This window comes from Salvelinus namaycush, chromosome 8, assembly GCF_016432855.1.
Source record: "Salvelinus namaycush isolate Seneca chromosome 8, SaNama_1.0, whole genome shotgun sequence".
Lineage (NCBI taxonomy): Eukaryota > Metazoa > Chordata > Actinopteri > Salmoniformes > Salmonidae > Salvelinus > Salvelinus namaycush.
Window position 1 is genome coordinate 40,334,350 of NC_052314.1, and position 144,179 is coordinate 40,478,528.

General features: G+C 43.0%; 1 protein-coding gene, 1 long non-coding RNA gene and 1 other non-coding gene across 5 annotated transcripts; 1 reads left to right on the top strand and 2 right to left on the bottom strand.

Moving 5' to 3' along the window:
- Positions 1 to 59,551: 59,551 nt before the first annotated feature.
- On the bottom strand, positions 59,552 to 59,606 carry LOC120053112. The gene has a single exon (XR_005477474.1). It is a non-coding gene; the product is annotated as a U7 small nuclear RNA (small nuclear RNA).
- An 8,797-nt stretch (positions 59,607 to 68,403) lies between these two features.
- On the top strand, positions 68,404 to 105,663 carry pik3r3b (phosphoinositide-3-kinase, regulatory subunit 3b (gamma)). Of its 3 annotated transcripts, none has more exons than XM_038999718.1 (10): positions 68,404 to 68,852; positions 88,027 to 88,141; positions 97,984 to 98,082; positions 98,772 to 98,952; positions 99,794 to 99,919; positions 100,226 to 100,368; positions 100,622 to 100,798; positions 101,653 to 101,727; positions 101,982 to 102,155; positions 104,927 to 105,663. In XM_038999718.1, exons 1-10 carry the CDS (start codon positions 68,741 to 68,743, stop codon positions 105,138 to 105,140), a joined length of 1,416 nt encoding a protein of 471 aa, XP_038855646.1. In that variant the 5' UTR covers positions 68,404 to 68,740; the 3' UTR covers positions 105,141 to 105,663. The 3 variants fall into 3 exon arrangements, with proteins under 3 accessions (XP_038855646.1, XP_038855647.1, XP_038855648.1); XM_038999719.1 differs by lacking the exon at positions 68,404 to 68,852 and adding an exon at positions 80,937 to 81,089; XM_038999720.1 differs by lacking the exons at positions 68,404 to 68,852; positions 88,027 to 88,141; positions 97,984 to 98,082 and adding an exon at positions 98,384 to 98,392.
- On the bottom strand, positions 70,429 to 71,794 carry LOC120052672. The gene is made up of 3 exons (XR_005477395.1): positions 71,534 to 71,794; positions 71,137 to 71,227; positions 70,429 to 70,972 (listed from the first exon to the last, which is right to left on the bottom strand). It is a non-coding gene; the product is annotated as an uncharacterized LOC120052672 (long non-coding RNA).
- Positions 105,664 to 144,179: the final 38,516 nt, after the last annotated feature.

Sequence of the window (144,179 nt, forward strand, 5' to 3'; positions counted from 1 at the left end):
AGTGTCAATTAGAGGGGTTAAACCTTTGTACACATCATCATTTATAAATGGTACATCTCAATGAAAATCAAATCAGTGAGTTATTTTCATTACGTTGTGCCTCTCTGAGCTTTATCCTTACAAGCCACAGTCTTTGGTGGTGGTGTTCTAGCGAAGACATCATTTACCAGACAGTAGGCCCTGGTCACCATAAGGAATATTAGAGACATAAACAAACACACTGAAGTCCTGCTCTGTTTGTTAGGATCATCATAAGACTCAGGGTGGAGGAGAGAGAAGAGAGAGGCAATTGTTATTTGGACTTCCCCCAGCATGGAGAGACAGAGAGAGAGAGATGAGGGAGAGAGCGAGCGAACGAGAGCGAAAGGGAGGGAGGGAGAGGGACAGAGAAAGAGGGCGAGAAAGAGGAAAAGAGAGAGATGTAAAGTAGAGAGGGATAGCTAGTGTGGTACGCAGAGCGGAGCGACCCGGGTTAGCTAGCCTAGCGCGTGATGCCCTCAGGCTAGCTTTAGCCGTGGTCTCAGCCAGCCACAGAGTTCCCTGAACCTCTCTCACGCTATCCCTCTGCTCCACTTTTAACACACAGGAACAACTCTCCACCGCAGCACAGCCACAGTGCTTACATCATTAGCTATTCCTTTTATACACTCTCTTAGCCACAGTCACTCTATCTTCTCTTAGCATTTCATCAATCGTTGGTCACACACAGATGGAGATCTCCTCAAACAATCAGATTGGGCTTTTAGCACTAGAGCCCCATTCTGGCCGTTCTACAGTTACAGTACATGGCTGTTCTGTACATTCACCATGCTTCATATTGAAATGCCAGGGTCAGTGGATTCCCTGTAAACCATTTAGGAAGTCTCTCAAGTGAATACCATGAGTAAAACGTATATATATATATATTTTCTCTGCAGACTCGGCTTGTGTGGATGCAGAGGCAGGTGTAATATGTGGCCTATAGAGATGGGAGACAGGGAGAGAGAAAGAGAGAGGAGACCCCCTGCAACAGCCTCTTCATCACTCCCCACCCATCCCTCTCTTTTCCCTCTCCTTTTTCTTCCCCTAATTACTCTGACCACCGGGGGTCCCTGTAATTGGGATACCCCTGCCAGGTTATCCCCGAGTTGGGCTACAGCGGCAGGACAGGCCCTGGTTTCAAAGCGGCCAACCTAGTCTCCTCCACCCCAACCTCCTCCAGTGTGATGGCTGCCCCGGGGGAGGGGGTAGAGGGGGGGGGGGGCAGCGGGGTCTCTGTCTGTCTCCCCACATTACAGACCCAGTGGAGAGACCATCAATACATGAGCTGTATGTCTATAGCTGGGCTATAAAGGGATATAGGGAACTAAGATGAGTGTTATGGCGGCCATAAAGGGATAGAGGGGCCTCTGCATCTTTTTGGGTCCCCAGAGTGAAGGCTTATGCAGGCTGAGAGCTCTCTCATTCCTCCAGGGAGTGGGGAACCACTAGGCCAGGCTCCAGCCCTTCGCACCCACAGAGTAGCCTCCCTCCATGGGCAGAGCCTGGCAGAGAGCCCACTGCTTTATGGATGGAGGCCGTGTGTGTGTGTGTGTGTGTGTGTGTGTGTGTGTGTGTGTGTGTGTGTGCCCGGCCTCGCCTGCTTAATGACGCTGTCAGAGAGGAATGTGGGTCTAAGATGCAGGATGCCCTCTGCACGCACATCATATACACACACACAATCTCACTTATTTTTACATAAAGACAAGGCCAGAACAGAGAGGAAAGATCAAAGGGGATATAAACAAGCAAGCGGTTTGAAATAGCAGCGGCTGTGTATATTAAGACTTTCTCTGCTTCTCTGGATTCAAAGTGTGTTTTTGAAAAGAGCATCAGTGCTGAGGCTACTGAGGTGAAATCGTAGGCCATGAGCTGATAGAAGAGAGAAAGGGGCACTTAAGTCTGTAGCTGAAACCCTTGAGGCGTCAAAAGATTCCCAGGCACACACACACACCTCATCCAAATGCGAGCTCACACACAGTCACACATCCATAAACATGTTCTGGGCCCTGCTACAGTGGCTTGTGAAAGTATTCGCCACCCTTGGCATTTTTTCAATTTTGTTGCCTTACAACCTGGAATTAAAATCGATTTTTGGGGGGTTTGTATCATTTGATTTACACATAATGCCTACCACTTTGAAGATGCAAAATATGTTTTATTGTGAAACAAACACGAAATAAGACAAAACAGAAAACTTGAGCGTGCATAACTATTCACCCCCCCAAAGTCAATACTTTGTAGAGACACTTTTTGCAGCAATTACAGCTGCAAGTCTCTTGGGGTATGTCACTATAAGCTTGGCACATCTAACCACTGGGTTTTTTGCCCATTCAAGGCAAAACTGCTCCAGCTCCTTCAAGTTGGATGTGTTCCGCTGGTGTACAGCAATCTTTAAGTCATACCACAGATTCTCAATTGGATTGAGGTCTGGGCTTTGACTAGGCCATTCCAAGACATTTAAATGTTTCCCCTTAAACCACTCAAGTGTTGCTTTAGCAGTATGCTTAGGGTCATTGTCCTGCTGGAAGGTGAACCTCCGACCCAGTCTCAAATCTCTGGAAGACAAAAACAGGTTTTTCTCAAGAATTTCCCTGTATATATAGCGCCATCCATCATTCCTTCAATTTTGGCCAGTTTCCCAGTCCCTGCCGATGAAAAATATCCCACAGCATATGCTGCTGCCACAACCATGCTTCACTGTGGGGATGGTAATCTTGGGTTGATGAGAGGTGTTGGGTTTGCGCCAGACATAGCATTTTCCTTGATGGCCAAAAAGCAACATTTTAGTCTCATCAGACCAGAGCACCTTCTTCCATATGTTTGGGGTCTCCCACATGACTTTTGGTGAACACCAAACGTGTTTGCTTATTTTTTTCTTTAAGCAATTTAAGCTTTTGTCTGGACACTCTTCCGTAAAGCCCAGCTCTGTGGAATGTACGGCTTAAAGTGGTCCTATGGACAGACACTCCAATCTCTGTTGTAGAGCTTTGCAGCTCCTTCAGGGTTATCTTTGGTCTCTTTGTTGCCTCTCTGATGAATGCTCTCCTTGCCTGGTCCATGAGTTTTGGTGGGTGGCCCTCTCTTGGCAGGTTTGTTGTGGTGCCGTATTCTTTCCATTTTTTAATAATGGATATAATGGTGCTCCGTGGTATGTTCAAAGTTTCTGATAGTTTTTTATAACCCAACTCTGATCTGTACTTCTCCACAACTTTGTCCCTGACCTGTTTGGAGCGCTCATTGGTTTTCATGGTGCCACTTGCTTAGTGGTGTTTCAGACTCTGGGGCCTTTCAGAACAGGTATTTATGTACTGAGATCATGTGACACTTAAATTGCACACAGGTGGACTTCATTTAACTAATTATGTGACTTCTGAAGGTAATTGGTTGCACCAGATCTTATTTAGGGGCTTCATAGCAATGACGGTGACTACATATGCATGCACCAATTTTCCGTTTTTCTAAAAAAATTCACACAGGTTATTATTATTTTTTCTTCACGATTTTGACTATTTTGTGAATGTCCACTACATGAAATCCAAATAAAAATCCATTTAAATTACAGGTTGTACTGCAACAAAATAGGAATAACGCCGAGGTGGAAGAATACTTTAGCAAGGCACTGTAGAGCGTGGATGTGTGTTATCAATGTGTTGGAACACAACTCATTATGCTAGGAGGAAGGATTGTATAAACCCAAAGAACCATCGGACATCATATTCACAGCCTACTTCCGTTAGAGTTTAGTATCTCTCTCTTTGGCACTTATTATCCAATCATCGCAACCTCTCCCAGTGATTACAGCGGTCATCACTTATTGACCTTCTTTTACATCCCATATTCTAATTCCATTATCTACTAAAAGCTTATAAAATTACAACAGGTTACTATCCTGGGACAGAAGGAAGTTACTACTGTCAGTGGGCACTGTTGCCAAGGGAACGGTGCCAGTTGCTACGGGCATGGGTTGTATGATGGGGACAGGCGAGACCAATCAGAACCTCTAGCCCTTCCTGTATCATCTGATGACATCACACCATCACTCCTAGGTTCAAAATATACAGGTTAAGGCAAGAGGATTCTAATATCCCATAATTCCATAAGCGCCACTATTCAACAAGGGACCAGCTTCCGTATTCGGAATGACTGAGAGTGAATGGTAGCAATACAAAAAGTTTGCCATCAAAATGAAAAAATTTACACAATCGTGGGGAATTTAAGCTAATTACTCGGCGAATACATAGCATAAATGCTTTACTGTCGTTGTATTCATTTAGATTTTTTTTAAATAACCGACCCATACTTTATTGCTGGATTTCCCGACCGCTGGTCACGTTTTCAATGCTAATCCTGTAGAATCCATCAACAGTGCTGGTCTCATGAATCTGTTTGTTTACGAACGCTTCTGCATGGAATTATTACGTTGTCTTAACCTTCCCATCTTCAACCTGGCATCACTCCAGGAAGTTGACCCTGGTTCTAGAACAATATAATGAACTAATAAGATTTGCCGATCAGGTTTCTATTGGCTTTCTATTGTCGCTGATTATGAATGAATCTGCTTAAGGGCTCTGGAACCTGGGGGTTTAGCTGGACTAGTTAGCTGTACAGGACTTAACAGGCCTTAGGAACATGCTAATCCTGTTTCACTAATGTTGTTGATACTCAGGTGGACAATAAGTGAAGACAAGTTTCAAGTTTTATTCGTCATATGTACGGGATACACATGGTATACACCGTCCAACAAAATTCTCGACACTAAGAAATAATTAAAGATAAGAATATGAACATAAAGTCAATGGTTCAGTTGAATAGAATAGACATTTAGCATAAGTGTAATACAGGAAAGCACAATATATAGTCCAATATTTACAAGAATTTTGGGGAAGGGGGGATTGAGGGACAAGTGTTTAAATTGTGCGGTATTTACAGTAGCAATCATAATATGAGACGTAGCAGCAGTTGTGATGTGTTTGTAGTATATACGTGTATATACGTGTGTGTGCGTGGGGGGGGGGGGGGGGGCAGCAAGTTAAGTGGCGTTTAACTTAATGTGTGTCAATGGGAAAGGAACAACAAATGTGAGCATGGCACAGAAACTCACAGTAAACCGTAATAAAATATTGTATCAAACTTCACACAAAACAAGGCCTAAAACCAGGCAGATCCACCACATAACATGTATGTGCATGGCACCATAGATACAGTATGTCCATGTGCAGAATATCTCAGTATGTTATGAGGGAGGGAGAGGGAAAGGGGGACAGGGACAGGATAGCCTGAGGCTCTCTCTCTGGGCTCTAGTTTAACAAACCTAACGCAATGGTAGGTCTATAGGTTTTGGGGTGTGTCAGAAATATTTTTTGCTATTTTCACAACCAGAATTATGGGCGCAGTAGCTGGCGATGGCGCGAACGGGCTGGGTTTTGATGAATAAACAAGTTGAAGGTGTGTCGAGGCTTGACCCTTCACTGGCCAATCATAACGTGCTCTATGCCAAAATATTGTTTGCTGCAAGTTCTGTCTTTTATGTATTGCGTTGTCATCAACTCCAATTCAAATGTGAGTCAGTTATAGCCTAGTTTGTTAAATAGCCTACTGAAACAAAATAACAAAATGTAGGCATATACCATATTTGCTAAATATTTTGAACATGTTTTTGAACAGTAATTGCATGGCTTCAATATGGAAGTATATTGTTAACATAGCATTCGCACTGATATAGCCCTACTGTAAAATGCATGTCTTAGCCATGGACATGCCAAATGTTGTCAATAAGCAATATTAAATTCACTATTGATGAGACCTAAAAAGATAGTGAATAAATGTAATACAATTCTAATAAAACAAAATATGTATTTTTTTATAAATAGGATACAGTGCATTCAAAAAGTATTCAGACCCCTTCACTTTTTCCACATTTTGTTACGTTACAGCCTTATTCTAAAATTGATTAAATACAAATTTTCCCTCATCAATCTACCTACAATACCCAATTGCAAATGTATGATGTTTCTACAACTTGGAGTCCACCTGTGGTAAAGTCAATTGATTGGGCATGATTTGGAAAGGCACACACCTTTCTCCTATATTGGCTCCACAGTTCACACTGCTTGTCAGAGCAAAAACCAAGCCATGAGGTCGAAGAAATTATCCATAGCGCTCCAAGACAGGATTGTATCGAGGCACAGATTTGGGGAAGGGTACCAAAAAAATGTCTGCAGCATTGAAGATCCCCAAGAACACAGTGGCCTCCATAATTCTTAAATGGAAGAAGTTTGGAACCACTAACACTTAATAAAGCTGGCCGCCCAGCCAAACTGAGCAATCGGGCGAGAAGGGACTTGGTCAGGGAAGTGACCAAGAACCAGATGGTCATTTTGACAGAGCTCCAGAATTCCTGTGGAGATGGGAGAACCTTCCAGAAGGACAACCATCTCTGAGTGGCCAGATGGAAGACACTCCTCAGCTAAAGGCACATGAAAGCCCACTTGGAGTTTGCCAAAGGCACCTAAAGACTCTCAGACCATGAGAAACAAGATTCTCTGGTCTGATGAAACCAAGATTCAACTCTTTGGCCTGAATGCCAAGTGTCACGTCTGGAGGAAACCTGGCACCATCCCTACGGTGAAGCATGGTGGTGGCAGCATCATGCTGTGGAGATGTTTTTCAGCGGCAGGGACTGGGAGATTAGACAGGATTGAGGGAAAGATGAACAAAGCAAAGTACAGAGAGATCCTTGATGAAAACCTGCTCCAGAGCGCTCAGGACCTCAGACTGGGGCGTAGGTTCACCTTCCAACAGGACAACGACCCTAAGCACACAGCCAAGATAACGCAGGAGTGGCTTCGGGACTAGTCTCTGAATTACCTTGAGTGGCCCAGCCAGAGCCCGGACTTGAACCCAATCGAACATTCACTGGAGAGACCTGAAATTAGCTGTTCAGCAATGCTCCCCATCCAACCTGACAGAGCTTGAGAGGATCTGCAGAGAAGCATGGGAGAATCTCACCAAATACAGGTGTGCCAAGCTTGTAGCATCATACCCAAGAATACTTGTGGCTGTAATCACTGTCAAAGGTGCTTCAACAAAGTATTGAGTAAAGGGTCTGAATACTTATGTAAATTTGATATTTCAGTTTTTTTTATATACTCTTAATACTTTCCGATGGCGGCATATGAAGGTATGTGATTATCCTCAAGCAAAGTCCTCTCCTTCCTGTCTCCTCCCTGTTTGCTTTCTCTGTGTCACCCTGGGCTTTCCTAGAAATGAACACAGACAAACACAAAACACACACGCATGGCCAAACATTATGACATGTCACGTCAGTTCCCATCCAGTCAGTACGTCACCACAGCCTTCAGGGCTCAGGCCCTTGGAGAACTGTTCCCACGCCAACCACTCAAATACTACATCTAACCACCTTCCCGACTGTCACCAAACAACCTTGGCTGTTTGCTCTCATTACCATATGAACAGGTAAATGTATAGAAGCAAAAACAAGACTGGTGCGTTTGTGTTAGGTAAACAAAAGCCTTTTTTCGCCTGCTGTTTCTCCAGTTAAAGTAATCTGAGTGTAGCAGTATGTGGTGATAACCATCAATTCTGGGTAGTTACAACCCCAGAAATGTGAAGACCCTTATCCGGTAACCCATATCCTTATCCTCGCCTCTCTTTCTCTCTCTCACCCATCTCGCTCTCTCTTTTTTCTCCTCCTCCCCTATCTCTCTCTATCCCCCCTCTTTCTCTCTGTATCTGTATCAGTCCTGGTTTGACTCCAGAGATGTGATGTGTGTATATGCTGTAATAAGAGCAGAGTAGAGTGGTGGACACTAACAGCTATGATAACGTCATTTAGTTGCTGTATCTCTGGCTCTGGATCCACTCTGTATGACATCATGTGAAGTTAGAAGCTAGTTATTTTAAAACGTCATTGCAGCTGCTAGGAAATACTATACTGTCTACCCTGTCTGGGGTTAGAACTCAGTAAACCCAGATCAATACTCAGACACACACACTCACATGCGCACGAACAGACGCATATAGCCATGCACACACGAATGCACACTGACATGAATGCACACGCACGTGCATACACATGCCTGAGTGATAGATTGCTTTCTGATAATTCACCAAGACACCCAGACTCAGATGAGACATGCACCAGTGACTTTTTACATTCTAACTCCAGGATTACTATTCGCAGAAGAGGGGAGATTCATCCGAATATCAGCACACTTCGAGAGATGGAAAGAGTCTCTGTTTCGTGAAACATTGCTTTAGAAGGCTCAGGCCCTCTCTGACTCTCCACTCTCATTCTGTCTCCAGGGGGATTCCGCTAGAGTGTAACCACATCGCTAAGAGCAACCGCCTATGCCGGTCATCCCAAGTGATGACTGCCTGTCTGATAGACACACACGCACATCTCACACACACATGCTCACCTTCCCCCGGAAAAGTGTCTGGTGTTGTATCGAGTCCCAATGCGATACAACACACACGCTCTATTGGCCCCTCGGGAGTGTGAAGGCTTGTCGTGAAGGCCTTTGCGTGCAGGTGGTTACCATGTTCATCCCTCTCGCTAGAGAGCTTCCTCACTCGAGAAAAGAGCAGGAAAGAAAGGGGGGGGGGGGGGCAGTGTGAGTGGAGGAAAGAAGGGGTGAGGATGATGAAGGTGGGGGGGGACTGTTGGATATTATAGTTCTGTACCATCAAGACATGTGGTGCGGAGTGTAAACATAGGCTTTCTTAGTACAAGGGTGTGTAGGTGTTTCCGAGAGTGGGGCAGTGAGAGTGACGTGTGTACTGTATGCAAACATTTGTGTGTCTAAAGTGAGTGCATGTATGTCTGTGTTTGACTTTGTTTGAGCGAGAGACTCAGTGTGTGTGTGTGTGTGTGCGCGCATGTTTGTGCGTGCGTGTGTGTGTGGCAGCACATCAGGCAGGGGGTCCTGTTGCGTGTTCTCTCTCCTCTCCCAGCCTCTCACGCTATCCCAGTACCCTGATCAGGAGCTCTGGTCTCCCTCTGAGAACACTCCCCCTCCCTCTCTCCCATCCTCACTCTCTTTCCCTCCATCCATTTCTCCTTATGTCAGGATGACAGGGGAATAGAGACTGGAATAGATCCTGACATGGCTCTTTGCGTGACAAAGGCTGTAGATTGATCCATGCCTCTCCTCTCTGTGCACCGCGACAGTAAACACCAAATAAACAACTACTGTATATCGGGGCATTTCAATTACTTGACACCAGCCTCTTCTGGCAAGGTTTATTTCTGCAGCAGCTGAGCTAGCTGACTAACTCTATGGAAGAAGTGTTAGTGTGGTCAGCCCTGTTTACTTTGATGGTTAATTATGTAGAACCTGTCAGAGCTGTGTTTTCACTACTGTGACTTTGGGTAGAAGTGAAGTGAACTTTCCCTGCCTGCCTGCTGCCTGGGAGACTTCTGGACTTTCTCTGAGTTGTAGTTGAGAGTTTATGACAACTGGAGGCGAAAGCTAAAGGGCAGGGGTCAGAGGTCATGGCATTGTCCGTTGTTTCAGCTTCAAAAGCAATCAAGAACATTTAATACATGCTAGCTTCAGTCGACAGGTGTGAGGAGACGGCAATTCTGGCGCTGTGTGAGTGTGCGCACGTTTGCATTTGTGTGTGCATGCGTGTGTATGTATGTGTATGTTATGCTTCGATTGCGCAAAATAGTATGCAGTATCATCTGGATATGTACGCAACAAAAGTTCAACAGTCACGTTCTGCTACCATTTCTGTCAAGCTATCTACGCACACAGTTTGAGCATACGTTCCATAAAACCAAATTTATGCCCCACACCGAACGCACTGCAACTGTTTCTGCAAGGCAAATGCAGCATTTCATTGGAAATGAATGTAATTCTGGTGTACCAAAATGCAATGATTCTGTCGGTGTGTTCGAAGCGCAAATGTTTGCTTGTGTGTGTGTGTGTGTGTGTGTGTGTGTGTGTGTGTGTGTCAGGGTTTCTGTTAGCCGGTAATATCCGGCTTTTGGCTGTTAAAAAAAATTGAAAAGCGTATAAATAAAATTTACACCAACTAATTGCCCGGAGAAGAAAAACAAGCCTATTGCAAAATAATGATTTTTAAGCCTATTCATTGATGGAAATACCAGTCGATGTAAATACATTTGACCAGTCATGCTTATCAGTCTATGGGTTCATTTGCATAAATTAGTGGAAGTAAATTGCCATGTGTGTATGTTGTTATGTATCTTATTTATCACACTCTCACAGCATACAGATACAGAGCCTTTGAGCGGAAAATATGTTAGACATCGCTTTGTCAAGCCCAATCATTGCACAACAATTCTAAATGCAATCGTGTTAAAAATTGTTTCTGGGCCACAATTTAAAATACCTACTATTTTTTCATTTTGAAAACATACAGCTGCTTAATTGTTATGAGGCATGTTTGACCTTGTATCAAAGTAGCCTAGGCAAAATCCGACCATATCCGTGGAGGCAATTATTTTATAAAAACGTCCATATGCCATTGAAACCCGTAGTCTATTGGTTTTCAACTTTATTGCATTGTCCAGTAGGCAAATGCACATTCGCGTGTAGCCTACTGCCTCGTGCGCTAATAATGTTAAGAAATAATATTTATGTCATGATTTTAATCTAAAACTTCTAATCTGTTGCATCAGATTCATTGCTTTTAAAAAAATGTTTTGTGTAGCCTAGGTCTACTGGTTGTATGAATATAGGATCTATCGTCCCACAACTGTCCCATAGTCTGTTTGGGCTATTTCTTTCTCGACAAGCTGACCAATAGAATAGGTCAAACTGTCTACTACTAGTTGCGACTGTGAGTGAAAAGAAGGCCCAGCCAGGTATAGCTCAATATTTCAAAATTCAATCGCGGTAAAACACAGTTTGGAAGGCAAATGGCTATTGATATAAAGAGAAGACAAGGAAAATACTCTAATCTGTCTTTTAGTTATCCAAATTCTCTATGTAATCGAGCGAACAACAGTAGGCCTATAGCATATTTTATTGGCACCAGTAATATTTACAAAAGTATACAGACATGTGGGAGCATCTGCCACTGTGCATATTCACTCTATCATTGTTGGGTCAGTGCCACTTAAAAAAACATTTGGGGACAATAATTTCCTCCACCAGTTTAGATGGACGTCAAATCCTGTTTATGTCTCCCCTTCTCGTAGGCCTATTTTTGGACAATATAGTTTTTATTGATCTGTTTGTCAGTGTCAGCAGAGTAGGCGACCCTGTCATTTGTCGTATTCTGCTAATGTCGCCAGTCATATGAAGTGTTTTCCCGTGCAAAGAAAGAAGAACGTATCTGATATAGCCTGTTATCCCAGGCCTCTACGCTATACGTGCACAGCCATGAATTTAATGGTCTTTTTTGTGAACAGCAATTGAGTTATATTACTAGCCTAAATTCTGACTATCCAATGATGATTCATGGAATGCTTTATTAGGTGCATTTTTAATGGTGAAAATGTGCTACTCCAAACCTGAAACGTCACTGCATCCTCAACTTGATGTTCTGTTAAGATTAATGACCATAATCTAAATGTGATTTCTGTCATTCTGAGCACCGTGGGTGGACGCCCTAATCAGGTTAAGCACCCAATGCATATGGGTCCAGTACATTTCTCAAATGTCCGGTAGATTAAATTGCTGCTGGGCAAATGTCAGGTTGCCACATTTTCATAATGGAAACCCTGGTGTGTGTGAGTGTATGGCCTTGCGCACGTGTGTGTGTGTGTGTGTGTGTGTGTGTGTGTGTGTGTGTGTGTGTGTGTGTGTGTGTGTGTGTGTGTGTGTGTGTGTGTGTGTGTGTGTGTGTGTGTGTGTGTGTGTGTTAGCAGTCCCTGACTGTGCTGTGGTGAATATGTCTCCGTGTCTGTGTGAGATTAAGGTTTGGACAGGCTGCTTAAACACAGGGTTGTGTTACTAAATTATACCGAGATTTGTGGGAAATCCAAGCCCCCACTTAAAGACGTTATCCTCTGTGTGAACCCTTGGCAGACAGAGAAAAGCCCCGTCCCTCCTGTCAACCACCCTTACTGCATCTCTATGGTGGTCATCGCAAACGCAAGCAGAAAAGCCTCTATGTTTTAGGAAAATAATGCCAAAAGAGATTTGGTGTTCATGCTTCTTAAAATAAATGTGTACTCCAAGTTAAATTGAGAGGAAGAGAACAGAAGATAGCTTCATTTGGTGTCATCTCATTATAGTGTGTTCTCTCGCGACCCCTCTCAACTAGTGTTGATTGTTTGTTTGTATTCAGAACTACATCAATTGTCACCTTAAGTCGGGATCACTGTTAATGCTACTGTATGGCCATATTTGCGACTCTGTATACCATGCACCATGACATCGCCCTGTTAGCTTAAATTGACTGTGTGTCTGTACCTTTGAGAATGAAACATCAGTTGAAAGAATTAAACTTGCACTTCTTCTGCCTTTTCTGAGTATACAACATGAAAAAATACTATATTGTATACTATGGTAGGAATACATAGTATTCATTGTAGTGTTTTTGCGGACTTCACTATAGTATTTATTGTAATATACTGTAGTATTTACTGTAGTGTTTTGGGGGACATTACTGTAGTATTTAATAAAGTAATATCTAGTTTTCCATAACATGTAGGTTGGTTCTGAACAGAGAGTTCAGAGCTTCTACATACTGGCATATACAGTACCAGTCAAAAGTTTGGACACACCTACTCATTCAAGGGTTTTTCTTTATTTTCACTATTTTCAACATTGTAGAATAATAGTGAAGACATCAAAACTATAAAATAACACATGGAATCATCTAGAAACCAAAAAAGTGTCAAACAAATCAAAATATATTTTGTTATTTGAGACTCTTGAAGGAGTTCCCACATATGCTGAGCACTTGTTGGCTGCTTTTCCTTCACTCCATCTCATCCCAAACCATCTCAATTGGGTTGAGGTCGGGTGATTGTGGAGGCCAGGTCATCTAATGCAGCACTCCATCACTCTCCTTCTTGGTCAAATAGCCCTTACACAGCCTGGAGGTGTGTTGGATCATTGTCCTGTTGAAAAAACAATGATAGTCCCACTAAGCGCAAACCACATGGGATGGCGTATATCGCTGCAGAATGCTGTGGTAGCCATACTGGTTAAGTGTGCCTTGAATTCTAAATAAATCACTGACAGTGTCACCAGCAAAGCACCCCCACACCATCACACCTCCTCCTCCATGCTTCACGGTGGGAACTTCACATGCAGAGATCATCCGTTCACCTACTCTGCATCTCACAAAGACACGGCGGTTGGAACCAAAAAGAAAACATTTGGACTCCGATCTAATGTCCATTGCTCATGTTTCTTGGCCCAAGCAAGTCTCTTCTTCTTATTGGTGTCCTTTAGTAGTGGTTTCTTTGCAGCAATTCGACCATGAAGGCCTTATTCACAGATTATCCTCTGAACAGTTGATGTTGAGTGTGTCTGTTACTTGAACTCTGTGAAGTATTGATTGGGCTGCAATTTCTAAGGCTGGTAACTCTAATGAAATTATCCTCTGCGGCAGAGGTAACTCTGGGTCTTCCTTTCCTGTGGCGGTCTTCATGAGAGCCAGTTTCATCATAGCGCTTGATGGTTTTTGCGACTGCACTTTTAGAAACTTTCAAAGGACTGTCGTTTCGCTTTGCTTATTTGAGCTGTTCATGCCATAGGGCTATCTTCTGTGTACCACTCCTACCTTGTCACAAAACAACTGATTGGCTCAGTTGCTATGAAGCCCCTAAATAAGATCTGGTGCAACCAATTACCTTCAGAAGTCACATAAGTAGTTAAATAAAGTCTACCTGTGTGCAATCTCAGTGTCACATGATCTCAGTGTATATATATGCCTGTCCCGAAAGGCCCCAGAGTCTGCAACACCACTAAGCAAGGGGCACCACCAAGCAAGTGTTGAAAAATCATAATCGGTCGACCTCTAGTACAGTTTCAGGTAAGACCCAGATGCAGACACGTAGAATAAACAATGGTTTAATAGTCCAAGGGGCAGGCAAGAGACAGGTCATTGCAGGCAGGGGTCAATAATCCAGAGATGGGGCAAGGGTACAGGTCGGCAGGCAGGGTCAGGCAGAGTGGTCAGGCAGGCTGGTACAGAGACGGGACAGGCGAGGGTCAAAACTAGGAGGGTGAGAAAAAGAGAGGCTGGGAAAAAACAGGAGCTGACAGGACAAACGCTGGTGTGCTTGACAAACTGGCAACAGACAAACAGAGAACACAGGTATAAATACACAAGGGATAATGGGGAAGATGGGCGACACCTGGAGGGGGGTGACAAAGACAGGTGAAACAGATCAGGGCGTGACAATTCTATAGTAAGTACTGTAGTATTCTATAGTAAACTGTAGTATTGTTTATGTGGGTATGGTGTAGGTGAAGAGGAACTTTCGCCTCACTTTTCTATCTGTTGAATTTTTGCTAAAAAGGCAGCTTGTGGTTTAATACATAATGTTAGTTAGTCTACCCCTGAAGAATAGTACATGCTTGTTTTCAATTGTGAAAAAAATAGTTTAGGTAGGGTGCTAACTGCTCAATCACTAAATCAGTGTTTCCCAAACTCAGCTTTGATTATTTGAATCAGATGTGTAATGCTAGGGCAAGAAGGACCGAGTTTGGGAGAGCTTGCACTAAATCAATCAATACTACAATCAATTTCCCAGATGAGGCACCATAGTCAAAACCCGGATGAAGTGAGGACACCACAACGAACAGATTAGAATCTGATTTGTGGCCGGAGTCCTACCCATATGGTGTGTCTGATGCTGCCTCTCATCTGTGGTCTTTTTGAACCAAAGGGTCTGCAAATAAGTAATCCAAGGTCAGTTCATATCGCTTAGTAATGAGGGTCTGTAGATTAATAATCCTAACCCTATCCCAGGCAGATGAATAATCCTAACCCAGGTGGATTCACTATCCTAACCCTAACCCAGGAAGATGAATAATTCTAACCCTAACCCATGCAGATGAAAAAACTAACTAACTATCCTAACCCAGGCAGATTAACTATCCTAACCCAGGCAGATTAACTATCCTAACCCAGGCAGATTAACTATCCTAACCCAGGCAGATGAATCCTCCTAACCCAGGCAGATGAATTACCCTAACCCAGGCAGATTAACCATCGCTTATCCTAACCCAGGCAGTTGAACTATCCTAACCCTAACCCAGGTAGATGGATAACCATAACCCATATATAGTTTGGTGATTATCTAACGTCTTTGGCAGATAATGTTGCTTATTTTAACCTTAAAAAGTTAAATAGAAGTAATTTGTCTTATTTCAAGATATTTTACCTTATTCGTATTCTTAAGGTAAAATATACATATACTGGATGATTTACCAAGAATGACAAGACCGCCTACAGGGAGGAGATGAGGGCCCTGGGAATGTGGTGCCAGGAAAATAACCTCTCACTCAAAGTCAACAAAACAAAGAGGCTGATCGTGGACTTCAGTAAACAGCAGAGGGAGCACCCCCCTATCCACATCGATGGGACCGAAGTGGAGAAGGTGGGAAGCTTCTAGTTCCTTGGCATACACATCACTGACAAACTGAAATGGTCCACCCACACAGACAGTGTGGTGAAGAAGGCGCAACAGTGGAACTTTGGCTTGGCACCTAAAACCCTCACAAACCCTCACATTTTACAGATGCACAATTGAGAGCATCCTGTCGGGCTGTATCACCGCCTGGTACGGCAACTGCACTGCCTGCAACCGCAGGGCTCTCCAGAGGGTGATGGGGTCTGCCCAACGTATCACCGGGGGTAAACTACCTGCCATCCAGGACACCTTCAGCACCCAATGTCACAGGAAGACCAAAAAGATCATCAAGGACAACAACCAACCGAGCCACTGCCTGTTCACCCCGCTATCATCCAGATGGCGAGGTCAGTACAGGTGCATCAAAGCTGGGACAGAGACTGAAAAACAGCTTCTATCTCAAGGCCATCAGACTGATAAATAGCCATCACTAGCACCCTAGGGGCTGCTGCCATATATACATAGACTTGAAATCACTGGCCACTTTAATAATGGAACACTAGTCACTTTAAAAACGTTTACATATTTTGCATTACTCATCTCATATGTTTATACTGTATTCTACTATATTCTACTGTATTTTAGTCTATGCCGCTCCGACATTGCTCGTCCAAATATTTAGGTATTCTTAATTCCATTCCTTTACTTTAGATGTGTGTGTATTGTTGTGAAATTGTTAGATACTACTTGTTAGATATTACTGCACTGTTGGAGTTAGAAACATAAGCATTTTGCTACACCCGCAATAACCTGCTAAACCTGTGTATGTGACCAATAAAATGTTATTTTAGTTGACATTACTTAAAATAAGCAAAATGATCTGCCAATGACGCTATATAATTTAGCTAGGTAATTTAAAATAAATAAATAAATAATTCAATATAAGAAATGTAGGCTTGCTTAGATTGAACTTTTTGCAGTATAGTCTTCCCTGGCCTGACGGAGCATGTCTGCATGTGTGTGTGTCTGTGTGTGTGCACTCTTAGAAAAAAGTGCTCCAAAAGGGTTCTTTGGCTGTCCCCATAGGAGAACCCTTTTTGGTTCCAGGTAGAACTCTTTTGGGTTCTGTGTGGAGCCATCTGTGAAAAGGGTTCTACATGGAACTCAAAAGTGTTCTACCTGAAACCAAAAGGGTTATTCCTGGAACCAAAAAGGGTTCTCCTATGGGGACAGCCGAAGAACCCTTTTAGGTTTTAGATAGCACCTTTATTTCGAAGAGTGTGTGTGTGGGCGCATATGCACGTGTGTGTATGCTGGTGGTGTGTGTGTGTGTGTGTGTGTGTGTGTGTGTGCATGTTGGGGGTTGTGTTGTGGTAAGATGAGGCCAGGCTATTACAGTATTACATTCTATTGATGTTTTTCTCCCTTCAGCACCCATCGATCCACCGCATCTCTTGATCCCATCAAATCCAACAGGCTCAAAGTGATGGGGCAACTTACTAGTGTGTGCGCGTTCGAGTCTCACGTTCATGCACTATGTGCACGCCTGAGTGCCTGTGTTCATGTACAGTATGTGTGTGTGTGTGTACATGTGTGTGAGTGTGTCACTGACCACTGTGGCAGTGATGCAATGCAATCACTCCTCTCTCTCATCCATAAGCACTCAATAATTCATTAGTTCTAATGCCCCAGGCTCTATAGAAACCATATAGTAATTCACTTACTACAGGTAGCATATACTGGACGATTCACTTACTACAGGTAGCATATACTGGACGATTCACTTACTACAGGTAGCATATACTGGACGATTCACTTACTACAGGTAGCATATACTGGACGATTCACTTACTACAGGTAGCATATACTGGACGATTCACTTACTACAGGTAGCATATACTGGACGATTCACTTACTACAGGTAGCATATACTGGACGATTCACTTACTACAGGTAGCATATACTGGACGATTCACTTACTACAGGTAGCATATACTGGACGATTCACTTACTACAGGTAGCATATACTGGACGATTCACTTACTACAGGTAGCATATACTGGACGATTCACTTACTACAGGTAGCATATACTGGATGATTCCCGTACTACAGGTAGCATATACTGGGTGATTCACTTACTACAGGTAGCATATACTGGACAATTCACTTACTACAGGTAGCATATACTGGACGATTCACTTACTACAGGTAGCATATACTGGATGATTCCCGTACTACAGGTAGCATATACTGGATGATTCACTTACTACAGGTAGCATATACTGGACGATTCACTTACTACAGGTAGCATATACTGGACGATTCACTTACTACAGGTAGCATATACTGGATGATTCACTTACTACAGGTAGCATATACTGGATGATTCACTTACTACAGGTAGCATATACTGGATGATTCCCGTACTACAGGTAGCATATACTGGATGATTCACTTACTACAGGTAGCATTTACTGGACGATTCACTTACTACAGGTAGCATATACTGGATGATTCACTTACTACAGGTAGCATATACTGGATGATTCACTTACTACAGGTAGCATATACTGGATGATTCCCGTACTACAGGTAGCATATACTGGATGATTCCCGTACTACAGGTAGCATATACTGGATGATTCACTTACTACAGGTAGCATATACTGGACGATTCACTTACTACAGGTAGCATATACTGGATGATTCACTTACTACAGGTAGCATATACTGGATGATTCACTTACTACAGGTAGCATATACTGGGTGATTCACTTACTACAGGTAGCATATACTGGATGATTCCCGTACTACAGGTAGCATATACTGGATGATTCACTTACTACAGGTAGCATATACTGGATGATTCACGTACTACAGGTAGCATATACTGGATGATTCCCGTACTACAGGTAGCATATACTGGATGATTCACTTACTACAGGTAGCATATACTGGATGATTCCCGTACTACAGGTAGCATATACTGGATGATTCACTTACTACAGGTAGCATATACTGGATGATTCCCGTACTACAGGTAGCATATACTGGATGATTCCCGTACTACAGGTAGCATATACTGGATGATTCCCGTACTACAGGTAGCATATACTGGATGATTCACTTACTACAGGTAGCATATACTGGATGATTCACTTACTACAGGTAGCATATACTGGGTGATTCACTTACTACAGGTAGCATATACTGGGTGATTCACTTACTACAGGTAGCATATACTGGACGATTCACTTACTACAGGTAGCATATACTGGATGATTCCCGTACTACAGGTAGCATATACTGGATGATTCCCGTACTACAGGTAGCATATACTGGATGATTCACTTACTACAGGTAGCATATACTGGATGATTCCCGTACTACAGGTAGCATATACTGGATGATTCCCGTACTACAGGTAGCATATACTGGATGATTCCCGTACTACAGGTAGCATATACTGGACGATTCACTTACTACAGGTAGCATATACTGGATGATTCACTTACTACAGGTAGCATATACTGGGTGATTCACTTACTACAGGTAGCATATACTGGATGTATGTGAAGCCTTCTCTCTACAGGTAATGTGGGCCTCTCATGCTAATAAGCTATGTGATGGATGGCTAATATGGAAAATCCAATAGGTTAAAGTCTCCAGCTACTGTAATGTAGTATCGACTGAATGAGCTTTGGATGGATGATGGATCATGATAAACACATACGGTTTTCTTGCAGAGTCTACAGGTCATAGCCACATGAAAAAGATATGCAAAAAGACAGAAACATGCAACATGCCTCTTGCGCAACGCAACAGACACAAAATCAACATAAACAATGCTTTGAGCACCAGATGTGTGCGTGCGTACATTATGGCCTGAATAAGACAAAGCAGCTAGCATAGCACTGACAATGTGCTTTCTATATCCATTAGTGTCCAGACATCTGTGTTCTTTGCAATGTTTGAATCTTCCTCGACTGTAATGTGACTTTTTAGATTCAAATAAAGTATTTACTATGTTTGTATGCGTGTGAGCGCGCGTCTGTGCGTCTCTGCGCACACTTGTGTGTTAAAGAGGAGCAGACAGGATAATGACTCCATTGCAGGGCTTAGGGCAGCTCAGCAGCCACCTTAATACCATCTGCAGCCCAGCCTGGCTAAGCCCAGACTCCACAGGCTTACCACAGTACAACACAGAGTCTACTAATGACAGCAACGAAGGGTTAATCATCTCTCCTCAAGATATACTGCACAAGGAGGAGTAGAAAGGGAAGGAGGGAGTAAAGAGAGAGAGATGAAAGGGGGTGGAGGGACAGGAAAGGGAAGGAGGAAGAGAGGGGTATAGGGAGAAAAGAAGGATGGAAGGAGAGTAGAGGGATGTAAGGAGAGAGGGGTATAGGGAAAGATTAAGAAAGGAGGGAGAGGAGAGGGGTGTACGGAGAGAGGGGTATAGGGAAAGATTTAAGGAAGGAGGGAGAGGAGAGGAGAGGGGTGTACGGAGAGAGGGGTATAGGGAAAGATTAAGGAAGGAGGGAGAGGAGAGGGGTGTACGGAGAGAGGGGTATAGGGAAAGATTAAGGAAGGAGGGAGAGGAGAGGGGTGTACGGAGAGAGGGGTATAGGGAAAGATTTAAGGAAGGAGGGAGAGGAGAGGAGAGGGGTGTACGGAGAGAGGGGTATAGGGAAAGATTAAGGAAGGAGGGAGAGGAGAGAGATGTAGGAAGAGGGAGTGAGAGAAGGAAAGGAGGACGTGGGGGTGGTGTCTTCCTGACAACAAGACAGACAGCATCCTGGGAGATATCTGGGGAATCACTGTAGTGATGATGTTGAACTCTGACCCCTGTGGTGGTAATGATGTCGTGGCGAAGGCGCCCGCTATGCGCTAACAAATTAGACTTGTTTTAAAAACGCAGGGGAGCCATCTAACAGGAGATATATTCCCAGAGGGGAAACACACTGCTCATTCCAACCACAGTCCTCTCCAGGGCCCCTGGTTGGAAGGTGAATGACGAGCGATTGTCTCTCTCTCATAAGGCCTGGCTGTGGATGGATGTCCTTTTGTTCCTCCGATAGACACTTCATTTTTAAGGCCTCGAGCGTGTTTGTGTGTGTGTGGGGGGGGGGGGGGGGGGGGGTTGAGTGTGTGCATGCATGACTGTGCGACACACACACACTCATGACCCATCCGTGCTCTTTCCCTCCTCCGCCCCCTTACCTCAGCCTTCAATCACTTCTTCCCTCGCTCTATCCATCACTCCATCCCTCTCTCCCTGGATCGAACACAAAGAAATGCTAGCTAGCAAGCTGGAAGGAAGGTGGAGGTTGTGTGCTCCGCTCAGCTCTGACAACACAGGTACTGAAGTTACCAGTGAGGGAGAGAGGGAGCTATGAAGAAATGAATGTGGCATTTACATACAGATGCAGTCAGAACTCACTTTGTCCTTCTGGCCCTGTTGGTGTTCTAGGTGAGACTCGCTCTCTACAGATGAACTCATTTACAATAAACCCAGTCTGGATTGGCCAGTCATTATCCACACTGGCTCACTGGGGCTTCTCCCTGGAGGCTCTCTACATGCTGAAGCATCATGCAGACAGTGGCTGCATCTTATTCCCAATTTTATTTATTTATTTAACCTTTATTTTACTAGGTAAGTCAGTTAAGGTCAAATTCATATTTACAATGACGGCCTACCCTAGCCAAACCTGGACAACACTGGGCCAATTGTGCGCCGCCCAATGGGACTCCCAATCACAGACAGATGTGATACAGCCTGGACTCGAACCAGGGACTGTAGTGACACCTCTTGCGCTGAGATGCGGTGCCTTTGAACGCTGCGCCACTCAGAAGCCCTATACAGTGGGCTGCTTTGAATGCACCCAATGTACCCAGTGTGTTTCCAGTCCAGGGCAGCTAAGCTCTGCACTTCAAATCAAAGTCTATTGGTCACGTACACAGATTTGCAGATGTTATCACAGTTGCAGCAAAATGCTTGTGTTTCTAGCTCCAACAGTGCAGTAATTGGTGTCATTCTGGCTTAAGAAGTTGCAGAGACGTCCGTTAACTGTGTAAAAAAAGAGGAGCCCTCTATACTGAGAGAAGAGAGAGAGAGAGAGAAACGGAAAGAAAGAGAATGAGAGGGTGACCTGCACAGAGATGAAAACTAATGGTCCCTTGGAAAGATCCCTGCAAAGGGGGAAAAAAATCACACAGCTCAGCGTGTGTGTGTGTGTGTGTGTGTGTGTGTGTGTGTGTGTGTGTGTGTGTGTGTGTGTGTGTGTGTGTGTGTGTGTGTGTGTGTGTGTGTGTGTGTGTGTGTGTGTGTGTATACTTGCATGCGTGCGTGGGTATATGGATGTGTCCATGATAAAGACGGGGTGGAGAGAGGTGGAGGTAAAGATGGATTCCCCTATCAGAGGAGACGCCAGCATGGCCAGGATATTGTGTTAGAGGTCAGAGGTCATGGGGGCTATGAGACAGGGTGGGGGGGTTAGTGGGACTATAAGACAGGGGGTCTTTCCTGTGGTCACACACATCCCTCAGTGACACACAACCTCAGTGAGGGTCAGACCACTGGCTCCACACAGGGTCAAAATCAACCAGCCAAGAAAGAGAGACAGAGTGCTTGTGTGAGTAATATTTTTTATTTCACTTGCTTTGGCAATGTAAACATATGTTTCCCATAACAGTAAAGTTCCTTGAATTGAACTGTGTGTGAGTGAGAGTGAGTGTAAGAAAGACTAAAAGATGGTGCTGGAGAAGAAGGCTGACGTTTTACGTGTTCCTATCCAATTGTGCTTTTTTTGTTCGTTTCTTTGTGTTGTTTGTAACTTATTTTTGAACTTATTTTGTACATAATGTTGCTGCTACCATCCTCTTATGACCGTAAATAAGTCCGACGTGAATGACATACTGCTTTCCCGGGAACAGGCAGAGATCCCCGTCATTTGTGTGAAGAGAAGGCAGAGAAAAAGGGGCCAGAGGATGGGCTTCCTTCTGAGAATTTGTAGACGATCGAATAAACCCCCACTGCCTTCCATTCTGCTAGCAAACGTGCAATCGTTGGAAAATAAAAATGATGACCTACGTGGAAGATTAAACTACCAACGGGACAATCAAAACTGTAATATCTTATGCTTCATGGAGTTGTGGCTGAACGACGACATTATCAACATAAAGCTGGCGGGTCATACGCTGTATCGGCAGGATAGAACAGCGGCGTCTGGTAAGACAAGGGGCGGCGGACTATGTATTTTTGTAAATAACAGCTTGTGCAATATATCTAAGGAAGTCTCGAGGTTTTGCTCGCCTGAGGTAGAGTATCTCATGATAAGCTGTGGACCACACTATCTACCTAGTTTTCATCTGTATTTTTCATAGCTGTCTACATACCACCACAGACTGATGCTGGCACTAAGACCACACTCAATGAACTGTATTCTGCCATAAGCAAACATGAAAACGCTCCTAGTGGCCAGGGACTTTAACGCAGGGAAACTTAAATCGGTCTTACCAAATTTCTATCAGCATGTTAAATGTGCAACCAGAGGGGGGGGGGGGGGGGGGGCTTTACTCCACACACCGAGACGCATACAAAACTCTCCCTCGCCCTTCATTTGGCAAATCTGACCATAATTCAATCCTCCTGATTCCTGCTTACAAGCAAAAAATTAAGCAGGAAGCACCAGTGACTTGATTAATAAAAAAGTGGTCGGATGAAGCAGATGCTAAGCTACAGGACTGTTTTGCTAGCACAGACTGAAATATGTTCCGGGATTCCTCAGATGGCATTGAGGTGTAGACCACATAAGTCATAGGCTTCGTCAATAAGTGCATCGATGATGTCGTCCCCACAGTGACCGTACGTACATACCCCAACCAGAAGCCATGGATTACAGGCAATATCTGCACTGAGCTAAAGGCTAGAGCTTCCCCTTTCAAGGAGCGGGACTCTAACCCGGAAGCTTATAAGAAATCCCGCTATACCCTCAGACGAACCATCAAAAAGACAAAGCATCGATACAGGATTAAGATCGAATCGTACTACACCGGCTCTGACGCTCGTCGGATGTGGCAGGGCTTGCTAACCATTACAGACTAGAAAGGGAAGCACAGCCGAGAGCTGCCCATTGACACAAGCCTACCAGACGAGCTAAACTACTTCTATGCTCGCTTTGAGGCAAATAACACAAAGATGCATGAGAACACCAGCTGTTCCGGAAGACTGGGTGATCACTCTCTCCGCAGCCGATGTGAGTAAGACCTTTAAACAGGTCAACATTCACAAGGCCTCAGGGCCAGACGGATTACCAGGACATGTACCCCGAGCATGCGCTGACCAACTGACAAGTGGACATTTTCAACCTCTCCCTGTCTGAGTCTGTAATACCAACATGTTTTAAGCAGACCACCATAGACCCTCTGCCCAACCGTGAAGCACGGGGGTGGCAGCATCATGTTGTGGGGGTGCTTTGCTGCAGGAGGGACTGGTGCACTTCACAAAATAGATGGCATCGTGAGGCAGGAATATTATGTGGATATATTGAAGCAACATCTCAAGACATCAGTCAGGAAGTTAAAGCTTGGTTGCAAATGGGTCTTCCAAATGGACAATGACCCCAAGCATACTTCCAATGTTGTGGCAAAATGGCTTAAGGACAACAAAGTCAAGATATTGGAGTGGCCATTACAAAGCCCTGACCTCAATCCCATAGAAAATGTGTGGGCAGAACTGAAAAAGCTTGTGCGAGCAAGGAGGCCTTACAAACCTGACTCAGTTACACCAGCTCTGTCAGGAGGAATGGGCCAAAATTCACCCAACTTATTGTGGGAAGCTTGTGGAAGGCTACCTGAAACGTTTGACCCAAGTTAAACAATTTAAAGGCAATGCTACCAAATATTAATTGAGTGTATGTAAACTTCTGACCCACTGATAATGTGATGAAAGAAATAAAAGCTGAAATAAGTCAGTCTCTACTATTATTCTGACATTTCACATTCTTAAAATAAAAATGGTGATCCTAACTGACCCAGGGATTTTTTACCAGGATTAAATGTCAGGAATTGTGAAAAACTGAGTTTAAATGTATTTGGCTGAGGTGTATGTAAACTTCCGACTTCAACTGTGTGTACCTTTTGAAGTGTAGCCTTGACTTGTTTGTGAACAAGGGATTAACACTGTACCCTAACCATACCCTTATTTTTTGAGACTGTGTTAACACATGTTCCGAACAATAAGTATGAACCTGGTGGCACTGCAGAAACATTGATGCACTCAAGGTTGAAAGTTCAAATCCCCAAAGCATTCATGTATGCTCTATGTCAAGTGTCCTTGAGCACGGCTAGTTTTACGTTGACGTAACGTTGGTAGTGATAATTGGACAATTATTTACTTTATTCTGGGTAGCTTTTAGCAAAGTGCAGGAATGTATTCTTGCCAATAAGTCTGTAGTCACATCTCTTTTATGCTCACAGACTGGTGGTGTAGTAGGACATTTCACGTTGCTAGCAACCAAGAGGTTTTAAGTTCAAATCCCAGTTAAGGCTGAGTCTCAAGTGTGGTCACAGCACTAAACGAATTGAAATCAAAATACAGCAGCATACTGTCATTTTATAGAAATAACACCTTCAAGTTGTTGTATACACTTTAAGCAAAGTGCAAACATATATTATTGGAAATATACATGTATGTTAATTAAGCAATCTCCATTATGTCAATAGACCTAGTAGTGACACAGCAGGAACTTCAGGTACCTAGCAACCACAAGGTTGTGAGTTCATATCCAAAAAGAGGTTCAGTCCCAAGTAATCGAGGGGACCATGACACAACATTCTGTTCTTGGGGATGTCCTGGGAAAAAAATGGGAACTATATAAAACCCTGCAGTGAACTATGACTACTTAAGTAATGTCAATTATGCATTTTAAAGTAAAATATTCTCAATCAAATGTGATCACATGTGGTTTTTCCATAAGGACCAGGCAGACCGGCCTTATTGTCCATTTTATAGTCGTATTGATCCAGCCTGTAGCACACCACTGCATTCTACACCGAGCCCATCACTCACTGTTTAAAAAGCCAGAAGATAATGATAAGAAAGGGGATTGGAGGGTGGATATGAATGATCTGTGTAGGGAGACAGAGAGAGAGATGGGAATGTGGTGTAGCTAGCTACACTACATGACCAAAAGTATGTGGACATCAGCTCGTCGAAGATCTCATTCCAAAATCCTGGGCATTAATATGGAGTTGGTCCCCTCTTTGCTTCTATAACAGCCTCCGCTCTTCTGGGAAGGCTTTGCACTAGATGTTGGAACATTGCTGCGGGGACTTGCTTCCATTCAGCCACAAGAGCATTAGTGATATTGGGCAATTAGCTCTGACTCGCAGTCGGCATTCCAATTCATCCCAAAGGTGTTCGATGGAGTAGAGGTCAGGGCTCTGTGCAGGCCAGTCAAGTTCTTCCACACTAAACTTGACAAACCATTTATGTATGGATCTTGCTCTGTGCAGGGGGCATTGTCATGCTGAAACAGGTAAGGGCCTTTCCCAAACTGTTGCCACAAAGTTGGAAGCACAGAATCGTCTATAATGTAATTGAATGCTGTAGCGTTAAGATTTCCCTTCACTGGAACTAAGGGACCTAGCCCAAACCATGAAAAACAGCCCCAGATCATTATTTCTCCTCCACCAGACTTTACAGTTGGCACAATGCATCCGCCAATCCCAGATTCGTCTGTCGGACTGCCAGATGGTGAAGTGAGATTCATCACTCCAGAGAAAGTATTTCCACTGCTCCAAAGTCCAATGGCGGTGAGCTTTACACCACTCCAGCCGATGCTTGGCATAGTACATGGTGATCTTAGGTTTGTGTGTGGCTCCTTGGCCATGGAAACCCATTTCATGAAGCTCCCGACAAACAGTTATTGTGCTGATATTGCTTCCAGAGGCAGTTTGGATCCCGACAGTGAGTGTTGCAATTGAGGACAGTTGATTTTTACATGCTACGCGCTACAGCACTCGGCCATCCCGTTCTGTGAGTTTGTGTGGCAAAACACTTTGCTGCTGAGCCGTTGTTTATCCGAAATGTTTCCACTTCACAATAACAGCACTTACAGTTGACCGGGGCAGCTCTAGCAGGACAGACATTTTATGAACTGACTTGTGGGAAAGGTGCATCCTATGACGGTGCCACGTTGAAAGTCACTGAGCTTTTCAGTAAGGCCATTCTACTGCCAATGTTTGTCTATGGAGATCGCATGGCTTTGAGCTCGATTTGATACACCTGTCAGCAACGGGCGTGGTTGAAATATCCGAATCCACATACTTTTGCATACATAATGTAGTTGGCTTGGTGCTTATTGCATAGTAGTTTGGAGCTATAGTTCTGTGAGTTTTGTTTGCTACTGATAATGCTAGGTGTGTGTGAGGTATTCTGTTCGTGTGGGGCCAGTTCCCCTGTCTAGCCCCCCTACAGCTAGAGATTGGGAGCAAGGAGGCTGATGGCTGATGGCTAATGTACCTCTGGCTCTGTCCCTGCCAGAGTACCCATATATCCCTACTGCCTGGCACGACAGGGCATGGAGCAGGGCATGGAACAGCACGCTATGGTACAGACCTAACTCAGCCCTCTGTCAGGGCTCAGTCTGGATGGGCACAGAGACTAAAGTACCCTGGCAGCCTCTGCTCTGTTCTGCTGTGGTCTCTAGACTAATGGAATTGAGATGGGAGGAGAGGAGAGGTTGGATTCTCTTGTTCCATATACATCTCTTTTCCTTTTGCACTTACAATTTCTCTCAATCTGTTTTCGCTATTTCTGATTCCTTCTATGTGTCTTCTATGTGTCTTCTATGTGTCTGAGGGATACCTCTTTCTTTCTCTCTCCCACCTCTCTTTCTCTTGATCGCTCTCTCTCTCTGCTTTTCCCTTTGTCAAGTATGTGTGTGCGTGCATGTCTGGGGTAAAGGCAGTGTTCGCCGTCCTCTTCCTCTGAATCCTCTGAGGACCGCCTCTCGAAATTACTTTTGTTCAAATTTCCTTTGTCTCTCTCCCTCTCTCTCTCAATTCCCTCCATCCACTCAAATCTAAATGGCTTTGGTTATTGAGGGCGCATGTGTGTGAGTCTAATCGAATCTCGGGCGCCTATATCCTGTGATGAGGGAGCACTTTGAATGTGTTTGCAGTGTGTGTTCAGGCTCAGTCAGCTCAGGCACATTTACATTATTGACCCATGTGTCTCCATTGTGACCGTCTGCATGCGTTTGATTGGAGGGATTACTACGCCTGTTACAGTGAGAATGACCCTGTCTATCAGAGCCGCCGAGTAGGCCTATCACATCCAGTATTCAGCCAGTCAATCAGTCAGTCAGCCAGTCAGGCCTATCACATCCAGCCAGCCATTGTCAATTAGCCAACCAGTCAGCAATCCAGTCAACCAGCCAGCCAGCCAGTCAAACAACAAGCTAGTCAGTCAGCCAACCAGTCAAGCAAGTCAGCCAGCCAGCCAACCAGTCAATCAACCAGATAGTCAGCCAGCGAACCAGTCAGCCAGTCAATGAGGCAGATTGAGAAGGTTAAATGTCGGAGAGGACCGATGGGTTGAGGTTGCTGAAGCTCTCCCCCTCTACCCCCTCCTGCCCTCGCTCTAAGAGGAGGGGGGGGGGTGGTGATATAGGTTCCCCTCAGGCACAGAAGACCCTGTGGGATGGTGTCTCTCATAGATTGCTGCTCTTATCTGATCAGGCTCTTTAACTGATGCAGCCACTGACGCAGCAAACCACTTATAGTACATTCGGAAAGTTCAGACCCCTTGACTTTTTCCACATTTTGTTTACGTTACAGCCGTATTCTAAAATGGATTAAATACATTTCCCCTCGTCAATCTACACACAATAACCAATAATAACAATGTGAAAACAGGTTTATTTATGTTTTTGCAATTTATCAAATGTTTTATAAAAAAACAAACATATTTACATACGTTTTCAGACCCTTTGCTATGAGACTCGAAATTGAGCTCAGGTGCATTCTGTTTGTATTGATCATCCTTGAGATGTTTCTGTAACTTCATTGGAGTCCACCTGTGGTAAATTAAATTGATTTGACATGATTTGGAAAGGCACACGCCACAGTTGACAGTGCATGTCAGAGCAAAAACCAAGCCATGAGGTTGAAGGAATTGTCAGTAGAGCACCGAGACAGGATTGTGTCGAGGCACAGATCTGGGGAAGGGTAGCAAAAAATGTCTGCAGCATTGAGGGTCCCCAAGAACACAGTGGCCTCCATCTTTCTTAAATGAAAGAAGTTTGGAACCACCAATACAACTCCTAGAGCTGTCCGCCCATCCAAACTGAGCAATCGGGGGAGAAGGGCCTTGATCAGGGAGGTGACCAAGAACCCGATGGTAACTCTGACAGAGCTCTAGAGTTCCTCTGTGACGATGGGAGAACCTTCCAGAAGGACAACCATCTCTGCAGCACTCCACCAATCAGGCCTTTATGGTAGAGTGGCCAGACGGAATCCACTCCTCATTAAAAGGCACATGACAGCCCGCTTGGAGTTTGCCAAAGGCACCTAAAGACTCTCAGACCATGAGAAACAAGATTCTCTGGTTTGATTAAACCAAGATTGAACTCTTTGGTCTGAATGCCAAGTGTCACGTCTGGAGGAAACCTGGCACCATACCTACGGTGAAGCATGGTGGTGGCAGCATCATGCTGTGGGGTTGTTTTTCAGCGGCAGGGACTGGGAGACTAGTCAGGATCGAGGCAAGAATGAATGGAGAAAAGTAGAGATCTTTAATGAAAACCTGCTGCAGAGCGCTCAGGACCTCAGACTTGGGAAAAGTTTCACCTTCCAACAGGACAACGACCCTAAGCACACAGCCAAGACAATGCAGGAGTGGCTTCGGGACAAGTCTCTGAATGTCCTTGAGTGACCCAGCCAGAGCCCGGACTTGAACCCGATCTAACATCTCTGGAGAGACCTGAAAATAGCTGTTCAGCAACGCTCCCCATCTAACCTGACAGAGCTTGAGAGGATCTGTAGAGAAGAATGGAAGCAACTCCCCAAATACAGGTGTGCCAAGCTTGTAGCGTCATACCCAAGAAGACTTGAGGCTGTAATCACTGCCAAACGTGCTTCAACAAAGTACTGAATAAAGGGTCTGAATACTTGTGATATTTCAGTTTTTTATTTTTAATAAATTAGCAAAAATGTTTTAAAAAATGTTTTTGCTTTGTCATTATGGGTTATTGTGTGTAGATTGATGAGGGGGAAAAAATATTTCATCAATTTTAGAATAAGGCTGTAATCTAACAAAATTTGGGAAAAGTCAAGGGGTCTAAATACTTTCCGAAGGCACTGTATGTGTTACCCAAAAGCCATTTCACTCACAATATCAGCCATATAACCCAAGATTCCCTATTGCCTCTATAGTAGCCACCGTTGCTAACTTGATGGAGCCTACCACACCATTTCAATACTGTAGTTCCTGTAGCAACCGCTTTCACAGTTCAGTGATCAGAAGCACTCACCATGTGATTCTTATGTGTGACTCTGTACCTGTGTCTCCTGTGTGTCTCGGTCTCTATTTCTAACTCTGTATATCTGTGTTTGGACTCCTCTCTTCACGGCCCACCCGCCCCCGATCTCTCTCACACACACACACACACACACACACACACACACACACACACACACACACACACACACACACACACACACACACACACACACACAGATTCCCTCCTTTGGCTCACTGTCTCTGTCCATTGTTGCATCGGTTGAGCCCTTTGTCAAGCTCCCCAGCCCCAGACCAGACATTAATCCGCCAGACCTGAGGATGCTGCTTGGTGCTTGCCAGTGAAGGTCAGGGTCAGAGGTCGAGGCATGGGGGTTATAAATCCGTGGCTCTGCCACTAAGGCTAACAATGGCCCTCTCCATCTGGGTGTAAATAATGACACTATTGTGAGAGGAGAGTTGTTCCCTGTGTCCAGGCGATAAGCCCAATATAGTTATAGCTAGGGCTTTAATGGTGCTGTCTGAAGAGGCATTATCCTTTGTCTGTGTCACGGCTTAGTGCTTACTGCCTGCCACCCCCCCCCCCCCCCCCCCCCTACACTCCCCCTTTTAAATTATTAATAACCACAAACATTTTTCTTTTCATCTCCTCTTGGCCAATTCGCTGCCTTCCTCCACTCTGTCCTTCATTGAGGGGTTTATATCACTGTGCATTAACATCATATTCCACCTCCTATTGTCTTTTCTTCTCTATTTTAATCCCAGAGACAGAACAATCTGTGTGTTGGGGCGCTATTTGTACACCGCCTTTACGTAGTTGACAATTAAGTAATAAGGATGGTAATAGTCTTAAGAACAGAAGGACACAGAGAGACAGACAGTGTGTTCAAACAAAAAAAGGGTGACTTGCGGGCAAGTGCGTTCAGAAAAACAATGACAAAAGAATTGACACAAAAAACTTTTGGGAGGAATTTATACCACCATCCAAAAGTACACTTTGGAGGCTCGAAGGCCAGTCTGTGATAGAGCCCCTTTCTGGGGCCAGAAGGATTACTAGGACGTGTACTCAGAACACGTGCGGACCAACTGGCAAATGTCTTCACTGACATTTTCAACCTCTCCCTGACCGAGCCTGTAATACCTACATGTTTCAAGCAGACCACCATAGACCCTGTGCCCAAGAAAGCGAAGGTAACCTGCCTAAATGACTACCGCCCCGTAGCACTCATGTCGGTAGACATGAAGTGCTTTGAAAGGCTGGTCATGGCTCACATCAACACCATCATCCCGGAAACACTAGACCCACTCCAATTCGGACTACCGCCCCAACAGATCCGCAGATTGCGTAATCTCAATCGCACTCCACACTGCCTGGACAAAAGGAACACCTATGTGAGAATGCTGTTCATTGACTGCAGCTCAGCGTTCAACACCACAGTGGCCACAAAGCTAAAGACCCTGGGACTAAACACCTCCCTCTGCAACTGGATCCTGGACTCCCTGAAGGGCCGCCCCCCAGGTGGTCAGGGTAGATAACAACACATCTGCCACGCTGATCCTCCCTAACCCTATGCTTTCATTGCTTTTCATTTCATTTCCTTTGACACTTAGGAAGTGATAGAGCCATAAATAAGTTCCCCATACAACCATCACTTAGTGCCACAACGTAGCTCATTTGGGAAGAAATGTAATTATATATTTAGTGAGTGTGTGTGTGTGCGTGCGTGCGTGCGTGCATGCGTGCGTGCGTTGTTAACATCTGCCTAAGTTACTGACCCAAATCTTCCAGTCTAGACAACCAGATGACGGTCCGGAAAGGCTATCCCAATTCGGACATCCGCTGCCCATCCTTGTGGCAGCCTGCTCCATTTGCAGAAATCCTACCCGGGTCGACCACCAGAGGGGGATTGCAAAGGCGATTACCAACCGGACATCCACTGCCCGTCCTTGTGTTGGCCTGCTCCATTTGCAGAAAGCCTACCAAGATCAACCACCAGAGGGGGGACCGCAACGATGATCCACGTGGTCATTATTTTTATGTTTGTTTGCAACTTTCAGGATAATCACAAGACTCAACCCACCTGTCATGATGTGCCCTGGGGGGAGGATCATAACCCCCCCCCCTCTCTCTCTCTCTCCAGTTTTAAATACCTGGTTGAAAGTTCCATGCAGTATTGAGAGTGTCTACCAGAACATAAAGAGACTTGGCCAAACTCCGAAACCCCCAAAATGGGAGAGTTAAACAATATTTCCACTTTTGAGAATGTGGAAATGGTCCATGGACACTTAAGGGACAGTTATGACGAGTGTGTTTCATTTGATGACCTCATGAAGGACAGGAAATACACATAACGATATCTCTTAAAGATGTAATGTGATATTAACCTTCTAAATGAGATTATGGATTTTCATATAAAGATTAACTAGTTAGTGGCCACACCCCCGTGAGTCCAGACATCACATTTGACAGAGGATAAAACCCAATCCTGAAGAAATTCACACCAGACTAGAAAACATGCAGCTGACGCGACATGTTGAAATAGTTGGCACTACAACGCTACCAAAGGACAAGACCACACCACGTGGAGCATTGGCTACACAGCTGGGAATGCTTCAACTCTGAGACTATCGATCACTACAGAATAAGAGCAAATCTTAGACGTATAATTACTAGTCTGCAGCTAGAAATTACATAAGTCTAGAACGAGAATACCGACAATCACCGAAGCTTCTATTCTATGAGAACATTTCCGAATAGTGCTCTGAAGTATTCATTTTAACCACCTACAATCATGAAAGACATTGTGGCTTCTGGGAAAGTTAACCAGCGACTCCTGAACCCTACGGACTCTCAAGAACCCTACAGGATTCCAACAGAGAAGACAACAATGACATACAGGTGTAAATATATATACACATTACAATTATTCTCGAATGAGCGGCCGTTCATGTGCGAAGGATTAGCATTTCAATTAATATAATTATAGACTGTGTGTAGTGAATCCATTTAGTCTTTCCCGCTCTTTCTCAGTCCCCACCCCTTTCCTTTGACTACCAAGCTGTCATATCGGCTTAGCCCACTAGGGACTTTTCTATATTGTTAGTAACTAATATCTACTGTTTGTTTGTGATGTATTTCTGTGATTATTTAATTAGTTAGTAAATAAATAATTAAGCCAATTTGTATATTGCTGATTCATTACGGAAACTAGGGTTCGTGCAGATAACCAAGAATTTTACGAAGTTCAGATGAGACTGATAGAAGGTAAAGAATAATTAATGACTGAAATGTAAGAGATTTTTAGATCTCTAAGCAATAATTCGGAAGACAGAACTCCTTAAATAAACTTCTCCGTGGTGCCCCAGGTTATTAATGAGTTAATTGTTGCATGATTTATTTCAATCACGTAATCAATTAAACGTTAGGTGATCGATTTGATAAAATAGCATGTCATCACATTAATGATAGGTCACAGACACGACAACTGTGTGGCCAAGCATGACTCCAACACCATCATTAAGTTTACTGATGACACAACGGTGATAGGCCTGATCATCGACAATGATGAGACAGCCTATAGGGAGGAGGTCAGAGACCTGGCAGTGTGGTTCCAGGACATCAACCTCTCCCTCAACGTTAGCAAGACAAAGGAAATAATCGTGGACTATGGGAAAAAGGAGGGTCGAACACGCACCCATTCACATCGACGGAGCTGTAGTGGAGCGGATCGAGAGGTTCAAGTTCCTTGGTGTCCACATCACCAACAAACTATCACTCACCAAGACATTTCCAAACGCCTGAAGGTACCACATTCATCTGTACAAGTCATAGACTGTTCCACGTCATAGACTGTTCTCTCTGATACTGCACAGCAAGCCGTACCAGAGCGCCAAGTGTAGGTCCAACAGCTTCTACTCCCAAGCCATAAGACTGCTGAACAATTAATCAATTGGCCACCTGGACTAATTGCATTGACACCCCCATCCCACTTTGCTGTTACACTGCTGCTACTCACTGTTTGTTATCTATGCATAGTCCCTTTACCCCTACCTACAGTTGAAGTCGGAAGTTTACATACACTTAGGTTGGAGTCATTAAAACTAGTTTTTCAACCACTCCACAAATTACTTGTTAACAAACTATAGTTTTGGCAAGTCGGTTAGGACATCTACTTTGTGCATGACACAAGTAATTTTTCCAACAATTGTTAACAGACTATTATTATTATTAATTATAGATTATTTCACTTATAATTAATTGTATCACTATTCCAGTGGGTCAGAAGTTGACATACACTAAGTTGACAGTCCCTTTAAACAGCTTGGAAAATTCCAGAAAATTATGTCATGGCTTTAGAAGCTTCTGATAGGCTAATTGACATAATTTGAGTCAATTGGAGGTGTACCTGTGGATGTATTTCAAGGCCTACCTTCAAACTCAGCCAAGACCTCAGAAAACCAATTGTAGACCTCCACAAGTTTGGTTCATCATTGGGAGCAATTTCCAAACGCCTGAAGGTACCACATTCATCTGTACAAACAATAGTTCACAAGTATAAACACCATGGGACCACGCAGCCATCATACCGCTCAGGAAGAAGACGCCTTCTGTCTCCTAGAGATGAATGTACTTTGGTGCGAAAAGTGCAAATCAATCCCAGAACAACAGCAAAGGACCTTGTGAAGATGCTAGAGGAAACAGGTACAAAAGTATCTATATCCACAGTAAAACGAGTCCTGTATCGCCTTAACCTGAAAGGCCGCTCAGCAAGGAAGAAGCCACTTCTCCAAAACCACCATAAAAAATCCAGACTACAGTTTGCAACTGCACATGGGGACAAGGATCGTACTTTTTGGAGAAATGTCCTCTGATCTGATGAAACAAAAATAGAACTGTTTGGCCATAATGACCATCGTTATGTTTGGAGGAAAAAGGGGGACGCTTGCAAGCCGAAGAACACCATCCCAACCGTGAAGCACGGGGGTGGCAGCATCATGTTGTGGGGGTGCTTTGCTGCAGGAGGGACTGGTGCACTTCACAAAATAGATGGCATCATGAGCAGGACAAATATGTGGATATATTGAAGCAACATCTCAAGACATCAGTCAGGAAGTTAAAGCTTGGTGGCAAAATTTGTGGGCAGAACTGAAAAAGTGTGTGTGAGCAAGAAGGCCTACAAAACTGACTCAATTACACCAGCTCTGTCAGGAGGAATGGGCCAAAATTCACCCAACTTATTGTGGGAAGCTTGTGGAAGGCTACCCGAAACGTTTGACCCAAATTAAACAATTTAAAGGCACTGCTACCAAATATTAATTAAGTGTGTGAACTTCTGACCCACTGGGAATGTGATGAAAGAAATAAAAGCTGAAATCAATCCTTCTCTCTACTATTATTCTGACATTTCACATTCTTAAAATAAAGTGGTGATCCTAACTGACCTAAGACAGGGAACTTTTACTAGGATTAAATGTCAGGAATTGTGAAAAACGGAGTTTAAACGTATTTGACCAAGGTGTATGTAAACTTCCGTCTACAACTGTACATGTACAAATTACCTCGACTAACCTGCACCCTCGCACATTGACTAGGTAACGGTACCCCCTGTATATAGCCTCATTATTGTTAGTTTGTGTTACTTATTTTTTACTTTAGTTTATTTAGTAAATATACTCTATTTTTTTTAACTGTTTTGTTGGTTAAGGGCTTGTAAGTAAGCATTTCACGGTAAAGTCCACACCTGTTGTATTCGGCACGTGTGAGAAATACAATTTGATTTGATTTGATCACCCATATAGGCTTATGTGAGTGACGGCCATAGCATGTAACGAGAGCATGCATGAGTGGAGCAAAGCATTCAGACTGGTTGGTTCACAGGCAGGCAGCACTTTTGATAATGTCCGTACAACACAAAGCAGGGCTCAGGAGGAAAATCTTATTCGAGTAACAAATTGAGGCAGCACTGCCTACATAGTCTCTCGTATGTCACATTGGTGTGAACGGAACTGCAGCAGATGCCCCTCTCTTTCTCTTCCAATCTCTTTCTTTTCACCACTGTCTCCACTTCTCTTTGTTAACCCCCTCTCTCATCTATCTCTCCATTTCAATGTTCCGCTCACTCTTTCTTTCGTATCTTCCTCTCCTTTGCGTCTCTCTTCCTCCCTCACAGCAAGGCCACTGACTGACTGACTGACTGACTGACTGACTGACTGACTGACTGACTGACTGACTGACTGACTGACTGACGCACAGAGAGAACAGGAGGGACCCACTGACGGTTGTCATTCACTTATGAAAGCACAGCGTTCCAGGCATAAGTGCATCTGGCAAATGTCACAGTGGAAGATGTCAGTGGCACATAATTATCATTAGTGTTGGGTTGATTTTACCCCAGTGAGGGCTCGGGCCTTCTGACAGGGGGAGGAAAAGAAAGAGAGGGAGGGAGGGAGGGAGTAGACTGGGGTTAAAGGGATACTTTGGTATTTTGGTAATGAAACCCTTTATCTACTGCCCTAGAGTCAGATGAACTCGTGCATACCATTTGCATGTCTCTGTGTGCAGTTTGAAGGACGTTGCTAACAAGCGTTAGCGCAATTGCTAACTAGCGCTCCAGTCAGTGCGCTAACGCTAGTTAGCATTTGCTTGTGAAACTACCTCTTAACTTCCGTCATACTGGAACGCAGAGACATACAAATGGTATCATTGAGTTAATTTGACTCTGGGGAAGTAGATAACGGGTTTCATTACCAAAATACCAAAGTATCCCTTTAAGAGAGAGGACAGGGAGAGGAGGAGACAGAGATGATGAGTGCAAAGACAGACAGACAGACAGAGAAAGAGGCAGACACCCCACTGACATCTCCACATCATATCTAGCTATAGATATGACTGGCTACATTATATCTATCACCTATCTATTTGCTATAGATCTTACCCAGCACTTCTAGTTTCAGCCGTTTCTTTTACGCCTGCTACTTTAGGTTACCATCCCTCTAACCCCTCACCCCACACCCATGTCATCCTGGTCTTCTAGGCCCTAAATATAAATCTTTCACGCCCTAGATCCGTCAGAGGGCTGGGGTTAGCACTATCAGCCCAGCAGTACCACCGGCGGTGGGGGTGGTGGTCTGGTAGGTGAGGCCCCCGCTGATTCTCAGACCCGAGCGCTGCCTCTCTATCTCCCAGGTCTGGTCTCAGGGTCCTGGACTCATCCCATTAGCTGGCTGGGGTCCCTCCCGTAGAACAACATCTTGTGTCACAAAGCTCCACGTTTACATTCCCCCATTCCCCCGTCTGCATAATGAATGGAGGCAGGAAGCATCCATAGAGGAAATACTGTGAATTGAACCGGGGTTAATAACTCCTACAGATATAGGGGGAGGAGAGAATATTTGAGAGGGCATTCCCTAAAGTCTTCACCCCGGGTTAGATTGAATATTAAAACTGATTTTGCGTGTTTATTTTTCGGGAAGATTTAGGGTTTTGATTTTAAGATCAAAACCCAAAATCTAAGATTTTTTTTAAAGATTTTGGGAAGATTTAACTGGAATCTTCATTGAGGGTTTGCTCCTAGTTTTGACCCTTTGATCTGAAAGGCTTCCCTAGACATTGCGGATGAAGAAAACAACACTACTGTAAGTACAGTGCCTTCGGAAAGTATTCAGACCCCTTTGCTAATGTATATAATATATATATTTTTTTTTTGTGCAAATGTGTATATATATTAAAAAACGGATACCTTATTTACATAAGTATTCAGACCCTTTGCTATGAGACTCGAAATTGAGCTCGGACGCATTCTGTTTCCATTAATCATCCTTGAGCTGTTTCTACAACTTGATTGGCGTCCACCTGTGGTAAACTCAATTGATTGGACATGATTTGGAAAGGCACACACCTGTCTGTATAAGGTCCCACAGTTGACAGTGCATGTCAGAGCAAAAACCAAGCCATGAGGTTAAAGGAGCTCCGAGACAGGATTGTGTCGAGGCACAGATCTGGGGAAGAGTACCAAAAAATGTCTGCAGCATTGAAGGTCCCTAAGAACACAGTGGCTTCCATCATTCTTAAATGGAAAAAGTTTGGAACTACCAAGACTCTTCCTAGAGCTGTCCGCTCTAAGCAATCGGGGGAGAAGGGCCTTGGTCAGTGAGGTGACCAAGAACCCGATGGTCACTCTGACAAAGCTCTAGAGTTCCTTTGTGGAGATGGGAGAACCTTCCAGAAGGACAATCATCCCTGCAACACTCCACAAATAAGGCCTTTATGGTAGAGTGGCCCGACAGAATCCACTCTTCAGTAAAAGTTACATGACAGCCCACTTGGAGTTTCCCAGAGGCACCTAAAGACTCTCAGACCATGAGAAACAAGATTCTCTGGTCTAATGAAACCAAAATTGAACTCTTTGGACTGAATGCCAAGTGTCACGTCTGGAGGAAACCTGGCACCATCCCTACGGTGAAGCATGGTGGTGACCGCATCATGCTGTGTGGATGTTTTTAAGTGGCAGTGACTGGGAGACTGGTCAGAATCGAAGCAAAGATGTACCGAGCAAAGCAGAGAGAGATCCGTGATGAAAACCTGCTCCAGAGCGCTCACGACCTCAGACTGGGGCTATGGTTCACCTTCCAACAGGACAAAGACCTTAAGCACACAGCCAAGACAACGCAGGAGTGGCTTCGGGACAAGTCTCTGAATGTCCTTGAGTGGCCCAGCCAGAGCCCGGACTTGAACCCGATCGAACATCTCTGGAAAGACCTGAAAATAACTGTGTAGCAACGCTCCCCATCCAACCTGACAGAGCTTGAGAGGATCTGCAGAGAAGAACGGGAGAAACATCCCAAATACAGGTGTGCCAAGCTTGTAGCGTCATATCCAAGAAGACTCAATGCTGTAATCGCTGCCAAAGGTGCTTCAACAAAGTACTGAGTAAAGGGTCTGAATACTTATGTAAATGTGATATTTAAGTTTTTCATTATTAATAAATTAGCAAACATTTCTTACAACCTGTTTTTGCTTTGTCATTATGGGGTATTGTGTGTAGATTGATGAGAAAAAAATGATTTAATTTTAGAATAAGTCTGTAACATAACAAAATGTGGGGGAAAAGTCAAGGGGTCTGAATACTTCCCGAAGGCACTGTTTTTCTTCTCTGCTGGCTGATTCTAAGTTAATGCTAGCTCTGTTGTTCTGGGAAGTGTTATTATTATTGTGTGTTTGTTGCTTAACCACAGAGCTAGTGTGGTCCTCAGATTAGGATGTTGACAATTTAATCCCATGTTCCCCAGCATCAAAGGGCACAGTGTTGTGTGCCTTTGCCTGTGCTCCTGCATTATGCATGTGTGTGTCCAGCAAGCTGCACAAGTCCTCCACTTATTTTCCAATCAACAATGGCTAAAAAGAAGCAGTGTGTTCATGTTTTGTTAAGACCACACTCAAAGTTAATGAATCAATTCGTCACACTCATTTGTCCTGCTCATATTTTCCAAAGAAAAAGGATAATAATCATTCCACCGCTTGTTATCCCCTTATCTGATCACTCCCCTCCCGTCTCTCTCCCCCTCTCACTCACTCCTCTCTCCTCTCTCCCCCTCTCACTCACTCCTCTCTCCTCTCTCCCCCTCTCACTCACTCCTCTCCCCTCTCCTGGCTCCACTTCCCTCTCCTCTTTCCAGGTCTCTGTTATGCTCCCCGCTTTTCTCTACCCTCTTTCCCTCTCACTAACTTATCCCTTATGCCCCCCCCCCCCTGTCCTCTCTCTTTGTTCCACTTCCCCTGGCTTCCCTCCCTCCCTCTCTCTGGGGCTGTGTAAAAATGAGTAGTGAGTGTAATCTCAGGCTGGCTGGCCGACAGAGAGAGGAGGGCAGGAGAGAAGCCTGCTGGGCTGGCACCCCCTACCCCCATCAGCTGACCTGTTCTCTATTAGTGCTCAGCTGGAGCACACACACACACACTCTCTCTCTCTCTAACAGTGACACACAGACATGTACGAACACACACACAAGGTTTGCTTCATAGGTATATAGGTCTGTATTTCTGCAAGCTGGTGTGTGTTTGTATATATAGATGCCCTCTTATAAGCACCTCTACATGTCTGCTCCAAGGTCTGTCACACACATAGGCAGACACAAACAGACATGTGCATACACACACACATCCACACACCCTTCCCAGAGGCCACACGTCTGGTGTTGCCGCTTGGACTGTGGATTCATGTACTCGCTGCCCACTGGGTCTGAGCAGGAAACAGCTGCTCCCTCTGATAAGCCCCCCCTGCCACCCCGGGCCTGGAGGCAGTGTGTGTGTGTGTGTGTGTGTGTGTGTGTGTGTGTGTGTGTGTGTGTGTGTGTGTGTGTGTGTGTGTGTGTGTGTGTGTGTGTGTGTGTGTGTGTGTGTGTGTGTGTGTGTTGATTAACACATCTCTTCGTCAAAAACACTGATTCGGGCACTCTGAGGGGGCATTTTGTGAAACGGTCCGTTCATGTGTGAAGCTGCCTTAAACACTTTCTCGTGCTGTGCCGTGTGAGGCCCCTGCAGTGGCACAGGTCCACTGATTGTGAAGAGGCTTTTGAGTGTGGACGCATAGAGAGACAGAGAGACACAGAGAGAGAGAGAGAGAGAGAGAGAGACAGAGAGAGAGAGAGAGAGACACAGAGAGAGAGAGAGAGACACAGAGAGAGAGAGAGAGACACAGAGAGAGAGAGACACAGAGAGAGAGAGACACAGAGAGAGAGAGACACAGAGAGAGAGAGACACAGAGAGAGATAGACACAGAGAGAGATAGACACAGAGAGAGAGAGACACACAGAGAGAGAGACACACAGAGAGAGAGACACAGAGAGAGACACAGAGAGAGACACAGAGAGAGACACACACAGAGAGAGAGAGAAAGAGGCAGAGATAGAGAGATATATATATAGAGAGAGAGAGAGAGAGATAGAGAGACAGAGACACAGAGGGAGAGACACAGAGGGAGAGACACAGAGGGAGAGACACAGAGAGAGACACAGAGAGAGACACAGAGAGAGAGAGAGAGAGAGAGAGAGAGAGATATAGAGAGAGACACAGAGATAGAGATAGAGACACAGAGATAGAGAGACACAGAGAGAGAGAGAGACACAGAGAGAGAGAGAGACACAGAGAGAGAGAGACACAGAGAGAGAGAGACACAGAGAGAGAGACACAGAGAGAGAGAGACACAGAGAGAGAGAGACACAGAGAGAGAGAGACACAGAGAGAGAGAGACACAGAGAGAGAGACACAGAGAGAGAGACACAGAGAGAGAGACACAGAGAGAGACACACAGAGAGAGACACACAGAGAGAGACACAGAGAGAGAGAGAGGCAGAGAGAGAGAGAGAGAGAGAGAGAGGCAGAGATAGAGAGATATATATATAGAGAGAGAGAGAGAGAGAGAGAGAGACAGAGGGAGAGACACCGAGGGAGAGACACCGAGGGAGAGACACCGAGGGAGAGACACAGAGGGAGAGACACAGAGGGAAAGACACAGAGGGAGAGACACAGAGGGAGAGACACAGAGGGAGAGACACAGAGGGAGAGACACAGAGGGAGAGACACAGAGAGAGAGAGAGAGAGAGAGAGACACAGAGATAGAGAGAGAGACACAGAGATAGAGACACAGAGAGAGAGAGAGAGAGAGAGAGAGGGGAAGGAAAGAGACTAACCCTCAGGGTCCCTTTGCCCTCACTTTTAAACTAATACAGGCAACCTAGAGGTGTTGAAGCAAACGCTAAGGGAGAATAGTGTACTGTATGTGAGACTACATACTAACATGCAAGTGTGTGTGTGTTTGCATGCATGCATCCTTGTGTGTGTGTGTGTGCGTGCTCATGCCCTGCGAGTTGGGCCGAGCCATCCTTGGGTCTGCTTCCAGCTGGGTAAATCTCAGTGTATCAGCCCCTCTCCCTCTAAAGCCTGAGTAATACTCTCATATTCTATCCCATTAATCCTATTAGACACACAAACCTAGAGGAGAGAGCTACTGAGCTTATTCTGTGCCAGAGCTCTCTCTCTCTCTCTCTCTCTCTCATACACATACCTCCCTTACCCTTTAAGTCAAACTGTATCTATCCTGCTTTTGTCATCTCTGTATTATACCAAAACTTTCTTCAGTGTCTTCTAGCTTTTTCTGTGCAATGGTTGTTGGTAAGTGTACATGTACTGTTACACTGACGACGACATGGTTACAGTTGGTTTATATTATGGCCAATGTCCTCAGTGACTTAAGCCGATATGCTGTGCAGTATCTATGGGTCAGTGTCAAGTGTTTTGCAGTCGGGGCAGCCAGTCACTGCCAAGCTATTGGCCTTGTATAAGAACCGTTCCAGCACTTACAGATGCCTCTGTAGTCTTTCTATGACGTCGACGCCACCGATTACTTAGCCAGAGTGGAGTGCTACAGGTCTGAGAGGTAGAAAGAGGAGGACTGGGTGCCCTATATCCTTTGAGTGCTTCAAAGCTGATACCAATTCACAGATTTCAGAAAGAGATAGCGGAATGGGAAGATATACATAGATAGAGGAAAGAGTGGAATGTGGGCAGAAGGTTGTTCCGTTCTGCTAAATACTGTATCTGCTCCATCTCCATGGTGACATACACTGTATGGCCCTTTAGTCTGATTGTCTGGGAGTGCAAGGCCTGACCGGGACTTAGGCCAGCGGTGGCAGGTTGAGGTGGTGACCTGATGTCACTCTGTGTGATGGAGCAGGGTCTTTTAGCTCGGCTGAGTGACACACTAATCTCTCCCTCGCTGTGTCCGTTCATCCCTCTAGCTCATCTCTCTAGTCCACACAGTTTCAACAGTATTTGTTTTCTTTTAAACACTTTAGTTACGCTTAATTGAGCTTGCTTGGTAAAAAATAGAACCAATGACCAGTCTAGGCAGACTCAATCAAATGCTAAAAATATTTTTGAAAGTAAAACAAATATAATTTGAACCCAGGTCTGAGCTCATCCCTATCTCTCCCTGGGTGGAATCTAGGCCGCGCCCTCCCGGGGTCTGGACTTTACTCTTTCAGGACAGGGCACAGTGTTGAATGCTCGTCCATGTCTAAGTGTGGCAGCTGCATTAAAAAACAATGAGCCTTTCTTTTTTTACATCGCTGCCTGTCAAGACCTTGCACATGTATGTGTGAGTGTTACTGCTTTGACTCACACTGTGTGCTGCTATCACACAGTTGGTTGTGTCTTAACAACTTTATTACCATAATATGTCATGTGATTTGTCCATTTGAGGGCTATGACTCAGCTTGACATCAATGGCTCATTGGACCCACATCGAGGTCCATTTTGCTTCCAAAAAGGTCAACCCTTCCTTCCTTTGTGGTCTTCATTATGTAGGTCTACCGACAGGCCGGTCTGTCTCATCTATTTTTTTCTCTGCCATCTGAGAGGCTAAACATATCTGTCCCTGTCCCCCCCTAACGGCTGCATTCATCTTCATCAGGCCGGCTAAGTGACGTGGGCCGGTCCAGCCTCTGAATAATTCAACAGCAGCCCTAATGATTGGCTACTCAGTGACAAAGTCGGGAACACGGGGGTCAGTGCCACAGTAGCGAGCCAGGGTGTCGGTTATCAGCCCACCACACACACACACGCACTTCTGTAACCCTCCACCGACCGCCATTAACCTAACCTAACCTACCATCACCGCCTGCTACTGTTGCTGCCGCCGACCGACAGCCTTAGCCAGCGGCCAGCATGACTGTGTTCTATTCTGCAGCATCACGAGGCTGTTAGAGAGGTGATAATTCACACACTCAGTCCACTCTGGAGAAGAGTGTCTGCTAGCTAAATGACTGAAATCTAATTCAATGTAATGTCAAGTCACGTGCATATATACAGTATGCTGGCTCTGACACACACACACACACACACACACACACACACACCCTAGTCCTTCTTTTCCTCTGGCCTAATTTTTCAAAACTTTGATTCGATTAGCTTTTCCCACAGTCAGGTTTTTTGCTTCTTTTCAACTGGCCAGCTATCCTATTAGTCAGTTAGTGTATTTATGAACACATCTGCACACCAACGCAATCCTATTTTAACTACTTTAGATTGGTTTATGCTGCCATAATGTGTGCCTCAGCTCAATTAATGGGTGCATTAGCCGGGAGGGCAGAGGTGGATGGGTATAGGAGGTAGACAGGGGGGGAAACAATGGAGTTCAGTGCCTTGTAGCTGTTTTCACACAGATAGATAAGCCATCCGTTCTTTTCTTTATTTTCATTTTCCCCCTCTCTTCTTCTTCTCTTCTAAAACAAGGAGAGATCACAAGCGGATCACAGTCTGCCCTCACCAGCTGAGAGCTCTGACACACACACACACACACACACTCATGTACACACGCACACAGGCCTAACAGTAAAGGCGAGGAGTGTGTTCTAACTAAAACTCTCACATGGCCAGCACTTTCACGTGAAACTAAAGTAATTTTAGGTTATTTAACCATGCATCATATTGGCACATTAGACGCACCTTTATGGTTTATTGTTGAGTTGACGCCCAAAGAGACCACATGGGGTTAACCCCTTCCAGTCCAGGACTAGGGTGCTGGCTAACAGGCAGGCAAAAACACAACGTGGCAGTAAAACAGTCTGTGATCTTTACTCAAATAGAATTCACGTATTTGAACACGTATACATTTTGTAACACACACACACACAAATGGACATGCGCTCCACACTGCCCTTTCCCACCTGGACTGTTCATTGACTACAGCTCAGCGTTCAACACCATAGTGCCATCCAAGCTCATCATTAAGCTAAGGACCCTGGGACTGAAAACCTCCCTCTGCAACTGGATCCCGGACTTCCTGACGGGCCGCCCCCCAGGTGGTGAGGGTAGGCAACAACACATCCGCTACGCTGACCCTCAACAGGGGGCACCTCAGGGGTGGGTGCTTAGTCCTCTCCTGTACTCCTTGTTCAACCAGAAACCTGGCAGTATGGTGCCAGAACAACAACCTCTTGATCAATATCAGCAAGACAAAGGAGCTTATCGTGAACTACAGGAAACGGAGGGCCGAGCACCCCCCATTCACATCGACGGGGCTGTAGTGGAGCGGGTTGAGAGCTTCAAGTTCCTCGGTGTTAACATCACTAAGGACCTATCATGGTCCAAAAAACACAGTCGTGAAGAGGGCACGACAATGCCTTTTCTCCCTCAGGAGGCTGAACAGATTTGGCATGGGCCCTCAGATCCTCAAAAAGTTATACAGCTGCACCATTGAGATCATCTTGACTGGCTTCATCACCGCTTGGCATGGCAACTGTATGGTATCCAACCGTAAGGTGCTACAGTGGGTAGTGCGTACGTCCCAGTACATCACTGGAGCCGAGCTCCATGCTATCCAGGACCTCTATACCAGGTGGTGTCAGAGGAAGGCTCTGGAGTGCCAAGTCTGGGGATGTTTTTCATCGGCAGGGACTGGGAAACTGATCAGAATTGAAGGAATGATGGATGGCGCTATAAATACAGGGAAATTCTCGAGGGAAACCTGTTTCAGTCTTCCAGAGATTTGAGACTGGGATGAAGGTTCAGAACAATAACCATAAGCATACTGCTAAAGCAACACTCGAGTGGTTTAAGGGGAAACATTTCAGAATCTGAGGTATGACTTAAAGATTGCTGAACACCAGCGGAACACATCCAACTTGAACGAGCTGGAGCAGTTTTGCCTTGAAGAATGGGCAAAAATCCCAGTGGCTTGATGTGCCAAGCTTATAAAGACATACCCCAAGACACTTGCAGCTGTAATTTCTGAAAAAGGTGGCTCTACCAAGTATTGACTTTGGGGGGGTTAATAGTTATGCACGCTCAAGTTCTGCTTGTCTTATTTCTTGTTTGTTTCACAATAAAAAATATTTTGCATCTTCAAAGTGGTAGGCATGTTGTGTAAATCAAATGATACAAACCCTCCAAAAATAAATTATTTGTATTTTAATTCCAGGTTGTAAGGCAACAAAATAGGAAAAATGCCAAGTGGGGTGAATACTTTCGCACTGTACGCAGGTACGTTATTTAAGTGCCATCCACTGGTACCATTGCTCGTTAGTGATAGTTTGACCACCAGAGAAGCATTTTATAGCCTTCAATAGTGGCTGTACTAGAGATTTAAGAAATGTTTAAAAAATTGCTTAATTAATTTGATTAATATTATAGTGTTTGTATTCCAAGAAAAATGAAAAACCCTCTGGGTTTCCGTTAGGATGTAACGGAAAATATGACGCTGTACAACGGGAGTAGGCTACAGTACTGGGCTATTTAGCTAATGCATCCCCGTGTCGTGCGGGCACGCAGGAGACCGGGGTTGAATTCCCTGATGGGAAGGAGTGAGTAGGCTGTCCTTGTAAAGAAGAATTTGTTCTTAACTAACTTGCTTAGTTAAATAAAGGTTACACTAACAGCATAACATTTCTACATCTTAGTTGTAGTCTAACCAATACCCAAATGGAGATTGTCAAAATAAAAATCTCATTGATTTATCAAGACTAGTCCACATGCTTGTCTCAGAGCAGCGCAAAACGGTGTTAAAATAGTTCTAAAATAGTACTAAACCACATATTACCTCTAAATCCCGCAGCATAATCGCAAAACCTTTAGTTGAGCAACCACTGTATAAGCCGTATACCCACTTTTTTCCCCCAGTGGGCATTGCGTATACTCATTTCTTAATACCTACTGATGCATATCAAAGTAGTGTAGTGGAGGTATACTACTTATTAATTATTATATACAATAAAGAAATCATGCACAAAGTAGCCTACACAATCGCAAAGCACATGAAATATATTCACATGCGCGCTGCGCACAGCCTAGTTTCATAGGAATATCATCTGCAGGCAGCAAGAGTGTGCAGCTCTCAACTGGTTTTGGCATGGAGCAGCTCACAGAAGAATGACAACGGTAGCCAGTAGGGCAGCAAAGACGTTTCAACGTGTGATATCTATCAGTGCTAACTAAGGCAACAGTGAGTATGCAATGGGTATGCAACAATGGGTCCAAAGTGTGGTTAGTAGGCTATTTGTGAAGCCCAATTGTCATCATGCGCTGCTTGGATCAGGGGCACAGACATGGATGGGCCTGGGTGGACAGAATCCCAACCACTGGGGAGGCAGGCCCTGACAGGCCCACCCAATGAGATTGATGTGGTTTATGCTTTGTTGGACTTAGACCATTAACATTTAAAAAAAAAAAAAAATGTAAGAGTTATTTTGAGAGTGATAACCAGAAAGATCTATAGGAAAACAAAAAACATAGGAGAACAGGATTTTCCACTGGGCTGGCCGTTTGGGAACTTTTTGGCAAAATTTGAGTATACCGACTTCTCCAGGTACCACTACACCACTGCATACGGCCGATGGAAAGACAGCAATCACACACAGCATGATGTTAAAGGACAAGCAGTCTATAAACTCGGACATAATAAGCCAGTAGGTCCCAATCATAAGAATACAACAACACAACCAATAAGCATTTCCCAATCGAAATGTACAACTATTACTTCCCATTGCAAAAAAAACAACATTTTACGTTTAGCACATAAAGAACTGACAGCGTTTTTAACTACTTTGCAGATATGGAAAAAAACAGACAATAATATCAGTCAAAAATGTCAAATTCCCAGTTTATGCTACAAAACCAACTTTAAGAGGTTTTACAAATAGTTTATATTTGACTGAACGTTCAATGACGTACACTAAGGCATTGTTGGCAGAATAGATGGATGCACTTCAATGCATGATTATTATAATTCACTAATAACCATTTTTTAGGGGGTGTAGATGAGCTTTAATAATGCAGATAGATTGTGGCATTTCTTGGTAGTCCCAAAAATATTGCTATCCGGTTGTAAATCACAGCTGGCCTGGTACATTGTTTGCTGCCTCCTTTCGGGATGCAGTGTTTCAGTTTTAATGACTCAATATTTTGGACAAAAATGGACGAATGTAACGAAGGCTGGGAATGTCAATACAATCAAACTAGCAAGTCAGTCATAAGGTGGCTAATAGGCTAGTGTATCTATTTATGTAGCGAGCTAAAAACACGGAGCCTAACATTAGCTAGGCTAACCATTGGAGGAGTGGGTTAGTGACTAACTTTTTCTCCCTCATATCATTTTTTGATGGCTATACACAGCTAGAGATGCACGTCATTTGGTTAGCTAGCAAGAACTTGAATGACTGTTATCCAGTTAGCATACCTTTTAAGGTTAAATTTTAGCAGACGCTCTTATACATAGCAACTTACAGTAGTGAGTAGGCTAACAACAGCAAATGCTCTGCAATAAAAAAACACAGTTCCACTCACCAGATGATGATCATCAACTTAACTTCTTGTTGAAAGTTATTCTTGAAAAGGGAGAAGCTAACAAATTAGCAACAACATCCTCTTTGATAAAACCTGCTGCAGCCACTGCAAACTAGCCGGCAACAAAAGCTAGCTTGCTAGACCATGGGAAAACTACTGCTCGCTATTGTGTAGTGACCTGTCTGCCTTCAAGAAGATGGTCCCACCCATTAAGTCAAAATGCGATTGGTTGATTCCACTGTCACTCCAAAATGTTGCCCTAATAAAGTTGAAGACGGATGCCTTCAACTAGCTTCTGATGGCCTAGCCAATGGCTGACTTAGCTAGCTAGATTTACTCCTCAGAGACCAGCAAATAAAAATCCTGATTGGATCTTTTTTTTCTCCTCCTCCTTTTCCTTTCCAACAAAAACTGAAGCGCATCATTGAAAATAATATCATTATCATTATTATTATTATTATTATTATAATCATTATTTTATAAATCCTTAGTCTGTCTCTGAAGGCATAGAAGGCCCATTTTCCCTCAGCATGCATTTTTTCACTATTTTGAATATCTAAAGAATCTAGATGTTGATCTGAAGTATGAACACAGAAATACTGGACATTTTGAACTCTTATTATGATTTGACAAAATTGCAATCATGGTCTTGAATTGGACTCACATTTTTCTGGTCTCGCTCTTGACTCAGTCTCGCCCCCCCTCCGGTCTTGGTCTTGACTCGGACTCAATATGCTCCGGTCTTGGTCTTGAATCGGTCTCGCTTTAGGTGGTCTCGAACACAACACTGACAGACACACACTACATATGCTCACACACACAAAACACACACACACACACATGCATATTGATGCCACACATACACTCACACATAGACACACTTTTACACTCTTTCACACTCTTCACATACGCTGCTGCTACTCTATTTATAATGTATCCTTATTGCCTAGTCATTTTTACCTCTACCTACATGTACATATTACCTCAAGTACCTTAACTACCTCGTACCCCTGCACATTGCCTAGGCACCGGTACTCCTTCTATATAGCCTCGTTATTGTCATTTTATTGTGTTACTATTTCCTTTTTTTATTTTTGGAAATGTTTCTTACTTTTTAAGGGCTCGTAAGTGAGTATTACACGGTATCGTCTACACCTGTTGTATTCGGTGCATGTGACAAATACAATTTGATTTGATTTGACAAATTAATATGCACTCACACACCTTGTGTTGAAGGCTTCCTATCCTTTCTGTGTGCTCCTCAGACCCCTTCTCAAGGACATTGCCAGATGCCAGCTGCACCTCTGACCTTCATCTCTCTCCCTGACCCCACCACAGATGTAGAAATAGATCCAACAGATGTGCCTCTAACATGTTGACAGTTTTCTTCATGCACTTCAGAACTTCAGCCTCCTTATTATTGCCTTGCTGTGGAAGGAATGCCACAGTTTGAAATTAAGAAATTAAGAAAGTGTCGAATTGACCCAATTTCTGTACATTTCATATTTTGGTACGCCATAAGCAATGTTCTTGAATTTTTCATAAAGATAGAAGATATTTCTTTGTAAGATGCTACTATAGTTTTGTCTCTTACAAAATGGCCCCTGTAGCTGGATTGTGATTCCTTCAGTCTGAACTCTAAGCTCTATGCGATGGGGGTTGGAGAGGGTGATGCTGGCACTGTACAGTAAGGCAATAACTGAGGTGATGTGTTGGGTACGATCAAGGTATCTGGTACACAAGGCCTTCCACCCTACCTCTAGCCTGTATCTGCTCTCTCTCCCTCACACCTAGGGCTGTTACGGTGACGGTATTACCGCCAAACCAGCGGTCACGGGTCATGACTGCAGTCAAATTCTACGTGATCGTTTAGTCATGGTAACTACACTTCTCCAAAACTGCGCTCTGATGCCACTGATGGTCATTAGTAGCTTACCAAACTTGCTAACTCTACTGTCCCTCTAATCACTGTTACATCAATGCAAATGCAATCGAAAATCCCCCCCAAAATTATGAGAGCTCATGTTGTGGAACATTTCTATAGGCTATGCAATTGCGTGAGAAAACAGTTTTTATGGCCTCTATTAAAAAGAGGATCCCATAGATAGAATTTTGATAACTGAATGACAAATTTGTCTTTTCATTGTCTTCTCTTTACAGCAATAACCATTTGCTTTCCAAACTATGTTTTCCCTCAATTGTATTTTGAAATATTGCGATATGCATGGCTTGGACCTCTACTTTTCACAGACAGTCACGACTCAACAATAACTTCCCAAATTGCACACGCTGCCTTTCTTTCCGATTGTAGGCAATGCGATTTAAAACAATCCCCAACTTATTTTTTTTAAAGAAGCTAATGATCCTCTGTGGCAAAATCATGCTTTAGTAGCCTATTTTGAATGATTTTATTTATTTCTGTATAGACAGGAGTACTCTAATTAGGCTGTATAATTTTGGCAATTTATTTAAATTTACTTTAGGGAAAGCTTCCCCTAGCCCTATGGATGCACCGCCTATGCATGCATATTCAAAACGTAACCGCACGTAACCTCGCTATTCGAGTGCAGGCTACGGATGACATGTTTTTTTTTGTGGGCAATTCTAATAAAAAATAATAAATAATTCTACACCAGTGGAGGCTGGTGGGGGGAGCTATATTGAAGACAGGCTCCATGTAATTGTTGGAATGGAATACATGGAACAGAGTCAAACATGTGGTTTCCACATGCTTGGTGTGTTTGATACTGTTCCATTTATTCCATTCCAGCCATTACTATGAGCCAGCCCCCCTAAAGCTCCTCCCACCAGCCTCCACTTTCCCACACAAATATTAGTAGGCTATATGTAAAGACCAGATTAAATTAAGAATAGTCTGAATAATTATCAAGTGCTTGTCATATTGTGAATGAAAGACTGATGAAGTGTGAAGAGCCTGTGCAAGAAACAGAGCAGAGCTCATGCTTTTCAAAGCTATAAAATCTGACTGTAGTTTAGACACAGCCAGATCAACAGTCAACAGGCAATAGGATACGTAATAGTATCATCGGCATATAGATTAAGTTTACAATTTTTAACAGATTGACCAATGGTGTTTATATAAATAGTGAAGAGAACAGGTCCCAAAATCAACCCCTGTGGTACACCTTTATGTACTTCAAGAAATTCAGACTTTACCCCATCAATCACGATGGCCTTAGTTCTGTCACTAAGATTATCATTAAAACCAAGAACAGGCGTCAGAGCTCAGGCCTATCGAGGACAACGTATTCAGTAAAAGAGCACGATCAACAGTATCAAAAGCTTTTGACAGGTCCACAAACAAAAAGCACATTTAATTTGAGTGTCTAAAGCATTGACCAGATCATTAACAACTAAAGTGGTTGCTGTAATAGTGCTATGCCCAGGCCTAAACTCTGATTGATTTACATTCAAAATACATTTCTCTGATTTAAAAAAGAGCAAAGTTGTACATTCACCAAGGATTCAAGAATCTTAGCTAGACAAGGAAGTCTTGAAATTGGGCGATAATTATTAAGATCACTACTATCCCCGCCCTTATGGAGTGGTAGCACAAGAGCTGATTTCCATACTTTTGGAATATTTCCTGATAACAGTGTTAAATAAAAAATGTGGGTTATTGAGTCAACAATGTTGGGCGCTGCACACTTTAGCAGACCAGGGTATAATTTGTCGGCCCATGTGGATTTCTTGTGGTCTATTGCTAGCAAACTGTCCAGGTATTATTTTTTTGTAAATAGCCTAAAAGAAAAGCTTTGACTATAATTTCTCTGATCATTCAGCAAGTTTTCCCTATCAGCATCCAGCCCAATATAATTGTGAATAGGCTTAGAAGTTCTTTCAAAGAGATAGCCCGGTGAAATAAAATGATGATTGAATGCATCAATGAGACCAGTGTCTTAACTTAATTAAACAGAAAAAAAATTAAACGCAACATGAAACAATTTCAAAGAAGTTACTGAGTTACAGTTCATAGAAGGAAATCTGTCAATTGAAATAAATTCATTAGGCCTTAATCTATTGATTTCACATCCCAGGCCCACCCACCCAAACAGACAATTTGAATTAGTTTTCCCCTACACAAGGGCTTTATTACAGATTATTACAGTCCTGTGCTGGTGTGGTTACACGTGGTCTCCGGTTGTGAGGCCGATTGGAGGCGGCTTATGGTAGAAAAATTAACAATCAATTCTCTGGCAATAGCTCTGTTGGACATTCCTGCAGTCAGCATGCCAATTGCACGCTCCTGTGGCATGGTGTTGTGTGACAAATCTGCACATTTTAGAGTGGCCTTTTATTGTCCTCAGCACAATGTGCACCTGTGTAATGATCATGCTGTTTAATCATCTTCTTGATATGCTACACCTGTCAGGTGGATGGATTACCTTGGTAAAGAAGAAATGCTCACTAAGAGGGATGTAAACTAATTTGTGCACAAAATTTAAAGAAAGCTTTTTGTATGATTGGAAAAATTCTGGGATCTTTAGTTTCAGCTCATGAGACATGGGACCAACACTTTACATGTTGCGTTCATATTTGTGTTCAGTATAATTTAGCCGGGTTCCCATTACAATCTGAAAGAGCAGTTACATATCAGATTTAGCCTTTCTGATTTGTTTTACACAATGATTCCTTAGTTGGTTAAAAGCTTGCCAGTCCGGGCCTAACCATGTGTTCCTGGACTTGACCCAAGCATCCTCTATTTTATGAATGACTTCTGATAATTACGGAGAGTACCAGGCATTCGATCTACCTGTAACCCTTAATTATTTTATATTTTTACCTCCTTTTTCACCCCAACTTTGTAATTACGATCTTGTCTCAAGGCTCAACTCCCCAACAGGCTCGGGAGAGACGAAGGTCGAGTCATGCGTCCTCCGAAATATGATCCGCCAAGCCACGCTTCTTAACACCCGCTCGCTTAACCTTTTCTCAATAGGGGGTGCTGTTGGCACTTTGTAATAATTTCGTTCCCAAATTAAACTGCCTCGTACTCAATTCTTGCTCGTACAATATGCATATTATTATTACTATTGGATAGGAAACACTCTCTAGTTTCTAAAACCGTTTGAATTATATCTGTGAGTAAAACAGAACTGGAGTTAGAGCAATTTTCCTATGAGGATGTGAGAATGCTGAATTCTGCTGGCTGTTCTGAGGTCGGTTTATTAATTTGCCTGTCTTCTATTGGTTGAGATGCACTGCATACGCCTTCCCCTGGATGTTAGCGAATAGTGAGAATTGAAATGGAGTTGCTGGGCAGATCTGAGAGCTTATAAACGGGCTGGCAACGTGGGATTGCTCTGGCAGTGCACCTCCTTGCACAAAGGCGGAGGTAGCGGTCCTGCTGCTGGGTTGTTGCCCTCCTACGGCCTCCTCCACGTCTCCTGATGTACTGGCCTGTCTCCTGGTAGCGCCTCCATGCTCTGGACACTACGCTGACAGACACAGCAAACCTTTTTGCCACAGCTCGCATTGATGTGCCATCCTGGATGAACTGCACTACCTGAGCCACTTGTGTGGGTTGTAGACTCCGTCTCATGCTACCACTAGAGTGAGAGCACCGCCAGCATTCAAAAGTGACCAAAACATCAGCCAGGAAGCATAGGAACTGAGAAGTGGTCTGTGATCACCACCTGCAGAATCACTCCTTTTTTGGGGGTGTCTTGCTAATTGCCTATAATTTCCACCTTTTGTCTATTCCATTTGCACAACAGCATGTGAAATTTATTGTCAATCAGTGTTGCTTCCTAAGTGGACAGTTTGATTTCACAGAAGTGTGATTGACTTGGAGTTACATTGTGTTGTTTAAGTGTTCCCTTTATTTTTTTGAGCAGTGTAGTTAACTCCACAAGTGCACAAATGTTAGCTGAGGGAGGATGGTAGACAAAGGCTTAGATAGTAGCTAAACATTTTGGGCAAGGGAAATAGATCTCAGTAAAGAAAAATATTAATTATTTTGATTAAAAAATGGCCACTCCACCACCTCTACCATGTTTGTCTGCTCTGAAATATTAATATCCGAGTCCAGAATGTTCCTAGAGATCCAAGTTTCAGTCAATACCAGAATATCTGGATTTGTCTGCATAGCCCAGATCTTGATGTAATCCAGTTTAGGAAATGAGCTCCTAATGTTCAGATGCATCAACCCAAGACCTTTACGAGTCACATGGAAACTCCAACTCAAACAAGCTACGTTCAATAGACGGTTGCAGGCCCTGTCTGATGGTTGATATTGATATAGTTGGTACGGCTATAAGATTACATAGAACATCACCATTTGGTCTATCCCCATTAGTAATATAGGAAGGAGAAGAAATTGGAATTACTTTTCCAAGGTCAGCACCATAGGGCCTGAGTCCGCAGCCAATGTCAATATGAGGAACTCTCAGTGTAACCAATGATGGAATGTTATAAACTAATTTACATGGGCTTTGGTTGCTATTGTGCAACAGCCCAAGCCCTCTACATGATTTGGAAAACCGAGGGGGTATTCAACTTTATGGAATTCACATTTGAACTAAAAGCACTGGGTGAGCAAACCACAGTGGGTTCCTCTTTTGAGCTAACAATAGCAGATCTAAGATTAGAGTTCAGTTGACAACACCCCTGGCAGTATAGACAACAATACGATGATAACGCTTAGAGAGGATGGGAGGTATTACCTAAACGGGGCTTGGTCTGTCTCTGAGGTCAATATCTTAACGCAGCCTTGAAATGTGAAGAGAGGGTCCAGGCTCCTAGGTATGTAGGCTATGCTTAGAAGCCAGGAGATGCTAAATGTCTTTATGTTAATTAACGGTCAATTACCGTGAGACCGGGGATTATTTGCATGACAATCACTGGCTGACAATATTTGGGCTCTGCACTTGGCATGGTGAGGGGGTGAGAAGAAGGTGAGGAGGACGCCCGCCTGTCTTTCCTCTCTTCTCTTTTCCTCTCACCTCCTCTCTCTCGCTTCCCTCCTCTGTCAAATCCCTAATTTCCTTATCCAAGTGTTGGAATCCCTCAGATCCTTCCCCCGATCCGGTTGCGTTTGGCCCAACCCAACGTGCTTCATTTTGTTTTGTGGGATTTGTGGGTGTTTCGTTTAGGCCTGTGTATGTGTGAGTTGAGTGTCTGAGGATGTGTGTGTGTGTGTGTGCACCTGCCTTCATGGTTACCCCACATCCCGCTTCACCACAGCCTGGTCTGTGTGTGACAAACACCAAACACTGGGCCCAGCCCTTAGGCCACCCTCTCCTGGTCTCCTGGGTTAGTCTGTTTGTACACCTGCCACCAAATGCATACATCCTCTACCAAGGACACCACCACCACCCCACCCTCTCCACCCTCAACCCTCTCCCCCTATACAGTCTGTAAGGCCACCAGCTAGCCACCGGCTAGTGTTTGGCTAGTTGTCTCACCAAATGACCCTCTGTTTTGCTTGAACACAACCAGCAGCCCAACTGCCACCCCCGCTCTATTGAAAAGAAACTGGGCTCAGCTGTGACACTATCAGTCGCTGTCAGCCCCAGTGTCCACTGTGTGTGTTTTGAGTGGGCTCTGCCCATTCACTGGCAGCATTGTGAGTATAACCCTCTCAACAAGTTTAGAATTTACTGTATGGACAGGACTGCTGTCAAACAAGCTCCCCCGTCTCATCTCATCTCCTACTCTTCAGGCAGGCATATGGATCTATCTCAAACCAACCTTGTGATGCGCCTCCTCTTCAGTATGTTTGGTTAGTGTGGTTTACCGGCATCTGAAAAACTGGGGTTTTCCACAAAAAATGTATCTTCAAATATTTCCACTTTTTCACTAAGTTGTACAATTATTTTATTGAAATGTATTTGGGGTCATCCTTATATTCTAAATCAACTGATATGGCAGCTTAATGACTTAATGTCACGGCTGTCTTCCTCTTCTTCCTCTGAAGAGGTGTAACAAGGATCGGACCAATACGCAGCGTGGTAGTTATCCATGTTTTAATATAGAAAACTGAACTATGAACACCAATACAAAAACAATAAACGTGAACAAACCGTAACAGTCCCGTTTGGCACAAACACTGACACAGGAAACAATCACCCACAAAATACCCAAAGAACATGGCTGCCTAAATATGGTTCCCAATCAGAGACAATGATAAACACCTGCCTCTAATTGAGAGCCAATCTAGGCAACCATAGACTTACATAAACACCTATAATGAACACAACACCATACCTCTACAAAAAAAACCTAGACAGTACAAACACCCTAGACGAGACAAAAACACACAAACCACCCTCGTCACACCCTGACCTAACCAAAATAATAAAGAGAACAAATATAACTAAGGCCAGGGCGTGACACTTAAAATAATTTTTACCATTGGGATAACACCAATGAGACATTTTTGGTTATTGAGGAATCGTTTAAATGGAGGCCACAGATGCTCAAATCTAAGGTCTTTAATCATTTACTAAAGTGAAATGATAAAAAATGTTCTCACAATGTTATTTCCCTTAATTTAAATTGAGTAACACCAAGTGGCACTTTGGATTTAGACATACAGTGCATTTGGAAACTATTCAGACCCCTTTACTTTTTCCATATTTTGTTACATTATAGCCTTATTGTAAAATGGATTAAATAGTTTTTCCCCCCTCATCAATCTACTCAAAATACCCCATAATGACAAAGCAAAAACAGGTTTTTAGAAAATCTTGCAAATTCATTAAATATAAAGAACAAAAATACCTTATTTACATAAGTATTCAGACCCTTTGCTTGAGAAAAAAATTATCTCTGGTCTGATAGAAACAAGATTGAACTCTGGCCTGAATGCCAAGGGTCACATCAAGAGGAAACCTGGCACCATCCCAACGGTGAAGCATGGTGGTGGCAGCATCATGCTGTGGGTATGTATTTCAGCAGCAGGGCCTGGGAGACTAAGTACAGAGAGATCCTTGATTAAACCTGCTCCAGAGTGCTCGGGACATCAGACTGGGGCGAAGGTTCACCTTCCAACAGGACAACGACACTAAGCACACAGCCAAGACAGCACAGGAGTGGCTTCAAGACAAGTCTCTGAATGTCCTAGAGTGGCCCAGCCAGAGCCCGTACTTGAGCCCGATCGATCATCTCTAGAGAGACCTGAAAATAGCTGTGTAGCGACGCTCCCCATCCATTCTGACAGAGCCTAAGAGGATCTGCAGAGAAGAATGGGAGAAACTCCCCAAATACAGGTTGTAGTGTCATACACAAGAAGACTTGAGGATGTAGTCGCTGCCAAAGGTGCTTCAACAAAGTACTGAGTAAAGGGTCTGAATACTTATGTAAATGTAATATTTCTGTTTTTTATTTGTAAAAATGTGCAAACATTTCTTAACCCTGTTTTTGCTTTGTCATTATGGGGTATTGTGTGTAGATTGATAAGGAAAACAAACAATTTCATCCATTTTAGAATAAGGCTGTAACGTAACAAAATGTGGAAAAGGTTAAAGGGTCTGAATACTTTCCGAATGCACTGTACCAAATTATCAATGGAATCCTCGAGGTTATGACATACTAAAAGGGTGTGATGAGCTAATACTTTTCTTTAGTACAGACCCCTCCCCCGATAACAGCTTGCCAATGGAGGGAATGCTCAAGGTCCTTGAATATCTTTGTAATGTGTCATTTTCAATGCGGAAACACTAATGACATACAACTGATGGACAGACATTATACAAGTTTTAAAAAATATGTATTTTAATAGCCTTTTTTGTTTTTATTGATTTATACAATATATGAAATACTTGTAACTTTCCAGAATTCAAAATAATAGATAGATATTGCTAAATCCCCAAAACATGTCACTACAACTCTAGACATAACTACTGGGACAAACCAATTTGCTTAGCATAAGTACTTTAAACAATGCATAAACGTTATGTTTTGCAGTTTAAAGGATGTTTTATCATTAATAGACAGTTCAATATCAACAAAAACATGTATACTGTGTAACTATTTGTCATTTTATAGTGTTTTTCATGGACACAAATGCCACCGCAAATCAAGAACGACCTGGTTACTCAACCACTGCTGTCACATGGGCCTCTATTAGCAGTGTCACGATAGAGTCTATAATGACCAATGCAGACGAACAGACGAACCTGAATTGAGCTGACTCCAACCGAAAATAAATCAAATTGAATCTCATAAGACTGATTCAAATCGAGTTACAGTGCAAACTCAACTCAGCTCTTCTGCATACACTTTGTTACATTGACACAAGCTGTGTCCCATTCCCCCCTCTCTCTCCCGTCCTCCCTCCCCTCCCATCCCTAAAGTCTGCAAAAACACTACAGTGAATACTGTAGTATACTGTAGAATACTGTAGTATTTATAGTTAACTATAGTATACATACTGTAATAAAATAAAACTGTAGTATATACTATAGTAATTAACGTTGTGTTTTTACAGATTGTAGTATACTGTAGTATTTACTCTAGTGTAATGTGGACTGTATTACAGTGCATTCAGAAATTATTCACACCACTTTACTTTTCAGCATTTTCTTGTGATACAGCCTGAATTTAAAATTGATTAAATAGAGATTTTTTTTATAGTGGCTTACACACAATACCCCATAATGTCAAAGTGGAATTATGTTTTCAAAATGTTTACAGGCATGCATGGCTTGAGTGGAAATGTCTTGAGTCAATAAGTATTAAACTCCTGTGTTATGGCAAGCCTAAATAAGTTCAGGAGTAAACATTTGCTTAACAAGTCACATAATAGGTTGCATGGACTCAGTCTGTGTGCAATAATAGTGTGTAGCCCTTTCCTGTAGTCAAATGATCTAGTGGAATGTTATTAATATACACTATACCAAAAAACATGACGAAATGTTTGTGTTTCTATGTCAAACAGTTTTGGTATATTTCAGTCTTCTGTGATGTATATAATGTTTAATATTGGGATGCAAACTCAAAGTTGAATACATTTCAACTCTATATCTGAAATGGTTCAGGTGTCTTCTTTTTTTAAGCCCATAACCATGTGTGTGAGGTGTATACTTTTGTAGTATTTACTGTAGTGTTTTGGCAAACATTACTGTAGTATTTACTATTGTGTTTTTGTTTAAATATCTTTGACATAGTAGTGGAGGCTTTCTTATTGAAGAAACCTACTGGAGAAATACTAAAAGAACAAATGTTCCATAACCTGTAGGTAGGACTGGGGTTGGAACCGATAGTGCAGAGCTTCTGCTCTGAACTATAACCTGTAGGTAGGACTGGGGTTGGAACCGATAGTGCAGAGCTTCTGCTCTGAACTATAACCTGTAGGTAGGACTGGGGTTGGAACCGATAGTGCAGAGCTTCTGCTCTGAACTTTAACCTGTAGGGAACACATTGTATGGTCTATACTTGTTGCAGACTGTTGTGTTTTTGCAGAAATTATTGCTACAATGTTTTTATGCGAATAATGCTGTAGTATTTTCTGTAGTATTCTACAGTACACTACACAATTATACAGTAAGTACTTTACATTTACATTATCAGTGGATACCACATTGTGTTGTATAGTATACAACAGTTTACTACAGAATTCTATAGTAAGTATTGTAGTATTCTACAGTGCCTTGCAAAAGTACAGTGCCTTGCAAAAGTATTTTGTTGCATTACAACCTGTAATTTTTATTTGGATTTCATGTAATGGACATACACAAAATAGTCCAAATTGGTGAAATGAAAAAATGTAGGGGCACCACCAAGCAAGCGGCACCATGAAGACCAAGGAGCTCTCCAAACAGGTCAGGGACAAAGTTGTGGAGAAGTACAGATCAGGATTGGGTTAAAAAAAAATATCTGAAACTTTGAACATCCACGGATCACCATTAAATCCATTATTAAAAAATGGAAAGGATATGGCAACACAACAAACCTGCCAAGAGAGGGCCGGCCACCAAAACTCATGGACCAGGCAAAGAGGGCATTAATCAGAGTGGCAACAAAGAGACCAAAGATAACCCTGAAGGAGCTGCAAAGCTCCACAGTGGAGATTGGAGTATCTGTCCATAGGACCACTTTAAGCCGTACACTCCACAGAGCTGGGCTTTATGGAAGAATGGCCAGAAAAAAGCCATTGCTTAAAGAAGAAAAGAAGCAAACACATTTGGTGTTCGCCAAAAGGTATGTGGGAGACTCCCCAAACATATGGAAGAAGGTACTCTGGTCAGATGAGACAAAAATTTAGCTTTTTGGCCATCAAGGAAAATGCTATGTCTGGCGCAAACCCAACACCTCTCATCACCCCGAAGACACCATCCCCACAGTGAAGCATGGTGGTGGCAGCATCATGCTGTGGGGATGTTTTTCATCGGCAGGGACTGGGAAACTGGTCAGAACTGAAGGAATGATGGATGGCGCTAAATACAGGGAAATTCTTGAGGAAACCTGTTTGTCTTCCAGAGATTTGAGACTGGGACGGAGGTTCACCTTCCAGCAGGACAATGACCCTAAGCATACTGCTAAAGCAACAGTCAAGTGGTTTAAGGGGAAACATTTAAGTGTCTTGGAATGGCCTAGTCAAAGACCAGACCTCAATCCAATTGAGAATTTGTGGTATGACTTAAAGATCGCTGTCCACCAGCGGAACACATTCAACTTGTGGCTCTACAAAGTATTGAGTTTGGGGGGGTGAATAGTTATGCACACAAGTTTTGTGTCTTATTTCTTGTTTGTTTGACAATAAAAAAAATATTTAGCATCTTCAAAGTGGTAGGTATGTTCTGTAAATTGAGTGATTCAAACCACCAAAAAATATATTTTAATTCCAGGTTGTAAGGCAACAAAATAGGAAAAATGCCAAGGGGGTTGAATACTTTCGCAAGCCACTTTATAGTAAACTGTAGTATTTCTTCACGTGGGTCTCTCCCTTGAGGTTACAAATTATTTGAATTGCATCCAAAGCAAGCAAGCATAAATGCAAATTCAGATTACACCACCCTCACACAGACAGAAACGCACAAACACATTCTCATACACACACTCATATTCTCACTCTAAAAATTCTCACTGTATCGCCCTCCATATCTAACTAACACACACACATACACACACACACACACACACACACACACACACACACACACACACACACACACACACACACACACACACACACACACACACACACACACACACACACATACAAACAAACAAACATTCACCGTATCAAAAACACACACATAAACGCACACACAAACATAAACACACGGCTTGCGTCATGATGGCCCTGTACGTGCAGCTGATGAGGATGGTCAGGTGGTATACAGGGAAGAGAGGTAAGCAGCTCTAACACACAACGCCAAGCCCTGTACATTAACGCCAAGCCCTAATAATATTATTATAATTATTATTATTATTGTTGTTGTTATTTTTATTATTATTGTTATATTCTTATTAAATCTATTGTCCTGACCACCTGTTCAAAAAACAGCTCCCCAATATAAGATACAGCATGATACAGTTATATTTCATACACAAGTTGGTAGCTCCAGAGCCCTACCATGACATTGACAGTATGTACAGTAAGTAAGTGAATGAGAAAAGAGAGAGAGTTTGGTTTGCTAGGGCTCGAGTGTCTCTCTCTGTCAGTGTTCCTCTAATCCAGCCCAGACTCAGTCAGGTTTATGCTCCAGCTCCCATCCCAGTCATTCCACTGTTGCAGGCCCTAAAAGGATTACACACCTAGTTTCTGCTGTATAGTCTCTCTGCTAGGTCACAGGATAAAAGGGGCCCATTCCCACGCAGTTCACACACAGATTGGAACCCATGCTGCAGTGGTACATGCGCACTGGAAGCAACGGCCTAGACCGCTAGACCCCCCTAGGCCACTCACGCTCACACGCACACACACGCACACACACACACACACACACACACACACATCCACAGCTCCTCTCCCAGCCGTGCAGAGCCTGAGCCAGTCATGGAAGGATGCTAATCTGTTAGCGTTAGCGCTTGGCTATTCTGCATGGGTTCAGGTGTTGGCGTTGATGAGTAGCAGTTCTGCGGTCGCTAACCCTGTTCCGCAGCTTAGCTCAGACTGACATGACAGAAAGCTATGCCTGAGGAGGGAGGAGTAGGGTGGCAGGATCCATCTCCAGCAAACAATGGGGGTTTATTGAAGTGTGTGGGGGGGGGCAGGAGGGAGAAGGGGGAGGGTGAAAGTCCTGATTGACATATCAGACGTGAGAAAGGGTTTGTTTAGTGCTGCTGTATCAGTCGCTGCTGCTTGATCATTGTTGTGAGCTGTTGATAACTCCAGAGGAGTCGGAGGATCTCAGCACAGACAAGAAGAAAACCCCGCACACAGCTATTCTCAGGGTATGGGAGAACCCTTAAACACAGACAATACGTGCTAGCACACTCTTTCTATTACCTTCTGCCTTGTCTTGTGTCATGTTTCTCAATTGCATACGGTATAGAACTGAATTGAATACTTCAATCCACAATTTCAAATTGTATTTTCTGTCAGGGAAGGGTTACCCCAGCAGGCATTGCTGTGAAGAGAGGAGGAAGGGTTTAACGGTAGAGCTGGCCCTTTATCTGAAGAGGTCCTGCCTGCCGGACTGACTGGCTGTGATACTCCATGAGTAATGCTGAGCCATGGTGCCATGACACTGTGACAACCACAGAGGGGCGGGAGGGAGGGATAGGAAGCAGAAGGAGGAAAGGGGACTGTGTGGATAGAGAACAAATATAGACAAGGGGGAAGGGGGATTTGGATCAAGCGAAGAAGTACAAATTGAGAAATGGAGGGTAGAGGAGAGAAAGGGATAGTGATAGGAAGAGAGAAGGCTCAGCAGTTGTGCCTGCCAGCAGCTCATTACAGAGTGTCACCGGAGTATTGCATCAGTGCTACAGGGACGCTCACATTGCAGGATGACATCACCTTTTACCGGCTCGGCTCGGCTCTGCTGCGGACAGGAGCTCCAAACACACCGTCTGTCTGCCACCCCAGAGAGAGAAAAGGAGAGAGAGCGATAGAGAAAGAGGGTTTGGGGGCGGATGAGAAGGATAAAGGTGAGGAACAAGGGTGCAGACTAAAGATAGAGGGAACGAGAGAACAGGGGAGAGAGATTTGGGTTGTCGAAAGGGTGGGGGTGGAGTGTAGCGAGGGTACTGCCTTGCCCGGACTGCTTTCGCTCTCTCTCTCTCCCTGCTTGGCACTGTAACTGGCTGATGCACTAACAGAGATGGAGGGGAGAGAGGAGGGGGGTCGACTCATTCCACTCCACTGCGTTATTAACACTTTGGTGCCGGGTCTAGTTTTTAACGGAAGAGCTGCATACGCCATGCGTGCCTAACAGGAGACTCGCCGTCTGGTTCTCTGGTCTTTGCGTTTGGGCAAATACCTATTCAGCCAGTAACAGGAACTGAGGCTGGGTTTTCCGCACTGAATTAGAGCAATGCCTGGAAACTTCCAGACGGTGCAGCTAATTGGTTAGCTCGAGTTAGTGCACACATGACTCCTAGCTGGCTGGCTGGTTGCTGCAGATTTCTCCCACAGTGAGGGTCAGTTGGACAGGCAGACTAGACAGGCAGCTTTTATGACAATCAGGCTTGAATCTGTTAGGTCTGAAGTGCATCAAAGAATCAAAAGATACCACAATGTTTTCTTTAACCTCTTTAACCTTCTTTAACCACTAAAAGTGTAAGCCGTCTACAGCCCGTAAGAACACATTGAATAACACATTCTTAAATGTAAAAAAAAAAATCATAAGGAATAAGGTTTTGAAGTGTCTTCCCTACATCTAGAATATATAAGAAAGCTCATTTCGTTTTTTTGGTACATATATTTAACCCCTTATTTTTGTTGGCACAAAACTACCACCATACTTCCATTCATTTGTATGGGTTACCTTCAGATGAGTCCCATGACACTTGTGGGTGTCGTAGAGCAAAACAGAGAACATTGTGTTCATTAGAGTCACCACTTTCCACATTGGGGTCATATTAGTTTATAGGCCAAAACGTCCAGATGCTACAGACCGTTTTCGTAAGATGACCAATTTGTGGGATGTCTTATGGTCTGAGACGCAGCCCATGCAAAAAAAACAGATATCTCTATCTTAAACAAACGGATTTTGATTGGGATTTTTTTTTAATTATGTTGCTTAGATTGACACACGGGTGCGTCAATAGACTCTTAGGGATCCTTTGAAATATCATATTCTAGGTCATAAACATTACGACTTCCTCTATTCTTAATCAGAATCCGCTTGGACTGTATTTGAACCCACTGTCCCATATTGTAGGTCTGAAAGATTCTGCAGGGGGGTTCATGGCCTTTGCTGAGACAGATATCTGACGAGACAGACTCAACATGCATGATGATGTCAGAGTCAGATTGACACTCATGTTTTAGTTTGTTCATACGCTTCTGTGGTTCTCCAGAGAGGACATTATATACACATAGTGTATATATAGTGTTTTATGTCCAATAGAGTGATGTGGATCCATACGGAGAGTGCTTCTTCACCATATACACTGACTGTATTAAACATTAGGAACACCTGCTCTATCCATGACACAGACTGACCAAGGTGAATCCAGGTGATAGCTAGGATCCCTTATTGATGTCACCTGTTAAATCCAATTCAATCAGTGCAGATGAAGGGGAAGAGACAGGTTAAAGAAGGATTTTTAAGCCTTGAGACAATTGAGACATGGATTGTGTATGTCTGCCATTCAGAGGGTGAATTGGCAAGACAACATATTTAAGTGCCTTTGAACAGGGTATGGTACTAGGTGCCAGGCGCACCGGTTTGAGTGTGCCAAGAACTGCAACACTGCTGGGTTTTTCACACTCAACAGTTTCCTGTGTGTATCAAGAGTGGTCCACCACCCAAAGGACATCTAGCCAACTTGACACAACTGGGGGAATCATTGGAGTCAACGTGGGCCAGCATCCCTGTGGAACACTTTCGACACCTTGTAGTGTCTAAGCCCCGACGAATTGGGGCTGTTCTAAGGGCAAAAGGGAGTGGAGGGAAGAGAAACGGGGAGTGGGGTAACAACTCAAAATTAGGAAGGTGTTCCTAATGTTTTGTACACTCAGTGTACATACAGGGAGGATGGCCCTCTCCACATGTTCCCTGCAGCTAGCAGCCCATGGACGCTGTTGCTGCTGCTGCTCTGACATACGGTACACACAAATGGGCCGTACAGGCATACACGCACATACACACACGCAAACACACACCATTAGGTAACCCTGAATCCTGTATGGCTTATGTAACTATTTTATATAATATTGTATATTACTGCAGAGGGAGACAGAAACAGAGAGAGAGAGAGAGAGAGGGAGAGAATCTAATGATGTCTGTAAAAAAATAAAGAGATAATCATCAAACCCCTACAGTGGAGGGAAAGGGAACAGGAAGCACAATCATTCCTGCCTTTGGATTTGGACACTGTAATATTATCACAACTTTCAGACATAATATATGCATGACCGCCACAGCGTCTTATGCAACAGTTCCCTTTCTGTGTGTGCTCTGGCTCCCCTACTCTATAAAGGTCTATGTTTAGCGCGGGACTATGGAACAGCCTATTCGTGTCCACAGTTAAATTGCACTTTCCACTCTACTTATTACAGTTGCAGACAAAATATGAAAGCGCTAAGGGCAATGGATAATCAGCACAGAAATAGCACCGTCAGAAAATGTGTCATGTGGCAAGCAGACTGCGGTCACATCAGTGTGCAGTGAAAACGCTTCCCCCCCTCCATCTCCATTCATGGAGCGGTTTCCAAATCCTCAAGGCAATCATGTACCTTTCAAACTTCAACAACCCAATTTAAAAGTCTGCCCTTTTTTTGTACATTTTTGGGGGGATTTGGCATTGGTTAGCTTGGCTTTGCACTGCAGCCAGGCAGATTAGAATCTCTCTCACGGCTTCTTATGCCTGCCCCATGGCTTTGAGCCGCACAAATGCGCAATCTACTGTGTTTTATCACAACGCACATACACTGTACACACACACTCGCACCGAGCAGTGGAATCACTGTTGACGACATACGCTGGGGACTTTGACAGGCAGAGCTACTGTACCTAACTGGAGTTTGTCTTTCTGTAACACTGATCTGTTGCAGCACATGCACACTGAGACAGGGGCCATGAAACCATGCGTAAAAATCAGGGCTGAAAATCTGCTAACACACACACACACACACACACACACACACACACACACACACACACACACACACACACAGATAGAAAAAGTTTCTAAATGTGATTTGGTCCCATAGGCACCCAGTTCATCTCTGTCAGTCTGGACCTCCCTTTTTTGGCATTTTAGCTTTTATTGTACAAAACCGGAAAAACAGATACATTTATTTAAATGATTACGTTAAAAGGTTAGAAGAGTTCCAGTCTTGCGTAGATGTTGTATTTCAGACACAGCTGCTGTGCAACCACTGATATGTCAAGACGAGATTGAAACGTGTTTACTGAACTCTTTAGTCCTAAAGAAGGCCTACGTTTTAAATTGTTGATTAAAACATACCTTTATTTAAGACCTTTTGGAATAACTCTCTTATTAGATGCTGCATCATCACATTACAGCGCTTCACTAGGCGCTGCTGCGTTTCTATGGCTACAGAAGTAACAAAACCAACACCTGAGTCCCAGAGGTCATCTGTGGTTACACACACACACACACACACACACACACACACACACACACACACACACACACACACACACACACACACACACACACCACCTGTGTAGCAGATGCTTGAGAGAAACCAGAATCACAGGATGGCAAATACACATCCCTGACTGACACTCCTAACAAATGATCTCAGAAAAATTTGGTGTGGAAGGGAGGAGGTGAAGGAGGGGTAGTTTACACACACACACACACACACACACACACACACACACACACACACACACACACACACACACACACACACACATTTATTCATACTGCTGCTGATGATTATTATAAATACAGTATGCAAATGCCGGCGTGATGCCTCTCCCGTCTATTATTCATGAGATTCAGAGGGACCCCGTCCTGATGCATAGATAAAACACAGCAGATTAGACTCTATCTCCTGTGGATTACCATGCAGGGGAGAGGCAGTTCCTGTGTCATTGTTACCCTTTCACCTGTCCAGCCTGGCCTTTTGTGGCACCACCCCACCACAGATAGAGACAGTGTCAATTAAAACACTTTGACACACTTGACACAGAGGGGCTGTGTGTCCGGCATGAGCCATCTGGGGTGTGGAGCTGGGGGAATTCCCCCTCACACACACACAAACACATGCCACTCTGCCCCCCCCCCCCCCCCCCCCCCCCCCCCATGTTATAACATATGTATAACATAGTGTGTGTTTTGTGTCTTGGCCATGAGTTGTGGTCGTGCTCAGAAAACAATTACTAGACATTTTACTGTCACTTTTCTCTTCTTTTGTGGTCTGCATCCATTTGTCCCTTTTATAGTAACTGTTTGGTCCAATCAGCAATTCACTTCCCGCATCCCTGACATTGTTCATTGGCCAGGAAGGTACACAAGGTTGCAAAAAATGTAAACTCATAACTCCAGCAACAGAGTTGAAGTAAAGTCATTTCCTATTGGTTCCCAACACTGGAGTCTGCGTACTGCCTAGTTCTTAGCCTCTGGAAAGTAGATGGGAACATACCAATGTGTTTGTGTGAAAGGGGGCCAGTAAAATGATGCCACTAGATACTTGAAAATTACTAACATTATATATAAACCAGTGAAGAGAAAAATATGTCCATATACATATACAATCGTCCGTATGTTATAACAATGTTGTCTGTGAATATAGCGCAGAGAAAGCGCAAACCCATTTTCGATGCGTCATTATTAGAAACGGCTGTCACCCATATGTCCGCTTGAGGTGGTATCGCCGAGATGATGTGAACGGTTCCCTAGGCGCCGTCAGTGTTCTTAAAATGAAGACTACTGCTCAGTCCCTGAAGAACGGACTGGATTGTAGAGCTGGTATCTACTTTCAGCTCTGTAGGACTGTTAGATCATTTTATAGGCCTTTGGAACAGTGAAGTTGTATGTCTGAGCAGGGAAGCCTGGTGCTTTTAGAGAAGATTTCGTCGTATTTATTGTCTGAAGCAGGCATTCAGATCAGCAGAGACTGTTTTATTTGAGCTGTCCTATATACAGTACATAGCAGTATCAAATCAGTCAAGTGTTGTATACGTTTTGTCGTTGTTCACCTGCGATCCTTTTTTTTTATATCCATTTGGAGAAGGACAAGTGTCATTCGCAAGTGAAGTAAAGACAATGTACAATACAGTTTGGACTACGGAAAAAGAAGACAATGATTGGAGGGACGTGATGATGCCATATTCCACAGAATTAATATTTTACATTGAAATGGACCAACCACCTCCAGGTAGGCTACTAAAACTATTGGATAGTCATTGTGTGGTAGAGTAATGTATCATATTCGTAGATGCGGGGACATTTGTCATGTGGATTGAATGGTGAAAACTTTGAGAAGAACGCGTTGCCTGAAAAACCTGCCTGTCTAGATCGCGAGCCTATTCATGTGGGTAACTTCGTTGTTGTTTCATTTTGCAGTAGTTATTACATATGGGCAAGTAGTGCACAAGCATCCAGAAATGTGCGTTATAGTTTTCTACTCCATTCGCTGTAACATCGCTACATTGTCAACGTCCAGTCGTTTTGCTACTGTTGCAAGTGCAACGGGGATGACGATCCTTTAGCATCTATTTTAAAAGAAATAATGTATCAGATGCGTTGTTTAGTTTGTAACAATTTTGTAAAAAAATAAATTACGAGTATATCGGAGTGACATCACATGAACAGCAGATTGATACAGGCTACTGTGTATCCTGCAATAATCCCTTCCGTTTTAATAAACATTTCACGCGCATATGGACATTATTCATTGAATCAATGAACTTTATTTGTCGCTATGATACAAATGGATTAACTCAGTATAGTTATTTAGTCGGCTGCTTATACCTTCGTTTTTCTTTAGTCATTCATTCATTCATTTAGCACGAAGGCCATCACTTTTGTCAGTTTGCTTTGTTCGTTTATAACAGTCTATTCAATATTTATTCATGTCGTTCATACCTAAACTCTACTTTACCGTGTTTTACCATCAATATAATATCCTGGTTTTCCAAAATAGTTCAAGGTGTTCAGTCCAGTGAAGCATAGGTTGTGGGGGAGGGGAAAGAGATCTGAAAAGATTGCGTTACAAGTCAACGAAGTAAAAAACCTCTGTTTAATCTATATCAACGTTGCTCCAGGCGCAGATGCCATGCATAATATCTGCGCATGATTCTGACCGACTGTCATGTAGATGTTTAAATGTATTTTAGTCATTTCTTGGTATTTTGTGCAAGTGTCATTCGACTCACATCCCCCTTCCCCCTCTTCTTGAATTAATACCGCAGATGTAGGACGCTCAGCGGATGGAGCAGGAGATGCTGTTGAATTGCACTGAATATCATTTGCCGGTAGCTTTTTCTCCCCCCTGTCCCATGCCCTTGATAGAACGATTTTAGAATATTGGCACCTTCTGAAGTGGACTGTTACAGTATCCCGTTCTGCGTGTACAGCAACCCTCTCCATTGTCATCCGGGGCAAGTGGGATGATATCGCTTTAGAAAAAGGGGCTTTATGTCGGTGGTGGAGTGAATGGGGGGGGGGGGGGGGGGGGGGCAATTCTCCTATAGCCTATGTGTAGCCCATTTCCATTTATATGTGCTGTCAATGCAATGGCTCTGCGATTCACAAGGGTTTCACGCATTCACTATGAGGTCATACATAGGCTGGGAACCGATAGAGAGACAGTTTTAAGATGGCATTTAGATATATAGACTCGAGCTGACTATAGTCCAGCTTCACTTCTGCAATGCAACTCAACTATAGGCCTACTCTAAAAGACATAGCCTACAGTATAGGCTACAAAGCTACTGTCAAATTAACTAACAAGTGAGTCAGTACCCAGTGGGCAAAATCTGGTTTAAAAGGCATCAGTTTTTTAAAAAGTATTTTTACTAACCAGAATATGATGTATTCTTCTGACCAACATAAGACCAGTCGGTCATAATTGTGACCACTATATTATGAGCTTTATTATGTACTGATCGTAGTTAAGACCTCATCATAACCTGGTAATGACCACCTGACTACAGCTTATTACCTACTGGAAAAAGTATTGCAGAGGAAAAAGTTGTATATTCAAAACATTGTTCATTACATTTATATTTGTTTCCATAGCCACCAGTTAAGATTGAAATCTGCAGCATATTCTTACATTGAACGTTTTTAGCACATCTGCATACAGTGATTGTTTCATAATCCAAGACATTACATGCATAGAAAGACTGGGACAGAGTATATAAAGGCCCATTTTAAAAATTTGTATTAATGATTAATTAGTGGTGTAATGGGGAAGATCCTCATCAACGACTGAGCACAGAAGTCGATCTGGTGCGTAGTGGCCCTCTTGAAGAGTGGTGTGATGGGTCAGCTCTGCAGTGAAAAGAATCAGCGCATTACAACATTAACAATCTGAGATTTTAAAAGAACCACATTCCTGAAGAAACTGTGTGGTCCTAGTTGAAAAAGTTTGTGGCAGTTATAGCTTAGATGTCTTTAAAAAAAATAAAAAAAGAGCAACTTGCTCATATACATACTTTGCGTCCTCATCCACCCCGACGTCAACGGGCATATTTAAGAACTTCAACCCCTTGAGTTTCCTGGCTTTTCATTGCACTTAACTGTAAGCTTAAAAAGAGAAGAAAATAAATTAATGATTGGCATAATGTGGGCATGCAGGACACGACAGAACAGTAACGCACAGTAAGATATATTTAACAGTCAGAATCTACAAAAAAATGTCTCATTGTCTATGCCAAATGTCTCAACTGCTCACATTTACTTACCAATTACAATGGAGCACACGAGTGGTAGCAAAGGCATGTTTTCTCCTCTGTCCCTTCATATTGAAGTGGGACATTAACTAAATCTCAAACATTTTTAAGAAAGAGGATATCAAAAATTTGACTAGTTGGACAATTTTTTTTTACTCACCTCTAAATGTTAAAGTTTTGCTTAATCCTAATGCATGTTGTAATATTCAAACAACATTTTATAAACACACCACTCCATAATCCTGAGGACGTTGTCCCAGACAGAAGTTCCCAAAATTGAGGACAGCTTGGCAGTCTTCAAAAAAGAAAGGCAAATGCAAAAATTGAGGAATGTATAGAGAGACAATAAAATATGATGTTTTTCTAAAGTTATGTTTGTATGTCATATCATTCCTGCAACAAACATTGTTAGAAATTGGAGTAATTGGAAAATCTCTTTCCTTTCCTTCTTTAGCTGGGATGTGGCAGAATTGATCACTGGTAACGAAGTAGGTGGCCAAGGACTGCTGTAGAGGCCGTGCATCAGGTTATTGACATGTTTCAGGAACTGTAAAGACAGAGACAAATCAATATGAACCAGTATGATCAGTAACCTAGCTACTACAGAAGGCCTTAAGGTCTTCAGTAAGTTAGACTTAGCCTAGCAAGTACATTGACTATGTTGCCCCTCAGCATTCTGGCAGTCAGGCAGACAGACGGGGAGGGAGAGAGAGATACAGCAAAACGTAGGCTATTTACAGGCTGGATAACTACTGTACTCCTTCCCTTTGTTCCCTCTTCCATCCTTCCATCCAATCTAGAAGATTCCTACAAAAAAGAGAATCAAGAATTGAAAAAGACAGTTGAGGTGTAACGTTAGAATGGGTGTTGAGGGGTATATGCAAAATGTATCGTATTGTCAAATACAAAATACACAAAAATACATGGATCCCTGATGAATCAAGAAACATGTTGACATGACAATGTTTTCTAAAGTTGTGATCATCTCTCGCTCTCTCTTACACAAACACACATTTGCTGTCATTAACTAAACAGATATCAAAATGTAAACTTTAGCTAGCTAGCTACGACAGGTAAAAAATGAAAACTTACCATGTCCACGGAGGATTAGCCACAGCGCTAACGTTAGCCAGCTAACAAAACTTTAGTTGATGTTTTTCTCCCCAACAAACCGCTGCATTACTTACAAAAGTTAAACATGAATGCAGGAGAACAGGGACTACCAATTAGTGGTCAAATCTTTTTGATTTTTTTTGTGTACATTTTGAGAAACTGTCTTTGTTTTCCAGCTGTGTTGTTGTGTAGCCTACCGGGCATGTGACGGCTCGAGCAAGCAGGTTGCTTGCGCACAGAGATTTATTTCTGCACGCGAGGCACAGATTCCAATCCAAGTTTTAGTTGGAACTGAACTGATATGCCTACCTCCTTATTTAGCTACTGAAATTAAAAGTAAATTAGTGCACTATTATGGTATACCCCTTTCCTGCAGTCAAATGACCAAATCGCCCTCTAGTGGCCTCATGGGTTGAATTGTATTAATATTTTTCATAATTTCATAATTCTTTTTTTAAATTTTTTATGCTGAAAATCTGGTGTTTCTATGTCAAACAGTTTTGTTACATTTCAGTCTTCTGGGATGTATATAAACTGTATTATTGGTATGCAAATTCAAAATTGAGGACATTTAAACTCTATATCTGACATGTTACAGGTGTCTTCTTTTTTTAAGCCCATAACCATGTGTGTAAGGTGTATACTTTTGTTTCAAAGTAGATTTGTTTTAAGACTACCAAGAAACACTCTGTGTGACCCTGAGTTAGCCCATTGGAGTAAAAAGTTAATTGCTTAAAACAATTAGGGGAAAATATAATTGTAATATTTTCAGGGTTAAATTCAGGTACAATAATTTGATTAACTATTGATGGAATTAAATGGGATAAAAAATAGGGTTTTGTAAATCCTGGTGGATTGCAGTAGAATATTGAACTAAAAGACATACAGTGGCAAGAAAAAGTATGTGAACCCTTTGGAAATATCTGGATTTCTGCATAAATTGGTCTAGGTCACAGCAATAGACAAGCACAGTCTGCTTAAACTAATAACACATAAACAATTAGACATTTTCATGTCTTTATTGAACACACCGTGTAAACATTCAAAGTGCAGGAAAAATATGTGAACCCTTGGATTTATTAACTGGTTCACCCTTTTTGGCAGCAATAACCTCAACCAAACGTTTTCTGTAGTTGCGGATCAGACCTGCACAACGGTCAGGAGGAATTTTGGACCATTCCCATTTACAAAACTGTTTCAGTTCAGCAATATTCTTGGAATGTCTGGTGTGAACTGCTCTCTTGAGGTCTTGCCACAGCATTTCAATTGAGTTGAGGTCAGGACTCTGACTGGGCCACTCCAGAAGGCGTATTGTCTTCTGTTGGCTATTCTGTTGTTAATTTACTTCTGTGTTTTGGGTCGTTGTCCTGTTGCATCACCCAACTTCTGTTGAGCTTCAATTGGCGGACAGATAGCCTAACATTCTCCTGCAAAATGTCTTGATAAACTTGGGAATTCATTTCCTGTCGATGATAGCAAGCTGTCCAGGCCCTGAGGCAGCTAAGCAGCCCCAAACCATGATGCTCCCTCCACCATACATGACAGTTGGGATGAGGTTTTGATGTTGATGTGCTGTGCCTTTTTTTCGCCACACATAGTGTTGTGTGTTCCTTCCCAAACAACTCAACTGTAGTTTCATCTGTCCACAGAATATTTTGCCAGTAGCGCTGTGGAACATCCAGGTGCACTTTTGCAAACGTCAGACGTGCAGCAATGTTTTTTTTTTGGACAGCAGTCACTTCTTCTGTGGTGTCCTCCCATGAACACCATTCTTGTTTAGTGTTTTACATATCGTAGACTCGTCAACAGAGATTTCTGTAAGTCTTTAGCTGACACTCTAGGATTCTTCTTAACCTCGTTGAGTAGTCTGCGCTGTGCTCTTGCAGTCATCTTTGCAGGGCGGCCACTCCTAATGAGAGTAGCAACAGTGCTGAACTTTCTCGATTTAAAGACAATTTGTCTTACCGTGGACTGATGGACATCAAGGCTTTTAGAGATACTTTTGTAACCCTTTCCAGCTTTATGCAAGTCAACAATTCTTAATCTTAGGTCTTCTGAGATCTCTTTTGTTGGAGGCATGGTTCCCATCAGGCAATGCTTCTTGTGAATAGCAAACTCACATTTTGTGAGTGTTTTTTATAGGGCAAGGCAGCTCTAACCAAACAACCATCTCCAATTTCGTCTCATTGATTGGACTCCAGGTTAGCTGACTACTGACTCAAATTAGCTATTGGAGAAGTTGTTAGTCTAGGGGTTCACATACTTTTTCCAACCTACACTGTGAATGTGTAAATGATGTATTCAATATAGAGAAGAGAAACACAATCATTTGTGTGTTATTAGTTTAAGCACACTGTGTTTGCTTATTGTTGATGAAGATCAGATCAAATATGGTGACCAATTTATGCAGAAATCCAGGTCATTCCAAAGGGTTCACATACTTTTTCTTGACACAGTAGGCCTAAGTGTTATTTGTTACATTCTGAAAACAAATGTTCTTAGTCATAATAGAACAGCAAAATAGCATTCAGTGGAACAGAAGAAAATGGCCTGCTCAATAAACAGTGCAATTACACAGACAAAAGATTAACATTTGACGCCAACACACACAGAATGCTACCAGATATCATTAAGTAATAAAACATTATTTCATTGCACTGCAGTTTAACCTCATTTTAACGACAGTGACTCTTTGTAAGTATATCCTGTATTATTGTGTATGTTTATCTTACATGCTGGTAGCCTGGAACAAATGTTATGGAAGTGAATGTGCACTTTACAACTTTGCAACTACGAAAAACATTCCCGTAGTCTGTAGTAAAAATCCAAAGCATTTATAGCATCTGAGATTCTCTAAATTAGGGACCATCTCTGATAGCTATAAGACCACAGAGACTATCACAAATTTTTGCGTGGTAATGACGTATGACCTGAGGATAAGCTGAAATGGACTTGACCCGAGTACCATTAGGCGGAGCCCGTAGTATAATATGATTCTGACGGACTTGGGAAGAGCTCGGCCTGCATGAAGCCGTCCGAGTCCGAGTCCATGCCCAGAGTCTCAAACGGAATAGGCCTGAGCCCAGCATGTTGACTGGGTACAGTATGTCATGGGACCTTAACCCGCTTTGGTGCGCTCTGCCAGCTGTGCTAAGTTGAATCATGCAAACCCTGCTGAAAAAAATAACATTACTCCAATTGTAATGCTTGTAATGGTTCTAGTGTCTTATATCCAATTGGTGTATGGCTCGTTAACACTATGTACATGTTTATATAGACTGAGTAGAATTTAGATAACTGTTCAGTAGTTCAATCAGATTTCAACCAAAATAAGATGTATTTTTCAAGATGTAAAAAATACGTAATACGGGTTGGAAATGAAAACCCTCCAAATACGGGTAGATTTTGTCATTGGCGGGTAGGAATGTATATTTTCACAAGCCACGTTGTCGGGTGGTGACACAGAGCATTTAGGGATAATAATAAAAAAAAATCCTAAACCCACATTTTGGATTTATTGGTTGGTCGAATTTACAAGAAAATCGACTAAAGTGGAACTTTGTCCTCGTGTTTCTTGGCCAGTTACATCGTTTTGTAAACATGCTCGGTTGTTTTTCAATGATGTTAGTTTAAGTTTGCTGCAACTGTCTGCTGTTAGGAAGACATCTCAGTCAAGATTTTTTTCCCATCACAACCAAGCGAGTGCCTAAATTACCACGGTAACGGCCCGTCCCTTAAAGGGCTAGCTGACATTTTTTGTCTCCCTTAATGTATGCACTTGATCGAGCATGGATTGCTACCAAAAACTTTTATTCATGAACTTTTAGTCATTGTTCTCCTAGATTTATTTGTGTGTTTCTGCATTTCTACTTAGGAGCACATCATGTACTCCTTGTAAAAAATGTCAGCATAGAGCCCTGAACTATAATAATAAATAGGCCAAATCACTCAGCATTTTGGAGCAGGATAGGCACTTTGTTGATGTTCAGTTGCGAAACTATTTATCTGTTTTTATTATTGTATCTAAATGATTTATTTTAACATACATTGGTTAAAGACACAGGTCACTAATTAAATGAATCAATATACTCCAATACTTCTTACTACGATTACATTTCTTGTTTTTGAAACATTAAAAAGCATACTTTTATTTTTTTGTTGCTGTAATTTTTTTGGGTTAGTTATAAAGAAAACAAAATTGGACTGGTAAAAAAATGTGAGTGGCTGGTAGATTTAAAAAAATCTACCACAGTGGCTGGTGGACCAAAAAGTTAATTTCCCACCCTGGACATCATGAAAAAGACGTTTTCATCTAGTTGTGATCTGGTTATATGACGTTCCAACCAGAAAAAAAGGTCTTTGTCATGTTGTATGCACACTGGGTAGGCTCTTCAATGTATGTTCAAATCTATGAAAAGATAACAGTAATACTACCGTGCATGTATAATGGGGATAGTTACGCTGTGCATCTTCTGCATGTCAACCCAGATGTATGAGCCAGTTGGCAAACAGCCAGAATGTCACACTAATCACGTTGCCAGATCTGTTTCAAAACAACAATGTCTAAACGTGACCCTGGTGTTGGAAACATAATCACCATCTCCTGCTGTGATTAATCTGTCAATGGTTGACGTTTGTGTTTTATGTGTGTTGGTGTTGCTGCAGAGTGGTAACAACCAACATCAGTCGTAGTATATGATCACCTATGTTAGCAAGCTTGTTCCATTGAGCCAGGGAGTGTCAGTGGAGCCATTGAATGAAACAACCAGTAGCCTTGTATAAACAGTAGGTTTCAAAAGGGAAAGATGCACTGCGTGGTGTGTTTGGCTTCTATGTAACGTCTCCTGGGCTATCGGAAAGGACCCTGGCTGCGTCACCGCAGGCAGGCGGCAGGCGTATAGAGTGGCGTATAGCGGCGGTGTGTCTAGGGGAGGTGGAAGAAAATAGCCCCGCTCTTCTTCTCCACTCCTCCTCTCCTCTCTCCAGGGGGTATGAGCTCACCGGTGTGTGATCAGACCGCATATTAATCTTGTCTTCCACTCAGTGCCAGCTCACAGCTCGGCTCGGCCCCTACAGAACACATACGCAATGTTTTTGGTTGCCTGTCCGGGCTTTTCTCTCTTCTTATGCACTCCTGTTTTTAGATGTTATTTCGGCGTGGGGTTGACTTTGTGGGATCCTAGGGGTCTAAACCCTGGGCCCAGCAGAGAAAGAGAAATAGAGAGATGGCAAGAGAGACACCGGGGGTGGAGATAGAGAGAGAGACAGAGAAGGGATGAGCGTTGTGCAGATGTTCATTAATATATTTCTTACAGTGGAATTGAAATGTGAGAGGCTCTGTGACAGTTAGGATGTAACGCCGGGGGCCAGCTCCGTCTGTGTGTGTGTGTCTTTGTGTCCGTTGCCGTGGGTGATTAGCACAGGTGGAGTGCTGCCCCAGGGGAGGGCTGACCTCGGTTCCCAACGGCAACACGACTACTCCCCTCCCATTGTGTGTGTGTGTGTGTGTGTGTGTGTGTGTGTGTGTGTGTGTGTGTGTGTGTGTGTGTGTGTGTGTGTGTGTGTGTGTGTGTGTGTGTGTGTGTAAGGTGCAGTGATGGGGTGTGGGTTTGCAGGGTAGCACTAGAATTGGGTAGCTTCTTCATTGGATGGAAAATCACCAGTACATTTCTGTCCCCTGCTGCTAGAATGATGCTATATGGGGCAATGACATAAGTCACTGACAGTAGTGAGGCACGACAGACAGACAGACAGACTGGGTTGGTTGTGTTGATTCTTCCTCTGCACATTAAAAACACACTTTCTCTTCCGCAAGAAGTACTATTATCTTACTCTTTATTCTCTGTCTCTCTCTTTGGCCATGTCTAACTTGACAGTTCATGCAGCTTTAGTATTCTGATCCTAGATTTATGATCATGGAATTCCGAACGTGTCATGCATCAGCACCTACTTTTAAATGTAGATAGTGTCAACAGTGTTTTTGATCTCCCCTTTCCCGCACTGTATTCAATTGCCAGTATGCATTCTACAAACGGTGGAATAGGCTAAATATAATAATAACAACACAACAACTGATGGCGGTAGCTAACTACTGTAGCTAACTAGCCAGCTAACTTCTGTAGCTAGCCAGCAAGCTAACTTCTGTAGCTAGCCAGCAAGCTAACTTCTGTAGCTAGCCAGCAAGCTAGCAAGCGACGTTAAAGGGATTGCAAACGGGTTAGCATAACTCTAGCCCCCCCCCCCCAAAAAAAAATTATTCGAAATACTAGCTAGCTGGCTAACATTTATGAGGCCAGCAAACACGTTCCTCACACGCTAGGAACGTATTTCCTCCAATGTTATAATGAAAAGGTGCCTCTCGGACCCAAAACGCACATTTTCTGGAGACTTGTGGGAGGAGTACTGATGGCGTCTGCCACTGTATGCGCTTTCGGTCGCCTGGTTGCTTTCAGAAATCGGCACCCAATGCGTCCCCGACCACATCCTGAAGTGATCAGCCAGATCTGAACACAATGTAGGCACAACCTTTCTCTCTCATTCTGTCTGTCGTGGAGAGATGAAGCAGAGCTAAGGATTCATAATGTGTCTAAGCATACAAGGCAACTTGCCCTCTCTTCCCAATCCCCCCTCTCTTTTTCTCTCTCTCTTTCTGCCTTCTATTCTATTCTGAGATTCATGTTGGACACATGTTAGGCTGGGAAGAGCCCCAGAACACACACATCTGTTAAGTATAAACATTTTTCTCCCATCTCTCTCTCTCTCTCTCCCTCTCAAATCTCTTTCTTTCACTCTATTCTCCTTCTGTTTCTCTGACTCTGTTTCGCTCTCCCTTTCTCTCCTCACATGTATAAATAGTGCTAGAGTTCGAAGTGTTCAGCTTGGTCAGGCCTGACTTGTGGAAACTGGGCTGAGAGCAGAATAAGCCTGTCTTTTCCCATTCAGACACAGCTTTGGCCACAGTGTGTGTGTGTGTGTGTGTGTGTGTGTGTGTGTGTGTGTGTGTGTGTGTGTGTGTGTGTGTGTGTGTGTGTGTGTGTGTGTGTGTGTGTGTGTGTGTGTGTGTGTGTGTGTGTGTGTCTTAAAATATGAAATTGGGATCCTTAACTTTAGGAAAAATCCCAAACCGATCACAAAACATTATTTTCCGCGTTTTGGCCTAACAGGATGACAGGCTATAAAGGTCTGTGGAAAGTTGTGTGATTGAAATAAAACAAGAGAGGAAGAGGGGAACTTTAGGTGAATTTGCATGCAAGACAGATTACCAAGATGCGCACCATGTTTTTTTTCTGCCTGCGCTCTCCTCTCTCTCCCCCTCGGACTGGCTCGCCTGGGGGAGCATTCATTACACCGGTTATGATGCAAAACGTTTGTTAAACGGAAGCAAATGGAATGAAACGGGGAGGGACCTACCTGAATTTGTCCAATAGAAACGATCCGTTTCGCAACTGTTTGGGACTAATGATTACACCCCTGCTCTTTCTCTTCGTTAACGATGTTAGTGGGTTCAGTCTTCGGTCTGTTGCGTGTAGAATATCCTAGCCTATTCACTGATGGTAGGTCCTGCTTTTTTAAAGTTCCCGAGACATTGCAAGCCAAGAAATTGCGAGATGCTGCATTCCATTGCGAGATACAGGCCTAGAAAACAGTTCTGACTGTCTGCCTGGTGGCCGACCTGCCTGTACTGTGCCTCTTCCCTCTCTCTCCGTCCCTCGCTAGCTCGCTATGAAAGATGTGTTTCCAAAAATACTGAATCTTAGGAGTCGATTCCTGGCAGAATCGAATCTTAGCCCTCGCTTCGGTGACGGTAGTCAACGTGCAAAGAGTCGAGGAATCAATTACTTTGGAATCAACTCTCGACCACTACGTCATCGTCGTTAACTGTTGCAAAAAGGAAGGAAGGCAAGCGAAGGAAGGAAGGAAGGCAAGCGACAGCAGCAAAGTCCTGTATGGAAATACTTTGCGAGGTGTAATTGAGGTTCAGTAATAGTAGTACAGGTGCAATGCTTAACCATCTGAAAGGGAACATTTTATGCATCTTTCTTATAGTTTTAATGGAAAAAAAGAGCTGTTTAAACTTTTTTTTAAATGGTCCATTTGTCACATCCCGTGTTTGTGTGTGTAAGAGTGTGTGTCTGGTTTAGTGAGGCTTTACACGCTCTGTGTGCTCTTTCTCTTCCTGACCCTCTCTCATTCTCCCTGACCCTCTCTCTCTTTCTCTCTTTCTCTTCCTCAACATGTCCCTGACATAATTTATATACTCTGAGGGTGTAACTCTCTCTCTCTCTCTCTATGTCTCTCTTGCTCTCTCTTTCTCTCTCTGCTGCTCCCCCCCCCCCCCCCCCCCCCCCTCTCTCAGGGTCCACCCCTACCCCCCTGCTGTGCTCTGATTGGCTGAGCCAGGTCTCCATTCAGAGATTAGCTAGCTGTCTGATTTTAGGATCAGGGCTTGTTTCGCAGCGCCAGTCTGACAGAGGAGGAAAGAGAGATAGAACAGAGAGAGAGAGAGAGGAGAGGGACTGAAGGACAGACACACAGAGAAAGGGAAAGGAACAGACAGCTGACAGGACTAATGCAGCTCACACAGACCCCACCAGAGGAAGACAGTAAGACCCAGCACCAGCTTTCTTTCTTTTTTTTTCTCCTTTCTTTCTTTCTTTCTTTTTTTCTTTCTTTCTTTTTTTCTCTCAGTCCTCCTCCCCTTTCTTTCTTTTCTTGTCAGTTGGCCCGTGTCCCTTTTGTGCGTTTGTGCTTCCGTCTGTGGCTGTGTGTATGTGGGTCCATGTGTGTGTGTGTGAAGCAAAGTGCCGACTGCGACTGGACAGGACTGGAATGAGGGCTTATGTATGTGTGACAGGATTGAGGGGCCCGGGGGTAGGCTGGTTGGCTGGCAGGCTGGCTGTGTGGACTGAGTCTGCAGGACTACATGTGTTGAACAGCTTAAAAGACAGACTGATGTATACACTGTGTGTGTGTGTTCATTCCTGAGGGTCTTTGTCCCTCTGTGGGAGGTGTGTGTGTGTGTGTGTGTGTGTGTGTGTGTGTGTGTGTGTGTGTGTGTGTGTGTGTGTGTGTGTGTGTGTGTGTGTGTGTGTGTGTGTGTGTGTGTGTGTGTGTGTGTGTGTGTGTGTGTGTGTGTGTGTGTGTGTGTGTGTGTGTGTGTGTGTGTGTCTGCTCCGCTTACACTCTCTGGGGCTTACACCCTCCCCAAAAAATAAATAATGAAGTTTGTATTGGATTGTACTTTGTTCTGCTACTTTTATTCAATTTTCTATTCTGTAACTTTGCACTTTTGCACACTGGTTCAAATGTTTGTTTATTTTACTTTTTTACTTGTCAATTATGATTTGACTTATTTATGGTTTTACTTAAAGTCCTCAGACGGTCATCTACATCTCACTGAGGTGTGTGTGTGTGTGTGTGTGTGTGTGTGTGTGTGTGTGTGTGTGTGTGTGTGTGTGTGTGTGTGTGTGTGTGTGTGTGTGTGTGTGTGTGTGTGTGTGTGTGTGTGTGTGTGTGTGTGGTGCGTGTGTGAAGGGTTGCTGTGGGGCGGCAGTGTTCATACCACTCTGCTGGCGCCCGACACTCTGGTTATTAACATGCTCCTGCTTCTGGACCAAACAGCTGCCACACACACACACACACACACACACACACACACACACACACACACACTTGTGCCTGAGGCTGACCCTGTGTCCTATGCAAGCTGCATAATGTGCTCTTTGGAACTGGCTCTGATCGAGCTGTTGTGTGTGTCATAGAGGGGGGCTCGACTGAGGGTGAAGGGTGCAGGACAGATCTTTCAGCCAGTCGGATGTTAAATGAATCTGTTAATGATAAAGTGGGGATGAATACACACACACACACACACACAGACAGGTCCAGGAAGGGGAGGGGGCTGGAGGTTGCTAGCTAGCCAGGGCTTTCATTTTCACTTGGCCCCAATTCTGCTCTCTTCCTCCTGTGGCTTCCTGGCTCTTTCCCCTGTGTGCTGTGAGAGAGAGAGAGAGAGAGAGAGAGAGAGAGAGAGAGAGTGAGAGTGAGAGTGAGAGAGAGAGAGAGAGAGAGAGAGAGAGAGAGAGAGAGAGAGAGAGAGAGAGAGAGAGAACGCAGTGTGTGTGCACCTGCAAGGAGAGGGTGGAGGGAGGAGAGGAGGACAGGAGAGGAAAGAAAGGAGGAGGAGGGGAGGAGAGTTAGGCAGGCAGGTCCGCCCCTGGCTCTCTCTCACTGGTGGAGATGGCTCACCCCACAGGGAAGAGGAGAGGAGCTCTGTCTCCTGGGCTGCCTGGCTGGCTCACCGTGTGCGTGTGTGTGTGGCGTGTGTGTGTGTGTGGCGCATGGCTGGGTAGGTTACTTTCCAAATGTAATCTGTTACAGTTACTAGTTACCTGTCCACAATTGTAATCAGTAACATTTATTTCCCAAACTCAGTAATGTAATCGGATTACTTACAGTTACTTTTAGATTAGTGCAGGTTAGTGTTTTTCGTCATGAATCTTGTTCTGGAGGCAGCTGTGCAGAGTGGTAACTAGCTAGCACAGCCACAAAGTCATAAAATCTGATTTTAAACTTAACCCTAACCTTAACCACACTGCTAACCCTAATGCCTTACCGTATTCTTAAATTAAGACCAAAAAGCTCATTTTTGTTTTCATACATTTTTACAATATAGCTAATTTTGACTTGAGCTGGCCCATCTGGCGTAAATCACTCAGTTCTGCCTCAAGGACAAGACTCATCATCCCAATAAACGTCAATCTGCTTAAGAGGCATTAGAAGAAGACAAAAATGAATATTACCAATTGAATGACATCTATTGCAGGATGAATCAATGTTAGAGTTTAGATAACTGGCCATAAATGGATGTTGCATTTGCTTTATGGGTTGGTTATGTAGGCTTCTTCTAACCCATTGCTTTCTACTACATATAATAATACGATTAGGCTACCTCTTTACATTTAAAAAAAACTGTGATTTCCAGTCATTCCAATTAATTTAAGACTTGAAAATATAGATTAGCTAAATGTTTTTTACCTGCCCGTAACCAACAAACGAAGGACTAATTACCCTACTCTGTTGTTTATGATTTTGTTGTCATGGAGGACCGATTGGGCTCACTGCTTTGAGTTGGGGGGAAAAATGCTTTGAGCACTACCAAAAAGAGATTTTTGCATGTGACAAATATGTGCCGTATGCTGCGTTTGCTATAGGCCTACTATTTCTGTTGTTGACACTGATGCCTCAATCATTTGCGCAAGTTTGGACATTTTTGTTGTTATTGCACAAATTCGATTGAGCAATAAAAGCCCCACTCGCGGTCTTCTTAAATGAAACTCGTTGACTGTATGGAGGAAGGGAGGAACTCTCTCAAACTTTTACGCCATAGGCTGGGATCCGCACTGTGCAGCTGTTGCAAGAGCGCATTTTATAAGCTTACTGGCTGTCTACTGGGGGCATATTCATTACATTTTGCAACAGAATGGCCGTTTCTTAAACTGAAGCAAACTGAACGAAACGAGGTGGGTCCTACCTGAATTTGTCCAATAGAAACTTTCGATTTGCTCTGTTTTGGTTCTTAAACGGTAAACGTTTTCCCTAATGAATACACCCTGGTCACGAAACCAATGATTGATAGGCAGTGTAAGCTTCTTTAAAATACACATATACATTTGTGAACAGCCATCCACAACAACCACAACCCGTAAGGCGCAAATAGCTAAACGAGAGAGCAGCAGTGTGATTCACATCAAAGTGATTTCTGTATCGCCCATAGGCTACGCCGCTGCTGTTGTGCGGCAGGTAGCCTCGTGGTTAAGGGTATTGGGCTCGTAACTGGAAAGTAGCTGGTTCAAATCCCCGAGCGGACTAGCTGAAAATGCTGTCTATGTGCCCTTGAACAAGGCTTATTTCTGTAAGTTGCTCTGGATAAGAGCCTCCGCAAAGTAGAAAAAAAGTGTTGTCTGTAGAAAAGCTGTAAAAACAAAGTACATTTTTTGTCCTCCAAACATTTAAACAAAAAAACAAACTAAAAAAGAGCCTCTGCTAAATGACTCAAATGAAAATGTAAAATGTCCTTACCTCCAAGCGTTTATTCAAGTTGAATCATTTTTGGATGCCGACAACAGTCGCACCATTGGAAGACATAGCTTGGACTATAGCCTACAAAAGCCTATTCCTGCTCTTCTCCCGCAATCCATCAAATGCATTTGGTGTGTCATCATAGTGGTCTTTGATTTGTGGTCAGACTCCCTCAGGCGGAACAAACAAAAAATGAAGCCTTTTTTATGCTGATTTGAATGTCAAATCATTTTTGGCGCAAACATCCTTTCTGCATTTTTAAGTAATCATTTTACTGCTAACGTAATTACATGTAATCCATTACTCACCAACCCTGCGTGTGTGCGCATGTATGTATGTGTGTGTGTGTGCGTGCCCCCGTGGACCAACTGCCAACCCAACTGAAGGAACTGGTTTTCATTAGTGTCCCAGACACAGTTTTATATTCCCCCAGCTCTGTACTGCTGGAGAGAAGTACATATTGTACTCAGTCTGCTCCAACTGTAACCTCTTTTACTAAGAGCTATTTCCTATGCTGTATGTCTGTCACATCTTCTAATTCCCTTTATTGACACCCCTCATGCATAGTTAATTCAGTAGTGATACCCTCAGTACATGTGGCTCTCTGTAACTGTTACTGTAGAGCATGGGGGACAGACAGTGAGTGATGTGACTATCATGGGGGACATTGAGAAATGGTTATGTCAATAAATGTGTCCGGGATGACTCTGGGGGATTGGGTGTCTGTCTCTGACTGGCCTGGTTGCCTGGTTGGACTACCCCCTAGTAGTGTAGTTATGAGATTACTCTGACTGCCTGTCATGATGTCACCTCGTGTCTTCTCTCCCTGGTGTGTGTGGGTTCCCAGAGCAGCCCTCAATGCTCTAGAGAGGGACAGAACATTCTAGAGGCCCGCCAGAGAGCCAGTGGAGGCCCCTGAATGAAAGATGAAACACACGCGTGTGCTCGCGCACACACACACACACACACACACACACACACACACACACACACACACACACACACACACACACACACACACACACACTGCTCTTTGTTGTGTGTGCTCTCTGAAAGGGCACTCTCAAAAGTCAGTGACTATCTTGACTAAAGCGTGTATACACATATACTCGCGTGTGTCTGTGTCTATGTCTATGTGTGTGGTTGTGGGTGCTGAGTAGGGTGTCTGGGTCAGGGGCAGGTTAGTTATGCTTGGCTTGGGGTTTTCATATGAACACTGTAGCCGCTGTTGGGCTAGAGGAGGCAAAGGGAGGGGGGGGTGAGGGTTATTTTCCCCCGAAAGCTAGCAAAGTTATTACACTTTTTTCTCTGCTGCACCTGGCATGTGGCATGTCTCGTCCCTACCTTCTACTACCTATCTCACCCCTCCCTGACCCTTAAGGTCCCTCTACTAGCAGCCTAGACCTGTCTGTCGTATGTATGTATGTATGTACAGTGGGGCAAAAAAGTATTTAGTCAGCCACCAATTGTGCAAGTTCTCCCACTTAAAAAGATGAGAGAGGCCTGTAATTTTCATCATAGGTACACTTCAACTATGACAGACAAAATGAGGGGAAAAAATCCAGAAAATCACATTGTAGGATTTTTAATGAATTTATTTGCAAATTATGGTGGAAAATAAGTATTTGGTCACCTACAAACAAGCAAGATTTCTGGCTCTCACAGACCTGTAACTTCTTCTTTAAGAGGCTCCTCTGTCCTCCACTCGTTACCTGTATTAATGGCACCTGTTTGAACTTGTTATCAGTATAAAAGACACTTGTCCACAACCTCAAACAGTCACACTCCAAACTCCACTATGGCCAAGACCAAAGAGCTGTCAAAGGACACCAGAAACAAAATTGTAGACCTGCACCAGGCTGGGAAGACTGAATCTGCAATAGGTAAGCAGCTTGGTTTGAAGAAATCAACTGTGGGAGCAATTATTAGGAAATGGAAGACATACAAGACCACTGATAATCTCCCTCGATCTGGGGCTCCACGCAAGATCTCACCCCGTGGGGTCAAAATGATCACAAGAACGGTGAGCAAAAATCCCAGAACCACACGGGAGGACCTAGTGAATGACCTGCAGAGAGCTGGGAACAAAGTAACAAAGCCTACCATCAGTAACACACTACGCCGCCAGGGACTCAAATCCTGCAGTGCCAGACGTGTCCCCCTGTTTAAGCCAGTACATGTCCAGGCCCGTCTGAAGTTTGCTAGAGCGCATTTGGATGATCCAGAAGAAGATTGGGAGAATGTCATATGGTCAGATGAAACCAAAATAGAACTTTTTGGTAAAAACTCAACTCGTCGTGTTTGGAGGACAAAGAATGCTGAGTTGCATCCAAAGAACACCATACCTACTGTGAAGCATGGGGGTGGAAACATCATGCTTTGGGGCTGTTTTTCTGCAAAGGGACCAGGACGACTGATCCGTGTAAAGGACAGAATGAATGGGGCCATGTATCGTGAGATTTTGCGTGAAAACCTTCCATCAGCAAGGGCAAGATTGAAGATGAAACGTGGCTGGGTCTTTCAGCATGACAATGATCCCAAACACACCGCCCGGGCAACAAAGGAGTGGCTTCGTAAGAAGCATTTCAAGGTCCTGGAGTGGCCTAGCCAGTCTCCAGATCTCAACCCCATAGAAAATCTTTGGAGGGAGTTGAAAGTCCGTGTTGCCCAGCAACAGCCCCAAAACATCACTGCTCTAGAGGAGATCTACATGGAGGAATGGGCCAAAATACCAGCAACAGTGTGTGAAAACCTTGTGAAGACTTACAGAAAATGTTTGACCTCTGTCATTGCCAACAAAGGGTATATAACAAAGTATTGAGAAACTTTTGTTATTGACCAAATACTTATTTTCCACCATAATTTGCAAATAAATTCATAAAAAATCCTACAATGTGATTTTCTGATTTTTTTTCCCTCATTTTGTCTGTCATAGTTGAAGTGTACCTATGATGAAAATTACAGGCCTCTCTCATCTTTTTAAGTGGGAGAACTTGCACAATTGGTGGCTGACTAAATACTTTTTTTGCCCCACTGTATGTACACCTCTCTCTACTGTTAGCTGGGGTGAGTGGGATCTAGCCAGCCCAGCCCAGCTCTGCTTCCTGCTACTTATCCTCCAATTGGTATTCCGACAGAATCTCTAGATTTCAAATGCTGTGGAGGGAGGTCTCTTCTTGGTCAATTATTAACACAATGATGAATGGGAGGGAGGAGAAGCATGGCCGATTGCGACATAATCTAAGCCTGAGGGATGGGGGGGGTGAAGGAATGAACTCAGGCCAAAAGTAGAGGTGAAGAAAGGAGGAATGACAGGAAAGGAAGACTGTTTCCGACAAGCTTCAGGTCCACTGTCATGTCAGTACGCCTCATACACCTCATCGAAGCATACTTTTATTGTTGTTTCCCCATTAACCCTCTGTCTTTCTCTTATTCCCTTCTTTGTTTTTTCTCTCTCTGCAGCTCTTCCTCCCAAGCCGGCCAAGCCCATGACTCCAGTGAGCAGCAGCAATGGTGTGAAGGAGGGGGCTGGGGGTTCGCTACAGGAAGCAGAGTGGTACTGGGGAGACATATCAAGGTAGCACTCCGCACACCAGGCACATGCATAAATAGGGCTCAACCAGTGCCCGAGCAGCTGCCCTTTTGCCCTCCTATGAAAGTGCCCTGACAGCTCAGGGTATCAGCGTTTTTCACAAGCACACTGAGTAGCCCGCTAAATCGAAAAAGTAGCTAGCCAGGCTCCCCTGGGCAGGGTGGGGGGGTCTGGTTAATACATTTTTTGCCGAACAAGCTCTATTTTGGTGGCCTCTGGTATATTCCAATGCTACGTTGTATTTTGAAAGAGCAACTATCAGGAAATAACCCGTATCAATTGTTTCACACTTTAACAGTGTGGTGTTAGTTTCATCAGCTGTTGTACAATATGATATAAAACACAGGCAAAACATAACTGGACTGCACTGGGCATTTATAGAATCCTGTAAGAGTCTGCTGACTTCCAACAGGCTTCAAACTTCCTTTTAAGAGGCACTGAAAGCAGCAGTTCACTACTCCATTGTCAACACTTTGATTAAATCAGTAGACCTATATCAATTTGAAAATACAATATAAGTATCATTAGCTTTTAAAACAATTCAAAGGGTTTTCTTTTATCATATTTTAGACCAGAGTGAGTCTCTCTCTCCACTAGCCTACCTTTTTGTTCCTGCAGTGAGGAGGATTCACCATCTTCATCACACGTTTTCATAATTTATCTGCAGTTAATCGCCAAAAAGCCTACCAGTATGCAAATTAGGGAGCCAAATGAACAGGTCTCTCGCTTGCGTTTCATCTTGCATTTCGGTAGGCTACTGACGAGTCACTCACTTTAACGCCACTTTCTGGCTAGTCCTGATAGATTTCATATCAAAAATGCAAACGGTTCAGCCATTTGGCCAAAAATCTACTGGGCCGAACTGAATTTCTATTGGCCCAGAAATGGTGTAGTTCTTAAATTATTTGGGGTCATGCAGGGTTGGCATGCCAAGCCAGGTTGGCATGCTTTTTCTCTATATTCGGCTATATTTGGTTACTTTGATATGTATTAAAAAGCTGTGTAATATAATTTAGCAATGCAAGTCATTACTCTATTCTTTTGAATTGCATTGTATTAATTGCATTCATTTTTGTTTCTAAAGTATGTCATTTTGAAAAGATTTGAAAAATCGGACGCTGCCCCTTTAAGACAAAAAGAGACATCGCCATGGCTACGGTGGGCTAGCCAAGACGAATGCTAAGTGTCTTTTCGTCGCTTTCTTCATGCAGACCATCAACAGGAGCAAGTATATTGCTAGTATGTTCTCTATTGAACGTTTGATTTTGTAAATCACTTTCCATATAATAAATAAGCTCAGCGAGTAGATTGACGGGCGCTTCTTTTTGCTCTGGACAGCTCGCGTTTGCTGTGTGAAGGCACCATCTCATGTACTGCTCCTGTGCTCGAGAAGCTGTGACTCGCGGGAGCGTGGTGGCGCTAGAATGAATGGCCAATCATATTGCTCAAATACAAATAGCATGACATTTATGCGTGTGGTCTTCAATAGTTTTAAATGGTAGACTGTGACGGAGCAGGTAAATGAACTGAAATGCACTGAAAAGTTACTGGCCCTGACTGATGGAATCCACTGGCCCCATGTGTTTTTACTGTCCCTGGGCCAGCGGGCCATCGTTAATGTCAGACCTTGCATGCAAAATAAAATAAATGAATGTGCCAGAAAACAATAGGCTAAGTGGATTTCTACACGTCGTTACCACATTATATGAGACGTGCAAATTAACTCACATATGGGAGGTGCAAATTCATGTTCTCTCTCTCAGTGTAAAGACATTTGACTGCATCCACAGCGCACACGACACACACACCCAGGTACAAAGAGGTGGGCAGACAGCAGTGTTTTACCTGTTATCTCTCACTTTGTGAATGACAGGCGCCTGTCCTCCTATCAATAGATTGCTAGAAGATGGATATCCTTCATCCTGTTGGGAAAGGGCTCTGCAGACTTTTTTGAACTAGCGAATTGGAAAGTAGTGTAGTTAATTTAAGTGGACAAAGTCGCCGGCTGAAAATGAGTCTGTAATCGGCTGTATAGTCAACAGCTGACGCATGTGGAAAACACTGGCCGATTTTATATTATGATTTACTTTTCAATGTTTTAATTTGAACTGTAACGAAGTGCACATCAAACTAGCTAATTTCATGAAGTTGTATCTCTGGAAATTCTCCAGCCCCATGCGCACACTTCTGCATGCAGTGGCCACTGGGTACAGATGCCGTGCAGATTTCTACACTTCATTACCACATTATATGGGAGGTGCAAATGCCCAGCACCACTCCCATTCCCCAGGCGCTCTCATTTGTTGACTTCTGTAACTGTAAAAGCCTTGGTTTCATGCATGTTAACATCAGAAGCCTCCTCCCTAAGTTTTTTTTAATTCACTGCTTTAGCACACTCCGCCACCCCTAATGTCCTAGCCGTGTCTGAATCCTGGCTTAGTAAGGCCAACACAAATACTGAAATTTCCATCCCAAACTACAACATTTTCCGACAAGATAGAACTTCAAAAAGGGGCGGAGTTGCAATCTACTGCAGAGAGAGCCTGCAGAGTTCTGTCATACTATCCAGGTCTGTGCCCAAACAATTTTGAGTTTCAACTTTTAAAAATCCACCTTTCCAGAAACAAGTCTCTCACCGTTGCCGCTTGTTATAGACCCCCCTAAGTCCCCAGCTGTGCCCTGGACACCATATGTGAATTGATTGCCCCCCATCTATCTTCAGAGTTCGTACTGTTAGGTGACCTAACTGGGATATGCAATATGCCGTCCTACAATCTACGATAGATGCCCTCAATCTCACACAAATTATCAAGGAACATAGCAGGTACAACCCTAAATCCGTAACCATAGGCACCCTCTTAGATATCATCCTGACCAATTTGCCCTCTAAATACACCTCTGCTGTCTTCAACCAGGATCTCAGCGATCACTGCCTCATTGCCTGCGTCCGTAATGGGTCCGCGGTCAAACGACCACCTCTCATCACTGTCAAAATCTCCCTAAAACACTTCAGCAAGCATGCCTTTCTAATCGACCTGGCCCAGGTATCCTGGAAGGATATTGACCTCATCCCGTCAGTAGAGGATGCCTGGTTGCTCTTTAAAAGTGCTTCCCTCACCATCTTAAATAAGCATGCCCCATTTAAAAAATGTAGAACTAAGAACAGATATAGCCCTTGGTTCACCCCAGACTTGACTGCCCTTGACCAGCACAAAAACATCCTGTGGCATTCTGCATTAGCATCGAATGGCCCCCGCGTTATGGAACTTTTCAGGGAAGTCAGGAACCAATATAGCTAAATCTAAAAAGCTAAAGCTAGCTTTTTCAAACAGAAATGTGCATCCTGTAGCACTAATTCCAAAAAGTTTTGGACACTGTGAAGTCCATAAAGAATAAGAGCACCTCCTCCCAGCTGCCCACTGCACTGAGGATAGGAAACACTGTCACCACCAATAAATCTACTATAATCAATCATTTCAATAAGCATTTTTCAATGGCTGGCCATGCTCTCCACCTGGCTACCCCTACCCCGGCCAACAGCTCTGCGCCTAAATTCTAAATTCTCAGGCCGACTCTTTTCTCTGTAAATATCAATGATGTCGCTCTTGCTTCTAGTGATTCTCTGATCCACCTCTACGCAGACGACACCATTCTGTATACATCTGGCCCTTCTTTGAACACTGTGTTAACAAACCTCCAAACGAGCTTCAATGCCATATAACACTCCTTTCGTGGCCTCCAACTGCTTTTAAATGCTAGTAAAACTAAATGCATGCTCTTCAACCGATTGCTGCCCGCACCCGCCCGACTAGCATCACTACTCTGGACGGTTCTGAGAATATGTGGACAACTACAAATACCTAGGTGTCTGGTTAGACTGTAAACTCTCCTTCCAGACTCACATTAAGCATCTCCAATCCGAAATTAAATCTAGAATCGGCTTCCTATTTCGCAACTAAGCCTTCTTCACTCATGCTGCCAAACATGCCCTCGTAAAACTGACTATCCTACCAATTCTTGACTTTGGCAATTTACAAAATAGCCTCCAACACTCTACTCAGCAAACTGGATGTAGTCTATCACAGTGCCATCCGTTTTGTTACCAAAGCCCCATATACTACCCACCACTGCGACCTGTATGCTCTCATTGGCTGGCCCTCGCTACATATTCGTCGCCAAACCCACTGGCTCCAGGTCATCTAAGTCTTTGCTAGGTAAAAGCCCCGCCTTATCTCAGCTCACTGGTCACCATAGCAACGCCCACCCGTAGCACATGCTCCAGCAGGTATATTTCACTGGTCATCCCCAAAGCCAACACTTCCTTTGGCCACCTTTCCTTCCAGTTCTCTGATACCAATGACTGGAACGAATTGCAAAAATCACTGAAGCTGGAGACTTATATCTCCCTCTCTAACTTTAAGTATCAGCTGTCAGAGCAGCTTACTGATCAATGTACCTGTACTCAGCCAGTCTGTAAATAGCACACCCAACTACCTCATCCCCATATTGTTATTTATCTTCTTGCTCTTTTGCACCCCAGTATCTCTACTTGCTAAATTGTAATTTTTTTCCGCCTCTATGGCCTATTTATTGCCTTACCTCCCTAATCTTCTACATTTGCACACACTGTACATATATGTTTCTATTGTGTTATTGACTGTACAAATGTTTATGTGTAACTCTTTGTTGTTTTTAAGGCACTGCTTTGCTTTATCTTCGCCAGGTCGCAGTTGTAAATGAGAACTTGTTCTTACCTGGTTAAATAAAGGTGAAATAAATAAAAGCGAGTTTGAATACTGGTAGGCTACGTTTCAGTTGAATCTGTCATGTGTAACTCTCACTGTTAGGAGCAGAGAAGGGGGCAATTAGAAGGGGGCAATTAGGAGGAGCACGGTTATTCAAATATCCGAACGGACTTTAGTATTCGATTATTTTAATTTTATTTAACCTTTATTTAACTAGGCAAGTCAGTTAAGAACAAATTCTTATTTACAATGACGGCCTAGGAACAGTGGGTTAACTGCCTTGTTCAGGGGCAGAACAACAGATTTGTACCATGTCAGCTCAGGGATTCGATTTAGCAACCTTTTGGTTTACTGGCCCAACGCTCTAACCACCAGGCTACCTGCCGCCCCAATTTACTAGGAGTGCATTCATTTTTAAGAAAAATGCTTTGTCTAAAATGTTATTATCAATGTGGCATTGCTACATAGCCTACAAGGATAGACCATTACATAAAACATGTTTATAAAACAACAGTTTTAGGCTCCATGTGTAGCAAGTGAAGTGGGAGATTTCTCATCTTAAAATTATGGAATTAAGTTGGCTAAATGAGAAGGAGTAGGCTACAATGATCAACCAACAGAGACGCTGTTGTTTCATATGAATGGAGTTGTTGTAGACAAGGGTGCCTCAAAATAGCCTCAATTAGCCTTGCTACTTTAGCTAGCTAATTGGCTAATTAAGCTGGCTACTGATGGACTTCAGTGACGTTAAAGTGAGTGACTCGTCAGAAGCCTACCCAAATTGCATCGGTAAGAGAGCTGTTCATTTGGCTCCTTCAATTGCATACTGGTAGGCTTTTTGCCGATTTAACTGCAGATAAATTATGAAAACATTTGATGACGATGGTGAATCCTCCTCACTGCAGGAACAAAAAGGTAGGCTAGTGGAGAGAGAGACTCACTCTGGTCTAAAATAGGATAAAAGAAAACCGATTGAATTGTTTTAAAAGCTAATGATACTTATATTGTATTTTCAAATTGATATAGGTCTACTGATTTAATCAAAGTGTTGACAATGGAGTAGTGAACTGCTGCTTTCAGTGCCTCTTAAAAGGAAGTTTGAAGCCTGTGGAAGTCAGCAGACTCTTACAGGCATGCAGTCAAGATGGGCACTACCGGATGGTATGATAGATCAACTATGGCAGCAACAAGTTTGTCTAACTAGCGCAAGTCAGGTGGGTGGGTGGTGTGGTGTGTGTGCGAAGGTTCCTGTTTGTCTTGTGTGTTGGTATAGTGCATATCTGAGTTTGTTTGGCGAGAAGGTGCCTTGAGTCGAGTCATAGGATCACATAAATCAATACTCAAGTCACTCTCATGATCACGGACGTCCCTTTCATTTCAGGGCTGCTGCTTTTTCACAATTGTCTCTCTCTCTCTCTCTCTCTCTCTCTCTCGGATGTCTTATATTAACTGGGATATGTACTGTACAGTATGGGTTGGTGTCAAGGGGTAGAGAGGATGTTAGAAGGAAGAACCTTTGAAAGGTCCAATGCAGCTGTTTTTATCTCAATATTAAACCATTTCTGGGTAATAATTAAGTACCTTACTGTGACTGTTTTCAATTAAAATGTTCAAGAAGAAACAAAAATAGCAAAGAGCAATTTCTCAAGCAAGAATTTTCCTAGTACTCTCCAGGAGGGGTCTGAGTGGGGAGGAGAAACTGAAAACGAGTTGTTATTGGCAGAAAGGTTTGGAACTCTTTCTTATTGGTATATAAACTAATGTATCACCTGGTGATGTCACCAGGCAGACCAAAACTCGATCCCACCAAAACAGGTCTGAAATTTCAGGTGGTCTTTTCAAACAGCTCTCACACTAAAAGGGCATTATCATAATTTTCACAAATATATATGAAGCACAGGTAAATCCCATTTTTGACAGCACTGGGCCTTTAAAATGAACCTAAATCTCCAGTCTAGCAGTCTGTCTGTGTGTCTGTCTCCAGACCACACTATGCCTATAGAGCTGAGTCTCCCAGCCAGGCAGGTTTTAGCAGATTACAGGCCTGCTTAGTGACTGGCTTTACTTGACCCCCTGTTTCATCTACACCATGTGTAAAGTGCAGCTTAGCTTACCACCACCAGCCAAAGCTGACGCACATCTGAGGCTGAAGCTGCACACACACGCGCGCGTAGACACACTTACAGACTGACACACACACATGAACATATATATATATATATATATGAATATATAAAAATTCGAAATCAAGGACATTTCCAAGTGAACCCAAACTTTTGAATGGTAGTTGATGTCGGAAGTTTACATACCCTTAGGTTGGAGTCATTAAAACTCGTTTTTCAACCACTCCACAAATGTATTGTTAACAAACTATAGTTTTGACAAATCTACTTTGTGCATGACACAAGGAACAAATTTTTTCCAACAATTGTTTACAGACAGATTATTTCACTTATATTTCACTGTATCACAATTCCAGTGTGTCAGAAGTTGACATAAACTAAGTTGACAGTCCCTTTAAACAGCTTGAAAAATTCCAGAAAATGATGTCATGGCTTTAGAAGCTTCTGATAGGCTAATTGACATAATTTGAGTCAATTGGAGGTGTACCTGTTGATGTATTTCAAGGCCTACCTTCCAACTCAGTGCCTCTTTGCTTGACATCATGGGAAAATCAAAAGAAATCAGCCAAGACCTCAGAAAAAAATGTGTAGACCTCCACAAGTCTGGTTCATCCTTGGGAGCAATTTTCAAACGCCTGAAGATATCACGTTCATCTGTACAAACAATAGTACCCCAGTAAAAACACCATGGGACCACGCAGCCGTCATACTGCTCAGGAAGGAGATGCGTTCTGTCTCCTAAGAGATGAACGTACTTTGGTGCAAAAAGTGCAAATCAATCCCAGAACAACAGCAAAGGGCCTTGTGAAGATGCTGGAGGAAAAAGGTACAAAAGTATCTATATCCACAGTAAAACGAGTCCTATATCGACATAACCTGAAAGGCCACCCAGCAAGGAAGAAGCCACTGCTCCAAAACCAACATAAAAAAACAGACTACGGTTTGGAACTGCACATGAAGACAAAGATCGTACTTTTTGGAGAAATGTCTGATGAAACAAAAATAGAACTGTTTGGCCATAATGACCATCATTATGTTTGGAGAGAAAAGGGGGAGGCTTGCAAGCCGAAGAACATCATCTCAACCGTGAAGCACGGGGGTGGCGGCATCATGTTGTGGGGGTGCTTTGCTGCAGTAGGGACTGGTGCACTTCACAAAATAGATGGTGTCATGAGGAAGGGAAATTATGTGGATATATTGAAGCAACATCTCAAGACATCAGTCAGGAAGTTAAAGCTTGGTCGCAAATGGGTCTTCCAAATGAACAATGACCCCAATCATACTTCCAAAGTTGTGGCAAAATGGCTTAAGGACAACAAAGTCAAGGTATTGGAGTGGCCATCACAACGCCCTGACCTCAATCCTATAGAAAATGTGTGGGCAGAACTTAAAAAGCATGTGCCAGCAAGGAGGCCTACAAACCTGACTCAGTTACACCAACTCTGTCAGGAGGAATGGGCCAAAATTCACCCAACTTACTGTAGGAAGCTTGTGGAAGGCTACCCAAAGCATTTGACCCAAGTTAAACAATTTAAAGGCAATGCTACCAAATACTAATTGAGTGTATGTAAACTTCTGACCAACTGGGAATGTGATGAAAGAAATAAAAGCAGAAATAAATCATTCTCTCTACTATTATTCTGTCATTTCACATTCTTAAAATAAAGTGGTGATCCTAACTGACCTAAGACAGGGAATTTTTACTAGGATTAAATATCAGGAATTGTGAAAAACTGAGTTTAAATGTATTTGGCTAAGGTGTATGTAAACTTCTCACTTCAACTGTATATATGATTTTTTAAGAAAATCAGGTTAATTTGCATGGCCCAAACTAGTCGTCAGTCAGTGTCTCTCTGGCTAGTTTGGAGTGTGTTTCGTGCTCTTATTACTCAAATACTTAATGGCTGCACTGTTTATAATGCATTACACACAAACACACACACACAGACACACACACACACTCAAACACACAAAACCGAAAGTTACCAAGGGTGCATAGTCAGGAGAGGGTTTAGGGAATTTGGCAGTAAATGAAACCCTCCCCCCCCTCTTCATCTAAGCCTGGGGCAGCAGTGTTCGAGCAGCGCTGTGTCATGTCAAATAAACTCCACACACTGCCCCACATCCCCTTTACACACACACACACACACACACAGGGCCCCAGCTGCTCCGGCAGGCTGAAGTTAACCCCCGCCATCCAAGAGACGGCCATGGAGATGTCAGTTGACTGGAGGCGGGAGGCTGCTTTCTCAGCATGACGAGGCTTACTGCCCACACTGGCCCAGACACACAGACCGATAGGCAGACAGACAGACAGACACAGACAGACGGAGGGAGGGATGGAGGGTGAGCAATCTGCAGACAGGAAAGCCCCTAAAGCCTGTCTGGGATACAGACTGGAGCCATTTAGGATGTATGTGTGTGTATGTGTGTGTGTGTGTGTGTGTGTGTGTGTGTGTGTGTGTGTGTGTGTGTGTGTGTGTGTGTGTGTGTGTGTGTGTGTGTGTGGTGTGTGTGTGGTGTGTGTGTGGTGTGTGTCATTTTAAGGTAAACCATTCCAACATGTCTCCCATCTCCAGACGGTTTCAGCAGACCGGGGGGACACAGGCCACTGCCTCTGCCTGCAGCCAGTTCTCACACACACACACACACACACACACACACACACACACACACACACACACACACACACACACACACACACACACACACACACACACACACACACACAACAGTGTGTGCCGGTCTCTCCTGTCTCAAGGACACCCATGTGTTGAGGAAGTGAGGGAGGGATGGAGGGTAAAGTGTATATTCACTGCCATAACTAATGGGAAAGTTGCAGCCTTTCTTGTAAATGTCCTCTGGCCACTGCCTCAGATGTGTAACCTCTCTCTCTCTCTTCCCCCTCTCTTCCCTCTGTCCATCCCCTTATCTTCCCCCTCTCCATCCCTCTCTTCAGGGAAGAGGTGAATGATAAGCTGAGAGACATGCCTGATGGGACCTTCTTGGTTCGGGATGCCTCCACCAAAATGCAGGGCGACTACACACTAACACTGAGGTAGGTTACCACACTACACACTAACACTGAGGTAGGTTACCACACTACACACTAACACTGAGGTAGGTTACCACACTACACACTAACACTGAGGTAGGTTACCACACTACACACTAACACTGAGGTAGGTTACCACACTACACACTAACACTGATGTAGGTTACCACACTACACCCTAACACTGAGGTATGTTACCACACTACACACTAACACTGAGGTATGTTACCACACTACACACTAACACTGAGGTAGGTTACCACACTACACACTAACACTGAGGTAGGTTACCACACTACACACTAACACTGAGGTAGGTTACCACACTACACACTAACACTGATGTAGGTTACCACACTACACCCTAACACTGAGGTATGTTACCACACTACACACTAACACTGAGGTAGGTTACCACACTACACACTAACACTGAGGTAGGTTACCACACTACACACTAACACTGAGGTAGGTTACCACACTACACACTAACACTGAGGTAGGTTACCACACTACACACTAACACTGAGGTAGGTTACCACACTATACACTAACAGTTTTTTAATGAGGTAGTAGTCGTTAAAGGTATTATTAAAATGTATAATCTTTTAATTAATTTACAGGAGTACAAATGGTTCTAGAAAGCCCTCTTTCATACGCACATCCTCTCTCTGTCATTTTCTTCTCTGTAGGAAAGGGGGGAACAACAAGTTGATCAAAATCTACCACCGGGATGGGAAGTATGGTTTTTCCGACCCCCTGACATTTGGTTCTGTGGTGGAGCTGATTAGTCACTACAGACATGAGTCTCTGGCCCAGTACAACACCAAGCTAGACGTCAAACTCATGTTCCCCATCTCACGCTACCAGCAGGTAGGTACACACACACACACACACACACACACACACACACACACACACACACACACACACACACACACACACACACACACACACACACACACACACACACACACACACACACACACACACACACACACACACACACTCCATCTACCTACTATGCACTCTTCTTTTTCCACCCTCTTTTTCTTCTCACTGTCCTCTTCCTTTACTCTCTTTCTCTTCGGAACCTATCTTCCTCCTCTCCCTGCTTTTCTCCTCTTCCTCCCCTGCTCCTCCTCTCCTGTGCATCCCCAGTCAATCTAACGAGTAGTGCTGGGGATTGTTCCCTTCCTTCCCAGGCAAAGTGCCTATACAGCAGGATTCATAGCATGGTGAAATATTACCCTTCTTATTCCCCTCTCTCTCTCTCCTCCTCTGCTGTGTGCTGTACCATGCTGCAACGCGCAGCTCCCTAAATAATTACACTCATCTTCCATGTCAAAAGGCCGTCCCTGCATTTATATATTTTTTTCTCGTTCCCTCGTTCTCTCTCTCCTGACGTGGTTCCCGTGCTCAGCCAGTCATTACTCAAAAGCCTCAGCCCAGAGAATAACCCCCCCCCCCCCCCCCCTGCACATAGAGCAAGGCATCATGGGTCCTGAATTAATGAGGCCAATAGGAAGTCTCCCTCTGTAAGCACAATCAGACAGGTTAATTTCCAACTCCTGTCCTCCTCTCTCTCTCTTTCTCTCTCTCTCTCTCTCTCTCTCTCTCTCTCTCTCTCTCGCTCACTCTCTGCACTTCATATCAATGTATCTCCCTCTAATGCGTGCTCTCTCTTCCTTTCATTCTCTTTCTTTCCTCTCAGGATCAGCTGGTGAAAGAGGACAACATTGACGCGGTGGGTAAGAAACTCCAGGAGTACCACAATCAATACCAGGAGAAGAGCAAGGAGTACGACCGGCTTTATGAGGAATACACCAAGACCTCACAGGTACCGTACACAACACACTATACTGTTAGCCCATCATACCACACACACCTACCCTGCACCCGCATCACCAAACCCAATACAGACCAAGTAGTTAGCGGACACCAACTATGTTCTATTTTAATCAGGAAAGGAACAGCTACACTGAAGTGTACAACACTTTAAGAACACCAATGGGGGGGGGTATGACTGTGCCAGGCTGATAAATCTAGACAAATAGACGTAGACTTTATTCATGAGACGATCACGCCATTATCAGGCTGATGAATGGAGGACTGATAGCCCCGGTGTCTTTGTCAACCCTCTCAGGAGATTCAGATGAAGAGGACGGCCATCGAGGCCTTCAACGAGACCATCAAGATCTTCGAGGAGCAGTGTCACACGCAGGAGCGCTACAGCAAAGAGTACATCGAGCGCTTCCGCCGGGAGGGCAACGACAAGGAGATTGAGAGGTATTCAGGGCGCTTTTTATTTTTTTAATTGGCTCAGACCTGCTCCAATTGGAACGCACTCTATTTGTCGTCAGGCAAAGTCATGTTTGTGTACATCAGAGAATGTGGTGTCTAGATTGACCTTAAGTGTTTAGCAGAATGTTAGGTTGTGGGGTTGATGGAAATAGTTATGACTAATGGTAATAGTAGCGCAAGAGTACACATACAGTATGCAGTATTCTGACCCATCCTCCGCTCCCTCTCTGTCCTACAGGATCATGATGAACTACGAGAAGCTTAAGTCTCGTCTGGGTGAGATCCACGACAGTAAGATTCGTCTGGAGCAGGACCTGAAGACCCAGGCTCTGGACAACAGAGAGACAGACAAGAAGATGAACAGCCTCAAACCTGACCTCATCCAGCTCCGCAAGATCAGGGACCAATACCTTGTGTAAGTAGTAACCCATACAGGAAAGTGTTAAGATACAGTTATCGTATAGGACCAGTACATTGTGTAAGTAGAAACCCATACAGGAAAGTGTTAAGATACAGTTATCGTATAGGACCAGTACATTGGGTAAGTAGAAACCCATACAGCAAAGGGTTAAGATACAGTTATCATATAGGACCAGTACATTGTGTAAGTAGTAACCCATACAGGAAAGGGTTAACAGAGTAACACCAGTATCTTGGGTAAGTAATCTATGATGGAGGAAAGAGTTAACCTTGTAGGTGTATAGTAGGGACCCATACCTTGTGTAAGTAACCCAGACTGCAAGGAGTTCATACGGGGTTAACTGGATAACTGCCATATTTTTATTTATTTAACTAGGCAAGTCAGTTAAGAACAAATTCTTATTTACATTGACAGCCCAGGAACAGTGGGTTAACTGCCTTGTTCAGGGGCAGAATGACAGATTTTTACCTTGTCATTTTGGGGATTTGACCTAGCGACCTTTCGGTTACTGGCCCAACGCCCTAACCACCAGGCTACCTGCCGAACCACTAGGCTGTATTGCAAGCTTGTGTTTCCTCTGAGCTAAAGGCAGGCTCTTTATAGGGAAGTCCCTGGGCTGCCTGGGGAGAGAAAGGCCATGGCTTCTGGGAAGCCTCTAATAGCATTACCAGGTCTGCCGCGTTTCTACACCGAATCATTCAGAAGGGTTGTGCGAGTGCTATTAATTCAATACCTTTTGTCGTCTGTTCTGTTCAATGGAGGAATGATGCGCATAATGAAAGAAGGGCTTTAACTCGATGTTTGTAGTAATTTCCTCTTTCTCTCTCTCTTTCTCTCTCTCTCTCCAGCTGGCTCAATCACAAAGGAGTGCGACAGAAACGAATTAACGACTGGCTGGGGATCAAGAACGAGAACACAGATGAGTAAGTGTTCCGAGCCCGGCCTCCCAGCCTCGCACTGCAAGGCTCACTCGTATCTGTAGCATGGACGTCTTGGAGCAATAGACTCCACATTGGCTCATCCACTATAGTCTTTTCACTATACTCACGTTTGAGGGATATAGATTGGAGTAAATCGTCCTCGTTTGATATGTTGGCTCCACCGTGTATTAATCATCTCGAATGAATCTCCGCTAGACCCTATGCTTATCTCGCTCCCCTGTCTCCTGCGCGTGTAGAGGGTACTTTGTGAGTACCGAAGAGGATGAAAACCTGCCCCACTACGATGAGAAGAGCTGGTTTGTGGGAGACCTGAACAGAACCCAGTCTGAAGACCTTCTCCTAGACAAACCTGACGGAGCCTTCCTCATCAGGGAGAGCAGCAAGAAGGGCTGCTACGCATGCTCTGTGGTGTAAGTACTCAAGTATATTCTATCAATAAGATAAGCCTGCTCTGTGGTGTAAGTACTCAAGTATATTCTATCAATAAGATAAGCCTGCTCTGTGGTGTAAGTACTCAAGTATATTCTATCAATAAGATAAGCCTGCTCTGTGGTGTAAGTACTCAAGTATATTCTATCAATAAGATAAGCCTGCTCTGTGGTGTAAGTACTCAAGTATATTCTATCAATAAGATAAGCCTGCTCTGTGGTGTAAGTACTCAAGTATATTCTATCAATAAGATAAGCCTGCTCTGTGGTGTAAGTACTCAAGTATATTCTATCAATAAGATAAGCCTGCTCTGTGGTGTAAGTACTCAAGTATATTCTATCAATAAGATAAGCCTGCTCTGTGGTGTAAGTACTCAAGTATATTCTATCAATAAGATAAGCCTGCTCCATAGTGTAAGGACTCAAGTATATTCTATCAATAAGATAAGCCTGCTCTGTGGTGTAAGTACTCAAGTATATTCTATCAATAAGATAAGCCTGCTCTGTAGTGTAAGTACTCAAGTATATTCTATCAATAAGATAAGCCTGCTCCATAGTGTAAGGACTCAAGTATATACTATGCATGAGATAAGCATTCTCCCTGATGGAAGTACTTAAGCATATACTATGAATAAGATAAGCATTCTCCCTGGTGGAAGTACTCAAGCATATACTATGAATAAGATAAGCATGCGCCGTAGTGTCAGTGTCTCAATATGTACTACTGATTGAGTCTCTGCGATGATGATATGCCATGGTAAGTTTTGCTAAATTGTGGTAGTTCAATAATCCTCTGTGAGTGTGTCAAACTGCTCTTATACAGTGCCTTTGGAAAATATTCAGATCCCTTCCCTTTTTCCACATTTTTTAAAAATGTTACAGCCTTATTCTAAAATTGATTAAATACAAAAATACCCCATAATGACAAAAAAAAAAAAAAACGGAAATATGACATTTACATAAGTATTCAGACCCTTTACTCAGTACTTTGTTGAAGCACCTTTGGCAGTGATTACAGCCATGAGTCTTCTTGAGGAGTTTCTCCCATTCTTCTCTGCAGATTGTCTCAAGCTCTGTCAGGTTGAGTGGGGAGCGTTGCTGCACAGCTATTTTCAGGTCTCTCCAGAGATGTTAGATCAGGTTCAATTCTGGGCTCTGGCTGGGTCACTCAAGGACAGTTAGAGACTAGTCCCGAAGCCACTTCTTGGCTGTATGCTTAGGGTCGTTGTCCTATTGGAAGATGTCCTTTGCCAGACTGAGGTCCTGAGAGCTCTGGAGCAGGTTTTCATCAAGGATCTCTCTGTACTTTGCTCCGTTCATCTTTCCCTCGATCCTGACTAGTCTCCCAGTCTCTGCCGCTGAAAAACATCCACACAGCATGATGCTGCCACCACCATGCTTCACCGTAGGGATGGTGCCAGGTTTCCTCCAGACGTGATGCTTGGCATTCAGGCCAAAGAGTTAAATCTTGATTTCATCAGACCAGAGGATCTTGTTTCTCATGGTCTGAGAGTCCTTTAGGTGCCCTTTGGCAAACTCCAAGCGGACTGTCATGTGTCTTTTACTTCAATCTGGTCACTCTACCATAAAGGCCTGATTGGTGGAGAGCTGCAGAGATGGTTATCCTTCTGGAAGTTTCTCCCATCTCCACAGAGGAACTCTGGAGCTTTGTGAGAGTGACCATCGGGTTCTAGGTCACCTCCTTGACCAAGGCCCTTCTCCCCAGATTATAAGGGCACAAGGCGAGACCCAAATGCAGACACAGGAGGCAGATGGTTGAGCTCTGATATCTATTATACCAAAAAGGGGTAGGCAAAAGGCAGGTCAGGGACAGGCGAGAGTTCATAAACCAGGTCAGAGTCCAAACAGTACCAGGCGAAAGGCAGGCTCGAGGTCAGGACAGGCAGAGTGGTCAGGCAGGCGGATTCGGTGTCCGGACAGGCAAGGGTCAAAACCAGGAGGGCTAGGAAAAGACAGAGACTGGGAAAAATAGGAGCTAGGAAAAACGCTGGTTGACTTGGCAAAACAAGACGATCTGGCACAGAGAGACAGGAGACACAGGGATAAATAGACCGGGGACTAATGCGGAAAACAGGAGGCACCTGGAGGTGGGTGGAGACAATCACAAAGACAGGTGAAACAGATCAGGGCGTGACACAGATTGCTCAGTTTGGCCGGGAGGCCAGCTCTTGGAAGAGTCTTGGTGGTTCCAAACTTCTTCCATTTAAGAATGATGGAGGACACTGTGTTCTTGGGGTCCTTCAATGCTGCAGACATTTTTGGTACCCTTCCCCAGATCTGTGCCTCGACACATTCCTGTCTCGGAGCTCTACGGACAATTCCTTTGACCTCGTGGCATGGTTTTTGCTCTGACATGCAGGTCATCTGTGGGACCTTATATAGACAGGTGTGTGCCTTTCCAAATCATGTCCAATCAATTGAATTGACCACAGGTGGACTTCAATCAAGTTGTAGAAACATCTCAAGGATGAGCAATGGACACAGGATGCACCCGAGCACAATTTTGAGTTTCATAGCAAAGAGTCTGAATACTTATGTAAATAAGTTATTTTTTGTTATTTTTTTATATAAAATCTACAAACATTTCTAAAAACCTGTTTTCGCTTAGTAATTATGGGGTATTGTGTAGATTGATGAGGAAAAACAATTACTTCAATCCATTTTAGAATAAGGCTGTAACGTAACTTGTGTGTTTGGCTAGTATTAATACCTCCTATCCTCTCTTTCTACAGTGTGGAGGGTGAGGTTAAGCACTGTGTGATTTACAGCACACAGAGGGGCTACGGCTTCGCTGAGCCTTACAACCTGTACAGCTCTCTGAAAGACCTGGTCCTGCACTACCACCAGACCTCCCTGGTTCAGCACAACGACTTGCTCAATGTGCGCCTGGCCTACCCTGTCTACGCACAGATGCCCTCATCCTCCGGCCCTGCCCCACGGAGATGAGCACCCCCCCACCCAGCCCCAGGATGGATGAGGGGGTAGGGGGGGTAACTATTACCCAGAACCTGAGAAAAAACCTGAGATGGGGGGGAGAAAAAAAAAAGTCAGAAACACTTGCTGCAACACACACGTCAGCCACCTTGGAGTTATATATATTTTTACTAGAACAATTGGAGGGCATTCTTTCTAAAGACTGCTTGATTTGCACAAGGAAGTTTTAAATGTTTGTGAATGTGAAAAAACTGAAGGAAAAGAGAAGAGCCGAGTTTTAGGTGACCCTGCTGCAACCTAAACTCCAGCCAGGACTCTTTCACAGATTAACGACAACATGAAGGCGCTCAATTTTAAGGCTTTGTTTCCTGTCGTCCGTCTGTCGCCCAAATTATCATTTTCTTTTTTTTTCTTTTCTGGTTTTGTTTTCTTTCTTTTTTTTATTTGGACAATTTGTTTTGTTCACTGCTTGTTTGCTAAATGCAAGAGATGATGATTATAATGATGTCGAGTGTATGTTCTGTCCCTTTCCGAATGAAAAGCAAAAATAATGTAGCATAACAAATGAAGGACAGTTGTTCAGTGTTCCTCCATATAGACTGCTGCTGAAGGGTTGGGGGGGGGGGGGGGGGGGTGAAGGGAAGGGAGAATCGAAGGGGGGGAAGAGTCGAAAGGGGCCACATGCGGGAGTAAAAAAAGGTTTTGTAGTCTTAAAAGAAAAAAGCTTGATTTTATACTAACTGTAGATGGAGTGAGTTTGTTTTCTTGATGGCTGGATCATATTTCCTTTGACACATTGTAAGTTATGGTAAAGTCATGTCGTTATAGTCACCTACAGAGACCAAAGTTGGCATGGGCAGAAACAAGTCCATTGTGTTTTTATTAGTCTGTATGAATGGAGAAGATTGAAAAAAGAGTGGTTGCTTTGTTTAATACCACACATGAAACAGAGTTTGGGCCCAGTGCTCGTGCACTATAAGCTCTGAGGGGATGGTACGCACAGACGGAGACGGTCGGTAGGTTTGACCGTCTAGACGCCGGTCACGGTCGAGTTAGAAGCACTTATCTAAGAGGAGAGCCCAGCCAAGGCTGCACCGTACGGTTTGACACCAAATCCCAAAACTAAGGAGAAACAAACTACCTTAGAACCTGAAACATGTTTGTTTTAAACAAAATATTATTTGTAGTATATGCTAATGTCTGTTTAAAACAAACGGGGACTTTATGTATTGGTTACGGAACCTTTGAGATAATAGGCTTTGAACTGTTTTAGTGTACACGAAGCAGGTAGGGAGGGGGGAGTTTCAAGTGGAAGACGAATGCTTTTGATGATGATAAAAACTTTAAGAAAGTGCAATCCAACTATGTATTACGATTATTTAGGTTAGCAGTCACCCGGAGAGCTGAACGAACCCAGCTTCCAGACAGACTCGCAGGAGAGATAATCAAAGTGCACATTGAAGCTTTTGAAGATATATTGCTTTTCTTTCCTTTTTTTCCTTTTGTTTTTGTTTGTGCTTCACTCAAACGTCTTACCCGGTGCTTGACTTTAAGACCAGTGGAAACATTTCTGTTGAAAATAAAAGATTATAACATCGCACAATAAATATTGACAAAATGACAAACAACCACAATGTGCAATTTTCCAGTCTATTCGGTCACCTCTACTTCCTGATATGAAACTCTATTCTGATTGGCTGTTGTTTGGTTACCATTGTCTCTCCTTGCTGCCTATCTAACCAGCAGCCTCTGAGACAGACAATGGACCAGTGATGTCAAAATATGGTGGATAAATGAAGATGGTTCACTCAGGCCGTTTACCATTGAAAATAAATTGACAATTTCTGGTCTACTTAACTGGGTGTTTCCATAGACACCAATAAAATAGCAGTTGGATCCTGTCTACTTAGTTCATTTTCTTTCATTGAACCAGAAAAAAATACAGTGAGTGGGTTATTTCACTTCCTCATCCATCTCTGAGTGTCCCTGGGGTCCTGTCTCTCCCAGACAGTTGTCCCCTCCCTACCTGTTCATCTTAGGCCATATTTAAGGCCTTGTTGACAGGAGAGGGTAGTGCAGCAGCAGAGGGGTGATTTAGTGACCCTGGAGTAGAACAAACACAGCGGTTTTTAATCGAGCCCCCTCCAAATTTGCACCTTACTGGACACATTTTTTGGGCTCAATCGGGGGTAAAGACACCACTCCAGTGAGATTGACTACCAAAATTGATCTGACAGATTCACAGTTACACGTAAATAAAACTGGATTCAAATAAGCAGCTCCCTTGTCACACTTTGAGAACAAGAGAGTTGTATATCGTCTGGAGTCTTTACTAAACGACCAGTGGATATCAGTGAAGTGTATGGGGTCACACCAGTGAGAACCAGTGCTCAGTGTGTGTGAGGAGGAAAGTCGTGTTATCCAGCCGTGCGGTGGTGGTGAAGTGGAATCATCATGGTGAATGAGGGAATGATACAGCCTTGGTAAAAAAGCCAGGCCTCTACGCCCCCCCCCCCCCCCCCCCCCCGAGTATCTATCTCCCCTGTATCTCCTCCACAACGACACCATACGCTTCTGCGAATCATCTTTATCTAACATACACCCCCACCCCTTGGAGTAGTGCACTAAGATAAGCCAGATGAGGCAGTGGGGGGTGGAGGGGTCACTAGGTCACAGTCAGTGCTGAAAGCCCTTGATGAAGAACACGTGCAAGGGAGGAGGAGGGAGAAGGTGTGACACTCCCTCTGAAGACTAGAGTCGAGATGGGTTATCCCTTATTCAGTCTCTCCCTGGTCTGTATGTGCTGATGTGCCTAGTAACAGCTGTTAGGGTTAAGGTGAGGTTCAGCTCTTCTGTATGGAGTGTAGTGGGGTGTGGTATGGTGTACTGGGGAGGGAAGGGGGTTAGAGGTCATGTTGAATGTAAAACTGGATAAGGCTGTTCTGATAAATGGACGTTTGTTTGTGTCTCCTCGTCCCTGTTTTCTTTGGCAAGGACCCTCAGGCAGGATGCTAGGATACCCTTTTGCTACATAACAGTTTCATAACAAAACCCACTTTGATCTCTGGACTGGTAAAACCAGGTTTAACAACACCCAGACAGTAAGCGAGACCTTTTGTCATTAATTATAATGGTGTCTACCTGGTTCTAATCGTGTCTATCCACCTCGGTGGCCCTGCTCTGTTAGGTTCGTCCACTGAGGTAGCTCAAGAGCCTGTCTATCTTCACTTCAGTCTCCTCTCCTTCCTTATCATACACCATGGTCTGAAGGTTGTTATTATGTTGACTTTTGGTCCGTTTTTTACTTGGAGCCCTATAGGGCCCTAACTCTATTACTTGAACTATTGCATTGCTCACTGTTGAATGTCTTTATATAGAAATATACATATATGAAATAAAATATCTGTTTTGTTGTTCTATAGTAGTGAGCAGGACTGGGTTGACTTTTAAATATATATAATTATACATGTTTATGTCACAGAAACAGAAATAAAAGTACGCTTCTTTGCAAGGAGGGAAAGATGTGCTCTGTGAACCTTCTCAGAAATATACTAAGGTTATGTTTGTTGTTGGGGGGCTTGTCTGATATTGCAAACATCACTCTTCAGAGAAGACAGGGTGTACCCGAAATGGTGCTGTATTTCCTATACAGTGCTTGGGGATAGTATGCCATTTCAGACGCAGACATAGTGTGACTCTGTCTCATCTTCAGTTGTTATTTTCCACCGTGAGACAAAGCATTTCTCATACTAATCTAGGATGCTAAAAGAACACATACTATTTTTGTTTGTGATTTAGTTGTTGTTCCTCTACTTTTCCCCCCCTGGCATTGAGACCAAAGATTTCAGTTGACTTTATTTTTAGCCTTTAGATGTTGATAGTTTGAAAGGGATGTTTATTTCCATTGCCTTGTTACCAGAAGAACTCCGAAGTTAACATGGTACAGTAGCTAGAGGCAGTCAGAGTGAGTGAGTATGTCCCATACAGTTAGCTAGAATCCCCTGTTAGTGATAATGATGTTTCTAATTATCAATAAAAGTAATTATTATGACGTATAATAGTAATGCATAATTGGGGATAGGTGTTCCTTGGTGATATTTGAGGTATTCGATCTGTACCAAAGAACATTTGGATGTCCTTACCAAGCAGTGTGGTTAAGGAGGATAGTTTGCCACTCACATCACCTCTCAGTCTTTTGTCTATTCAAATTAGACCGATAGTTTTCACCGCTCTGAAAGTGATGAGAGATAGAAGGCAGATTCATTCCTATGCCAGGTTTTAATTTTTATGATTTAGCAAGTCTCTGCACCCATGATCTGAGTGTCTTTATTGGTCTACAATATGTGTGCCATTAGTGTGATTCCTCTATTAGTTTAGTTTTGTTAAGTTCGTGAAAGACCTCTTACTTCACCAAAAACACTCCCTGTGTCTGTCTCCTTGTTTTCTCACAACACAGTCATCTATTTGCACACGTTGATCCAGTCGGACGTATGGTTGCTCTCTCTCCCTCTCAGCTTTGAAAGGAAGTGAATAAGACGAATACACTTCAATTTCCCCTTGTGTCTAGTGGTTTGTCTTAAAAAGAGAAGAAGTGATTGTCGTTCTTCTGCAGGACATAAAGCAAGTTTTCCTTAAGTTCTTTCACTCCGGAATGCATGCAATATCCCTTTCCTTTTCTGTCAAGGGTCAGAGGTCAGGGGTCAGGGACAGAGGAGTGACGCGTGAGAGAGATGTTCTGTCTGAGATTAGTGTTTATGAAAGAACAGCACCTTTGTGTTTCTGTAGAACCACTGTCAGTGGGATTTTACTTGGGACAAGATGTGCTGCACATACCACAAGACATTTCGAAGGGGTTAGGACGAACCAAAATATCGATTACCCAAGTTTACTTTTTGACTGTTTTAATAGTTTTCTGTGTGAAAACAAAACTCTTAAGTTGGAGTACAGGTACAGGACGATGCAGGCTTAGGTTTCCTATAGCACCACAAGACTGTTATATAGCTATAATGTCTGTTCTTCTTCTTGCCCTCAAGCAGTTCTGCAAAGTTTTATTTGCAGCATGCAGCCAGTGGGGTTTGAATATGTTGTGATTCTCACCAGGAGTCGTGTGTGTTCTTACCACTGCTATCTGATCACAATACCCAGCACAGCTTCAAGGAGTACAGCTTCTTATTTAAAAAAAAGAAAAAAAAGATTTAGAAAGAAAAGAGAAAAAAATAGTTTGGAAGAAAAAAAATGTGTGTATCACACTGTCCCTATCCCTCTTTTGACATACTTACAGATCCAGCATGCATCTTTGGTACTCTTGACTGTTGTTTTTTTGTGTTTAAAAGAAAATAGAAAAAGAGAATGTTTTAAGAAAAACTGTTCTTTGACTGTTTATGGTGTATTCCGATCTGAATTTTAATCCTAGCTAACTAAACAAGTCACTGCTTCCAGCGGAACCAAGTCACAGTCCTTTTATTGTCCGTTTATAGCGTTATAAGTATGTAATACTGAGAAAGATGAACGTCACCGCAAGAAAAACATGTGTTCCTTATTGTTTGTTTGGCATGTTGAAACGAACGCGTTTCTCCATGTCACAATATCCGTCAATGTTTGAGACATACAACATAATGTGCTTTGAATGTTTGACCCGTGAAGCATCTACTGGGTTGCTTACAGTACACAACTTGAAACTCACATAATCAAACCGTTATTCTTATTTCACAGACCGTTCGCAGAATTTTGTGACACCAGCAGTTTTTGTGACGTTGGGCTACTTCTTAGACAAAATACAAGCAATATGATATTCATCTCCTTTTATATTTCTGTATTTCTTACTTTATGCTGACAATTACTGCGAAGTAAGTACCTACTCACATAGACTTTCTGGTATATAATTGTGTGTTTCTGGAGCGACATTGTAGCGTTGTTGCGTGTGGATTGTGATGGTGATGACTTTATCTTGTACAGCCGGCTATGAGTGGTTCTCTACTCTCCAGACCAATCAAACAGAGACTTCTTTCTCAGTATTACAACAACATCATACATACCTTGCTTTTAGCTTCTATATGTATTCCCTTCTTCAGTTAAGTTGTTTCAATAACGTCACGGTACACTACTTCACTTTCTCGTATCTGTTGCAATAGTTTGTATATGTTGTAAAATCTCCATTTGTTATGAACTCAACTCTTGTACGTTATCAATGGAACTTCACTATATTCATTTCTCTCGCAGAATAAAGAAAATATTTTATTCAAACCTCCTGTTGTCTCTGTATTGTCTTGTGGGTCAATTAAACAATAAGGCCTGAGGAGGTGTGGTATACGGCCAATATACCACGGCCCGGCGTAACGAGGAGTGCCTGGAAACAGCCCTTAGCCGTGGTATATTGGCCATATACCACAAACCCCCGAGGTGCTTCATTGCTATTATAAACTGGTTACCAACGTAATTAGAGCAGTTAAATGTTTGGTCATACCGATGGTATACGGTCTGATATACCACAGCTGTCAGCCAATCAGCATTCAGGGCTCGAACCACCCAGTTTATTATGGGGAATGAATGGTGACCAGCAGATCAATGTTACAGCTTGAAGCTCACACTGAGTTTTGGCTTTAAGGATCATTTGCAGGTATTTCAATTTCTGTATCTCGACATGACACCAATAGTGTATAGAGTTGAGCATGCTTAAATCAATGTGGTTGATGAATAAGATATAACCATCTTATATATATATATATATATATATATATATATATATATATATATATATATATATATATATATATACACTGCTCAAAAAAATAAAGGGAACACTTAAACAACACAATGTAACTCCAAGTCAATCACACTTCTGTGAACTCAAACTGTCCACTTAGGAAGCAACACTGATTGACAATACATTTCACATGCTGTTGTGCAAATGGAATAGACAAAAGGTGTAAATTATAGGCAATTAGCAAGACACCCCCAATAAAGGAGTGGTTCTGCAGGTGGTGACCACAGACCACTTCTCAGTTCCTATGCTTCCTGGCTGATGTTTTGGTCACTTTTGAATGCTGGCGGGGCTTTCACTCTAGTGGTAGCATGAGACGGAGTCTACAACCCACACAAGTGGCTCAGGTAGTGCAGCTCATCCAGGATGGCACATCAATGCGAGCTGTGCCAAGAAGGTTTGCTGTGTCTGTCAGCGTACTGTCCAGAGCATGGAGGCGCTACCAGGAGACAGGCCAGTACATCAGGAGACGTGGAGGAGGCCGTAGGAGGGCAACAACCCAGCAGCAGGACCGCTACCTCCGCCTTTGTGCAAGGAGGAGCACTGCCAGAGCCCTGCAAAATGACCTCCAGCAGGCCATAAATGTGCATGGGATATAAATGACGATATCTGATAAAGACACGCCAGAATGATAAGTGCTGGGAGAAGGAACAAAAAGTGGAAAGGGGGTCTATACAGTACAAACAGTTTAAACTAAGGATGCATTGTGATACTGATCTTTCATTACCAGGCCACTTGTGACAAGAAAACAGGGACAAAGGGAGGTTGTAATGAGAAGAGTTATTAACGACAAGAAAAGGTTCTGTTTACAAATGTACATTCTAACCGGGATGATGTGTGCTAAATTAAGAAGCAGGAATTCGAGTCATAGTCTCAAAGTAAGCACATGGACTGTCTTTCTGAATTTGGGTTGGATAATTTATGAAATGTTGTAGTTGTGATTCGGATACAAAGAGAGAGAGTTGCTTTCGAACGGTGAGGGGTGAGGGCACTGCTCAAATTTATTAGGCCGAGGGAGGCTCCAGAATCCTTATTTCTAAGTGTCCTCCGACAGGGAGGTTGTTAGGGAACTCACAGGATGATAGCTTGGGTTAACCATGAGGTTTTTTGTTCTCTTTTGTTTTACGTTGTATTCAGAATTATAATGTTAGTCGCATCCATGGGTGGTGTGCAGTTATGAAACATTTCTTTTCTCTCTTTTTTTCTTGTTAAGTCAATATGTTTTAGGTTTTGTGGAACATAAGTGTGATTAGGAGTGGCTGATGTATATTAAAAACTTCTTAGGGCTGAGATCCCGTTAAAGGATCGATATGACAACAGCCAGTGAAAGTGCAGGGCGCCAAATTCAAAACAACAGAAATCCCATAATTAAAATTCCTTAAACATACAAGTATTTCACACCATTTTAAAGATACACTTCTTGTTAATGCCACCACAGTGTCTGATTTCAAAAAGTCTTTACGGCGAAAGCACCACAAACGATTGATTATGTTAGATCAGAGCCAAGTCACAGAAAAACACAGCCATTTTTCCAGCCAAAGAGAGGAGTCACAAAAATCTGAAATATAGATAGAATTAATCACTAACCTTTGATGATCTTAATGAGATGACACTCATAGGACTTCATGTTACACAATGCATGTATGTTTTGTTCGATAAAGTTCATATTTATATCAAAACATCTCAGTATACATTGGTGCGTTATGTTCAGTAGTTCCAAAAACATCCGGTGATTTTGCAGAGAGCGACGTCAATTTACAGAAATAGTCATCATAAATGTTGATGAAAATACAAGTGTTTTACATGGAACTTTAGATACACTTCTCCTTAATGCAACCGCTGTGTCAGATTTCAAAAAAGCTTTACGGAAAAAGCAAACCATGCAATAATCTGAGTACGGCGCTCAGAGCCCAAACAAGCCAAAAAGATATCCGCCATATTGTGCAGTCAACAGAAGTCAGAAATAACATTATAAATATTCACTTACCTTTGATGATCTTCATCAGAATGCACTCCCAGGAATCCCAGTTCCACAATAAATGTTTGTTTTGTTCGATAATGTCCATCATTTATGTCCAAATAACTACTTTTGTTAGCGCGTTTGGTAAACAAATCCAAACCCACGAAGCGCGTTCACTAGGAGCAGACGAAATGTCAAAAAGTTCCGTTACAGTCCGTAGAAACATGTCAAACAAAGTATAGAATCAATCTTTAGGATGTTTTTAACATAAATCTTCAATAATGTTCCAACCGGAGAATTCCTTTGTCTGTAGAAAAACAATGGAACAGAGCTCGCTCATTCTGCCAGACCTCTGACTCATTCCCCTATCATTCGCCCCCACTTCACAGTAGAAGCATCAAACAAGGTTCTAAAGACTGTTGACATCTAGTGGAAGCCTTGGGAAGTGCAAAATGACCAATATCCCACTGTATCTTCAATAGAGAATGAGTTAAAAACGACAAACCTCAGATTTCCCACTTCCTGGTTGGATTTTTTCTCAGGGTTTTGCCTGCCATATGAGTTCTGTTATACTCACAGACATCATTCAAACAGTTTTAGAAACTTCAGAGTGTTTTCTATCCAAATATAATAATAAGATGCATATATTAGCAACTGGGACTGAGGAGCAGGCAGTTTACTCTGGGCACCTCTGGGCACCTTATTCATCCAAGCTACTCAATACTGCCCCCAGCCATAAGAAGTTAACTAAATTGATTTGAGAATGTTTTAGTATGTTTATAACTGTAAAAGTACATTAGGAGTAGTGACTGGAGGTCGACCGATTAATCGGAATGGCCGTTTAATTAGGGCCGATTTCAAGTTTTCATAACAATCGGAAATCTGTATTTTTGGACACCGATTTGGCCAATTTATTATTATTTATTTTTTTAATTACACCTTTATTTAACTAGGCAAATCAGTTAAGATTTGGGTTAACTGCCTTGTTCAGGGGCAGAACTACAGATTTTTACCTTGTCAGCTCGGGGATTCAATCTTGCAACCTTAATGTTAACTAGTCCAACGCTCTAACCACCTGCCTTACATTGCACTTCACGAGGAGCCTGCCTGTTACGCGAATGCAGTAAGAAGCCAAGGTAAATTGCTAGCTAGCATTAAACTTATCTTATAAAAAACAATCAATCAATCAATCATAATCACTAGTTAACTACACATGGTTGATGATATTACTAGTTTATCTAGCATGTCCTGCGTTGCATATAATCGATGCGGTGCGCATTCGCGAAAAAGGACTGTCGTTGCTCCAACGTGTACCTAACCATAAACATCAATGCCTTTCTTAAAATCCATACACAAGTATATATTTTTAAACCTGCATATTTAGTTAATATTGCCCGCTAACATGAATTTCTTTTAACTATGGAAATTGTGTAACTTCTCTTGCAACAGAGTCAGGGTATATGCAGCAGTTTGGGCCGCCTGGCTCGTTGCGAACTGTGTGAAGACTATTTCTTCCTAACAAAGACAGCCAACTTCGCCAAACGGGGGATGATTTAACAAAAGCGCATTTGCGAAAAAAGCACAATCGTTGCACGACTGTACCTAACCATAAACATCAATGCCTTTCTTAAAATCAATACACAGAAGTATATATTTTTAAACCTGCATATTTAGCTAAAAGAAATCCAGGTTAGCAGGCAATATTAATCAGGTGAAATTGTGTCACTTCTCTTGCATTCATTGCACGCAGAGTCAGGGTATATGCAACAGTTTGGGCCGCCTGGCTCGTTGCGAACTAATTTGCCAGAATTTTACGTAATTATGACATAACATTGAAGGTTGTGCAATGTAACAGGAATATTTAGACTTATGGATGCCACCCGTTAGATAAAATACGGAGCGGTTCCGTATTTCACTGAAAAAATAAACGTTTTGTTTTCGAAATGATAGTTTCCGGATTCGACCATATTAATGACCAAAGGCTCGTATTTCTGTGTGTTATTATGTTATAATTAAGTCTATGATTTGATATTTGATAGAGCAGTCTGACTGAGCGGTGGTAGGCAGCAGCAGGCTCGTACGCATTCATTCAAACAGCACTTTTGTGCGTTTGCCAGCAGCTCTTTGCAATGCTTCAAGCATTGAGCTGTTTATGACTTCAAGCCTATCAACTCCCGAGCTTAGACTGGTGTAACCGATGTGATATGGCTAGCTAGTTAGCGGGGTGCGCGCTAATAGCGTTTCAATTGGTGACGTCACTCGCTCTGAGACTTGGAGTAGTTGTTCCCCTTGCTCTGCAAGGGCCGCGGCTTTTGTGGAGCGATGGGTAACGATGCTTCGAGGGTGGCTATTGTCGATGTGTTCCTGGTTCGAGCCCAGGTAGGGGCGAGGAGAGGGACGGAAGCTATACTGTAACACTGGCAATACTAAAGTGCCTATAAGAACATTCAATAGTCAAAGGTATATGAAATACAAATGTATAGAGAGAAATAGTCCTATAATTCCTATAATAACTACAACCTAAAACTTCTTACCTGGGAATATTGAAGACTCATGAACCACCAGCTTTCATATGTTCTCATGTTCTGAGCAAGGAACTTAAACGTTAGCTTTTTTACATGGCACATATTGCACTTTTACTTTCTTCTCCGACCCTTTGTTTTTGCATTATTTAAACCAAATTGAACATGTTTCATTATTTATTTGAGGCTAAATTGATTTTATTGATGTATTATATTAAGTTAAAATAAGTGTTCATTCAGTATTGTTGTATTTGTCATTATTACAACAACAACAAAAAAATGGCCGATTAATCGGTGTGACTGCATTGGGGATCTGGGAGGGGGGCTCATAAATTAAGGCCGTGGTGGTGGAGGGGTGTTATTTCTAGAGACTATGTATATTGTTACAGGAGATAGCTCATAGTAGAGGGAGGACAGATGGCTGTGTAAAATGTAGGAACAATTATAAGTAAATTGAACATTACACATACCTTGATTATGGTGAGAGTAAAAGAGATAGAGGTGGCATTTTAGACGTTGGTCTATGGTAAACGTTTAAAAAACATATGACTTAGAGTTTTTTTAGGTTGGATATTCTTCCAACTCATTGGTATTTTTCCAAATTTTTAACAGCTGGAAGACACTTGACAGGTTACATGACAAATTCGTGATCTTGCCATAAGAAGAGAGTCTAGTATGTTGTCAGGAAATGATCCATGTGTTGCAGTGTGTATGTCCTCAGGTGAAAGCAGCACATAAGGAGCCAGAGATAACCAAGGGCTGAATTCTGGAGATTGAGTGTACATCAAGATACACCAGGCGGGGGGTGTTGGGACAGCGTTGGTCTGGTCCACACACAGTACTCCTTACAGCACCTGCAGCGATAAATATCGTCATGTCTTTCCTCGGTGGATGCATAGCTCTCACAAGAAGTAAGGTCCAGCTGCATAATGGGTGAGCTTGAAGACACCATGACAGAGGAAGCAGAGCTAAAGAGAGAGAGAGAGACTAGATTCCACTGTAGACATACATGCAGATGGGTTGGGTCTAGGAGCTACTTTAACACCATAGTTGGGTTGGGCTAGCTGTTTTATTGGTTAATGCATCATATGAAAGAGGATAGATGTTGGGGTAATTGTACTCTGAACAACATGTTGAAGGCATCAATGTGAGAGCATACACAGTGCTAAGTTACCTAAAGAGGATGTAGCATTGATTAGGGATACGCACTTGCCTATCAGGTGGTGTGCCTATTAAGTGGCAATAAAGGAGATGGGGGAAAAAAGTGAAAATGACATGGCTTGGGAACACCTCTCAGAACCTGGGGCCGGAAAGGGGAAGACTGGGCGAAAGCATGAGGAGGTTTAACCTTCCATATATCCCAGAGAGGTTAATAGGGCCTTCATTTTTCGGAGTCCAGCAGAAAAGTATCCTGGAGGCATAGAGTCAGGTAAAGAGAGAGTGGGAATTGGCATGGTCTCAGACTCTGGTTTTCATGCATATACTGTATAATTATGCATAGCTTACCACATTGTTAATACTATTATGTTTTGTGTTTTTCGTTGCTTTCCAAGTCTTATGCTATCACTCTCTTAAGAACCAGAAGGAGTAAGTGGAGGTGTGATGAGAGATGGAAATAAGATTGTGTGTGGTGTAATCATAGAACAGAGGCCATAAGTCTCTGAGTTTGAAAACCTCACGGAAAGAATGCAAACACCTGAACCAGGACCAGAGGTTCAATGTCCGGTGATCCCAGGGGACCAGGTCAGAGTGTTCCGGAGGAAGTGGAATGAGCCAAGGCGAGAGGGTCCCTATGAAGTGGTCCTAGTAACACCAACAGCCGTCCAGGTGAAAGGAAGCATTACATGGTACCATCTAAACCACTGTACCAGAGTTCCGGAGGAGATCGGTGAGCGACCACCGAGCCATGAGGAAGGAGAGGATGCTGATACACCAGGCAGGAGCCTAGAGGAAACAGAAGGAGAAGAGGATCATGGCGCAACTCCCAATAGTCAACAGATACACTCACCTGAAGATCCAGAGAGTCCAGGGATGGAGAGGAGTGACATGCCTGTTGCTCCTGATGACATACGTTCTCTGGCAGATACCCCTGACGGAGGCGCTGTCCAAGGGGATGGAGAAACAACGACAGGAGAATGGGAAGGAAACTTCCCTACCATCGACTTTTTAACAGACAGTGGAAACCAGGACAAATGAAGAACGGTAGAATGGCCTTGACAGCAACAGCGGCAAACCTAGAAGAAATTGTAAAAACACCTCCCACTAGCACCGGTACAGCGAAGACAATGGCAAAACCATAAGAAAGTGGGTTGATGCAGAAAATCTGGACATCTGTTACCAACTGGGGTAGCCAAAATGAAGAAACTACCCCAGAATTTGACATTGGACGAAACTTAGAAAAGCAACAAAAAATGGCTGGTATAAGTGGGCTCAGTGGGGCAGCTGGAAAAAAACATTGAATGGACAATTGTATACTGTGTAGAAAATCCCCCATGACAGGTATAGTAATAGTACCTAAACCTGCAACGTTTGAGGTTTGTGCAAATGGTGCAAACTGGATGATGTGAAACTTGGACATTTTCATCGTGCTGACCCAATTTTCTGTGCCATGTGCAAAACGGGGGATTGCCCCTTATGAATGTGTTTAGAGTATACACATAGTAGAACAGAATATAACCATGTACTCAGTGTAGCTGTTGCTGAATGATACATTGTTAGACCTTCTGAATTTCTGTGTAAGTTACATAGGGTTTTCCGGTTACAAGAGTCTACGGAACAGTTAGTTCTCTAACAGGTTTGTTCACTTAGGTCCAAACAGTTGTTAGAGAGGTGTCTGTGGGGGGGGGGCGGGAGGGGGTGGGCATATGTTTAGGTGACATATTGAGAACAACGTTATAAGGGTTTATGAGGTTTAGTTTAATAGTTTTTATGTTTTTATTTTATTTTACATAGCCTTGCCCGAGAGTTTAAGTTACGGAATGCATGCGAATGCTTTTAAACTTTATGTTAAAGGACAATTGGCCTGGGGAGGGATCTTTTACTTCTTTCTAGCTATGTGAGAGGATATATTTGGTCCTGCCTCCCCAGTATGAATGAGAAAGTGAGGCAAAGGTTGATAAGGTTTCTGAGTGGCGGATTGTCTCCTCAGCAACATAGAAGGTGCTGCCCTTCTCACTTGTACTGGGATACATTTTAAGCTGTGGGACTTTTTAAGCACCAGAGGGATATATTGGGAATTTTCCAGAACATGTGTGCTCATTTCAGAGGAGTTAGCAGGATGACATGTCTGTTTATTTTTTAACTATTGCTATGGCTATAATGTTTCCATGCTATAATATGAAACCAAACTAAAATTAGTGCAAGGCAAAAATATAATGGTGGCTAAATGCCAGAGGGGATGAATCATAAAGAGGAGTTACTATGTGTGTGACGTAAGGATGTAACCTGTATAAAGGAGGGTGTGCCAAGACTGGAAAGGTAGTTGTTTTCATGAACCAGCTTGGCTTTTATTATATTGTAATAAAAGTCTATTTGAACTCACAGGCTCCGGTATTTGAGAAATATTATTGACTGAATATTTCCACGACAACCCTAACCTTAAATAACCCTAAACTTAACCACACTGCTAACCCTAATGCCTAACCCTAACCTTATATTAAGACAAAAAAAGCAAATTTGTGTTTTCATGAATTTTTACAATACAGCACATTTATGACTGACCAGCTCAAATCGGTCTGATGTAGCAAAATTTGAAATTGGGTTTTTTACATTGGATAAAAGTAGAGACTCAGAGCTACAAAATGGTATATCATACACTGCATTTTTGAGCAACAATGGCGAAGTAATTCTGCTTTGAAAGTTGATAAACTTGTAAACTCACTTTTGAGAAAAGGGCCTTTGAAAAGTTTTGGTACCTACTGGAGAGCGCTCCTTTGTCTACACCCATTCAGCATTGTTCACACTCTCTTAAGCCAGCCCCACCCATCTGTTTAAGGATTCACATATGAGGTCATGTGCTAAGCAGTGAGTAGTGTAGTAAAGATTAAGACTAAAAGTGGTAGTAGCCTACATCAACGAACAATTCCAGGTAAACAGAATGTGTCCAGATACAAATATGTTATAAATATTAGATGACATTTACCCAGACACATGTGAAAGAAATGCTATAAACCCCAGCCACATCCAGTGGTGGAAAAAGTACTAAATTGTCATACTTGAGTAAAAGTATGAATAATTTCAAATTCCTTACATTAAACCAGATGGCACAATTGTATTTTTGTATTTATCTTTTTAATTGACGGATAGCCAGGGGCACACTCCAACACTCAGACATAATTTACAAACAATATATTTGTGTTTAGTGAGTCTGCCAGATCAGAGGCAGTAGGGATGACCAGGGATGTTCCCTTGATAAGAGTGTGATTGGACAATTTTCATGTCAAAATGTAACGAGTACTTTGGGTGTCAATGAAAATGTAGGGAGTAAAAAGTACATTATTTTCTTTACGAATGTAGTGAAGTAAAAGTTGCCAAAAATATAAATAGTAATGTACAGGTACCACAAAAAATGACTTAAGTAGTACTTTAAAGTATTTTTACTTAAGTACTTTACACCACTGCCCAAATGCCTTCACACCAGTACATTAGCATACTTTATATACTGTTACACATGCACGTATCACATAGTATTCCATAAGGCCATGCAACCTGAGTTGAAACCTGAGTGAGGTGCACATGTACAGTACATAAACAGATGCATGCGCCATATATTTATGTGGTGGACACTTGATACGTTCACATGATATTGTTGTGGTATGTCACAAAATCATGTTACGACCACACATATAAATATTCATTTTATATATCAATAAGTATTGCTAAGTGGATGGTCTCTACAGAAGGTGTAAACGGTACAGCCAAATGGTTACTTGCATAGTAGCGATATCAGAAATAGATATGGTCAATATAAATAAAATATACAGTATGTACACGAACAATATCAATAACGATATCAGTGATAGACGAGATAGTTATATGCATACAACCTGGGGTAAAGTGGATGAGCAGCAGGATCTTTTTTTTTGTAGCAGCAACGTATGGCGTGTGTGTTAGGAGAGAGTCATGTGAATAGAGGCAATGCAGATAGTGCTGATGACTGGTCTGTCCAAACCACGCATGAACAAGGGAATCTACATTCGGAGAGCCTGTTTCTGTCCTGCCCTTGACTGGTGCAGGGCATGTGATGTCCATAGCCTCTTCTTCGCAAAACTCCCTGATGTCATGTCTCTGACTGATTAAATTATGTGACAGGCTATTTTATGAAATATTATCAAATTTGATCAAATGTCTGGCAAAAAAACGCACTTTGATAAAAAAATATTTTTTACATTCAAAGGCTCTCCTGTGAAGTCATGACTTGCGACATATGCCTAGTTTCCTGAATAGGGTCACATTGATACTTTGCAGCTGGCCCATCTAGTGGAAATTACTCAGTTCTGCCTCAAGGATAAGACTCATCCCAATAAACATCAATCTGCTTTCAAATCTGCTTTCAACGAGGGAACAACGAACGACTTCTCTGGTGCAAAATAGACCTGCTATTGTGCAGGGCAGGTCGCAGGACAGATGGAAACAGCAACAAACAGGCTGCATTGTATTCGTCACAAATAATTCCCTGAATTCTAGACCTCAGCTGAATCTGGTAATGAATTGTGTGGCTGTTGAGGAGACTAAATGACTTGGTGTTATCTTAGATTGGTGTTACCATGGATTCAACATGTAGACATATAGATTCAATAGTTGTAAAGACGGGGAGAGGTCTGTCCATGATCAAGTCAAGCTGCAGCTGTCCCAGAACAGAGTGGCACGTTTTGCTCTTCATTGTAATCAGAGGGTTAATATCAATAATATGCATGCCAGTCTCTTTTGACTAAGAGTTGAGGAAAGACTGACAGCGTCACTTCTTTTTTTATAAGAAACAACGTGCTGGAAATTTCAAATTGTTTGCATAATCAACTCACACGCAGCACTGACCCACACACTTACCCCACCAGGCATGCCACCAGGGGTCTTTTCACAGGTCAAGGAAATATACAATATTATACAGATCCATGATTGCATGGAACTCCCTTCCAACTCATATAGCGCAAGTGAACAGCAAACCTGGTCTCAAAAGACTAATAAAGCAACACCTTACGGCACAACGCCTCTCCCACATGATCTACTTTTTGTGTCTGTGTACTGACATGTATGTGTAACTGCACTCTACGTGTTACTGTTTTAAATGTACGTAAATTGTAAAGTATTTTGTCTGCAAATGGCTTGAATGAGATTTGTGCCACGAATGCTAATACATTAGCATGTGGAAACAGTGCCAGGCAAACTAAAGCAAAGTGCGAATTTCTGTCATATCTTCTCCATAGACTGCTTACAAGGGAAGGAAACCAATGTGAAATTTTGTGATTTGGGTGAACTATCCCTTTAAGTGATCTTGGGAGACATTGTTCCAGCTTTGATCTAAAGTTTGCAACATTCTGAGAGGTGGCGGAGCGTCGCTTCGGTGCTCTCCGGAAGCACTAATTTTACACCCCTGTAGCAATAGCCTGCAGTATGTCGGTCTGCAAGAGGTACTCCAAGCAGCTGCTCATCAAATATATTTATAATCTTCATTTACAAGGTTTTGGTTGCACTTCCTTTCACAACACACTATCACAATAAATTGAATTCTACATTTCAAAGGAACCTTTCCTGGGATTCGAACTTGCTGCAAACAGCAAAAACGACCAAAGTCAGGTTCTCAACACTGTGAGCTATTAGTCAATGTAAACTTAGCACGTTTCAGTAACTTTGAATATTAGACTGTGCCGTTTAACTTATGTTAAGGATGTTTTCATGAAAAAGCATTTGATCTGAAACATGACCCGCCAAACCATGCTCCTTAACACCCGCCTGCTTAAACCCGGAAGCCAGCTGCATCTACAACTTGATTGGAGTCCACCTGTGGTAAATTCAATTGATTGGACATGATTTGGAAAGGCACACACCTGTCACGCCCTGACCTTAGAGATCCTTTTTATGTCTCTATTTCGGAGGAAACGCCGTTCAACTGACGACCGATGTCAGCCTGCAGGCGCCCGGCCAGACACAAGGAGTCACTAGAGCACAATGAGCCAAGTAAAGCCTCCCAGCTAAACCCTCCCCTAACCCGGACGACGCTGGGCCAATTGTGCGCCACCCTATGGGACTCCCGGGCATGGCCGGTTGTGACACTGCCTGGGATTGTACCTGGGTCTGTAGTGATGCATCAAGCACTGCGATGCAGTGCCTTAGACCGCTGCACCACTCGGGAGGCTGGACTTCTGTTTATAAGCAAGAGGATGAGTCTGAGTCATATTTCATGTTAGTTTTACACAAACATTTTTTTTCTTCAGTTATGTATACTGACTATTGTTTGTTTTTGATTAAATGTATTGACAATGGGTGCACTGTTGTTCATGCTTTGTATGTGTGTGCTTACTGTGACTGTCACCCTGATATTGGCTACTAGATACAGTGCCTTCAGAAAGTATTCATTCCCCTTGACATTTTCCACATTTTGTTTACGGAAAATGTTTGTCCTCATCAATCTACACCCAATACCCCATAATGATAAAGCAAAAACGTTTTTTTTTTGTTATTTCCGTAAATGTATAAAATAAAATAAAAAACTGAAATACCTTGTTTCCATCAGTATTCAGACCTTTTGCTATGAGACTTGAGATTGAGGACAGGTGCATCCTGTTTCCATTGATCATCCTTGAGATGTTTCTACAACTTGATTGGAGTCCACCTGTGGTAAATTCAATTGATTGGACATGATTTGGAAAGGCACACACCTGTCACGCCCTGACCTTAGAGATCCTTTTTATGTCTCTATTTTGGTTGGTCAGGGCGTGAGTTGGGGGGGATTCTATGTTTTTGTTCTATGTTGTCTATTTCTATGTTTTTGGCCGGGTGTGGTTCTCAATCAGAGGCAGCTGTCTATCGTTGTCTCTGATTGAGAACCATACTTAGGTACCCTTTTCCCACATGTGTTTTGTTGGTAGTTGTTTTCTGTTTTTGTGTCTGCACCAGAGAGACTGTTTCGCTTTCGTTCTCCTGTTTGTTGTTTTTGTTCGATTTGGTTTTTGGATTAAATTATGAACACTTTAAACACTGCACCTTGGTCCACTCTTCCTTCAGCCCACAGTTGACAGTGCAAAACCCAAGCCATGAGGTCGAAGGAATTGTCCATAGAGCTCCGAGACAGGATTGTGTCAAGAGTACCAAAACATTTCTGCAGCATTGAAGGTCCCCAAAAACACAGTGGCCTTCATCATTCTTAAAAGGAAGAAGTTTGGAACCCCCAAACTCTTCCAAGAGCAGGCCACCCGGCCAAACTGAGCAATCGGGAGAGAAGTGCCTTGGTCAGGGAGGTGACCAAGAACCCAATGGTCACTCTCACAGAGCTCCTCTGTGGAGATGGGAGAAACTTCCAGATGGACAACCATCTCTGCAGCACTCCACCAATCAGGCCTTTATGGTAGAGTGGCCAGACGGAAGCCATTACTCAGTAAAAGGCACATGACAGCCCGCTTGGAGTTTGTCAAAAGGCATCTAAAGGACTCTCAGACCATGAGAAACAAGATTCTCTGGTCTGATGAAACCAAGTTTGAACTCTTTGACCTGAATGCCAATCGTCACGTCTGGAGGAAACCTGGCACCGTCCCTATGGTGAAGCATGGTGGTGGCAGTATCATGCTGTGGGGATGTTTTTCAGTGGCAGAGACTGGGAGACTAGTCAGGCTCGAGGGAAAGATGAACAGTACAAAGAGATCCTTGATGAAAACCTGCTCCAGAGCGCTCAGGACCTCAGACTGGGGTGAAGGTTTACCTTCCAACAGGACAACGACCCAAAGTACACAGCCAAAACAACGCAGGGGTGGCTTCGGGACAAGTCTCTGAATATCCTTGAGTGGCCCAGCCAGAGCCCGGACTTGAACCTGATCGAACATCTCTGGAGAGACCTGAAAATAGTTGTGCAGCAATGCTCCCCATCCAACCTGACAGAGCTTGAGACGATCTGCAGAGAAGAATGGGAGAACCCCCCCAAATACGGGTGTGCTAAGCTTGTAGCGTCATACCCAAGAACACTCAATCACTGCTAAAGGTGCTTCAACAAAGTACTGAGTAAAGAGTCTGAATACTTATGTTAATGTAATATTTCAGTTGTTTATTTTTAATATATTTGCAAAAATGTCTAAAATCCTGTTTCTGCTTTGTCATTATGGGGTATTGTGTGTAGATTGATGAGGAAAAAAACAATTTAATCAATTTTAGAATAAGGCTGTAACGTAATAAAATGTGGAAAAAATCAAGGGGTCTGACTACTTTCCGAATGCACTGTAGCTACTTCCCACACCATTACTGGACAGTATTGCTTGTCAAGCAGGAGTGAAGAGCACTATGTTCCTGTGTTGTTGCCTTTCACGCCCACCCCATTGAGTAGAGACTGTATCTATATCTTGATGGTTATCAATATTACACTGAACAAAAATATAAACGCAACATTCAACAATTTCAAAGATTTTACAGTTACAGTTCGTGGCGGTGAGCTTTACACCCCTCCAACTGATGCTTGGCTTTGCGCATGGTGATCTTAGGCTTGTATGCGGCTGCTCGGCTATGCAAACCCATTTCATGAAGCTCCCGATGAACAGTTCTTGTGCTGACGTTGCTTCCAGAGGCAGTTTGAAACTTGGTAGTGAGTGTTGCAACCGAGGAAAGATGATTTTTACACGCTACCCTCTTCAGCACTCGGCGGTCCCGTGTTGCCTACCACTTTGCAGCTGAGCCGTTGAGGAACTGACTTGTTGGAAAGGCGGCATCATATGACAGTGCCACGTTGAAAGTCACTGAGCTCTTCAGTAAGGCTATTCTACTGCCAATGTTTGTCTATTGAGATTGCATGGCTGTGTGCTCAATTTTATACACCTGTCAGCAACAGGTGTGGCTGAAATAGCCAAATCCACTAATTTGAAGGTGTGTCCACATACTTTTGTCTGTATAGTGTACCTTAATAAAAGGGTAGGGCCGTGGATCAGAAAACCAGTCAGTATCTGGTGTGACCACCATTTGCCTAATGCAGCGCATCACACATTTCTTTGCATAGAGTTGATCAGACTGTTGATTGTGGCCTTTGGAATGTTGTCCCACTCCTCTTCAATGGCTTTGCAAAGTTTCTGGATATTGGCGGGAACTGGAACACGCTGTCGTACATGTTGATCCAGAGCATCCCAAACATGCTCAATGGATGACGTGTCTGGTGAGTATGCAGTAGCTTATGCCTGCCAATACCATTACCTCACCACCATGAGGCACTTTGCTCACAACGTTGACATCAACTAACCGCTCCCCCACACAACACCGTACACATCTGCCATCTGCCCAGAACAGTTGAAACCGGGATTCATCCATGAAGAGCACACTTTTCCAGCGTGCCGGTAGCCATCGAGGGTGAGCATTTGCACACTGAAGTCAGTTACAAAGCCGAACTGCAGTCATGTCAAGACCATGGTGAGGACAACGAGCACGCAGATGAGCGTTCCTGAGACGGTTTCTGACAGTTTGTGCAGAAATTCTTCAGTTGTGCAAACCCACAGTTTCATCAGCTGTCCGGGTGGCTAGTCTCAGACGATCCTGCAGGTGAAAGCTGTATTTGGAGGTCCTGGGCTGGCGTGGTTACACATGGTTTGTAGTTTTGAGGCCGGTTGGACGTATAGCCAAATTTTCAAAAACAACGTTAGAGGTGGCTTACGATAGAGAAATTACATTATATTATCTGGTAACAGCTCTGGTGGACATTTTTGCAGTCAGCATGCCAATTGCATGCTCCCGTAAAAGTTGAAGCATCTGTGGCATTGTGTTGCGTGACAAAGCTGCACATTTTAAAGTGGCATTTTTTTGCCCCCAACACAACGTGCACCTGTGTAATGGTCATGCTGTTTAATCAGCTCCTTGATATGCCACACCTGCCAGGTGGATCTCAACCAATTTGTGCACCACATTTTTGAGAAATAAGCTTTTTGTGCATATTTAACATTTCAGGGATCTTTTATTTCAGCTCATGAAACATAAAACCAACACTTTACATGGTGCATTTATATTTTTGTTCAGTATAGTTATTTCTTGTGAAGGTTGCTATCCTACTTGAAATAAAATATGCGAGAGAATAAAATTGCCATGTTAGCTACCACCAGCGACACAATCGTGATACCCAGTAGGAAGCACTTCAAGTCGGCAGGTATGTCAATACAAAACTGGTGCACTGGTCGCCGACTTATCTCGACATGCAGCCCAATCAGACACGCCAAATGCTCTTGAGTGGCAACCAATCTGCCCAATTAGCTGCTTCGCTTTCGATACACCGACTCCTTGTGACATGCCCACTCGCCCATAATCCGGTCGCCATATTGGGCTGCAGTTACCCATACCTGTAGCATAGGACTGCCAGGTTATCTGATGGGAAAAGCTAACATGTAGCGTTGTATCACGTGCAAGTATATTAATTGGCTTACAATCTTACACTTTTTCTAATGTGATGGTACCGATTAAGAAATCCTGCACATAATGTAGTGGCATTCTTTTTAAAGAGACTAACTTTCTGTTTTGTCTGCTTGGACTCGAGGTAAGTATGGTTGCGTTAACCTTTTTCAGGCAGTCATGTTCTTTTGATTAATGTATTTGCAATTTTGGCTGTAGAATATATGTAGTTTTGATTCATGTATTCATGTTTCCGAGAAGGCAACTACATTTTGAAAATGCTTACTGATTTGCAAAAGGCCACAGAGTTCTGTGTATTGTGGACTCTGTTTTGTGAAACGACAGCATTATCCCCCCGAAAAATGCTTGTATGAGATTGAGAAAAACATGGCTGCGTAATAGCAAACCAGACTACCTGGGAATAACACTGGGTAATCGATGAGGAGGTTTTCTATGAAGGTAGTCATTTCCTAAATTGAAATGGATTATTCACTAAGCACAGGTATAGAGGAGCGTCCCAAGGGAATGGACATATTCATTATCTAATTTCTATTATGACTCGATGAAGAGTTTAATAGGAGGAGATCATGTGACGATGGCAAAACCCTATTCCTGGACCGAGATGAGCATCTGGAACATTGGATTGATGATGACATTATTATTTCGATTTTACTGTGGAGGTGATGACCGGGAGATCCAGCTGGCCTGACAGACTGGCCCTCTAGACATACACTGGTGAGGTAACTAAACAAACTAAGGTCTGAGGGGGACATACATTTTCTCCTTTTGGTAAAATCAGCTGGACATTATTGTGTGCTCTAACTGACATCTCTCGGACTCTCTCCTGCTCTGATGATTGGTGCATGCATGGATCATGTATATCATCCCGGACAACACTGTTGATATCTGCTCTGGCTGTATGATGTTGCCCAGGGTTATAGTGCAGGGCTGGGGTCAAATCACAGTTCCTTTGTTAACCCAGGGCCAATTTAGAAGTTTGAATTTGAATGGCAAACGTCAGGGGTAGGAAGTGCAACAGTTGGTGACACCAAGACCCAGTAGCAGCTGGTTTCCCCATGAAGGTAAATGCAAAGATGATCTATTATATTGACAAGATATTCAAGTGACCGTTCTAGCAATGGAAATACATGTCCTCAAAGATGGAAGGCAGGCGGGAGCGGCGAGCTCAGATAGGACCATTCTAGCCAATGAGAGGGCAGATACGCGTGAACCACAGGCACAACTCCATGAAGTTTTTTTTTAAGTTGCCAAAATGCCACATGCATTCAGTTACAATATTTACAGTGCCTTCAGAAAGTATTCACACCCCTTGACTTTTTCAACATTTTGTTCTGTTACAGCCTGAATTTAAAATGGATTCAATTGAGATTTTGTGTCACTGATGTGAAAAAAAGCAGACACTGAATATCCGTTTAAGCATAGTGAAGTTATCAATTATGCTTTAGATGGCGTATCAATAAACCCAGTCACTACTCAGTTGCCGGAGAGGAAGGAAACTGCTCAGGGATTACCATGAGGCCAATGGTGATTTTAAAACAGTTACAGAGTATAATGGCTCTAATAGGAGAAAACTGAGGATGGATCAACAACACTGTATTTTCTGCACAATACTAACCTAAGTGAAAAAGATGGAAGCCTTCACAGAATAAAAACATTCCAAAACAACCTGTTTGCAATAAGGCACTAAAGTAACACTGCAAAAAATGTGGCAAAGAAATGTACTTTTTGTTCTGAATGCAAAACGTTATGTTTGGGGAAAATCCAACAGAACACATCACTGAGTACCACTCTTCATATTTTCAAGCATGATGGTGGCTGCATCATGTTATGGGTATGTTTGTCATCGGCAAATACTAGGGAGTTATTTAGGATAAAAAGAAATGTAATAGAGCTAAGCACATGCAAAATCCTAGATGAAAGCCTGGTTCAGTGTGCTTTCCAAATTCACATTTTAGCAGGACAATAACCTAAAAAACAAGGCCAAATATACACTGGAGTTGCTTACCAAGATGACATTGAATGTTCCTGAGTGTTGTAGTTGCAGTTTTGACATAAATCGGCTTAAAAATCTATGGCAAGACTTGAAAATGGCTGTGTAGCAATGATCAGCAACTAACTTGACAGAGCTTGAAGAATTTATGTGTACAAAGCTCTTAGAGACTTACCCAAAAAGATTCACAGCTGCCAAAGGGGATTCTAACATGTATCGACTCAGGGGGTTGAATACTTATCTAATCAAGATACAGTGCATTTGGAAAGTATTCAGACCTCTTGACTTTTTCCACATTTTGTTACGTTACAGCCTTATTCTTAATTGTTTTTCCCCCCACATCAACGACACAAAATACCCCATAATGACAAAGAAAAAACAGTTTTTTAGACATTTTTGCGAATTTACAAAAAATCTAAAACTACAATATAAAAGTTACATAGTATTCAGACCCTTTACTGAGTACTTTGTTGAAGCACCTTTAGCGGTGATTACAGCCTAAAATCTTCTTGGGTATGACGCTACAAGCTTGGCATACCTGTATTTGGGGAGATTCCCCCCTTCTTCTCTGCAGATCCTCTCAAGCTCTGTCTGGTTGGATGGGGAGCGTTGCTGCACAGCTATTTTCTCTCCAGAGATGTTCAATCGGGTTCAAGTCTGGGCTCTAGCTGGGCCACTCAAGGACATTCAGAGACCTGTCCCAAAGCCACTCCTGTGTTGTCTTGGCTGTGTGCTTAGTGTCATTGTCCTGTTGGAAGGTGAACCTTCACCCCCGTCTGAGATCCAGAGCGCTCTGGAGCAGGTTTTCATCAAGGATCTCTCTGTACTTTGCACTGTTCATCTTTGCCTCAATCCTGATTGTCCCTGTTCCACAGCATGATGCTGCCACCACCATGCTTCACCATAGGGATGGTGCCCGGGTTTCCTCCAGACGTGACGCTTCGCATTTAGGCCAAAGAGTTCAAACTTGGTTTCATCAATCTTGGTTTCATATCTGGAGGCTTTTTGTTTGAAAATGTGTTTTATCTGTGGATCTTGGTTAAGAGATTAGCATCGGGTTTAGTATGCAGTGGTCCACAATGTGGCTTTTATCATCTGTATTTTGTATTGTCAACAATTTTAGCATTGTGGAGTGAAGCTTTAATACATTTTTCTAACTCTAACTCTGTTTCTCAAGCTGTTAAATCTGTTCTTCCCTCTCTTCACCTTGATATTGCTACTCACTCATTAATTCGCTGCACTGCTTAGTTTTTCACTGGGAGTACAATATAGAAGTCTCTTAAAAATAGTAACATTTCTGGTGGGTGTCTTCAAGGTAATAGTGTGTGAGTCAAGACAAAAACACACTTTCACTGTGGTTGTAGCGCCTCCTATTTTAGATGGATGGGTACAGCATCAGATAACAGACTCCGTCCATTGCGACAGAATTTTTCAGAGCAACTTCCAGGTTCACCACCCAGAGGGGGTCAACTTTTTCCCCATATCAGCACATCCTTTAATGAGGTCCTGATCCTCTAGCTCCCCCTACTATCACATCGATGAGGGGGCTAGTTTGGTGTGTGTTTGTGCGTGCACACATACAGTATGTATGGTGGTGGTGGTTTTGGAGTGTGAAGGTGTACAGGGTTGCAGCAATGCTACCAGCCGCAGTGGCAGCAGAGGGGTAATTACAGTCAGACAGACAGAATAATAAAGTGATATTGAGTGTGCAGCTACCCACGTGCCAACCCCAACACCCAGGCCCGGGGACAGCCCAGTGATAATGTACCACCCTGTAATAAGTCCTGGTCATTAAATCACAGACAGGCAGTACCAGGGCCATTCCCATTAAATACCATGCTGAGAGAGAGAGAAAGAAAGAGAGCGAGAGAGAGAGAGAAAGAAAGAGAGCGAGAGAGAGGGATTGTTGTTTATTGTTTATCTCACTTTTGTATATTATCTACTTCACTTGCTTTGGCAATGTTAACATGTTTCCCATGCCAATAAAGCCCCTTGAATTGAATTGAGAGAGAGAGAGCAGCATAGTGATCCTGTGTTTCAAATCAAATGTATTTATATAGCCCTTCTTACATCAGCTGATATCTCAAAGTGCTGTACAGAAACCCAGCCTAAAACCCCAAACAGCAAGCAATGCAGGTGTAGAAGCACGGTGGCTAGGAAAAACTCCCTAGAAAGGCCAAAACCTAGGAAGAAACCTAGAGAGGAACCAGGCTATGAGGGGTGGCCAGTCCTCTTCTGTCTGTGCCGGGTGGAGATTATAACAGAACATGGCCAAGATGTTCAAATGTTCATAAATGACCAGCATGGTCAAATAATAATAATCACAGTAGTTGTCGAGGGTGCAGCAAGTCAGCACCTCAGGAGTAAATGTCAGTCGACTTTTCATAGCCGATCAATAAGAGTATCTCTACCGCTCCTGCGGTCTCTAGAGAGTTGAAAACAGCAGGTCTGGGACAGGCAGCACGTCCGGTGAACAGGTCAGGGTTCCATAGCCGCAAGCAGAACAGTTGAAACTGGAGCAGCAGCACGGCCAGGTGGACTGGGGACAGCAGGAGTCATCATGCCAGGTCGTCCTGAGGCATGGTCCTAGGGCTCAGGTCCTCCGAGAGAGAGAAAGAGAGAATTAGAGAGAGCATACTTAAATTCACACAGGACACCGGATAAGACAGGAGAAGTACTCCAGATATAACAAACTGACCCTAGCCCCCCGACACATAAACTACTGCAGCATAAATACTGGAGGCTGAGACAGGAGGGGTCAGGAGACACTGTGGCCCCATCCGATGATACCCCCGGACAGGGCCAAATAGGAAGGATATAACCTCACCCACTTTGCCAAAGCACAGCCCCCACACCACTAGAGGGATATCTTCAACCACCAACTTACCATCCTGAGACAAGGCCGAGTATAGCCCACAAAGATCTCCGCCACGAAACAACCCAAAGGGGGGGCGCCAACCCAGACAGGAAGATCACGTCAGTGACTCAACCCACTCAAGTGACGCACCCCTCCTAGGGACGGCATGAAAGAGCACCAGTAAGCCAGTGACTCAGCCCCTGTAATAGGGTTAGAGGCAGAGAATCCCAGTGGAGAGAGGGGAACCGGCCAGGCAGAGACAGCAAGGGCGGTTCGTTGCTCCAGAGCCTTTCCGCTCACCTTCACACTCCTGGGCCAGACTACACTCAATCATATGACCCACTGAAGAGATGAGTCTTCAGTAAAGGCTTAAAGGTTGAGACCGAGTCTGCGTCTCTCACATGGGTAGGCAGACCATTCCATAAAAATGGAGCTCTATAGGAGAAAGCCCTGCCTCCAGCTGTTTGCTTAGAAATTCTAGGGACAATTAGGAGGCCTGCGTCTTGTGACCGTAGCGTACATGTAGGTATGTACGGCAGGACCAAATCGGAAAGATAGGTAGGAGCAAGCCCATGTAATGCTTTGTAGGTTAGCAGTAAAACCTTGAAATCAGCCCTTGCTTTAACAGGAAGCCAGTGTAGGGAGGCTAGCACTGGAGTAATTTGATCAAATTTTTTGGTTCTAGTCAGGATTCTAGCAGCCGTATTTAGCACTAACTGAAGTTTATTTAGTGCTTTATCCGGGTAGACGGAAAGTAGAGCATTGCAGTAGTCTAACCTAGAAGTTACAAAAGCATGGATTAATTTTTCTGTATAATTTTTGGACAGAAAGTTTCTGATTTTTGCAATGTTACGTAGATGGAAAAAAGCTGTCCTTGAAACAATCTTGATATGTTCGTCAAAAGAGAGATCAGGGTCCAGAGTAACGCCGAGGTCCTTCACAGTTTTATTTGAGATGACTTTACAACCATCAAGATTAATTGTCATTCAACAGAAGATCTCTTTGTTTCTTGGGACCTAGAACAAGCATCTCTGTTTTGTCCGAGTTTAAAAGTAGAAAGCTTGCAGCCATCCACTTCCTTATGTCTGAAACACAGGCTTCTAGCGAGGGCAATTTTGGGGCTTCACCATGTTTCATTGAAATGTACAGCTGTGTGTCATCCGCATAGCAGTGAAAGTTAACATTATGTTTTCGAATGACATCCCCAAGAGGTGAAATATATAGTGAAAACAGTAGTGGCCCTAAAACGGAACCTTGAGGAACACCGAAATGTACAGTTTATTTGTCATAGGACAAACCATTCACAGAGACAAACTGATATCTTTCCGACAGATAAGATCTAAACCAGGCCAGAACTTGTCCGTGTAGACCAATTTGGGTTTCCAATCTCTCCAAAATAATGTGGTGATCGATGGTATCAAAGGCAGCACTAAGGTCTAGGAGCATTAAACGCCATTAAAAGGTCATTTACCACCTTCACAAGTGCAGTCTCAGTGCTATGATGGGGTCTAAAACCAGACTGAAGCATTTCGTATACATTGTTTGTCTTCAGGAAGGCAGTGAGTTGCTGCGCAACAGTTTTTTCTCAAATTTTTGAGAGGAATGGAAGATTCGATATAGGCCGATAGTTTTTTATATTTTCTGGGTCAAGGTTTGGCTTTTTCAAGAGAGGCTTTATTACTGCCACTTTTAGTGAGTTTGGCACACATCTGGTGGATATGGAGCCGTTTATTATGTTCAACATAGGAGGGCCAAGCACAGGAAGCAGCTCTTTCAGTAGTTTAGTTGGAATAGGGTCCAGTATGCAGCTTGAAGGTTTAGAGGCCATGATTTTTTTCATCATTGTGTCAAGAGATATAGTACTAAAACACTTAATTGTCTCTCTTGATCCTAGGTCCTGGCAGAGTTGTGCAGACTCAGGACAGCTGAGCTTTGGAGGAATACGCAGATTTAAAGAGGAGTCCGTAATTTGCTTTCTAATGATCATGATCTTTTCCTCAAAGAAGTTCATGAATGTATTACTGCTGAAGTGAAAGCCATCCTCACTTGGGGAATGCTGTTTGTGTGCATGTGTATGTACTGTATGTGTGTTTATTTGTGCGTGCGTGCTCCCGTGTGTGCATGCTCACGTGTGTGTGTGCGTGCGTGCGTGCGTGTTTGTATGTAGTGTCTATCTGGAATGTCCTCCATGCAGCACTCCTAGCCAGGCCTCATTAGAAGAAGAGTGTTTCAGTCATTGGGAATGGAGATTTGCTGACAGCTCACATTTGCTAATCCATAAAGGTCAGGGGTCATCTGATCTTTACATTCTATATCAACTTTAGTCGTCCTGAGGGAGCAGGCCCAAGGGGGGTCGAATAGGTTGCTACAGAGTTCTGAAGACTCAGAGGAGATTGGAAAACACAATGACAACTAAATCAATGGTCCCCTCGTCCCTTGGTTCGATACCCCGCCCTCCCTCGCCCTATCAGTTATTAAACATGGAGCCCACGGCCACTGAAATTAATACACTATCCAATCAGTTCCCCATGCACTAACACACAAACACTCACAAACACACACACACCCAAACGCAGACTATAGGGCTCTTAAACCTGTCCAGCTTCAGTCAATAACCCATCTCCACCACCACCCCTTTCTCTTTAACTACCTTTCCTCTCCTCTACCTGATCACCCACTCATTCCCTCTTTCTCCATTCCGGACCTCATCAATCTGTTTATATTTTCACCATTCAGTAAGACATCTTCGGAGCAGGAGGCGTAGCTAACCCAAACTCTAATCCTAAATCTGGCCTCTGCATCACTGTAGTACAGTACACTATCTGAGAATGGAGTTGGCGTTTTAACATGTGGTCCCACTTTGGGTTTCCCAACAAGGCCTTACCTTAGCCAAATTCAGTGGTGTTACTCTACCCTAACCCAACGGCCTCAAGAGTAAATACAGCTGTGTAATGGTCTCTCCCACTCACACCCGTGGAGAACACTGGCCCCCATTCATGTATGGCTGAAAGCACCGCAGCACCTCATCCAAGACCGTTAATAGACCAGAGGTTAACAGGCGGCTATTGAGAGAAGCCAGTAGATCACTGCTATATTTACTAACATTACTCTGCAGATTTTTAAAGTGGCCAGGCCAAACGTCCTGTCATTTACATCCCCCTAACCCCACCTCTTCACCACCACTGTCCTTTTTTGTCAAACACGCGTGTACGCACACACGCACGCACGTAGACTTCCCGACTCGGACATGCTTCACTTCCCGAGTCCGACTATGTCAGGATACGGTCAGTACCCAAAACATGAGGCCATGTATAATTGTGGATATGACATAATCCTAGCAGCACCTTGTGCTAAGGAGTAGTATATTAAAAAGATGAACAATTTAAAGAATGTATACATAAAGAGATTGAGATTCTTGTGTCAAAATTCAAATCTTTATTTCAGGTAGATTCATATTATTTTTTACAGTGTTTCAATCAGATCAGCCTTAACCCGTGGTAACCAAGAAACGCGTAGCATATCATTGCTTTTGTCCTTATATCACACCAGTGTTAGAAGTTCAGAACGAGAAAGTGTAGGGTTACAAGATGCAACATATTTTTTATTGTGAAACAAACAAGAAATAAGACAAAAAAACAGAAAACTTGAGCGTGCATAACTATTCACCCCCCCCAAAGTCAATACTTTGTAGAGCCACCTTTTGCAGCAATTACAGCTGCAAGTCTCTTGGGGTATGTCTCTTTAAGCTTGGCACATCTAGCCACTGGGATTTTTGCCCATTCTTCAAGGCAAAACTGCTCCAGCTCCTTCAAATTGGATGTGTTCCAATAATCTTTAAGTCATACCACAGATTCTCAATTGGATTGAGGTCTGGGCTTTGACTAGGCCATTCCGAGACATTTAAATGTTTCCCCTTAAACCACTCGAGTGTTGCTTTAGCATTATGCTTAGGGTCATTGTCCTGCTGGAAGGTGAACCTCCGTCCCAGTCTCAAATCTCTTGAAGACTGAAATGAGTTTCCCTCAAGAATTTCCCTGTATTTAGCGCCATCCATCATTCCTTCAATTCTGACCAGTTTCCCAGTCCCTGCCGATGGTGCTCTCGGGGTGATGAGAGGTGTTGGGTTTGTGCCAGACATAGCGTTTTCCTTGATGGCCAAAAAGCTACATTTTAGTCTCATCTGACCAGAGTACCTTCTTCCATATGTTTGGGGAGTCTCCCACATGCCTTTTGGCGAACACCAAATGTGTTTGCTTATTTTTTACTTTAAGCAAAGGCTTTTTTTCTGGCCTCTCTTCCGTAAAGCCCAGCTCTGTGGAGTGTAAGGCTTAAAGTGGTCCTACGGACAGATACTCCAATCTCCGCTGTGGAGCTTTGCAGCTCCTTCAGGGTTATCTTTGAGTTTTGGTGGGTGGCCCTCTCTTGGCAGGTTTGTTGTGATGCCATATTCTTTCCATTTTTTAATAATGGATATAATGGTCCTCCGTGGGATGTTCAAAGTTTCTGATATTTTTTTATAACCCAACCCTGATCTGTACTTCACCACAACTTTGTCCCTGACCTATTTGGAGAGGTCCTTGGACTTCATGGTGTTGCGTGCTTCGTGGGGCCTCTTGCTTAGTGGTGTTGCAAACTCTGGGGCCTTTCAGAACAGGTGTATATATACTGAGATCATGTGACACTTTATTTAACTAATTATGTGACTTATGAAGGTAATTGGTTGCACCAGATCTTATTTAGGGGCTTCATAGCAAAGGAGGTGAATACATATGCACCACCAATTTTACATTTTTTATTTTTTAGATTTCTTTGAAACAAGTAATTTTTTCATTTTGTTTATGTCCATTACATGAAATCCGAATAAAAATCTATTTAAATTACAGGTTGTTGTCATGCCCTGACCTTAGAGATCCTTTTTATGTCTCTATTTTGGTTGGTCAGGGCGTGAGTTGGGGTGGGCATTCTATGTTTTGTTCTGTGTGTTGTATTTGTATGTGTTTGGCCTGGTATGGTTCCCAATCAGAGGCAGCTGTCAATCGTTGTCTCTGATTGAGAACCATATTTAGGTAGCCTGTTCCCATCTGTGTTTGTGGGTAGTTGTTTTCTGTTTGTGTATTGCACCTTGCAGAACTGTTCCTTTGTCGTTTTGTTGTTTTTTGTTCAAGTATTCATATTTATTAAAAGTATTATGAATACTTACCACGCTGCACCTTGGTCTTCTCCTTCTCCCGACGACGTTCGTTACAGTTGTAATGCTACAAAATAGGAAAAACACCAAGGGGGATGAATACTTTTGCCAGCCACTGTGTTGACACTCATATTGAAAGTCATTAAACAAAATAATAAGTATTTATATCAGCCTAATCGAGATGAAGATGACATCACACATTCCAGTGTTCGAAAGCTGGTCTATCCAATCAGAATCTATACTATAGGACTGTTTTGATCATTAGGACTGGGAAATTTTCCAGGCCGCCTCCAAAGATAACATCAACATGTACACAGACACAGTCACAGGGTTCATCAGGAAATGGATAGAGGACATTGTCTCAACAGTGATTATTCGCACATATCCCATACAAGAAGACCAGCTACGACCTCCAAAAATCAATTAACTTCTTCTGGCTGCAAGCCCGACGTCGGTACACTTATGACAACAGCCAGCTCAAGTGCAGGGCGCGAAATTCAAAATATATATTTTTTAAATATTTAACTTTCACACATTAACAAGTCCAATACAGCAAATGAAAGGTACACATCTTGTGAATCCAGCCAACATGTCCGATTTTTAAAATGTTTTACAGCGAAAACAGCACGTATATTTATGTTAGCTCACCACCAAATACAAAAAAAGGACAGACATTTTTCACAGCACAGGTAGCATGCACAAAGCCAACCTAACTAACCAAGAACCAACCAAACTAACCAACAAACAACTTCATCAGATGACAGTCTTATAACATGTTATACAATAAATCTATGTTTTGTTCGAAAAATGTGCATATTTCAGGTATAAATCATAGTTTACATTGCAGCTACAATCAGAAATTGCACCGAAAGCAGCCATAATAATTACAGACACCAACGTCAAATACGTAATTACTCATCATAAAACATTTCTGAAAAATACATAGTGTACAGCAAATGAAAGACAGGCATCTTGTGATTCCAGCCAATATTTCTGATTTATTAAGTGTTTTACAGCGAAAACACAATATAGCGTTATATTAGCTTACCACAATAGCCAGAAAGACAAGCCATTTCCCAGCAGTAAAAGTTAGCGATCGTAACAAACCAGTAAAAGATATATATTTTTTGACTAACCTTGATATTCTTCATCAGATGACAGTCCTATAACATCAGGTTATACATACACTTATGTTTTGTTCGAAAATGTGCATATTTAGAGCTGAAATCAGTGGTTACACATTGTGCTAACTTAGCTACTTTTTCCACAACGTCTAAACAGCAACGATATTTTTCTGACACTTTTTCTGACACACATATTCTGACCAAATAGGTATTCATAAACATAACTAAAAAATACATGTTGTATAGGAAATGATAGATCCATTAGTTCTTAATGAAATCGCAGTGTTAGAATTCTAAAAAATAACTTCATTACGATATGCAGCTTCGGTATAGCTAGAGTACCCAAACGTTGGGCGTCGGCGACTAGTTCACATGTACGACAGATATATGAAATAGCATCATAAAATGTTTCTTACTTTTGCTGATCTTTCATCAGAATGTTGGACAAGGTGTCCTTTGTCAAGAACAATCGTTGTTTGGATTTAGAACGTCCATTTTCCCTCTCGATTTAGCAAGCACACTAGCCAAGTGGCTCGAAGCTCTCCATGTCAACAAACGGAAGAGAACGGAACACGGCAAAACTCCCGAAAAATTTTCAATAATCTGATGAAACTATATTGAAAAAACATACTTTACGATGATATGGTCACATGTATCAAATAAAATCAAAGCCGGAGATATTAGTCGCCTATAACGGCAGCTAAACAGAAGGCAAATCCAAGTCCCCCTTCGCGCTCTCCAGAAAACAGGAAATGGGCGGACACGTCATACAAAGAGCTTGTATTCCACTTCAGACCAAGATAAACACTACATTTCTTCTCTCACCGCCTCTTGACATCCAGGGGAAGGTCTATGAAGTGCACGTATACTCTTACGTATCATGCCCATTTATAGGCAGGAAGTAGAACAGAGCCCCGATTTCAGACTTTCCACTTCCTGGTCAGGAAGTTTGTGCCAAATGAGTTCTGTTTGACTCACAGATATAATTCAAACGGTTTTAGAAACTAGAGAGTGTTTTCTATCCAATAGTAATAATAATATGCATATTGTACGAGCAAGAATTGAGTACGAGGCCGTTTGAAATGGGCACCTTTTATCTGGCTACTCAATACTGCCCCTTCAGCCCAAACAGGTTAACCTCTACTCAATAGGGGGTGCTGTTTGCACTTTGTAAAAATTTCGTTCTCAAATTAAACTGCCTCGTACTCAATTCTTGCTCGTACAATATGCATATTATTATTACTATTGGATAGAAAACACGCTCTAGTTTCTAAAACCGTTAAATTATTTCTTTGAGTGAAACAGAACTCATTCTGCAGCACACTTCCTGTCAGGAAGTGAGATTTCTGAAATCGAGGTCTCTGTTCTAGGGTCAGTTTATAAATTCCCATGTAAGCTATGGGGCTACATGCACTGCATACGCCTTCCCCTAGATGTCAGTAAGCGGTGAGAATTTGAATGGAGTGGATTGCACCATCTGGGGCACTATAAAAGCTCTTGGAACGGAAGGACCTTTTCAACGGGGGGCCTGACGCAGGAGGGACAGCACCATGGCGTCCTGAAAAGCTTTCGTTTTAGCAGTTCTATATCTCCGGCTCTGATTTAATTTGATTTTTGTCTTAAAAACTTCATAAGGTAGTTAATTTAAACCGACTTATAGCAGTTTATATCAGTTTATTGCGATTTTCTGGAATTTCTTTGTCACGTGCTATCGCGAGTTGGACACCTCTCCGGCACATGGCTAGCGTTAGCTGCTAATTCTACAGGAGAAGAGGACATCTTTCAACCAAAAGACGATTGTTCTAGAGAAAGGACACCTTGCCCAAGATTCTGATGGAAGCTCATCAAATAGTAAGAAGTCTTTATGCTGTTAATTCGTATTTATGTTGAAAAATGTTAAACAATAATTCCGCCATGAATTTCGGTGCGGTCTCGCTTTAGCGCACGCTTTATGTCGTAGTAACGTTAATTTTAAAAATCTAACACAGCGGTTGCATTAAGAACTAATGTATCTTTCATTTGCTGTCCAACCTGTATTTTTTAGTCAAGTTTATGATTAGTTATCGATTAGATTAGGTGCCTCTCCAAGATGGCGCCGGACAGATTGCTTGAAGTTTGGCTACTAATCACATTGTATAACCACGATTTGTGCCGCTACATATGCACATTTTCGAACAAACCCTGTATGCATTGTGTAATATGATGTTACAGGACTGTCATCTGAAGAAGTTTATGAAAGTTAGTCAAAAATTATATATATTTTGCTTGTTTGTTACGATCGCTAACCTTTGCTGCTGGTAAATGGCTTGTGTTTCTGGCTATTGTGGTAAGCTAATATAATGCTATATTGTGTTTTCGCTGTAAAACACTTAAAAAATCTGAAATATTGGCTGGATTCACAAGATCTTTGTCTTTCATTTGCTGTACGCTGTGTATTTTTCAGAAATGTTTTATGATGAGTATTTAGGTAATTCACGTTGCTCTCTGTAGTTATTCTAGTCGCTTTGGTGAGAGTTGTGATGGTGGCTGCAATGGTAAACTATGATTTATACCTGAAATATGCACATTTTTCTAACAAAACATATGCTATACAATAAATATGTTATCAGACTGTCATCTGATGAAGTTGTTTCTTGGTTAGTGGCTATTTATATCTTTATTTGGTCGAATTTGTGATAGCTACCTATGCAGGAAAAAAATGGTGGAGTAAAAAAAGTTGTGTCTTTTGCTAACGTGGTTAGCTAATAGATTTACATATTGTGTCTTCCCTGTAAAACATTTTAAAAATCAGAAATGATGGCTGGATTCACAAGATGTGTATCTTTCATCTGGTGTCTTGGACTTGTGATTTAATGATATTTAGATGCTAGTATTTACTTGTGACGCTATGCTAGGCTATGCTAGTTAGCTTTTTTACTGATGGGGGTGCTCCCGGATCCGGGATTGTGTGGAAGTAGAGGTTAAAGACGCAAAAAGACAGTACAGGGACAAAGGGGAATCACATTTTAACGGTTCCGACGCAAGATGCGTGTGGCAAGGACTACAAACCATTATGGATTATAAAGGAAAAACCAGCTACGTGGTGAACACAGATGCTTGTCTCCCATATAAACTGAACACTTTTTATGTTCGCTTCGAGGTAAACAACACTGATCCTCCTACGAGGGCCCCCGCTGCTTAACTTTTTATGGCTGGGGGGCAGTATTGAGTAGCTTGGATGAATAAGGTGCCCAGAGTAAACCGCCTGCTACTCAGGCCCAGAAGCTAAGATATGCATATTATATTAGTAGATTTGGATAGACAACACTCTGAGGTTTCTAAAACTGTTTGAATGATGTCTGTGAGTATAACAGAACTCATATGGCAGGCAAAAACCTGAGAAAAAATCCAACCAGGAAGTGGGAAATCTGAGGTTTGTAGGTTTTAAAGTCTTTGCCTATCCAATATACAGGGTAACATTTGGTCCGATTGCTCTTCCTAAGGCTTCCACTAGATGTCAACAGTCTTTAGAACCTTGTTTCAGGCTTCTACTGTGAAGGGGGAGAGAATAAGAGCTGTTTGACTAAGGTGTCTGGCAGAAGGTGAGAGTTCCTTTTCCTTTCCAAAGACAAAGGAATTGTCCGGTTGGAATATTATTGAAGATTTATGATAAAAACATCCTAAAGATTGATTCTATACATCTTTTGACATGTTTCTACGAACTGTAATGGAACTGTCATCTGAACTAAGTGCCTGCGCTGTGTGAATTTGGATTTGTGAACTAAACGCGCAAACAAAAAGTAGGTATTTGGACATAAATGATGGACTTTATCGAACAAAACAAAGTGAATATTTATAATGCTATTTCTGACTTCTGTTGACTCCACAACATGGCGGGTATCTGTATAGCTTGTTTTGGTCTCTGAGTGCTGTACTCAGATTATTGCATGGTGTGCTTTTTCCGTAAAGCTTTTTTGAAATCTGACACAGCGGTTGCATTAAGGAGAAGTTTATCTATAATTCCATGCATAACACTTGTATCTTGTAAATTGATATGGCTATCTGCAAAATCACCGGATGTTTTGGAAGCAAAACATTACTGAACATAACGCGCCAATGTAAACTGAGATTTTTGGATATAAATATGAACTTTATTGAACAAAACATACATGTATTGTGTAACATGAAGTCCTATGAGTGTCATCTGATGAAGATCATCAAAGGTTAGTGATTCATTTTATCTCCATTTCTGCTCTCTTTGGCTGGAAAAATGGCTGTGTTTTTCTGTGACTAGGTGCTGACCTAACATAATCGCATGGTAGGCTTTCGTCGTAAAGCATTTTTGAAATCGGACACTGTGGTGGGATTAACAACAAGTGTATCTTTAAAATGGTGTATAATACTTTTATGTTTGAGGAATTATAATTATGAGATTTCTGTTGTTTGAATTTGGCGCCCTGCACTTTCACTGGCTGTTGTCATATCAATCCCGTTAACGGGATTTCAGCCGTAAGAAGTTTTAAGATGACTGTGAGCTCTCGATCTCTGTGGCCAACGAGAATAACACTCTCAAGCATGTGAATACTCGCAAAGCAGTCAGCCCAGATGGTGTCCCGGGCCGCGTCCTCAGAGCATGCACAGACCAGCTGGTCGGAGTGTTTACGAACATATTCACCTCTCACTGTCCCAGTCTGTGATCCCCACGTGCTTCAAGATGTCCATCATTGTACCTGTACCCAAGCAAAACAAAGGTAACCTGCCTAAATTACTATTGCCCTGTAGCACCCACTTCTGTTATCATGAAATGCTTTGAGAGGCTGGTCAAGGAACACATAAGCTCCACCTTACCTGACACCCTGGACACATTAGTATTTGCACACCGACCTAACAGATTCATGGACGCCGCAATCGCCATTGCACTATCCTATCCAACCTGGACAAGAGGAATAAATATGTGAGAATGCTGTTCATTAACTACAGCTCAGCTTTCAACACCATAGTACCCTCCAAGCTCATAATTAAAGGAGAACTTTACCCAAAATCCAGAAACTCCCAAGTGATTCCATACATTGAAACTAGTTCAGTAGAGTT

Excerpts from the sequence above, each read along its gene's own strand:
- pik3r3b (XM_038999718.1), top strand. The coding sequence starts at position 68,741 with ATGTACAATACAGTTTGGACTACGGAAAAAGAAGACAATGATTGGAGG. Across the intron at positions 88,142-97,983 it reads TACTGGGGAGACATATCAAG|GGAAGAGGTGAATGATAAGC; the intron begins GTAGCACTCCGC and ends CCCTCTCTTCAG. Across the intron at positions 100,369-100,621 it reads AACGACAAGGAGATTGAGAG|GATCATGATGAACTACGAGA; the intron begins GTATTCAGGGCG and ends TCTGTCCTACAG.